Source organism: Electrona antarctica (genome assembly GCF_951216825.1).
Source record: "Electrona antarctica genome assembly, chromosome: 19".
Taxonomy (NCBI): Eukaryota; Metazoa; Chordata; class Actinopteri; order Myctophiformes; family Myctophidae; genus Electrona; species Electrona antarctica.
Window position 1 is genome coordinate 419817 of NC_136800.1, and position 107500 is coordinate 527316.

Below are 107500 nucleotides of genomic sequence, written 5' to 3' on the forward strand. Positions count from 1 at the left end.
CCCCCCCCCCCCCCCCCCCCCCCCCCCCCGCGCGCGCACTTTGCTGTGATAGTCCTCTAGTGGGTTTGTCGCTTTGTTCCATCAGGGGCAGACGTAAAAAAGTGCTGCAACTATACACTGTGAGGTGAAGGAAGAAGGAAGACTCATCTCTCTGTCACAGTCCTGTGCTCTCTCTGATAGTAGGTGGAGAGAGTATAATAACCCCCACAGCTCACAGGCAGCAACAACGGCACTTGGCAAAAAGCTCCCCCCCTGTCTGTCACTGGATCCATCCTCTATTTGTTTTTTTTGTTTTTTGTTTTTGTTAAAAGGACTTTTTATTTCAGTCCGAGAGAAAGCAAAAAGAGATGAGGAGGGGGGGTGTGGGGGGGGGGGGAAGGAGAGAGAGAGAGAGTGAGTGAGAGAAGAGAAGAGAAGAGAGGAGAGGAGAGGAGAGAGAGACACAGCGCACTTTGCTATCAGCGGACTCCAAACGGCTGAGTGGGATACCACAGGAAAATAATTAATGAATAGGCAGCAAGTAACTCACTGTTGCTAGAGAGAGAGAAAGCCTCTCCCGCGCTCCATTGGCTGCTGCTCTGGCCATGTGCTCTCGAGTCAGCACTGAAGCCGGGCAAATCAAGAAATGTTCTAATATTAGAAAATGTATCTAGGCAGTGATCAGCATCGGACCCAAACAACTCAGCCTTTTTTTTTCTTCCAACCACATGCGTGACTATTATTTCATCTTCGAATCCTTGATGATTTTGCTGGTCATGTTTCATGATATAGACATGATGACAGTGGGGGAAAAAATGAGGATAAATAAATATGTCAAACGTGACATTGAGAAAAAGGGGACGCTCTGTGAGTGAATGTAACGTTAAAAGAATATACGCAATTTGTGCTCAGCTGTACTGTGACGTGTTAAAAGGAGATAACGGTGAATATCTTTTGATTATTTATAAGGATGCAGCACAACATTCTTGAAAGAAAAAAGAGCACATCCTAGCAGATTGCATTCAAATAAAGGTTTTTAGTGTATACGACACAATGGGCTCCATCTTGCGCCACCCCTTATCCCTTATCCCTAAACGTATTTTGCCATTTTTTTACTATTTTGTAAAACATTTTTAAAATAGTTCAACTAGCCGATCTACATCGAGACATGACAATGTGAGCTTGTAGATCGGCTATTTGAACTATTTGAAAAGGTTTTTAAGATATAGCCCAATATGTGTCTATTTCTGTAATAGGACATCATTCGACTATTGGTCAGCTCTCTAGTATCCATCCAAGTCTAGCAGAGAGTAGAGACCCATATCACGTTGTTCCTAACCGCAGTGTAGTGCATTGCACTCACGAGTCTCTCATAGACAAAAGAGGGGGGAAAAAAATAAAAAAATAAAATGTCCATCTTAGACAATGAATTGTTCCCTTCTTCGCACCATTGCCGTTTCGTGGTTGGACAAAAATCCTCTCTCTCCATCCACTACCATTGAAATAAGGTTGTTTTCAGTTGCTTCATATTGATATTCTGTTCACTCAATTCTATTTTAAACTTGTGTCAGTAAAGAGGAACATCAAAGGTGCAGCATGGTGACTGGGCATTATCATGTTTGTTTTTTAGTTTTTTGTCCAAAAATGATGTTTTTTACAAATTCAACATAAACAAGGTGGAACCAGGGCGGAACAAGGCAGAAAGAGCCTGCTGGTTAGTCAGCCAGGGACCAATCAGAAGGCTGACAAAGGCTGAAATCCTATTCAATTCCATGATCTAAGATGTGTGCAGTCTTTGCTTGCATGAAGCTACACAATCACATAATTGGCAAAATGGCAAATATGGTGTTGTTGTGACATACTTATTTATAACAAATGTATAATTAACCGATTTTGACCTGAGATCAGATTCTAAAAATGTCTTCTACATCCTGACAGTTTTCTGAAAAGCTATGTTTCTATGTCAGTCGTTCTTCGATTTTTCAAAAATAGCAGACCTACAAGCTCGCGCGCTATGAGCTTGTAGGTCTGCTATTTTTCAATAGCTAAAGCATAACATAATGCTAACACCAAAAGGGGGTTCCCGCCCAGAATGGGTTAATTATAAGTCTTATTTACACTATATCCTATTTATTTTACAATATTCATAATTTGTTTAAGACTTACAGCTCCAGCAGCGAACAAATACCAACTCCTCTACATACATGCTGCTGTTGCTGCAGAGATTAAAATAGGCTGCATTTTGCATCCCAAAAACGCAGTTTATAGTTAAGGGACGCGATAAAACAACGACCTCGGCATCCACGGGATGCACTACTGTACTGTTTTTTATTCTAGTTTATTTTTGCTAGCTTTAGTTATAACACAATCACATGGTTATATATTGTACAAGTCTGGAACTGAATGCAACATGATTAACCACTTAAACCATCTACTCTTTCTTAGTGAAAAACGGACCTGAATTGCAGCTGTGCGTTTTTTTTTTTTTTACGCATAAACCAAATCTCTTCCAAAACAATAGACGAGCTGCTATTGTTGGCAAATGTTACCCCCAGAATAGGGTTGCTGGGGTTCAAGTGGTTAACCCATTCAAAACGGGGACCCCTTTTGGTGTTTTAAGTATTATGTTATACTTTAGCTATTGAGAAATAGCAGATCTACAAGCTTGTAGGTCTGCTATTTTTGAAAAATCGTGTGGCGCAAATCTTTGAACATTCTTTCAGAGCGAACGTTTTTAACTCAAATGTTTTGCTTCTGGGGGAGGTTCCTGGAACAACATATTTTCAGATGGGGGGGGGGGGGGTCGGAGGCCAATTACATATATTTGTGGGGGTCCTTGACATGAAAATGTTTGAGAACGGCTAACATAGAAACATATAGGTTTTTCAGAAAACCATCAGGATTTAGAAGACATTTTGTAAAATCATCCTCAGGTCTAAATGGGTTAAAACTATACCCGTGGCAGCTTAACTCTAACCCGTGGCTTCCCTGTGAGGTTAGGTTTAGGGTTTTGGACTAATTAATGCCCATGTGTCTCTTCAATATTTCGACCATATTGCAGAGCTGTCGGTATACTTCTACCTCGGCCAAACGTTCTCTGCATCGGCTACAGTCGGTGCAGAATGTGGCTGCCTGCAAGCCAAGGCATATCATTTTATTTATTCAACGAGATATTGAGCACCCCAGTTTTAGTTGCGCTTGGCCTGGCTGCCAGTTCATTTTAGAATTGATTTTTAAAGATGTTATTGTTAACTTTCAAAGCTTGTCATGGTCTGGTTGCGTTGGGTGGGTCTGGCACTCCCACAGTAGGTAGTAAAGTACCTCGCCACTGAGACCTATAAGCAGTGCCAGCCAGTCACATAATCTGTGGTCCTCAGATAGTGTTGAGCAATATATATATATCGATTATTAACCCATTTAGACCTTTGATTCAACAAATGTCTTTGAAATCCTGACAGTTTTCTGAAAATGTCTGTGGTTCTCAACCTATGTCATGTCAAGGACCCCCAGAAATATCTGTATTTGGCCGCGACCCCCATCTGAAAATACGGTATGGGGTGTTATGCCCCTCTTGAAATTGACGTCATATGGCAGCCAAGTCTATGGACTTTTAATGTTTGTTTTAGAGCCCTTTAAACAAACCATTACCACAGGTGACCGACCGTGCCCCATCACTTCACACAAGTGTGACTTGTATCAGCATCATATGTTAAAGTGGGAGTCCAACCCATTTTGGGGCGGGAACCCCTTTTGGTGTTTTAATCATTATGTTATACATTAGCTATTGAAAAATAGCAGACCTACAAGCTTGTAGGTCTGCTATTTTTGAAAAATCTATAGTGTATTCTTTCAGAGCCAACGTTTTTAACTCAAATCTTTGCTTCTGGGGGGGTCCCTGGAACAACATATTTTCAGATGTAATCTTGGGGGTCCTTGACATGAAATAGTTTGAGAACGACATGGGGGTTTTCAGAAAACTGTCATGATAGACAATTTGTAAAAATGGTTCCCAGGTCTAAAACGGGTTAATTCTAGGTCGGAGACCTCTGTTGCATTCCCCTTCTATCTGCCCCTTGCTCTCAACAGTCCTATCTACAGTAAAGCAGATCGGAACAAGCCAGGACAAAAGGTCAGTAAAAAAAAAAAAAAAGACTGCTTTGGATTTTTATACATTATATCCTCATGAATATCATTATCATGACAGAATCTTAAAATATTGCATGAAATTTGATTTAATTTCAAATCAACTTTTATTTGATATCGTCCCACCCATAATTCTTGTATATTTTGGCCATACATACGCAGCAGAACAGCAATTGAAACAGACGCAACCACGCACGCGCGCGCACGCAGCCTGGCCTCCAGCCACATGGCCACATGCAACTGAAAAGTCTACTGCGCCACACAGACCCAGAGCATAGATAGATAGGGCCCAAAGAAGAGTTTGTAAGGCTTGGAAACCTTTTAATGATTTCTTCCCCCCCCCCCCCTCTCTCTCTCTCTAACTTGTTTTATCCATTAAGCATCATGTTATCCTTTAGCTATTGAAAAATATCAGATCTACAAGCTCGTAGCGCGGCACTCGAGCTTGTAGATCTGCTATTTTTGAAAGATCGTGAAAATGTGGCGCAAATCTTTGAATATATATTCTTTCAGAGCGAACATTTTTAACTCAAATCTTTGCTGGTCCCTGGAACAACATATTTTCAGATGGGGGTCGGTGGACAATTACATATATTTGTGGGGGTCCTTGACATGAAACTGTTTGAGAACGACTGACATAGAAACATGAGGTTTTTCAGAAAACTTTAGAAGACATTTTTAGACATTTTTATACTCAGATCTAAATGAGTATGTTTCTTTTCCCTTTTTACCTCCCCTATGATGATTTCCTGTTTTGACTATAATAGTTGTGTATATTCGTACGTCTCTAAATGTTATGATGAATTGAAAACGGTGGGCCCTATTGTAAACAAGTGTAATGCCTTATGGTGTCGTCCACTCACAGTTAACAGTTGTTGTATTGAGTTGTACTTGAAATGTACTGTAATTCTGCAAACTGTTAATCAATCAATCAATCAATCAATCAATCAATCAATCAATCAATCAAATGATTTTGAGTGAAAAGCGTACTGTAGTATAGAGCAGGCACAGATACTGTACACAAGTACACATACCTAATTTAACATTCCAGTCTGAAAAGTGTGTACTAGCACCACAAGGCTGTGTAATATAGGCTACAGTACAGGGATTAGAGACGACTCGTTAAGATTTATTTCCTCTAAAACCAAGATGGAGGGATCTGAACAACACTTAACCACTTCTTAGTTAACACCATTTAGGCCTGACGTCGAAATTTAAAAAATGTCTTTTTAAAATGTCATTTTTTTTCTCATGTTTCTATATCAGTGGTTCTCAATATTCCATGTGAAGGACCCCAACAATGATATGTAATTGGCTGCCGACCCCCATCTGAAAATATGTTGTTCCAGGGTAGCCTGGCTAATAAGCCAGACTAATATCACACAACACTGTCGCGGTATATTAGTCTGGGCTGGCTCCGCTTGGATTTCATTTCCCGGGGGGCGGGTTCCTCTTTGACGCAATTGGTCAGAGCTACTGTCAGTCAAAGGTCTCAAGCATTGAACGTCACTGTACCAAAGCCCGCCCATATTGCATACCGTGTCCCGATTGGTCCGACCTGTTCTCGGTTGTAGGAAAGAGGCGTGCTACTGAGCCTCGCCAGACCGTAATCCGCTGGTAGGCAATTTGTTTTTGCCAACGGCTGATTCGGTCTGGTTTATTAACCAGGCTAGTTCCAGGGACCCCCCCAGAAGCAAAGCTTTGAGTTAAAAAGGGACAAGAGATCCAGTATAAGTCATTTTACACTTGGTTGCATGCTGAAAATAGCCGATCTACAAGCTCACAACGTGTTGCAGCGCGACGCGTTGTGAGCTTGTAGATCGGCTATTTTCAGCAAATGTAAAATCAATCATTACGACGGCATCAAGGCCCGCCATAATACGTTTTAGTCGACTGAATCAACTGTAGATTTAGTCGACTAAAATCGTATGACATTTAGTCGACTAAAACTAGACTAACACTAAAACATTCCGGGAGACTAAAATGTGACTAAAACAAAATGAAAACCATTCAAGAGACTACGACTAAAACTAAAATAAAAATTTGCTGCCAAAAACAACACTGCTCTATAGAGTGTCGCAGTCCCGCCCCCTGTCATGACGACGCCAGGCCCAGGAAATGAATCCCAATGCATTTTTCCCATAGACATTTCAAAAAGTATTTATTTAAAGACGGTTACGCCGCGGACAAAGCCAACTCCAGTCGTGACAAATCATGACAATAAACACAATATTTTGGACCAAACAAACAATTACAAAGAAGAAAAACAACAAAAAAAGTGTTGTAACCTGCCGTTTTTTTCCTACTTTCTAATTCTTTGTTTGGCCCAAAACATTGTGTTTATTGTCATGATTTGTCACGACAAGAGTTGGCTTTGTCCGCGGCGTAACCGTCTTTAAATAAATACTTTCTGAAAAGTCTATGAGGAAAATGAACAGAGAATATTTTCCTGGGCCCTGGTAGGGGGCGGGACTGCGACGCTCTATAGTCTACAGTACCATGATAATCTTAAAAAGCCGATCTACAGGCTGGCGACGCGTTGTTTGTAAGATTGCAGATCTGACTTTTTTTTAGTCTGACTATTATGACATGCCCAGAATAGGGACATTATTGCTAAGGGTTCATGTGGTTGAAGTTACCTTCAACCAAATTCCTTGTGTCCACACTGAGGTCTGAACACATTACACAACACCAAAGAGACACAATCTGATAAGTACTGCAGATCCTGCAGTATATGCCACCACCAGTGTTGTTTTTGGCAGAAAAATGTAGATTTTAGTTTTAGTCATAGGGCAGTATTATGCATGTCCTAAGTACCAGGTCTTATTACTTAACTTAAGACCTGGAGGCGTGATCAATGCCATTTGGCTATTCTGAGTGGCCAAACAGCATTGACCACGCCTCCAGGTCTTAAGTTAAGTAATAAGACCTGGTATTTAAGACACGCATAATACTGCCATAGTATAGTCTCTTGAATAGTTTTAATTTAGTCTTAGTCACATTTTAGTCACCTGGCATGTTTTAGTGTAAGTCTAGTTTTAGTAGACTAAATCTACAGTTGATTTAGTCGAACAAAATGTATTTTGGCAGGCATTGATGCCGTCGTAATGACGCTTGCTGAAAATAGCCGATCTACAAGCCTACAACGCGTCGCAGCACAATGCGTTGTGAGCGTGTAGATCGGCTATTTTCAGCATGCAACCAAGCGTAAAATTACTTATACTGGAACTCTTGTACACTAGTCCCTTCCTAACATTTAGTTTTTAATCTGTTGACGAAATTGTCAATATATTTAGTCTTAGTTTTAGTCATAGTTTTAATTTAGTTTCCAATTAGTTGAAAAAAGGTAGTCGACGAGCATTTTTCGTCTGAGTTTTAGTCGACCAAATCAACGCTGTATGCCACTGCCTACCAGACGTTAGCTCACTGGCTATCGCTGTTAGCAGAAGATGAGTGTTTAGTTGCTACAGCAGTGGTTCTCAAAGCGGTGGTCCATGGGCCCCTCAGGTGGGTCCTTGAGAGGGTTTCAGGGGGTCCCAAGTAAAATTAATTAACGTAGCTTAAATCAAGTTGACCATTTTAACCATGTATCTCTCCTGTCGGGAGGAAACCTCATAACTCCAAAATGTTCATTTTTCAGGAAATAAAGAAAACCTTATATTTTTAAAACAAAGCAATACAGCCTCATCAAAGTTGGTGTTGTAACTTTATATATTGTCAATTACTTCCATGAGAGGGGGAGAGGTGGTGGAGTTACTTTGAGGGTCCAATGGAGTTAAGAGGTTTTGTCCAAAGCACTTTTTACTACTTTCCATTGGTTCAATATTTTCGAAACAACAAGGGTGTTCAATAGGGGTTCCCGTCCAGAATGGATTAAATATAATTATGTGGAATATTGTTTGAAACATTTTAACAACACAAATCTGGCATGGTGGTCCATGGCACAAAACATTTGCAGATGGGGGTCCAAAATTAATACATTATATATGTCGAGGTCCTTGACATGAAAAGGTTTTGAGAACACTGCAGTATACAGTAGGCAATTGCTCCATGATTTACCGAGTGAATTTAACTTTTGAGTGTACAATTAAACCAAATTGGACCCGTACGGGTCCATTTGGTTTCATTTTACATCTGCATTACTTAATTTACAAGACGTCTACATAAATAGAGAATGTAGAATAATTCTTTATTTTGATCGACGTTTGCCAACAGCATGGAATTGTGTACAGGAATATATTCTTTCGTTTTGGTTCTTGCGAGGCTAAATCTCATCAAATGGTGGTTCCGTGGGTCAAATGCTCAATAAATAATGGTTCCTTGACATGAAATATAGGTTGAAAACCACTGCCCTAAATAATAGCATTCCTCTAATACCCTTTGAACAGAAAAATATCCATTAATCCTACACACACAGTGAACATGATACACAAGCAGAAAACGTATACGTACGTAAACATAAACAAATATCACACAGTAGCATCTGTTATACTTCTTCTATTACTACAGTCACTAGTGAGTCCAATGAAATACTAATAACACCATGTTCTAGCCCTCGAGATACAGTATGAGCCACTGGACAGATTTTCTACTTCTTTGTTGTGAGGAAATACACTACGGTTTCAATGTCAGAGAGTAACTACTACCATCTACAGCAAATGATTACCAGCTGCTTCGTAGAAGCGGCAGGTCCGTGTTTACCTGGGAAACTTGCGACCGGTAGACGGACACCGCTAGTCTTTCTGCTGAGTGTTGCCAAGTCTGCATATTTCCAGCCTAACGTGGATTCATTCACAGTTGCTTGCCTGGTTTGGTTTTTGGAGGCTGCTTAGCTTATTTCAGTCACGACACTTGCCACCGCTGGCAACAACCCATAACATCCCATCGTCTGCACGGCATGGCTAGTCGAGCAGTTCTGATTGGCTGCCTCGTCTTCAGCCATGTTGCCTCAGAATTCTTTAGGGTCACTAATTTGAGCATAACAGCGGAGCGCAGCTAAAAAGTGGCATAACGTCAGCAGCAGACCCACAGATAATAATAATGCAGCTGGTAATTAATTGATTTAATCAATTCGGGCTTGTTTTTTTACTAGTCAAGCTAAGAGGCGTGTGTTTGTACTGTAGTCTACATCAGTGTTGTTTTCGTCGACTAAAAACCAAGACGAAAAATGTTCGTCGACTACCTTTTTTCACTGACGAAAACGAAAAGGAAACTAAATGAATGCTATGGTGGTGGTGACTAAAACTAAGACTAAATATGTTGACAATTTTGTCAACAGATAAAAACTAGAGTAATATGTAAGAAAGGGACTAGTGGACAAGAGATCCAGTATAAGTAAAAGACACAAGTCATTTTACACTTGGTTGCATGCTGAAAATAGCAGATCTACAAGCTCACAGCGCGTCGCGCTGCGACACGTTGTGAGCTTGTAGATCGGCTATTTTCAGCAAGTATAAAATCAGCCATTACGACGGCATCAAGGCCCGCCAAAACACATTTTAGTCGACTAAATCACCCGTAGATTTAGTCGACTAAAATCTTATTGCATTTAGTCGACTAAAACTAGACTAAAACACATTCCAGGTGACTAAAATGTGACTAAAACTAAGTTAAAACTATTCAAGATACTATATATGACTAAAACTAAAATAGAAATTTACTGGCAAAAACAACACTGGTCTACATCATGAAAGTGATAGCAACGCTGTGTAGCCTCACAACAACACGATGAAAGAATACATGGTGGAAATACATAGGTTGAACTATCAGAAAAAGTAATGGACTGATCCTAATTACGGACTGATTTGCACTGTTTAGGCAATAAGATTAGTGAGTGTAATGTGCCCAACCAGCCAGGCACAGATTTCTTCATGGTGGGGGAGTCTAAAGCAGTGGTTCCCAAAGTAGGGTCCGGGGACCCCCAGGGGTCCTTGAGGGAGTTCCAGGGGGTCCCCAGATAAACTATAGTTTGGAACCAAATGGACCCTTATGGGTCTGTAACTCTGAGAGTGTACAAATGAAATCAAATGGACCCTAACGGGTCCCAGAGTTAAATTAACATTGACTTTACACTATAAATTGGGGTCTCAGAGATAGAATTGCCATTAAATGGGCGGTCCGTAGACTAATTCATGTCAAACTGGGGGGTCCTTGAAAATAAACGGTTTGAGAATCACTGCTAGAGCCGTACAATACAAATATTCTCTTATGGGGGGTCCCTGCAGGCATATCTCTTCAAATGGGGATCCGCGGGCTAATTGGTGTCAATTTGGGGGTCCTTGGCATGAAAAAGTTTGGGAATCACTGGTCTAAACAAAACAGCTGGGTTTAGCTGAATATCCCTCCCTGATTCTATGTACCGGTATATCTCCTTTGGCTCACCAACAGAGCTTTGGTTCCCTGGGTATAAGAAACCAGGGTTCACACTCTGGCTGATGTTAAAGTGTAGCTATATAGCTACATCCTAAGCTATATAGTCTTCTTAAGACCGATCAAATCATTTGTTCTATTTTAACTTAAAAAATAACTTTCTTGTTCAATTCCAAGTAGGGCTTTCTTTGGGCTGAAGACTTTACTTTGGGCAGTAATATGAAATTGTCTTACATTATAGGTGGAAATACAAATGAATTAAGGTTTTTCCTGAACCTCCTGTGGGGGGGCAGGGGGCATTTTGAAAATCTGTATTTGAAGAAACATTATCATTAGAAGCATTATTTTATAATTTAGCTATTGAAAAATAGCAGATCTACAAGCTCATAGCGCGGCACCGAGTGCCGCGCTACGAGCTTGTAGATCTGCTATTTTTTTTAAATTGTGAAAATGTGGTGCACAACTTTGAATATAATCTTCCAGGGTGAACGTTTTTAACTCAAATCTTTGCTTGGGGGGGGGGGGGGCCTGGAACAACATATTTTCAGATGGGGGTCGGCGGCCAATGACATATATTTGTGGAGGTCCTTGATATGAAAATGTTTGAGAATGACTGACATGGAAACATGAGTTTTTCAGAAAACTGTCAGGATTTAGAAGACATTTGTAGAATCGTCCTCATAGGTCTAAAGTTATGGGTTAAACCATGATAGGGTGTTCAAAGGCATGAATAAGCTTGCAACCCAGTCATACATTGATAGCACGGTACAAAGCAAAGACTGATATCCAGTTACATAATACATTAGTAAGCAGGTTCTCCGTACAGTTGAATGATTTGGCGTATTATCATTAACACAATTAAGTAGCATTAGGTTCCACTACTCCATCTGTGATGCATGCAAAATCTACCAAGCCTAAGATGTAACTCATCAAATGATATACTACTGTATAGATTTTTTACAGTGTAGAAGATATAGTGAGTATTATCCCAACACACATCATCCATATTGCATAACCAACTGTAGCCTGGAGATATTAATCTCATAGAATATTACAGTGGTATTACAAATAGAAGCGTGGTATATATACGCTTATTAAGTGTAAAACATGTATTTTTTAAGGCTGCTTGTGTGTGTAGGCCTACAAGCTTATATAGTTCTTAGTGCTTAGTTCTGAAAATATCTTTCTTTTTTTTTCTTCTTTTTTTTTTTAGAACTGTTGCAGTGCAACTTCAATCTTTTATACAAGTTATACACGCCTTTACACGCGGACGTTTTGCCAATATTGCATTATCATGTTCTGACACAAACATAACATGGAATATAATTATTAAAAGTCCCCCAAAACGTGGATATAAATTAGGGGTCTTGTTATACTTTAGTTTTTACATGCTATAAACCTTTACCACGCGAACAGGTTTTTTTTTTTAACAATTCTGCACATTTTGCAAGAAATTAAGTTTTACTATAGGATTTGAGAACGGTATATATCTCTCTCGAATATAACAACATGAACCAAACTTGCAACACTATGAAAACAAGTCCTAAGAAGTTACAGTAACGGGTTTAGGAGGATGATAACATGTCAACCGTAGAGTAGCAAGCGTAGAGGCCATGGTTTACCGTTTAAATACTAATATTAACGCCGTATATAAAGTGCAAAACATAATGTTTCAGCACATTTTCTTGTGCTGAAACTTAAAAACTAGGGCACAAGTCAGCAGCAACGCTTTAGCAGAGTGCGCAGGACGGACACACTTGCAGGCACAGCGCTTCCACCATTTTTTTCCAGTACAGTGGCAGCCTGGGAAATGTGCAATAACTTGGAAAAACTCACCCCGCAGAATATTTTCTTCTTGCTCTCTCTTCTCTTCTCTAACTTGTGGCTGCTCGCTGCTGCTTTGACACAATTGTACAAAAAAAAAAAAAAAAGTTGTTCCCCGTGTATTATATACAACGTTCTCTGTGCGCATTATATACTACTTGTTTTTTCCCCCCGGTGTGTTCACTTCTAGCTTTCTTTCTCGCTTTCTTTCTTGTACCGCACATAACTCTCAGCTCTCTCCCTACAACACAGCCATTTTCCAGCACAGCACAGCACCACCACGGCGGAGCAAAAAAGGAGAGTGCGTGGGAACTATAATATGAAGAGGGCGGAAACACACGAAGCCAGTCGGAAAATACCGAATGGTACTATATTATAGAGCATGTGGTTCCCAAACCTTTTCATGTCAAGGACCCCCACATTGACACTAAATAGCCCCGCGGACCCCCATTTGAAAAGATATGCCAGGGACTCAAATAAAAGAAGATTTTGTATGTCTCCATTTTAATTTCAAGGACCCCTGCAGTTTGACATGCATTCGTCTACGAAGTACGGACCCCCCATTTAATAGCATTTCTATCTCTGAGACCCCCAATTTATATTGTAAAATCAATGTTAATTTAACTCTGAGAGTGTAGCCTACAAATGTTCCATTTGTACACTCTCAGAGTTACAGACCCATAAGGGTCCATTTGGTTCCTAACTATCATTTAGCTGGGGACCCCCTGGAACTCCTCAAGTACCCCTGGGGGTCCCCGGACCCCACTTTGGGAACCCATGGCCATGATATAGAGTACTATGGTAGTAGGTCTACTATATTAGCTCTTCCAGATCTTCCATTAACATTTCTAAACAATGGCACTTACCATTATATACCATTATTATATAACCCCTGGAGGAATACATTGACAGGGCAACTTTAAATTGCCAAATTGCTGTGCACGTTTCTTTGATTAATATGAGAAAGTATGTGCAAATGTCCAGTATAGCAGTGGTTCTTCTCAAGACAAGCTTTCTCATGTCACACACACACGCACGCACGCACGCACGCACGCACGCACGCACACACACACACACACACACACACAGGCGAGGGAGGAGGGCTTGTTTTTTTCATGAATCAGTGCACCCTTTATGTCTCTGTGTTGGTGAAATCAATATTGAACCAATAAATTAAATAAAAAGCGCATCGACAAAAACCTCCTAACTCCACTTGAGTTGGATGTTGTTTTTTTTTCATTTCCTGAAAAAATGTACATCTTGGAGAGGTGGTTCTTCATGAAATATAAAATAAACCACACGTTATTTTTTTCGTCTTCTGCCATTCATTTATTTCAAGCTCCGTTAAGAAAATAGAAAATGTGAAACATCACACTAGTCTGCACCAGAACCTCATGACTAGGGAATCAGTAAAAGACCAATTATTGGATGTCAATTAGGGTTGGGGGAGGGTAACCATTTTAACACGCATACAAAACAGAGCTTTATTTGGACCTATAAGTGTGAAAAGAGGACAACCCAAGTCAGGTAATTTCCAAAATGATAGAGTTTAATGTTGTGGTGAGGAGGAGAGAGATTCATGTTTTCATTGTGAATCAAAGCTGTACATTCCCTTCTTTGAATTATTAACCCAACCTGGCCTTTGTGTGGGTTTCTATAGTTAGGATCTTCTTAATATAGTATATTCACCATATCATAAAATGAAGTTAAAAAAAAACTAAACAAAAACAATTCCATTTTAATAACAAGATACACCTTGGTAATAAATGTCTTGGGGCATGACAGGGAAACGCAGAGATAGGTAGGAGTACTTCATATTGTATATGGATGTACAGTATATAGCCTTATAGAATCCCATGATTAGTCACGTGTGAATCATTCTTGTATGCCCACAAATGAGATGAACAAGACATTTCAATTCCAACCCTTCATTTTATCACATTACCGATGTTGAAGTGTTAGTATAGCTAAACTGCTGTTTCTAAATTCTAATATTGTCGATTCCCTGTCGCTGCAACTACTGTATACTGACGCCGGTATTCTTTGATATCGCTACCAAATGCAACCGTCTTTGTTCTATGAAACAATCCATTTCAAATCATGGAGGAATGGAAGCATTTTCAGTTTGATCGGCAAAATGGCTGCAGAAGAAACAGTCGATCGAAAATGAAGAAAACAAGAAAAATGCATTGTGCATAAACAAGCCATATTATGTCCTCATCTGCTAGCAAAATGTATCTTAGGGTGAGACTAAACCAAGATCGAACCCAAAAGATGTTAAAAAAGATAGTTATTGGGATTGATGCATTTGGGATTATGCGGTGCAAGAGTTTCTTTGAGACTGATCAGGCCACCCCAAATACTGCACTGTACTTACAGTATCACCTCATTGAGTCAATTTCTAAGCTCATCTACACAAACAAGGTCACTTCTTTTTTTTGAACACCACCAAAACACCTGTTATAAGGTCCATCATTGTGTATACAATATACATCAACAGCATAGGTTATTTAGTACTGCAACAAGACTGCTTCCATATCAAAATATATAAAAAAAAAAAAGATGGTTTCTACTCATTCCTTCATCCATTCATCAGGGTCTGCGGTGTTATGCCATTCACAAACAATAATTTATCTTCCGAAACCATGACAAAAAAAAAAAAGAATCCACACATGAACACGTTTGTTTTAACATGTAAACATTCATTCACTACACTTTTTTTTCTTTTTTTTATAAAACCATGGAGCCTTTTTTCTTTCTTCGTGTCGTACACTGTACAATTTCTTCAACCCAGAGAGATAATTGTGAAAAATAAATGTGCTCCAAATGTATTATAATAATAATAATAATAATAACCCTACAATGACTTGTGCAAAAACACTTACATCAGCTAGATTTAGATTTAGTAAGGAGTGGCCAAGAAGCTTGATTCGACAAGCCGGTAGACGGTGATAAGACAAGACAGAGGCCAACCGTGTGCTTCCCAAAGGTATCGTCACAAAGCCTTATTTATCTACACTCGGGTCAACCGCTCTGTCATTTGAATCATTCCAGGGTTCCAATTAGTTCAAATGGCATCACTGAATCATGTATGACAGCATGGTGGCAGTATAATGGCCGATGCATGCATGAAGCCTCGTTTTAACCCATTCAGGCCTGACGTCGAAATAAAAAAAAAGTTTGCTTTGAAAGAATATATATTCAAAGATTTGTGCCGCATTTTTACGATTTTTCAAAAATAGCAGACCTACAAGTTCATATGAGCTTGTAGATCTGCTATTTTTCAATAGCTAAAGTATAACATAATGCTTAGTTAAAACACCAAAAGGGGTTCCCGCCCAAAATGGGTTTAAAGCTATAATATGACACACATGCGTCCTCAGGTCTAAATGGGTTAAACTATATACAACTACAGTACCTTTTCCAAATGGTTCCTATGGCTAAATCATGCTTTTGGCGCCACAGCTAAAGATGTCACTATTTAAAACGTTTTCTGCTTTTACAAGTACATGTTCAGAATAACTAAGAATACAAATGATCACCACCACGGTATTTTTCATATATTTCTTCTGAGAGGGGGCGGCACAGAATAACATCCGACGTTATAATACAGTACATATACAAGAGGCAAAAACATCGCTATTCTGTGGGAAAAAAAGGCCAAATTTGAACACACGACTCAGGAGTTAGGTCATGATCTATACGTTTCCCGATAGAATCACGATATCTGTTGCTATTTTAACTGTATTCCCTCGACTGTGCTAACAGTTAAGACAAAAAGACCAGAGATGCTGCTCTGTTGGGTTTGCAAATTATGAATACAACGGAGCTTCTGCATACAGTTTGTGCAATTCCTGAAATAAAGTAGCTGAACCATCAAGGCATTTTCAGCAACCAAAAAACAAATTTAATGAGCATTAAAAAAAAAAGAGTCATAAATAAGTTTCTTCATAAAAAGAAAAAAAAGAGATATTTACAAAATATAATCAGTTATAGGTGCCACAGTGATTTGAGAACCAAAAGAGAGGCCAAAACACCAAACAAAAAGGTAAACATAGTTTTGGCACATGTTCTGTTAACAGTGTGGTTGCAATGATGCACGTGTTACTCAAAAAGACAACATCTAATTATTTTTCTTCTTCTCGTCCTTTCTGCTTAGTATTTTGCTTGTGACAATTATTATTGTGGGCTTGGTCACAGTTTTATGGACACATGCAATGCATTAAAAGTAAAATACAGTAGCAGGTCAGCATGACCGTAGTCGTTACAAAGGAACTTTCTCTTTCCTGAATGAGACTGCATTTTTGACCTATATTAAAACAAAAAACCCCTACGACGCGTCTTTCTCTTTTGGCTTGGATTTCTGCTGCGTTGTACCCTGTGCTCCTCTCGCCACCACCGGCTCAACGACCGCGCACTCGGACTCTGAGGCCTCTGAGTTGTTCCAGGACGCCTTGAACGCCTTACTGGGCTGCCGCGTGGCGGTGGGGAGAAGAAGAGTGGGGCTGGGCGTCTTCGTCGTCGCCTCCTTCTCTTCCAGGTCGTCGAAACTCACCTCCTGCACGGCCTCTTGTTTCATGAAGGACTCCCGGCGCTCCGTCAGAGCCAGCTTCCTCATCACCACCACCTCCTTGTTGGCGTTATGGTTGCCTCCGCCGCTGCGGTGTGGTTGTGTGGCCGGCGAGCGGATGTGGTAGTCGTGGTTGCCTCCTCCCGCGGCGGCCGCCGCATCCCGGTGGCCCCTCTGCCCGCCGATGTACAGCCCCTGGCGGCCGTGCTCGCCCACGCAGACGAACCCGGCGGCCGCGTCGCTCTCCAGATCCTCCAGGCCTTCCCCCTCCGACAGAGGCACCTCCATGGTGTGCCTGCGGGTGGCGCCGTAGGAGGCCTTCTTGTCGCCGCTGCTGTGGTACCCGCCCGACAGCTTCTCCGCCGACTGCACCCTCTTGAGGAGGGGCGAGCGCGGGGGCTCGGCGCTGCGCGGGCGCACCGAGTGGCGGGCGATGGTGGGCGGGGACAGGGTCTTGCCATGGAAGCCCGCGGCGCCGTGCAGGGCCGCCTTGGGGTGGTTGGGGAGGGACTGGGGAGACAGGGGCTGGGGAGGGGGGATGCAGGCCAGCGGGGACGGGGGGATGCTGCTGGTGGACTTGCAGCGGCCGGCCTTGGTGTAGCGGCCGAGCACGTGGAGGGAACTGGGGCGGGCCTGTGGCACCGGAGAGTTGGGGGAGCTGGAGCACGAAGAAGAGCTGGAGTCTGTACACGGCACAACGGGGGGATGAAACAGAACCGGCGTTATTTAGTGTACAAAATGTGGCAATATGTTTTCCCGCCCTTATTACTGTGGGAGAGTGCAGTCATCCAATGCACTATAAGCAACTCAAAGCCAGGGTTGAATACCAAGCATTTGCAATTTTTGGGATGTTTAGCTGCGTTGCTCATTCCACGAACGCCTGATCTTTACAATCTATACCTCGTTACTTGTAAAAAGGTGACTTAATCAACAATTAAAATGATATGTACGGTCTCCATGTACGGTTATCCAGGGTTAGATGAGGCCAGTGGTCGTAGAGATAGCCATATATGGTGGCGTGACGTGTCACGAGGCGTGACGTGTCACGAGGCGTGATCATATATGGAGGCGTGATGTCACGAGGCGTGACCATATATGGAGGTGTGATTAACACACGGAGATGAAGGTATTCATCGTATCTATGCGACCTATGGTCGCAATAAACCATATATGGAGCGTGTTTAAGAGCGTCTGCTAAATGCCTAAATTGTAATTTTAAATTGTAGGTCTCTGCTGCCTGCAGTGTTATACATGCACTGTTAAGGTGGCCTTACACTAGCCGATAATCGGGCATTTTTGACACTCGGGGGGTGCCCGACCGCTCAAAGCGCGATCGGGATCGGCCCGATCAACATCAAGAATGTTTGATATTTGCTCTGCCCGCTCCGATTATCCTGTAGTGTGTGGTGCTGAAAAAAATCGGCTAGTGTATGGCCACCTTTACAGGTAGTGGTGCTGTGTGTTACAAACAAAATCAAGAGTCACATGCCATTTCCTTCTTTATCCAGCAGAGAGCAGCATTGCTGCATCTATAGCAGGGATGGAGAGGGCCACTATATTTCCACACTCACTCCTGAGGGCCACATTGTATATTACCTTACTGTCGGGGCAAAAATAGCCGATCTACAAGCTCAAAAGGCATCGCACTGCGACACGTTTTGAGCTTGTAAATCAGCTATGTTTTGCTATTATTTGAATAATAGCAAAAATAGCACAGGGGCTGGGACCTGGTGAGAGCAGGAGTGGACCTGGTGAGACGTAGGAGGGGCACCGAACAGGAGTCAACCCACTGAGCCTAGTCCTTCCTACGCGCCGGAATAGTACCTCCCAGTCCCGGCATAGGAGTTCAGGAGGAACGGATTGTGTGGCCCTGGTTTTTCCCTAATGGGACTGATCGAGGGTAGCTACAGGGACGTAAGTCGGGACTTGATCAACCCTGGGCTGGGTCACCTGAGTGAGGGGTATGATGTTGGGAGACCCGAAACCCTTGGGATACATCACTGAGGATACGTCCCAGGTGTATCCATGTGCATCCTGGTTTTTTTTTGGTTTTTTTTGCTATTTTTGAATTGGAATCCTGAAAAGTTACATTTTTATTTCATTTAAAATGCCTTTCAAATGCCTTTTATGCCTGTTATGTTAACTTTATGAACTAAATACAAATACATTTGGACAATATGAGAAAAATAACATTTCAATACGACTGATTAAGCTACTAAATTTAGACCGAAGTAATTAAAGTAATTAAAGGTCATGTCTGCAAATCAATAATATATCAGTATTCTGATATTAACCTGAGGGCCACATTAACCCATTCTGTGGCGGTAACCCCTTTTAGTGTTTTAAGGATTATGTTCGTGAAAAATCGTGAAAATATTTATTTCAGAAAACTGGAGGATTTAGAAGATTCTTTTTAATATTTTGAGGTCAGGCCTGAATGGGTTAATGAACGCATCCCGCTCTCATTGGACGTTCGCACGGGAGCTCCGATCGCAAATATAAAGAGTTATTTTCCGCTCTTTGTGGGGAAAAAAGGGTGACCAGTCATCTCGGTTCAGCCGGGTTTTGCTGTAATCAGTGCTGTAAGCAGTGCTGTAAGCAGTGCTGTAATCAGTGCTGTAAGCAGTGTTTATGCAATGTTTGTGTGAGCGCAAACACTCAAAGCTGGCCATTCATTGTCAATGTCATTCAATGTTTGTGTTAGGACAATGTTTGTGTTTACACAAACCCTCAAAGCTGGACATAGGAGGGGCTAGCGCCCATAAAAGCATACAGTACCCTGACACAAGATGTTGTCATACTTTTCCCCCTCCTTTTTGGGAATTGTATACTACGGCTTATTGTTCCCCCCCATGGACTAAAAACACCTATAGCAAGTCATCTCCTCTCCAGCGCTCACCTCCAGAGTGGTCCGGGGCAGGGGAGCGGCAGGGCGTGGAAGGCCCAGGAGAGAGGCTCTGCGTCGGGGAGCCCGAGAGGCTGTCACTGGAGGACTGGTGGAACCCCGAGGAGAAGCTGCGGCTGCTCTGCATGGGCGGAGGAGGCGTCGTGTGCTTGGTCAGCTTCTTCAGCATGCTGCGGCGCCTGCTGCCCGGAGAGGAGACGGAGGAAATTGTGTGACATACTTCACCTGCATTTGTGGTCACAACGTTTTGTCACTTCTAATAGCTATACCTGGGATACAGCAAAGTTGGGATAAATCCATGCAATCGTGCAATGTCTGAAATGCATCCAAACTTTGCTGTGTAAGGGGGAGAACATAAAAACAATGACACCCACACAGCTCTCTCTCGTTCTCTCTACCTACACATATACAGTAACTTACCGCAAGGAGTTACGCTACCTGTATAACTGTGTTTACATGTGTGTGTGTGTGTGTGATATCAGACAGAGAGTTGCATGCTGCTTGCTTCAGAGAAAGCGAGCACAAGAACTTCATTTGGTTTCGGGTCTGAGGTAGGGGGCTCGGGGGCTAATACATTGCAGACCCTTGTCAGCTTGGTGCCGAGGCAGACTCGAACCCCATGGGGCATTGGGCTAGTGTCGGGCTCGGGCTGGCATTTTGTGGCCTTACGTTGTTGCCTACCCAAAAACAGCCGAACTACAGAACTACAGTTTCACAATGAGTGCCGCGCTATACGAGCGTGTAGATTTTTGAAAAATCGTGAAAACGTGGTGCAAATCTTTGAATATATATTCTTTCACAGTGAAATAAAGCACAAATATTTGCTTCTGGGGGGGGGGGGTCCCTGGAACAACATACTATCAAATGGGGGTCGGTGGCTCAATGCAGATAATTCTGTGGGTCCTTGACATGAAATAGTTTGAGTACCACTGACATAGAAACATGGGTTTTTTTCAGAAAACCGTCATGATTTTAGAAGACATTTAGTATAATCTCAGGTCTGCTAAAGGGATAACTATTGATGTTTACCTCTCTGCTCCTTCCTTCCTCTTGCTCTTCTTGCTGCGTCGGGCCATCTTGGCCTTGTAGCTGGTCTTCCTGGCGGGGCCCACCTTTATGGAGGTGTTCTCCAGAGCAGTGGTCTGCAGGGTCACCTTGCTGCCGCTCTGTTGAAAACATTCATTATGTGAGATTCACTTTTTTCATAAATCAGTGCTATTGAACACCCTTTACGTCTGTGTGTTGTTTCGAAAATATTGAACCAATGGAAAGTTGTAAAAAAACGCTTGCTACAAAACCTCTTAACTCCATTGGACCCTCAAACTGTCCGCTAGAGCAGCTAACTCCACCACCTCTCCCCCTCTCATGCAAGTAATTGACAATATATTAAAGTCACAACACCAACTTTGCTTTGTTTTCACAATATAAGGTTTTCTTAATTTCCTGAAAAAAATGAACATTTTGGAGTTAGGTGGTTTTCTCCCGACAGCAGAGATATTATATTATGAAACACTTCCATCCATAAGGCCTCATTCACACATAAACAACATATGTTCTGTGCTCTGCCTGTGTTTGATGGCCGCCCTCAATGCTTTTCCAATGGGAGTCACATGATTTTGACCAAACATTTGTGTTTGATGGCTGTGTTCTGTCCCCCTCCCCTCCATCAAACACAAATGTTTGGTCAAACCATGTGACTCCCATTGGAAAAGCATTGAGGTCGGCCATCAAACACAGGCAGAGCACAGAACATATGTGACTAAATTTGACTGAGGGACTGCCATTGAATTTTCATGTCATATGAAAGCAGGGAATCATAGCTTCAAATTGACATATTGGTTGTTCAGTTTGACCCACCAGTTTTGGAGATATGACTTATAGAGTAATGTCTTGCAGAGAAACAGCAAGTTGAGAAAACAGGCTTGAAAGGTTCACTTCTGTGGACTCTAACATTACACCTAGCTACATGTTTAAGCATGTATTTCATATTTACACGTCGATTTCAACTTTTCTGCCAGTGCTATTAACTCATTTTGGGGAAAAAAAGAAGAAAAAAAAATCTCCTCTGGTGATAAGCTGGAATTTGCGCGATGGCAGGCTCTCAGTCAACTCTGGTCACATGTGTTGTTTATGTGTGAATGAGGCCTATAAGTCAACGACGTTACAACGTTTTGTGGGAGAAGATGTGTGTTACCTTTAGAAGTAGCTCCACCACCTCCGTGTGCACCAGTCCCTGCACAGACTCCCCGTTCACGTGGGTGATGAGATCACCTGCCCTCAGGCCGGCCTCCTGAGCTGGACTGCCCTCCTCAACGCACTGTAGAGACGCACACGTCACACACGCAGGCACGCACGCAGGCACGCACGCAGGCAGAGATTGACACGCACGCAGGCACGCACGCAGGCAGAGATTGACACGCACGCAGGCACGCACGCAGGCAGAGATTGACACGCACGCAGGCCCACAGAGATTGACATTATTAGTTGACAAAATGATCATCTAATCGCAGTTACAAAACCTTTTCATTTTTCCACACAGCCAATTATTGACCCGTTAAAAACGTTCGCTCTGAAAGTATATATTCAAAGATTTGTGCCGCATTTTGAGCTTGTAGATCTGCTATTTTTCAATAGCTAAATTATAACATAATGCTTAAAACATCAAAAGGGGTTGCCGCCCCGAGAATGGGTTAACATAAATCCTTTTGTTTTAACGCAAAAAATATGAAACAATATTTTAGAAAATGTCAGAAAACCTACCCAGACCATGTGGTGCACGGTGTACACATCGCTGTCTCCCATGTAGACTCGGATGGCGCGCAGCGCAAAGCCGAACCTCTTGCCGGAGCTGTGGATGACCACGGGCGGGCGGAGACAGCTGATGCTGAGGGACAGGTCCCCGCGGCTGGGGGACGAGTCTCTGGACGACGGGTTGGAGGACAGGGACAGGGACGACTTGGGACTCGTGGGGGGCGGACCGCCGCCTGCCGAGTCGTCTGAGTTTGGGAGGGGAGGAGAGCGATTAGTAGGGGTGCAATGATACATTTTAACCAATTTAGGCCTGACGTAAAAAAAAAAAAAAAAAAGTCTTCTAAATCCTGACAGTTTTCTGAAATACGTATGTTTCTATATCAGTGGTGCTCAATATTTCATGTCGAGGACCCCAAATATATATGTAATTGGCCGCCGCCGACTGCAAAGCAAAGATTTGAGTTAAAAACATTCGCTGTGAAAGAATATATATTCAAAGATTTGCACCACATTTTCACGATTTTTCAAAAATAGCAGACCTACAAGCTCATAGCACGGCACTCGGTGCCGTGCTATGAGCTTGTAGATCTGCTATTTTTCAATAGCTAAAGTACGACATAATGCTTAAAACACCAAAAGGGGGTACCCGTCCTGAATGGGTTAACAGCGATACGATACGTATCACGATACATGGTTCTGACGTTACGATACATGGTTCTGACGTTACGATACATGGTTCTGACGTTACGATACATGGTTCTGACGTTACGATACATGGTTCTGACGTTACGATACATGGATGACATTGGGTCATTATGGCGATACGATACGATTCAACGATTTAAAATCGATACAGTAACTATTTAGCAAAGAAATTAAATCTGTGTGAAACATTGTATAACGGTGTATATCCTCCGTACCTGGTGTGATGACGAGGGACAGGCCAGACACCGAGGCTGACTTGGGGAGCTTGCAGGCGGCCGCAGGGGGTCTGGGGTTTTCGGGCGTCTCCAGCTGGTGGGCGATGCGCCGGGACGCTCCCCTCCGGTAGGACGGCCTGGTGCCCGTGCTGTTGCTCCTCAGGCGAATGCGCCGCAAGTTGGTGACCATGCCGTCTGGAAGGGTGGGGTCAGGTGGGGTCAGCAGCGTCAGGCAGAGAGCAGTGGTGGAAACACACATGTTGTTTTTGGCAGCCAATTCAGATTTTAGTTTTAGTCGTAGTCTTTGGAATAAAACTTAATTTAGTTGAAGTCACATTTTAGTCACCTGAAATGTTTTGGTGTTTGTCTAAGTCTTCATAAGTCATAAGATTTTAGTCGTCTAGTCTTAGTCGACTCTTAGTCGACTAAATGTCATAAGATTTTAGTCGACTAAATCTACAGTACAGTTGATTTAGTCGACTAAAATGTATTTTGGCGGACCTGTGTCATAATGGCTGATTTTACACTTTCTGAAAATAGCCGATCTACAAGCTCACAACACGTCGCGCTGCGACGCGTTGTGAGCTTGTAGATCGGCTATTTTCAGCATGCAACCAAGTGTAAAATGACATGTGTCTTACATATACTGGATCTCTTGTCCACTAGTCCCTTCCTAACATTTTAGTCTAGTTTGTTGAAGAAATTGTCAGTATATTTAGTCTTAGTTTTAGTCACCATGGCTTAGTTTTAGTTTTAATTTAGTTTCCAATTAGTTTTCATCCGTGAAAAAGGTAGTCGACGAACATTTTTCGTTATAGTTTTAGTTTAGTTAGTTTTTTTACTTTAGTTTAGCTTTAGTTATCGATACAGCAATTTAGAAATGCTCCATCCGCAAGTAAAAGTCCCGGAATTCAAAATGTACTTGAGTGAAAGTGCAAAAGTATTGGCATCAAAATGTGCTTAAAGTACCTAAAGTAAAAGTACTCACTATGCAAAATGTCTCATTTCAGGTTTTAAAATATATATAAAAATCTATTGAAAATAGCCAATCTACAAGCTCACAATGCGCCGCATAGCAACACATTGTGAGCTTGTAGATCGGCTATTTTCAAATGGCCAAAAATGTATATAGGGCTAAAGTGATTGCGGCGCAGCAGGACGCAGCAATGTTTGTTTGTGTCTGTGTCCATTAACACCTTTAAGGGCTTATTTAATCCATTAATAAAATGTGCCCATCGTTTATAGCGCCCGGACCACTTTCACCGACGGACCGGATGTTGTTGTGAATGTCTGTGTAGCAGCTAACAATAGCCAAACCACTCTAAAGACGATCGACAACAACGGGAGGTAAGAATAAATCTATCGAGACTAGCGACTGGACAGCGGGGGCCCGTCAAACATAGGATGTTTTTTCATAATTAGACGGGATGATTTAGATCGCGAGTTATTAACGTTTTAAGATTTTCGTTGTCGCCGGCTAAACAGGGGGAGGAACATTTTCGATGACGTGTCACTGTTGTGCAACACCGAGGATTGCGCAACAAGCGCCTCTAGGCTGTGGACTGTGATGCGACCGGTTTTGATATCACTAACTTGACTCGGGCACATGACCGACCGTACTAAGTACCATGACGGACATCTACGTCACTGTTAATGATGCATGTGGTCGGGTCAGCCTTACCCTCCTCCTCTGCGGAGATGGCGAAGCGAGACATGGTGTCCAGGCTCTGGGTGCTGTTCATCACCAGCGGACTAGCACTGCGCTCCGACTGGGAAGAGCTGGACGAGGCTCGGGGTCGCAAGCTGGAAGGACAAACAGACCCACGGTTAAGTTAGCCCATTCAGGACTTGAACCCAACCCTCTTGTTGGTGTTTTAACCCGTTTAGGCCTGACGTCGAAATTAAAAAAAAAGTCTTCTAAATCCTGACAGTTTTCTGAAATACCTCATGTTTCTATATCAATTCAGTGGTGCTCAATATTTCATGTCAAGGACCCAAAAAATGATATTGAATTGGCTGCCGACCCCCATCTGAAAATATGTTGTTCCCCAGAAAACTGTCAGGATTTAAAGGACATTTTTGTAGAATCTTGCTCTCAGTCCTAAATGGGTTAAGAAGGGATAACATTTGGAGAAATGCCCCCGAACAAAAAGTAGAACCTCTGGAAAAATTTCACGTTTTCTTATCATTTAAGATTGTTGGCATTTAGCGGACGCTTTTTTAAAACGTTTTAGATTTTTTTTTTTTTTGGCTTTTCTGCCTTTATTGATAGTATCAAGTAAAGTGAAGACTGACAGGAAAGAGGGAGAGAGAGAGAAGGGGAGAGACACGCAGCAAAGGTCGTCATGAACGGGACTCGAACACGCGACGCGCTGTCAGGCTACAGTATATGTGGCATGATGCGCCTGGACCACTTGGCCAGCCGGGCGCCTAAGCATTGTTATAATTTAGCTATTGAAAAATAGCAGATCTGCGCGCTATGAACTTGTAGGTCTGCTATTTTTGAAAAATCGTGAATTTTTTTTTAAAAAAAAAATCTTTTTTTCTTTTTTCTTTTTTTTAATATTTTGGGGACCCCCCAAAATAATTTGGCGACCCCCCGAGGGGTCGCGACCCACCGGTTGAGAACCCCTGCCCTAGCGGATGCTTTTATCCGGTGATTTGTAATGTTACAGTTTAAAATTACAGTTTAATTGGGTTCGATGTTATGTATGGGTTGGCTAGGACGGGTTTCCCTTTCAACAGTGTTAGGATAATAACACTGACAGGCTGAGGTTATACCCAAGTGACAGTTCAACTGGCACGGACATGTGTTTTTCCTGTGTTACCGTTCTGGACAGGAACACCCTTTTGGTTATGTTATACTGTAGCTACTAGCTATTGAAAAATAGCAGATCTACAAGCTCATAACGCGGCACCGAGTGCCGCGCTAGGAGCTTGTAGGTCTGCTATTTTTTTAAATATCGTGAAAATGTGGTGCAAATCTTTGAATATATATCCTTTCAGAGCGAATGTTTTTTAACTAAAATCTTTGCTTCTGGGAGGGGGTCCCTGGAACATCATATTTTCAGATGGGGGTCGGCGGCCAATTGCATATCATTTTGGGGGTCCTTGTCCTTGACATGAAAATGTTTGGATCAGGAAAAATCGGTATCGGCAGATGATCAAAATCAAATGATCGGAATCGGATCGGGAGCAAAAAAACGTGATCGGGACATCCCTAATTTGCACACATTTTCACGATAAAAAAAAGAACAAATAGCGAGCTTGTAGATCTGCTATTTTTCAACAGCTAAAGTTTAAAATAATGGTGAAAGTGGTTAAAAGCTATGAGGCGACAAAGATGTAAATGGGTTAACCCATTTAGACCTGAGGACGATTCTGCAAAATGTCTTCTCAATCATGACGGTTTTCTGAAAAACCCCATGTTTCTATGTAAAACATGTCTCAAGGAGCTGTCAAGGAGCCCCAGAATTATCTGGGGCCGCCGACCCCAAAATATGTTGTTCCAGGGACCCCCCAGAAGCAATGATTTGAGTTCAAAACTCTGGAAGAATATATATTCAAAGATTTGCGCCACATTTTAACGATCTTTCAAAAATAGCAGACCTACAAGCTCGTAGCGCGGCACTCGGTGCCGCTTGTAGATCTGCTATTTTCCAATAGCTAAAGCAGAACATAATGCTTTAACACTAGGATGTCTGAAAAAAATGCACTACTAATATGACGGCTAACGGTCAGGCTGACCGGTGTTTTTCGTGCTATTTGATTGGCCATTGTCTCCCCCACTGTCTAATGATCTTCACACCTCTCTCTGCACCCGTTGACGGCTTGCCATTGTCTTCTAAATGTTACATTCCAACGAATTCAAGGCAGCAGTTTCAACTAGACAGGTCAACTCAAAGTTATTTTTTATTTCAGTTTACCAAACTATAATTATAGTGACGGTGTGAGCGCTTTATTGAATACCCTTGCGCAGCAAACACTGTCCGACTTTGTATTGAGCCAATACAATAGGCTACCACACGTTATTGCCAGAGCCAGGCACATTGCTCAGACGAAATACGACATTAGTTATATATTGTGCCAAAAAAAGGAAAGAGCTGTGCGTGCGTGCGTGCAAATCAGAAAAGTTTAGGCTACAGACAAAGGAGTTGGGAGTTTGGGAGCGGCTAGCCTTCTAATGCTGCGCACATATTAGCCTATATATATTTTAAAAATACCCAGCATAATTTTTGGGAAGGCTAAACCTGGCCTAGCCTTACATACCCGCCGCCTATGATCGATGTCATTTATATATATTTGATTTATTGTGCCAGCAGAAAGGTCCGTAGCAGCAGCACGGTTTATATATACACCATAGGATAGATCAAGTCATGTGACGCATCACCGCCACAAATAGTGCTACAGCGTTATCTAAAATGCACTTCCGCACACCTCACCGTCAGTTACTTGGATATTTTCTCCCTCTCCACGAGAGAGGGAGAGAGAGAAAAAAAGAGAGCCGTGATGCGTGAAAATCAGTTCCACTGGTCGCGTGCAGAAAAGTTTACAGACGAAGGACGGACAGAACTGTTCTTCTTACTGACAAAACATTTAGAAGTTCGGGACGTCTATCGGGTTGGACTGATTTCAAACACTGTCATTTTTATTTGGCATCGCGCTGATTCGCGCATCGGCGAACATTCTCGCTCCAAGGAAATGTCGGTCGGGTCAAACAGACCATGCTATAAACTTTATTATTCCAGGATAATTGATTCATTTTTATCATCGCCACCTTACATAATTATGCTATAAAGATGGCGTGTATAGTCAACATGTATTTATATCTATTGAGCTATGCGTTTGGTTGAAACAATACGCCAGTCAGTCAATACACCATATTTCACCATATTTTTGATGCGCTGATATATGAAATGAATATGCGCGACATAGTCACAATGCTATAAACTTTATTATTCCAACATAATTATGCTAAAGATGGCGTGTATAGTCAACATGTATTTATATCTATTGAGCTATGCGCTTGGTGGAAACAATACCACACACCATATTTATTTTTCCGTTTCGAGAAATAAAGTCAGACATCGTTATTTCTGCAAACCGCATATAACAAATATAACATCTAAAACAACATTTAGTTTATGTAAGTTTGTAATGTAAGTTTGCCTACATGTGGAAGGCTAGTTGGAATGCAAATGACACATTAGCTTGAACAATGCCCGTCTCCAGCCGGGAGGGAGGTGTGAAAAGCACTGCTTGTGGGGGAGAAAGGGTGAGGGCTCTAAGAGCGGTCCCACGGACCGAAAAAGAGCAGACATTTTAGTAGAATTATGTCTAAAATCATATTTCCAAAACGTTTCAGATGAAAAAAAAAACAGAGATGGTTTGAATCGAACATTTAGAAAAAGTCATGCAAGGGGAACTTTCTCAGGACTTCATGGGCAAAGAAAATCCACTTCAAAATTTCAAAATCGGTCAGCCTGACCGCTCCGACGCGCTAGTGTTAAAACACCAAAAAGGGGTTCCCGCCTAGAAGGGGTTAAAGGATGACGTCGTGCAATACACGTCACGCGACAAAGTCGAAGCTGGGACATCTATTTCTACATTTCAATGACAATCAAGGTCCTACACTGAGGAAAAAGCCTTTGACCGAAAAATCTATGAGTTTATTTTTATTTTTTATCCCTAGCTGCTAAAAAAAAAAGAAAACTAAATGCAATAAGAACTAGAAAAGGGACACCCAGTGGAGCGTGAATCTCCAGCCAGGAGGCACAGGCTCTAATTATAGTGCTGCAGTGAACATTTCTAACCTATAGCCATGAAAGAGTAGCGCGGCATTTGATGACCAGTACATCACCATTCACCACCCACTAGATTCCCTACTTCCTCGTCTTTCTCCCCACAGACATTATATAATAAAGGCCAGGTGGCTCAAGGCGGTGTCGTTCATCGGCGGCCATCTTGCTGCAGTCCTACAGCACAGTACAGTTCAAACAAAAGAATACTCAAAACGCGCTCGAATTTTGACGGATTTACAAACGGTTTTGGTTTATTTGGTTATCGACCTTGGCTATGATTCAGGACGCTTATCTGCTTGACGTTATTTTTTTTTATATGAACGTCATATAAAAAAGCATATAAGTATGCTGACGACTCTGACATTTATAACTGCCCTTAGCAGAAAATTAGTTAAAGGTATATTCAGTGATTTCACTTAACCCATTTCGGGCGGGAACCCCTTTTGGTGTTAGCATTATGTTATGCTTTAGCTATTGAAAAATAGCAGATCTACAAGCTCATAGCGCACCACCGAGTGGCGCGCTACGAGCTTGTAGGTCTGCTATTTTTGAAAAATCGACTGACATAGAAACATAGCTTTTTTCAGAAAACTGAAAACTGATGTAGAAGACATTTTTTAGAATCTGATCTCAAGTCAAAATGGGTTAATTCAAATATCACTTATTTTTTTATTTTGTTGTGATAATCCTCCCTGCTATAGAGTGTGCTGACCATATAAGGAGTTCCTCCCTGTCCCTGGTTAACCCCTGAGGGTCAAAAAACCTTAGGTTTCGTTTTTGGTTATAGGTGGCAAAGCCTTCATCCAATGAGGATAGAGAAGGGCCTTCCACCAATCATGACCGAGGTACATCAGATCAACCTCTGACTCCTCCCTCGTTCCTAGCTCACCTCCCTCTCTGTCCGTCGGGCCTCCGGGGCTCTCCGCCGCCCCCCGCTGGTTGCTTGTGTCCGTCGCAGGGGGGGGAGAGGACCCCCCGCCCCTCCCAGCAGCGGGACGACTCCTCCTTCTCCTCGCTGTGGCTGCGCTCCGACGACGACAGGCTCTGATTGGACGGCGTGGAGCTGGAGAGCTGCTCTGTGCTGCTGTACACCTAGATGGACATAATGTGTATGTGCATATGAGTAATACTCAGAAGCAAATATTTTAGTTAAAAATGTTCGCTCTGAAATATATATTCAATGATTTGTGCCACGAGCTTGTAGATCTGCTATTTTCAATAGATAAAGTATAACATAATGCTTAGTTAAAACACCAAAAGGGGTTCCCGCCCAAAATGGGTTAAGGCTCTGCCACTCTTTGCTTCCATAGCTCTCGCGTGAAATGCAGACCAGCCTCTCCTCTGTAGCGGAAATATAAAAAACGTTTTACCTACTCACCAATACAAGGACGGCTTGTGTAATTAGAAAGCCTACTTTCCTTAGTGGACAGTGTCCACTGGACACTGTCCAGTGGACACTACCGATATTGCCAAGAGAAAAATATCATAGACAAGATTTTCCCTTTCTGGCCAAAAAGTACATTTTATACGTGTGGTGGGTGGCTCAAGAGTGTGTCCACTACCCTACTTTCCTTAGTTTCCTTAGTGCTTTCTAATGAAGCATTAGACCTATGGACCAGAGCTTGTAGATCAGCTATTTTCGGGGCGCAACCCAGCACTCTTTAGCTAGTGGAGATGCAGGTTGTGTAACAACATGGATTTCTAAACAAATTAGTTCAACGCAAAATGCTGTGTTCAAGTTCAGGAGACTTCAGGAAAAAAAGCAATTCTCCTGAAGGCTGCCTTCCAGGTATGGCATGGAAAGGAGAGAAGCTTTTTGCTTCTACGGGCCGACGGCGTGGAACAAACTCCCACTGTACCTTCGACAGGCAGCCTCTGTAGATTTTAAAGCACAGCTCAAGACCCACTTCTACACCCTTGCTTTTAATTGATTTGTTTTTTAATTTTTTTTGTTATTCATGTCCTCACTGTATTGCATTACTGCTTTTGTTTTTTAATGTTTATGCCTTGCTTTTCTTTTCTTTTTTTTCTCTCTTCATTGCTCTGTAAAGCACTTTGAGCTGCATTTCATGTCATGAAAGGTGCTATACAAATAAAGTTTTATTATTATTATTATGTATAGTAAACGCTGCATTCATGGTCTGGAGAGGGCAGTTGTTTTACAGACGGGTAAAAGGGGCAGGGGCTGAAGCCCCCTTTGATGTCTATGTGTGCACGTCCCTGGGTGGTAGCTGGACGCGGGGCGGTAGGTACAGTACACTAGGTACAGTAAGTACAGTAGGTACAGTAGGTACCTTGCTGAAGCGATGGGCGACGGAGGAGAACTGCCGCAGCTCCAGGGATGACTCGTCATCGTTGGTTTCGTCGTCATCGTCGTCAGTGTCCAGGTGGCTGTAGCGCTCCGAGCGGGCTGCGAGACGCACACGCGCACACACACACACACACACGCACGCACGCACGTGCACGCACGCACGCACGCACGCACGCACGCGCGCGCGCGCGCGCGCGCACGCACGCACGCACGCACGCACACACACACACACACACACACACACACACACACACACACACACACACACACACACACACACACACACGCACACACACACACACACACACACACACACACACACACACACACACACACACACACACACACACGCACACGCACACACACACAGTTGTCATGTTAACAAGGCATGGGAGACGCTGACCACTTTATTCCACCCGTCCAGACTTGTCCAGACTGTTGTCACTGTTTTGCACTGTTTTCACTGCAGCTCAAAAGGCTTCACAGACAGAGAGAAAATCCCAGGCCACACAGAAAATCCACTGAACGTTCAAAGTTCAGGTTGTTTGGGTGTAATTAAGGTCATGAAACCTAAAAAGAAACACGAAAAACTGTTTTAGAGAAACTAGTGGTCAAAAAAAAAACAGGAAAAATATAACAGTAAAAGATTATGTCAAAAATTTAAGTTACACAATATGATTAAAAAAACAATGTGTGTATGTGTACAGTATGTGTGCGTGTGTGTGTGTGTGTGTGTGTGTGTGTGTGTGTGTGTGTGTGTGTGTGTGTGTGTGTGTGTGCATGCACGCACACACAGATATGTCATTTTTGTATGCTAGTGGAGCTGAGGCCACTACTGTCAAAGCAGATTGTGTTGCTTTCAGCCACCTGAGAGAAAAGAGTGCGTGCGTGCGTGCGTGCGTGCGTGCGTGCGTGCGTGCGTGCGTACGTGCGTGCGTGCGTGCGTGCGTGCGTGCGTGCGTGCGTGCGTGCGTGCGTGCGTGCGTGCGTGCATGCGTGCGTGTGTGCGTGCGTGCGTACAGTGCACACACGACGCTGGCACAGAGCCGCTATTTGTTAACCCATTTAGGCCTGACGTCGAAATTTTTTAAATGTCTTCATGTTTCTATATCAGTGGTGCTCAATATTTCATGTCAAGGACCCCAAAAATTATATGTAATATGCCTCCGCCCCCCATCTGAAAAAATGTTGTTCCAGGGACCCCACAGAAGCAAAGATTTGAGTTAAAATGTTCACTCTGTAATAATATATATTCAAAGATTTGAGGCACATTTTCACGATTTTTCAAAAATAGCAGAAAAATAGCAGATCTACAAGCTTACAGAGCTTGTAGATCTGCTATTTTTCAATAGTTAAAACACCAAAAGGGGTTCCCGCCCAAAATGGGTTTTAATGTAAAGCTGGTGTGTGCCACCTACTGTCAAAGTAGCTGGTGTCGTCTTCCGTCTCCAGCTGCGGTATGAACTCGGCCTTCTGCCGCAGCAGCCCCGTCCAGTCCAGGCCCAGGAAGAACATGTGCATCTTCACCTCGCTGGTCCCCCCTTGGGAGAGGAAGACGAAGAAGAGACCGAGACCAGGCGTCAATGTTGTGCCAGACTGTTTGTTGCCAATTTTCAAATGCTCCCGTCATACAGTCTGGAGCAGTGTTGTTGTTTTTGGCAGCAAATTTCTATTTTAGTTTTAGTCATAGTCTTTGGAATTAAAACTTCATTTAGTTTTAGTCATATTTTAGTCACCTGGAGTGTATTATGTTTAGTCTAGTTTTAGTCGACTAAATGTAATGCGATTTTTGTCGAATAAATCTACAGTCGATTTTGTTTTGCCCATTTGTGGACTGTGACTCTCCAGCCCCTACATTACCTGTACATGCTGGATACTTCCCAACAAGGCCACTGCAGTGCTTTTTAGACTTCTCTAATGTTAGCCAAGGATCCCCAAACAGCCATAATAACTTCTGGCTGCAGTGTCCCCCTTTGGCAAAAATGGCTTATTTTTTGTATATATATATATATATATATATATATATATATATATATATATATATATTTTTTGTATACATATGTATTTAATGAAAATAGACGATATATTTTACAGGCTCACAACGCATCAACTGACACGTTGTTACCTTGAAGATCTTTTTTATGAAAATGTTTGAGAAATGGCATGTCCAAATTAGGGATGGCAACAATCTTATGAATTCAATTGAATATATATATAAAAAAAAGACCGAAAGCTTGCAATAATAAAGAAATACCTGATAGTGCACAGATTTGAGAGTGCGGAGCCTCCCGTATCCGGCAGTACAACCTTCTAGCCTTATAAATCTTTAACTCTTCCATTTAGACCTGAGGCCGATTCTAAAAAAAATGGCTTCAAAATCCTAAAAGTTTTCTGAAAAGCCCATGTTTCTATGTCAGTGGTTCTCAACCTTTCCATGTCAAGGACCCCCAGAATTATATGAATTTGGCCGCTGACCCCCATCTGTAAATATATTGTTCCAGGGACCCCCATGAAGCAAAGTTAAAAACGTTTGCTCTGAAAGAATATATATGCAAAGATGTGCGCCACATTTTCACGATTTCTAAAAAATAGCAGACCTACAATAGCAGACCTACAAGCTACGAGCTTGTAGATCTGTTATTTTTCAATAGCAGATCATTAGAGAATGTAGAAGAATTGTTATTTTGATCAACGTTTGCCTGTTGTTTTTACTTAGTCTCCATTTAGTTTTCATCAGTGGAAAAAGGTAGTCGACGAACATTTTTCGTCTTAGTCAGAGGACTCTGTCTCAGCAGTCTAACTAGACTAGATTGTTTAGTGAGGTGTTGGTAACCAACCTGTCCCCAGCCTCTCCAGATGACTCTGTCTCAGCAGTCTAACTAGACTAGAGTGTTTAGTGAGGTGTTGGTAAACAACCTGTCCCCAGCCTCTCCAGAGGACTCTGTCTCAGCAGTCTAACTAGACTAGAGTGTTTAGTGAGGTGTTGGTAACCAACCTGTCCCCAGCCTCTCCAGAGGACTCTGTCTCAGCAGTCTAACTAGACTAGAGTGTTTAGTGAGGAGGAGGTAACCAACCTGTCCCCAGCCTCTCCAGAGGACTCTGTCTCAGCAGTCTAACTAGACTAGAGTGTTTAGTGAGGAGGGGGTAACCAACCTGTCCCCAGCCTCTCCAGAGGACTCTGTCTCAGCAGTCTAACTAGACTAGAGTGTTTAGTGAGGAGGGGGTAACCAACCTGTCCCCAGCCTCTCCAGAGGACTCTGTCTCAACAGTCTAACTAGACTAGAGTGTTTAGTGAGGGGGTAACCAACCTGTCCCCAGCCTCTCCAGAGGACTCTGTCTCAGCAGTCTAACTAGACTAGAGTGTTTAGTGAGGAGGAGGTAACCAACCTGTCCCCAGCCTCTCCAGAGGACTCTGTCTCAGCAGTCTAACTAGACTAGAGTGTTTAGTGAGGAGGGGGTAACCAACCTGTCCCCAGCCTCTCCAGAGGACTCTGTCTCAGCAGTCTAACTAGACTAGAGTGTTTAGTGAGGAGGGGGTAACCAACCTGTCCCCAGCCTCTCCAGAGGACTCTGTCTCAGCAGTCTAACTAGACTAGAGTGTTTAGTGAGGAGGTAACCAACCTGTCCCCAGCCTCTCCAGAGGACTCTGTCTCAGCAGTCTAACTAGACTAGGGTGTTTAGTGAGGAGGAGGTAACCAACCTGTCCCCAGCCTCTCCAGAGGACTCTGTCTCAGCAGTCTAACTAGACTAGGGTGTTTAGTGAGGAGGAGGTAACCAACCTGTCCCCAGCCTCTCCAGAGGACTCTGTCTCAGCAGTCTAACTAGACTAGAGTGTTTAGTGAGGAGGAGGTAACCAACCTGTCCCCAGCCTCTCCAGAGGACTCTGTCTCAGCAGTCTAACTAGACTAGAGTGTTTAGTGAGGAGGTAACCAACCTGTCCCCAGCCTCTCCAGAGGACTCTGTCTCAGCAGTCTAACTAGACTAGAGTGTTTAGTGAGGAGGAGGTAGCCAACCTGTCCCCAGCCTCTCCAGAGGACTCTGTCTCAGCAGTCTAACTAGACTAGAGTGTTTAGTGAGGAGGAGGTAACCAACCTGTCCCCAGCCTCTCCAGAGGACTCTGTCTCAGCAGTCTAACTAGACTAGAGTGTTTAGTGAGGAGGTAACCAACCTGTCCCCAGCCTCTCCAGAGGGCTCTGTCTCAGCAGTCTAACTAGACTAGAGTGTTTAGTGAGGAGGAGGTAACCAACCTGTCCCCAGCCTCTCCAGAGGGCTCTGTCTCAACAGTCTAACTAGACTAGAGTGTTTAGTGAGGAGGAGGTAACCAACCTGTCCCCAGCCTCTCCAGAGGACTCTGTCTCAGCAGTCTGGTGATCAGGTCCTGGGCGTCAGCTGGCAGCGCGTCCTCCCCCTCCGGCCAGATGATCTCATCTAAACGGAAACAAAGAAAGAAGAAAGAAAGAAAGCCGTTTGTTGCCGGAGACTCGGTCATCAATCAGGTTTGGATTTATGAGCGGGAAATGTTGTACCGACTGGAGGCTTCATTATGTTATTGTTACAGTATGTCCTCCTCATGTCTTGGGGTGTTTTTTTGTGTATTTAGTGTGTCGTTCTCGTCTGTTTTTTTTTTCTCCACACATTGGAAACCAAAAGGAGAACGACAGCCTCTCTGTTCTAAGGCCGTGTTGCCTTTGGACGACACAGAGGTTCAGAATGAACGCGCTACGAGCTTGTAGATCTGCTATTTTTCAATATCTAAAGTATAACATAATGCTTAAAACACCAAAAGGGGTTCCCGTCAAGAATGGGTTTTAAAGGAGCACTAAGAGATCTTCCTCTTGTGCTTAAAAACATTCTTCTGTGACATGGTCGTGAGCTTTGTCATTGGTCGATTTGCCTGTCTAAATGTTTTTTTTCGGGTGGCTTTCGCCTTTATTTTATATTTTTTATGGAGGGACAGACAGTAGGCTGACAGGAAATGGGGAGAGAGATGGGGGGAAGACATGCAGTAAAGGACGTCGGGATCGGGAGTCGAACCCGTGGCACACTGCCAGACTGGATTACCAGCCAAGGTGCCTGGACCACTGAGCCACGGCCCAGGCCTCGATTTGCCTGTCTACTTCCTGATTGGTTAGTCATTGCGACTGGGTTTTTTTCGGCCAATGACAAAGCTTTCGACCAATGACAAAGTTTTACCCATTGCTGGCTGTCTGAATACAAAAACAAAACAAAAAACGGTCATATTATTGCTTATAGCAGCTTTAAGCAAGAACAAAAAATATACATATACTGTACATACACAAAGTAGTTATCATGAATCATATACGTAAGCTAAGAACGTAACAGTGGAATATCTAGAATTCAAAACCTGTATTAAATCCAAATAATCCCAAGACATTTGAAATTGCACGGCAGGACATCACTAATGTAACAATGAAATGGATCTCTCACCGTTGACCACCTGACCGAACAGTTGCTCCGGCGTGTCTCCGAAGAAAGGAACGCATCCCACCAGGAACTCGTAGAGGATGATTCCCATGGCCCACCAGTCCACCGGCTTCCCATAGCCTTGCCTCAGGATGACCTCTGGGGCGATGTACTCTGGAGTTCCACACACCTATACACAGGGAGGAGGACATGAAAGAATGACCTCTGGGGCGATGTACTCTGGAGTTCCACACACCTATACTGTCACGCCCCACTCCTCTGCCTTTGTATTTGAGCCGTGACTATGGCCCCATACCCTGAACTCTTATTATGGTGTGACCATTTATGACATGACCATTTTGTGGTTAGTTCATGTTCTGTAATACCTTGAATGTAATGCCTTTGAACACTTATGACAGTCCTTGGACTTATTCTGTATGTTCTGTATTTGGCCTTGTGTCTTGTTTTGTAGTATTGTTCTGTGCTTTCCTGCCTCCTCTTGTTGGTGTTTCCTGTTCTGTCTTACCTACCTGATTATTGTATCCTAGTCACCTGTGTTCTGTTTGCCTGTTAGCCTATCCTGTGTTTGATTGTATATTGAGTTCACCTGTGTCCTGTTACCCCTGTCTATTTAAGCCCTTTGTTTGCAGTGTGTCCTTGTTGGTCCGTAGACTTATGTCGAGTGAGTTTTGTGTCTGATGTTGCCTATGTTTTGCCTTTTGGAATACCCCTGATTTACAGTCAAATAAACACTTTGAAGTTATTCTACTCTGCATCTGGTTGCCTGCTTTTGGGTCCTACTCCGTAACTCATTCCTGACAATACACAGGGAGGAGGACATGAAAGAATGACCTCTGGGGCGATGTACTCTGGAGTTCCACACACCTATATATATATATATATATATATATATATATATATATATATATATATATATATATATATATATATATATATATATTAAGGCTGTCAAAGTTAACGCGTTAATCGTGCGTTAACTCAAAGTCATTTTAACGGCGTTAATTTAATTAACGCGCGATTAACGCACGGTGAAGTTTGACAGAATAGTTGAGAGACGCATTCATGTGAATGCAGGCAGTCAGTGAGCCCCGCCTCTCTCCCCACTCTCTCTCCCAGTGACTCGTCCGTCAGCCTGTGCAGGACCGGTGCGCAGATCGAGTGTAGCCTACCAGTGTGGGCTGGGCAGTTGAGCTGTGAGCACTCGAGTCGTCGCGTTCGTTGGGCTTGTTATTAATTCATTTGCTCCACAACGTGTTAGATCAGAAGCTCTTTGAATTGGGCATTGGGCAAAAGCAAAACTCTGGCAGTTTTGGTTGACAAACATAGTCAGTTGTGATAGCGTGATGCTACACAGACCATGCTAATGCTAAAGCTAATGTTGACAGCCTGACTGTGCGTGCGTGCTTACAGGAGAGAGAGCTCTCGCCTGGGTGTGTGTGTGTGTGTGTGTGTGAGACTGTGTTGAGTTGAGTTTATGATTTTGTTTCCCTCTTCCATGGCATTTGCAATAAAGCAAGCATTCTCCCATGTTGATAAGAGTATTTAAAACTTGAAAAGCAGTGGTTCTGATTGAACCAGTGGTCCCTGAGGGGGTTCCAGGTGGTCCCCAGCTAAATGATGGAGAGTTGGTAACCAAATGGAAGGCTAAATGTCATCAAATGGTGGTCTGTGGCTCAAATGCAGAATACATAATGGACCTTGATATGAAAAATCTTGAAAACCACTGATTTAAGGTATATTTAGAATGGATACAAAATATGCGATTAATTTGCGATTAATCGGCGATTAACTATGGGCAATCATGCGATTAATCGCGATTAAATATTTTAATCGACTGACAGGCCTAATATATATACATGAAAGAATAATAAGAGTAATGTGGTCACTATGGGGCTTTGGGGCATGTTCTGTCCCCGGAACATTTGCACATACTGTACATAACGTACGTACTTGAAATGTGTCCTTCTACATTCATTCATGACATCCTAACTATTAGGAGCAGTGCGCACCGTTAACACAATCTATTGCCTTATAGCTTTCAACCACTTTAATGATTATTTTATACTTTAGCTATTGAGAAATAGCAGATCTACAAGCTACAATCTGTTGTGAGGTCTTAATGGATTCATAGTAGTTAGGGGTCTCGGGGACACTTGAACCGGCCGCCTGGAGACGAACCAGGGAACTTCTGTTTCCCAGACAGCCTCTCTACCCATTCAGCTATGGCCGCCCTAATGGAAACTCATGGTCTAAATGGAGCACTAAGTGGAAGTGAAGCTGTCAGACGGTCAGATAAAATGAGACTGGGACGGAAAGATACATTGAGTAAAGATAACAATGAAGAGGAGAGGAGAGGGGAGGGGAGGGGAGGGGAGGGGAGGGGAGGGGAGGAGAGGAGAGGAGAGGAGAGGAGGGGAGGGGAGGGGAGGGGAGGGGAGGAGAGGAGAGGAGAGGAGAGGAGAGGAGAGGAGAGGAGAGGAGAGGAGAGGAGAGGAGAGGAGAGGAGAGAACAGAAGCTAACCTGTTTGTCAATGAACTCCCTGGTATCTTTCTCAATATGTCCTTCATACAAGTTGGTGGTCATATTCATCAGACCAATCTTTGACAGGCCGAAGTCAGTCAACTTGATGTGGCCCAAGGAAGTGATTAACAAACTAAAAAGAAGAAGAGAAAAAAGAAACACAAACATTAGGAAAAACAACCATAAACACATTGGGAAGGGGTGAAATGATCTAAACAGTACTGGAAGCCCATGCTTTAGAGCTTAATACAATAAGCTTCTCCCTGAAACTGGAGAGCAAAAAATAGCAAATATGCTCTATATTTAACAAAACAAACAACACTTTTTGGTATTCAGACAGCCAGCGATGAGTAAAACGCTCCCAAAAAAAATGTAGTCTCTGTGACACATCAAGGGGCCACAATCTGCATTCAAAGTTCATGTTCCTAGAAGCTTTGTCATTGGTCGAAGAAAAAAAACCCCGGTCAAAATGACTAACCCAATCAGGAAGTAGACAAGCAAATCGACCAATGACAAAGCTTCTAGGAAAATCTTTGAATGCAGATTGTCGGCCCCTAGATGTGTGTGTCTGAATACCAAAAAAAGAAATATAAATAAAAAGGTAAAAAGGTAAAAAATAAAATGTTAGCATATTATTGCTTATAGCAGCTTTAAGCCATTTTGGGCAGGAACCCCTTTTGGTGTTTTAAACATTTTGTTATAATTTAGCTATTGATCTACAAGCTCATAGCGCGCCACCGAGTGGCGCGCTACGAGCTTGTAGGTCTGCTATTTTTGAAAAATCGCGAAAATGCGGCACAAATCTTTGAATATATTCTTTCAGAGGGTCTGGGGGGATTCCTGGAACAACATATTTTCAGACGGGGGTCGGAGGCCAATTACATATCATTTTTGGGGTCCTTGACATGAAATATTGAGAACCACTGATACAGAAAGGTATTTCAGAAAACTGTCAGGATTTAGACTTTATTTCGACATCAGGCCTAAATTAATGAAAGTAAACCGATCAACTCGACAGACTGGGGGAAAGTTCCGCTGGAGGAGGTGGACTCACTTGTCAGGTTTGAGGTCTCGGTGAACGATGCCGTAGTTGTGAAGGTACTCCAGGGCCAGGACCGTCTCTGCAAAGTACATGCGCGCCATGTCCACGGGCAGAGGACCAATGTTCTTCAGCAGGTTGGCACAGTCACCACCTAGAGATAGGTGGCCATACAGAGGACATTATGACATGCTATCCAGGGTTGTTTTCGTCCACTAAAACTATGACGAAAAAATGTTCGTCGACTATACCTTTTTTTCACTGACGAAAACTAAGCTATGATGACTAAAACTAAGGCTAAATATGTTGACAATTTCGTCGACAAATAAAAACTAGACTAAAATGTTAGGGAGGGACTAGTGGACAAGAGATCCAGTACAAGTCATTTTACACTTGGTTGTATGCTGGAGAAAAAAAAACGATCTACAAGCTCACAACGCGTCGCAGTGAGCTGAGTAGATCGGCTTTATTCAGCAAGTGTAAAATCAGCCATTACGACCGCATCAAGGCAAAATACATTTCAGTCGACTAAATCAACTGTAGATTTAGTCGACTAAAATCTTATGACATTTAGTCGACTAAAATCTTATGACATTTAGTCGACTAAAACACAAAAACATTCCGGGTGACTAAAATGTGACTAAAACTAAAAATGAAAACCATTCAACAGACTATGACTAAAACTAAAATAAAAAAATGTGCTACCAAAAAACAACACCGACATGTATGGACGCTAAACATTCTACGATGTCTTATGCTAAACATAACATGCTTTTATGTGTACAGGCCCCCCTTCGTGAATGCACCTTAGAGTATATATTAATAGAGACGGCATGCCAGATTCCTCCTCCCATCCACTTGCATTAAGTTGCTCTGAAAGCTCTGGGATGGATTGGACCCAAATTGTGAACGCGCTGTGCCGTTGACTATCATTGCGCCGTTTGCACGCGTTCACGTATGAAACTTTATAGCGTTCACGCGTCATGGGCCCCGATAACATGAACGTGCGCAATGATAGTCAACTGGACCAGCGCTGGTTCGAGCTCCAATGACCAAATTCGGCCACTATGCCCATTTTCGCCTCAGGGTTTCCTCCCGGTGCCGTCTCTATTAATATATACTCTTAATATATACTCCGCACATCCGAGAGCAAACGCTCCACTGTACCTTCCACATACTCCATGACCATGCAGAGGTGCCTCCGGGCTTCGAAGGAGCAGAACATGGAGACCACGAAGGGGTTCTCGGCGAACGTCAGGATGTCTCTCTCCACAAAGACCTGCTGGATCTGGTTCCTCAGCATCAGGTTCTGCCGGTTGATCTTCTTCATGGCGAAGCGCTGCCGCGTGTCCTTGTGGCGAACCAGAAACACAGCCCTGGAGGAGGAGGAAGGGGTAGGACAAGAGTCAGGAGTCACATTAAATTTTAGACCTGATGAGGCCCGATTCTAAACGGAAAATGTCTTCTAAATCCTAAACGTTTTCTGAAAAAAAAAATCACACCCGTGTGAAGTTACAATGTGGGGGTCCGTGGGGGGGGTGGGGGGGGGGGGTGGGTGGCGGAAGTTCCAGACCCACAGGAACGCACCCAGGGTGCCGGCCCGGTTCCGGCGAGCCGCCCCGCGTCCGAAACGGTTGAGAAATGACAGAGTTACCGTGTGGGGGTCCCTGTACTGTACTGTACTGTACTGTACTGTACTGTACTGTACTGTACTGTACTGTACTGTACTGTACTGTACTGTACTGTACTGTACTGTACTGTCACTGTACTGTCACTGTACTGGCACACCCGAAATCATCATATATACAGTTAATACGTGCGTGTGTGTTTGTGTGCGCGTTAGGTTGCGCACAGGTGGTGAAAAACAACCATGCTGTTTTCGTGCTCAGACGCACCCAGCCACCCACCCAGCCACACACATAGCTCCGTAAGGGAGTGGTTGCACCACTCAAAAAACCCTATGTTTCTATGTCAGTGGTTCTCAACCTTTTTCATGTCAAGGACATGAATACCCCATTTGGTATAATATGGTATCATTTTTAAAGAAGCCATTGTATTATATTCATTTCAGAATGGCATGAAAAATCAACTCGCCAATATTTGAAACGTGCAATGTAATTTTCCAAAAGCAAAATGGTTAAGCCGAAACGTTGCGTTACGTTGAATATATATTCTTTCAGAGCGAACGTTTTCAACTCAAATCTTTGCTCCTGGGGGGGTTCCTGGAACTACATATTTTCAGATGGGGGTCGGCGGCCAAATACAGATAATTCTGGGGGTCCTTGACATGAAAATGGTTGAGCACCACTGACATAGAAACATAGGGTTTTTCAGAAAACTGTCATGATTTAGAAGACATTTGTAGAATCTGGTCTCAGGTCTAAATGGGTTATAACTAAACAATCAACCGCAATCTCTTCTTCACGATTGTCCGTTTTTTAGTAGGGCTCTGTATGGTTTCCACCAGAGCCATCTAAGTGGAGTTACGATATAGAGGGGGCAGAAACCGAGCGCTCGAGCGCTGTTCAATGCAGCCTGAACTGAGACAAGCTGGAGTTGGAAATACATTGTTTTCAACGAGGGCGGCGCAAATAAGAGAAATTTTAAGCATGTGTGCAACATGACAACTGTTTTAAAGTATTGTACAGTAACAACTAAAGTCTCTGTAATGTTTATGTTGTACTATTACTACAAAACAATCTAAAATAAAAGGGATTTAAGATCATTAAAGCTGGGCTGTTGCCTGCAGGGTCCAATGCATTTCTGCCTACTTCCGGTCCAGGACTTGTCTCAGTTTGGTTGTCCCCATGCTCAATAGAGCGTCGCAGTCTACCATGGACCAGGAAATGATTCTCCGTTCATTTTCCTCATAGACATTTCAGAAAGTATTTATTTAAAGACGTTTACGCCGCGGACAAAGCCAACTCGAGTCGTGACAAATCATGACAACAAACACAATTTTTGGGGCCGAAAAAATAATTAGAAAGAAGAAAAAAACGGCAGGTTACAACACTTTTTTTCTGTGGTTTTTCTTCTATGTAATTATTTGTTTGGTCCAAAATATTGTGTGTGTTGTCATGATTTGTCACGACTCGAGTTGGCTTCGTACGACGCTTAAAAGGTCTTTAAATAAATACTTTACGAAATGCATTGGGATTAATTTCCTGGTCCATGGTAAGGGGCGGGACTGCGACGCTCTATGGAAGTCTATTGTAGGAGAGCTGCCATTGGACTGAAGCCCCATGAAGTGAACACTAGTTTGCGCAACTCTGTCTATATCTAAGGCTCTGGTTTCCACAGGGAGAGTCAGTCCATCTAAAGCCAAACTCACCCATAGGCTCCGTTGCTGATGAGCTTGATGGTCTCAAAGTCACTCTCCAGTGGTTTCCTGCGTGCTGTCCGACCCTGAAACGCACACACACACACACACACACACACACACACACACACACACACACACACACACACACACACACACACACACAAAGTTAAGTTAGTACGATGCCTGCGAATGTCAATTATCCACACAGTCCTAATGACAATGAGGTAACACTTTATATTACAGTTCAGATTTTTTTAACTTAAGCTGTATGAAATACTTGCCATTAATATAGTGGTTGCAACTGTATTAATTGATTGCCCCGAGTCCCGTAGTGGGAGTTCTGCTCTGATTTTGGTGAAATATTAAGTAGTTCCGGTCATTTTCTGAGGGGGCACAGGGGGCCACGCATTAAAAGTAAATTAATCCACAAAACTAACGTAATTTGTATTGTTGACCTATTTCTAAAAAATATTAGTGCCACTTTTGTTCATTTTTTACCCCTCTATCACACAGAACTATGTTTTTTGTGTCCATATCACTACGGCCAAAAAAGAGTTCCTTGTGATAGAGGGGTCATTTTTTGTGCAAAACTAATGCTTGGAATGGATTCAGCATCATGAAAACCCCCTAGTTTGACACGTCACATGCTATGCATGATGACATTTAGATTTTTTGTTCCCCTTATAGGTTGTAAATGGTATGTTCACATATTATGCCAATATTGTGAAAATTGCTCAACATATGCAAATTAGCATCCGGCAGTTTCTACATCCTGGGGACCCATATACTCAACATTTAAAACATAAAACATTGGTGTACTCAACATGTCCGGGTTCACATTCCAGGTGACTAAAATGTGACTAAAACTACCGTAAATGAAAACTATTCAAAAGACTATAACTAAAACTAATATCAAAATGTGCTGTCAGAATCGACTCTGCCTGGAAAGTATGTCAGAACCTGAGCAGCGGTCTCCCAACCTTCTTGGGCTCCACAATTTTCTAAAGTTTACAGTACCTCTCCGTTGTCATCAGGATCCCTTGCTCCGTGGCCCGGGCTGGTCTGTTCCAAATGGACCATATCTGCCAAAGAGAGAACAGATCCCAGGTCAGTCTACTGTGCTGTGTTCCACCCTATGCATCCATAAGAACAGATCCCAGGTCAGTCTACTGTGCTGTGTTCCACCCTATTCATCCATAAGAACAGATCCCAGGTCAGTCTACTGTGCTGTGTTCCACCCTATGCATACATAAGAACAGATCCCAGGTCAGTCTACTGTGCTGTGTTCCACCCTATGCATCCATAAGAACAGATCCCAGGTCAGTCTACTGTGCTGTGTTCCACCCTATTCATCCATATCTGCCAAAGGAGAACAGATCCCAGGTCAGTCTACTGTGCTGTGTTCCACCCTATTCATCCATATCTGCCAAAGGAGAACAGATCCCAGGTCAGTCTACTGTGCTGTGTTCCACCCTATTCATCCATATCTGCCAAAGGAGAACAGATCCCAGGTAAGTCTACTGTGCTGTGTTCCACCCTATTCATCCATATCTGCCAAAGGAGAACAGATCCCAGGTCAGTCTACTGTGCTGTGTTCCACCCTATTCATCCATATCTGCCAAAGGAGAACAGATCCCAGGTCAGTCTACTGTGCTGTGTTCCACCCTATTCATCCATATCTGCCAAAGGAGAACAGATCCCAGGTCAGTCTACTGTGCTGTGTTCCACCCTATTCATCCATATCTGCCAAAGGAGAACAGATCCCAGGTCAGTCTACTGTGCTGTGTTCCACCCTATTCATCCATATCTGCCAAAGGAGAACAGATCCCAGGTCAGTCTACGCTACTGTGTTCCACCCTATTCATCCATATCTGCCAAAGGAGAACAGATCCCAGGTCAGTCTACTGTGCTGTGTTCCACCCTATTCATCCATATCTGCCAAAGGAGAACAGATCCCAGGTCAGTCTACGCTACTGTGTTCCACCCTATTCATCCATATCTGCCAAAGGAGAACAGATCCCAGGTCAGTCTACGCTACTGTGTTCCACCCTATTCATCCATATCTGCCAAAGGAGAACAGATCCCAGGTCAGTCTACTGTGCTGTGTTCCACCCTATTCATCCATATCTGCCAAAGGAGAACAGATCCCAGGTCAGTCTACGCTACTGTGTTCCACCCTATTCATCCATATCTGCCAAAGGAGAACAGATCCCAGGTCAGTCTACTGTGCTGTGTTCCACCCTATTCAAAGTGTTATAAAGACCACTTCTTAACCCATTTTGACCTGACGTCGAAATGAAAAAAAAAAAGTCTTCTAAATCATGACAGTTTTCTGAAATACCTGTTTCTATGTCAGTGGTGTTCAATATTTCATGTCAAGGACCCCAAAAATTATAGGCCTATGTAATTGGCCGCCAGCCTCCTTTTGAAAATAAGTTCCAGGGACCCAGAAGCAAAGATTTGTGTTAAAAGCTCTGAAAGAATATTATTGCGAACGAAGTGAGCACTAACTATAGAAGCTGGCCAAAACTGTCTGTGTGTCTGTGTGTGTGTGTGTGTGTGTGTGTGTGTGTGTGTGTGTGTGTGTGTGTGTGTGTGTGTGTGTGTGTGTGTGTGTGTGTGTGTGTGTGTGTGTGTGTGTGTCAGACTGCCACAACAGCTTTGTTCGCTTCCCGCGTTTACGCGTCTTACTTGTATATTCAAAGATTTGATCTGCAAGCTCGTAGCGCGGCACCGAGCTTGTAGATCTGCTATTTTTCAATAGCTTAAGTATAACATAATGCTTAAAACACGAAAAGGGGTTCCCGTTAAGAATGGGTTAAAGTAGCTATAAGCAATAATATGTCAAATTTGTTATGACTTTCTTTATTTTATGTTTAGGTATTCAGACAGCCAGCAATGAGTAAAACGCTCCCAAAAAAGATTTAGTCTCTGTGACACATCTAGGGGCCACAATCTGCATTCAAAGATTATATTTTTTGTCATTGGTCGAAAAAAAGACCCTGCAGAAATGACTAACCAACCCGGAAGCAGACAGGCAAATCAACCAATGACAAAGCTTCTAGGAACATCTTTGAATGCAGATTGCGGCCCTAGATGTGTCACATAGACTACATTTATTTGGGAGCGTTTTACCCATTGCTGGCTGTCTGAATAAATAAATAAAAAAGACATATTATTGCTTATAGCTACTTTAAGCAATACAATTCTCCATTCATTGTCAATGGCATTTAAGGTTTGTGTTAGGACAAGAATCTCTACACTAGGGGTGCGTTCGGAAATGCGCCCTGAACGCACTGGTGTGCTCTCTTGTTGTTCGTTTATTCAGTGCACTCGGTGCGTTGTCGTTCGAAAATCCAGTGCGCTGCGCACCGGGTGTGCCGAGTGCCCGCACTGAGCGACCCTACCCTGAAGCTGGGGTTGTCCGGTGTGAATGCGTCACAGCTGTGGTCGTTCGTAAATAAGGCACACTGAACGCACTCTGTGACGTCACCGCCCACCACACTCAACAAACTGACCACATTCCCGGTGCGCATTTCCCAACGCACCCTATAGCTCAATATAGGAGGGGCTTGCGCCCCTCAAAAGAAAAACACAAAGCTTTCATATATCAGGTTGCACATGTACACACCATCTGGCCATAGTGACATATACTGCACAACCACCATGGCCAACAAATCACATAACCAGAGATTAAAATAGGGTGCATTTTGCGTCCCAAAACGCAGTTTATAGTTAAGGGACGCAATAAAACAACGACCTCTGCATCTACGGGATACACTACTGTACTGTTTTTTATTCTAGTTTATTTTTGCTAGCTTTAGTTATAATAATCATTTCTTCTGTTTTCTACATGAATATAACCACATTATAACCATATAAAATGAAATGGGAGTTAAATGCTGCAATTTGTAAACATGGCAAATTATGACTCGTCGTTGAAGTGGGACTCATAAAATGTCCCTGGGACTCATTTCTAAAAGACCATCCCTGCATCCCGGGACTCATTACATTGAAAACCTATTTACATCACTGCATAACCTGTTCCTATATTGACAAAGTATTATACAAGTGTGTGTGTGTGTGTGTGTGTGTGTGTGTGTGTGTGTGTGTGTGTGTGTGTGTGTGTGTGTGTGTGTGTGTGTGTGTGTGTGTGTGTGTGTGTGTGTGTGTGTGTGTGTGTGTGTGTGTGTGTGTGTGTGTGTGTGGCTGATTCAGTTGAACGAGGCAGTCAGAGAGCCAGATTGTACACTCTATATTTGCACAAAGTTGTATAAGATGGTGTCCTGCCGAGGGAGTCTTGTAGTACCCTTATCAAATGGCCTGTGGCACACTTAGCAGAGTGGGTGGGGCACTCACATGCATTGTTGTCAGGCCAGGGCATGAAGCACACAGCTGGGGGGGAAACCACAGGGGGAATTCAGAATCCTGACATAATAACAGGAGGGGCTCCAGGAACACCACAATATGTTTTCTGAAGCAAGAGGTATACTACGGAGTCGGAGATGCAATGCTCCGGGATATGACATCTGTGAGAGCATGATGTTAGACTCACGCTGCCTGCCATTAAGCTTCTCATGACAAATGTGATGAGGGCAGCACATTTTGGGCACATTTTGGGCAAGTGGCTATATGGCTGTTTTTTTTGTGCAAAACTAATGCTTGGAATGGATTCAGAATCATGAAAACCCCCTAGTTTGACATGTCACATGCTACTTAAAGCATAAGGAAATATTTGACATGTTTGTCTTACTAGAATTTCGCGGGCCTTCGGCCCGCTCATCCTAGCGCCATGCGATACGCAAATGGGAAGAAGGCAATGGCAAGCCATGATGTTTTCATTTATGCATTTGCTTGGAAAGCGCAAAGTTGCCAAGCTGGCTGAGTGGCCTTGTTTGGTTTTGTGTATTTGCGTATGAATGCGTATGTTGTTATTAGTGTTGTGTTCTTATTTATTATTATTATTATTACATGGATTAATATTCTGATGTACTGTACTGTACTATGTACTGTTGATATTATAGTTGTTATTAGTGTTGTGTTCTTATTTATTATTATTATTATTATTATTATTACATGGATTAATATTCTGATGTGAGCTTTCTTTCTGTACTGTACTCATGTCTCATGTGTACTGTACTGTTCTCTGTACTGTTGATATTATTGTTGTTATTAGTGTAGTGTTGTGTGTGTGTGTGTGTGTGTGCGTGCCATTTGAGCTGCATCGCGAGGCGATCCAAAATCCCCCCCCCCCCCGCACGCACACACCACACACACACACACACACACACACACACAAACGTGTCTGCAGTGACACTGCGTTGTACGTAGCTGTTTTGTGTTGCAGCGCGTTGTTGCAGCGCGCGCGTGTGCGTGTAGTGTTGGTGTTGTTGTTCTTATCCATATATGCGCCTCGGTTCGTCCCGTTTGTACCACGCCAGGTGTCGACACGGTCGTGTTTGCATTATTTTAACTGTGTATGTAATCGCGGCGCTCTCCATCCAAGTTAGAATCAGTGTGTGCGGTGTGTTGTTGTTCTTCTTCTTCTACTTTTGGTGTGTGTGTGTGTGTGTGTGTGTGTGTGCGCGTGTGTGTGTGCGCGCGCGCGCGGTATGCGTGTGTGGCTGTGTGTGTGTGTGTGGCTGTGTGTGTGTGTGGCTGGCAAGCGTTCGTCTTGTTGTTATTCTAATGTGTGTGTGTGTAGTGTGTAACATCCGGTGGTGCAATCGGAAGTTAGAAAGGTATCATAAAAACTCTCGTGGGTGACGTGGTGGGCTTTGAGCAAATGGGAGAGGGAATGTAGTGTTGCCAGGTCCGCGTATTGTAAGCGAGTGGTAGTGTGTGTAAGTAGCGTGTTGAATGGCATATTTTCTGTGCTTGTTTTCATAGACGTGGCAAAAAATTAGCAACAGTAGCCAATGGGAAAAAGGATTCAGTGTTGCCAGGTCCGCGAGTGTTGTAGTGTGTGTGAGTAACGTGTTGTATGGCATTTTTTCTGGGCTTGTTTGCATAGACCTGGCAACAGTGTTCCGTGGCCCGTGAGTGTGTGCGTGCGGGGGTGTCGGTGCTTGTGGCGTGTTTGTGTTTATTATTGATATTGATATTGTTTGTGAGTCTGGACGGGAGCCGGCTTTAGTGGCAGTGCAATGACAATTTTTACGCGGGTGGTGTTGAGTGTGGGCGTGCAGCGCGACATGAGGAGATAGGCATGGATCGACGCGGAGGGTAAGTCTGTGACGTCTTAGTGTGTTGTTGCAGTGTGTGTTGCAGTGTGTCAGTGACGTAGTAGTTGGTGACTTTGGGTCCCTTTTCCTGGGTTGGGTACACCTTTTCAAATGTATAATAGATATAGGATGTTAGTGTTAGGGTCACAAGAAACCCCTATTAAAGAATTGCTCAATAGTGACAGCCGGTCATCAAGTGGATCCATGAATGTATGTACAGGTATATGGACAATATTTTAGGCCAATAAAAAAAGACTATATACCAAATCTCCCACTCCACAACCCCGACTGCCTGACTATCAGGACGGGGAACCCCTTTTGGTGTTTTAAGCATTATGTTATACTTGCTATTGTAAAATTGCAGATCTACAATCTTGTAGATCTGCTATTCTTGAAAAATCACGAAAATGTGGCACAAATATTTGAATATAACATTCTTTCACAGCAAACGCTTTTAGCTCAAATCTTTGCTTCTGGGGGGAGGGAATCCCTGGAACAACACATTTTCAGATGGCGGCCAAATAAAGATAATTCAGGGGGTCCTTTACATGAAAAAGGTTGAGCACCACTGACATAGAAACATGGGTTTTTTCCAAAAACTTTAGGATTTAGAAGACATTTTTTTTGGGGGGGGGGGGTTAATGGGGTTGATATGGTCATAATGTGTATATTCTGTGTTGCTCTCTTGGATGGATGAATATCCAAAGTGCAGAGTGCAAAGAACGCGGTACCAACTGCCTCCCCCTGGCCAGCCGGGGCGCCTGGTGGAGGGGAAAGGAACTGGTCGGAATAACGTGTTCCCTCCACGCGCTATACGTCCAACCAGGGAAACTCCGCCCCCGTCAGGTGTAAAGGAGCGACTTGGACACTCATGCATGAAGGAAGCATGAGTTCAAGTCCGTTGCTCTCCCCAGGTTGGCGGAGGGTGTGTAGAGCCCAGGATCACATTAGATAATATTATTGACACAGGGGTGAAAAATGGGTTACAAAAATCGTGGGATAAAGAAATTAAACCAATTTTGGGCGGGAACCCCTTTTGGTGTTAGCATTATGTTATGCTTTAGCTATTGAAAAATAGCAGATCTACAAGCTCATAGCGCGCCACGAGCTTGTAGGCCTGCTATTTTTGAAAAATCGACTGACATAGAAACATAGCTTCTTCAGAAAACTGTCAGGATGTAGAAGACATTTTTAGAATCTGATCTCAGGTCAAAATGGGTTTAAAAATCACACCCGTGTGAACTGAGTGGTGCAAATCCCTCTCTCATTAGCAGGCAACAGTGCAATACTATCTCTCTGTCTCTGTTTCTGGCACAACAGCGCCCCTACTGGTACTCATGAGTCACACATGAGTCACACACAAACATAGTTTAACACGAGTCACAAACATAGGTTAACACGAGTCACAGACATTGCTGTTCCTTGGAGTGGTTGCACCACTCAAAAAAGAAAAGAAAGAAAGAACGCAGTACCTTCCAGGGGGTCCCTGGTGAGGCCCAGCTGGCTGATGATGTAACGGGGGATGTCCGTCTTGATTCCCTGGCTGCCCTTGGCCTGGCCCTCGGCCGTCTCCAGGCGGTGGTAGAACTCCTCTGGGTCAAACTCCTGTCGGAAAGTCGTACAACAGAATAGTAAGGGCATTTTATCAGGTGTTTTTTGACCAATCTGGGAACTAAATCGTTACCAAGAAATGTCTTCACCAATGTGTTTCTAAAAGGTGTCTAATGAATGGATTCAGAATGTGCTAAAAGTTTGAAAATCAACTCCCGGGTGGGAAATTTGAGTTAATAGCATAATATGTGACCGTACCATTAAGATCCTATTATAAGTCAAAATGTCATCATTCTTTAACTCTTGCATTTATTGAAAAATTAGGATCTAATTCACGCCAGCATTTTTTTAATTTGAGCTCTTATTTAGAAAAGCCACAGTTCCAGACTTCCGGTAGGGAGCTTATCCTAGGAAGTTTAACAGGTCCCGTTCAACTGTATGGGTCCATGCCAGTGCACTTGGGGGCTCCACATCGCCGGCTCTGTGCCGTCAAAGAAATGCTGTTTTGACCAAAATGCCATCTGGGACAAGGAATAGGAGATACAGGCGATTGAAAGAAACAGATAGAATTGGATTATTATGGCGACGACGATCTAAGATGGGCGATCCAGTGCTGTGCTAACAACACAGCTAGCTAACCGGCTAACGTAAGTAGCATTATGGCTCGATCCATCGAATGCACTATAAAAGCGCAATTGCCATTAATCTTGGGCAATGGCGTTAAGCGTCAGTATCAAAATTAGGCTTCAATTGACAATGATCTTCGGCAATGGCGCGATAGGAGTTAAGTAGCATGTGACATATGAAACTAGGGGGTTTTCATGATTCTGAATCCATTCCAAGCATTAGTTTTGCACAAAAAACACTCATTGGGCTAAATTCGGCCATATCCACTTGTGCCCAAATGTGCTGACCTCATCACATTTGTGATGATGGCTATGGCTGTTTTCCTCCCATGGAGTGTTTTTTTTTTTTTAAATCAAAAGGGTTGGGACTTGCTTCTCATTTAAAAAAAAAAACAATGCTCCCAATCTAGTTTTGTCTCAATTATTTCAGTCATATTGTTCTGGACTTAAAACAACCAAGTCTATCCCAGTAAAAATGATAGAATCACAACATCATTGCCTTAATGCAAAGTAATATTAACGAGTGTCAATGAGGGTCAGCTGGGCAGTGACACACACACACACACACACACACACACACACACACACACACACACACACACACACACACACACACACACACACACACACACACACAGAAAACCGTCATGATTTGGAAGACATATTTTGTAGAATCTGGTCTCAGGTCTAAACGGGTTAACCCATTCTGGGCGGGAACCCCTTTTGGTGTTTTAAAGCATTATGTTATACTTTAAAACAGCAGATCTACAAGCAGACCTACAAGTTCATAGCGCGGCACTTGGTGCCGCGCTATGAACTTGTAGGTCAATTACAGATCATTTTTGGGGTCCTTGACATGAAATATTGAGCACCACTGATACAGAAACACGTATTTCAGAAAACTGAACAAACAGAAAACATTTTTTAATTTCGATTGGTTAAAGTGCTATAGCGAGTTGAGTGGCTGGTCTTACCAGACACTCCAGTAGCCTGGCGGGCCGGGAGATGATGATGAGAATATTCTTCACCAGTTTGATGATGATGGTGACCTCTTCGCTCTCGGAACGCTCGTACGCCTGAGGAGAGAGAGAGAGAGAGAGAGAGAGAGAGAGAGAGAGAGAAGGAACAAAAAGTACATTGTCAAATACATTGTACTGTATGTAGACATGTGGTAAATGGTGCATTTATATAGCGCCTTTTATCCAAGGCGCTTTACATAGATTGTACATTACATTCACCCATTCACACACACATTCATACACCGATGGAACTGGTTGATCGATAATCCATCCATCCATCCATCTTCAACCGCTTATCCGTAGTCGGGTCGCGGGGGCAACAGCTCCACCAGAGTGCTCCAGACTTCCCTCTCCAGAGCAACATTAGTGACTTCCTCCTGGGGGATTCCGAGACGTTCCAAGGCCAGTGAGTCGATGTGTTTCCTCCAACTGCGCCTTGGTCTGCCCCGGGGTCTCCTCCCAGATAGGGTTAGGGTTATTATATCGATTAGGGATGTCACCGATCAAGTTTTTTTTGCTCCCTCCCGATCCGATTCCGATCAGTATCTGCCGATACCGATTTTCCCTGATCCGATGTTTATATTTTTATAGAACACTGAGCCACCGTGTCTTGCTCAAGTGTCCTTGAGCAAGACACTGAACCCCTAATTGCTCCTGATGTGCTGGTTGGTGCCTTGCATGGTTTCCGCCGCCATTGGTGTGTGAATGTGTGTGTGAATGGGTGAATGTAATGTACAATCTATGTAAAGCGCCTTGGATAAAGGCGCTATATAAATGCACCATTTACCATTTAACACCCTAGTACAATAGTCTAAAATCACAGACAATATCCAGTCTAATATCATGATATGGATATATAATATTGATACTAGGGATGTCCCGATCACCGTTTTTTTGCTCCCGATCTGATTCCGATCATTTGAAAATGGCGTGATCGGCCCCCGATTTCCGATCAACGTGATTGAATCGGGACAACCCTAATATCGATCAATAATTATCAATCAATCGATTGTGTTTGGACTGACGTTAAGTTCCTGTTTATCGGTATCACAAATCATTAAAAAATAATAATAATACCACGGCATATACATTACATATATATTTTACATGACTTTAGATTCATTTTACATTATTCGTAGTTTTTATTTTTTATTTTTTTTCAAAAGAGGATAATTAAAGCTTTTCGTACAGCTGCAATGTCGGTGAGTTTGACATAATTTAACCCATTTTGGGCGGGAACCCCTTTTGGTGTTGAAAAATAGCAGATCTACAAGCTCATAGCGTGCTATGAGCTACGAGCTTGTAGGTCTGCTATTTTTGAAAAATCGAAGAACGACTGACATAGAAACATAGCTTTTCAGAAAACTGTCAGGATTTAGAAGACATTTTTAGAATCTGATCTCAGGTCAAAATGGGTAATTAGATAGGACTTTGTCTGTTTGGATGTATGGGCGGTCAATGGCATATTGTGGCTAGTTTCCACCCTGCCATTAACTTATGGAAAGATGACCGCCGTGTGCATTAAGGTCTACTGAGTATTCAAACATGAGTATTCTGAACATTTGGAGCATCTCAGAACATCTGTAGCTCCAACGGTTTAGATAGAAGATAGAGGCATGTTTTATGTGACGGTTATTTTAAAAAGGGCGTTGTCATTTTTGGGGTATTTCGCCCCGGATAGAGAATTGTTCACAGTTCCTAAGTTGTTCGCAGCGGTCATATTAGCCAAGAAAAGTTGAGACAGTTGAGACCCATTCACTCCCATTCACAGTTGAGACCTACCTTTTTAATAAGGCCTTCACCCAAACCCAAAGATTTTATTCCCTGACATAAAATGTTCAATAACTGTTTTTCTTGATGCTAAACTGTGTGCTTTTAATCGTGTAATGTTCTTTTTTTGCCTTAGACTACTGTTTCATATTTTTGCCTAATGCCTACTGTAGCACTTTGAGATTCTGAGGAATGTAAAGTGCATTATAAATAAAATCCATTATTATTATTATTATTAGATATTCTCCGCTAAATGAAGTGCATACATATCTGCTGCTGCCAGGTCCTGGAGTATGTGGGCCGTGCATTACCGTATAGGTTCACTGAAAGTTTTTGGGGCATATTGTTCATTTAGTTATAGTCATATATATATACGAACCTTTTCTGCTGGGAAATGTCTCATTTCTACACTTTCCCTGGCTGTGTCTAATAAATATTAGGAAAAGGTGTATGAATAAACATATCAACGCCGTTCCCCCTATCTTAAACCATTTAGGCCTGACGTAAAAAAATAAAAAGTATTCTGAAAGAATATATGTTCAAAGATTTGTGCCGCATTTTTACGATTTTTCAAAAATAGCAGACCTACAAGCTCGTACGAGCTTGTAGATCTGCTATTTTTCAATAGCTAAAGTATAACATAATGCTTAAAACACCAAAAGGGGTTCCCGCCCAGAATGGATTAAGCTAGCATTACCTTGCCATTATCAAATAGCAGCCTTATCAGCGTGAGTTCACTAATACTGCTACTGAAGGATTGAGGTCACGGGGAGTTCTCTTTGGGTGTTACCGGTTAATATTCCTAATCCAATCATGTCAGAACGTGGGTTTACGAGGACCAATCGTAAACCAATTCTACATTTCTACAACATTGGGTCGCTACGGTTGCAGAGTCCCGAGTGTATAGGTTATTAACCCATTTAGACCCAAGGACGCATCCGTGTCACCTTATAGCTTTTAACCACTTTTAACCATTATTTTAAACTTTAGCTGTTGAAAAAATAGCAGATCTACAAGCTCATAAAAATGAGCTTGTAGATCAGCTATTGTTGAAAAATCGTGAAAACATATTTTCAGATGGGGGTCAGCGGCCAAATACATATAATATTTTGGGTCCTTGACATGAAATAGTTTGAGAACCACTGATAGGTTTTTCAGAAAACTGTCAGGATTTAGAAGACATTTTGTAGAATCTGTTCTCAGTCCTAAATGGGTTAAAGGTTGGTGTAAAGCCGTCACACTAGATCTGCTCAAGTCAAATAAGTCTTCCATAAACATCAACCCCCCTCCCAAATGTAAATACCAATTACCAAGCAGGACAGTGAAAACACAAGGAGAAGAATGTTCCAAATCAATTCAAAATCATATGAAGCTTTTGCTCATCTTTACGTCTTTATGGCGATTAACTGGTTATAGAAAAGCTCATCATGTCTGACAAAACAAGTCTGTCTTCTAAAAGCAGTTTTAAGACCTAAGGGGGCCGAGGCCGAGCTGGGATTGTTTAGTTAGTCCATTCTGGGCGGGAACCCCTTTTGGTGTTTTAAGCATTATGTTATACTTTTAGCCATTGAAAAATATCAGATCTACAAGCTCATAGCGCGGCACTCAGTGCCGCGCTATGAGCTTGTAGATCTGCTATTTCTTTTTTAATCGTGAAAATGTGGCGCGAATCTTTGAATATATATATTCTTTCAGAGCGAGCATTTTTAACTCATATCTTTGCTTCTGGGGGAGGTTCCTGGAACATCATATTTTCAGATGGGGGTCGGCGGCCAATTACATATAATTTGACATTTTTTAAATTTCGACGTCAGGCTTAAATGGGTTAGAGAACCGGACTGTGAGGAATGTTTGATTAACCCATTCAGGCCTGACGTCGAAATTTAAAAAAAAAAAGTTTTCTAAATCATGACAATTTTCGGAAAGATTTGAGGCACATTTTAACGATTTTTCAAAAATAGCAGACCTACAAGCTCATAGCGCGCCACTCGGTGGCGCGCTATGAGCTTGTAGATCTGCTATTTTTCAATAGCTAAATTATAACAATGTTTAAAACGCTAACGCTAACGTGACATGGATGCGTTCCAGGTCTCAATGGATTAAATGAAACTTAAATGAAAATCATATTTGCTGCCATCATGACTTGAAAATAATCATAGTGATGTTGTCCATGTACAGGGGGGGGGGGGGGGAGAAGAGACACACCCAGTGTCTGGACAATAATTGCTACCAATGGGGTCGTTAGAAATGAACTCTGTGATCTTATAAATTCTCAAATGTGGCCTCCTTTTCAGAAGACTGACGTACTGTAATGCTCAAAGAAAGCCATCGTGTACCGACTCAGGGAGGAAATAAGTCCTTCGGGGACCGTTGTCCAGAAGTGGAGTCGAATGACCCCCCCCCCCCCCCCCCCAGGGTTGAGAGGGGGGTCCCCCGGATCTACAAGCTCACAACACAGCTTGCGGATCTGCAATTTTCAAAGAATGGTGGAAAGAAATATGGATTTTTCTTTTTTTTTTAACATTTTAACGACACAAATCTTATATATCCCCGGGAACAAAATGTTTCCAGGTATGGGACTGTGAGTTTTGGGCCACCGAGTGGCGCGCTACGAGCTTGCAGGTCTGCTATTTTTTATAAATCGTGAAAATATTTATTTCAGAAAACTGGAGGATTCAGAAGACATTTTTTTAAATGTCGACGTCAGGCCTGAATGTGTTAACTGTGCCCAATAAAAAACAACAACAACAATGACAACAACCCCCACCTCGTGTAACAGCTTCTCCAGTTTCTCCTGCAGCTCCATGAAGTAGCGCGAGGTGACCAGGCCCTTGTAGGACTTGTCCAGGCAGTCCCGGGCCAGCTCCACCAGCTGGTGCTGAATGAAGCCCAGCACGCCGTCCGCCAGCGGCAGGCTGCTGCCCGGGGAGTAGTCTGCGATGACGTCCAGCAGGCGGCCTTCCATCTGGGCCGTCGCCTGGAGATGTTATAGAACCACAAGATAAGGAAACTTTAATTGCGAACGCAGTGAGCACTAACTATAGAAGCTGGGCAAAACTGTCTGTCTGTCTGTCTGTGTGTGTGTCTGTGTGTGTGTGTGTGTCACACTGTAACACCACCGGCCCGCCACCAGAGGCAGAGCTGTATCACACACAAAAAAACTTTAAAAAAAACACACACACGCACGCACACACACAAAACTTTACTTAAAAAAAAACTTTACTTAAAAAAACTTAACTTCAAAAAAACTTCAAAAGAAAAAACTTTTAAAAAAAACTTTAAAAAAGAAAACTTAAAAAAACCTTAAAAAAACCCCTTAAAAAATAAAAAAAGAGAACTTGAAAAAAAAAACTTAAAAAAGTACGTAATTTATTCTAATTGTTGTTATTGCAATTTACGAGCTGCGTTCGCTTCCCGCATTCGCGCGTCTTACTTGTTATACCACACAGAAGAAACACTGTTAGTGACTGTGTTGTTTTCGTCGACTAAAACTACGGCGAAAAATGTCCGTCGACTACCTTTTTCCACTGACGAAAACTAAACGGAAACTAAATGAAAACTAAGCTAGTCATTTTACACCTGGTTGCATGCTGAAAATAGCCGATCTACAAGCTCACAACGCATCGCAGCGCGACGCGTTGTGGGCTTGTAGATCGGCTATTTTCAGCAAGTGAAAAAATAACTGTCATTACGACGGCATCAAGGCCCGCCAAAATACATTTTAGTCGACTAAATCAAGTGTAGATTTAGTCGACTAAAACTAGACATTCCAGGGGACTAAAATGTGACTAATGAAACTAAATGAAAACTATTGAAGAGACTATGACTAAATCTAAAACCTAAAATTTCTGCCAAAAACAACACTGCTTCCGTGTTGCGTAGCATAATAGTGACATCACTGTCCAATCCTTGGTATCTTTACCGTTCGTGTGTGCTCAGCGAGCAGCAGCAGCAGCAGCAGCGGAACAACACATTCTAATCAAAGATTATGTTTTAGACGGCCCATCGCGGTCCCGCCGCTAGTCGCGTTACAATTAATCATAGCTCCCGTTGTTGTCGATCGCCTCGGGGGGGTGTTTTGGCTACATATAGCTACTTCAGCTACATCCGGGATAGCGCCTGGTGCGCCGCTAAATGTGCTCCGTTGCTGCAAATCGCTCCGATTTAATGGTCCTAAATACCCCCGGGCGTTCGTGGTGTTAATCATGTTTTGATGGCTAGACATGCATCAATGAAAATTAGGTATATTATGGGACAGGACATGTGATCTTCACCTAGTGAGTAGAAGAGCAAGAGACATCAAACGAAACATGAAAATTATACTATACCTTGGGAAATCGCTCTTTGTAAACGTGATTCATCATGACGATCTCATTGTCGAATGTCCCACACGTCCGCCCAGGGCTATGTGCGGAGACAAGAGTTGCAAAAATGTTAATTCATGGGTTATGTTCTTCTAACTATATGTGACCAAATTTGACTGAGGGACTGCCATTTTTAATTTTCGTTTTTTTCACGTCATATGAAAGCAGGGAATCATAGCTTCAAATTGACATATTGGTTGTTCAGTTTGACCCACCAGTTTTGGAGGTATGGCTTATAGAGTAATGTCTTGCAGAAAACAGCGAGTTGAGAAAACAGGCTTGCAAGGTTCACTTCTGTGGTCTCTAACATTACACCTAGCTACATGTTTAAGCATTTATTTCATATTTACATGTTGATTTCAGCTCTGACACTTATTTCAGACATGCACTAGTATGTGAAGAGTCTGCCTGTGCTATTAACTCATTTTGAAAAAAATTGAATTTGCTCGATGGCAGTCTCTCCGTCAAATCTGGTCACATATATATTACCATGTCATTTTTCGAATTCACGCGAAGTCAATTTCTCACCACCGTAAAAATAAATTCAGAGGGGCTTCATGGGGGAGTCAACCAATGCTTTCCTTATGTTTCTTTGTCACTTTGTAGCCATCGACATGCCACGTTTGAAGTGGATACTGTTTTACTATGATACTGATCAATTTCACATACCACATTCATATAGCCTTATCTACTATGGGTAGTACAAGAGCTCCGTTAGAAGTGGTGACATGTGTGTGTGCATACCCATTATAAATCAACATAACGTCAACGTTATGTTATAAATAGTGATCCTTGTTATGTCCACATATAATATTGCATGCGTACAAATACAGCGCCAACCTGTTACACACAGTCTATTTCAGGGCAAATATCAACAGTTGCACATGTGCCCTCCCTGCTGCTGTTATTTGGTGACAACATGAGTAGTTGCACATGAGCAATCACACACACGCATACGCACACGCACACGCACACACACACACACACACACGCACACACACACACACACACACCCTCTGCTACTATTTCTAGGACAAGCGGTATAGTTCACCACGGCAAATGTGTGCAGTTACTCAAAGCTGGCCCGGAAACCCACAGTTACATAAATGTTATAATCTATGTAATTTAGCAGCAATGACAGAATCCCTGGTCTTATATTTAACCCATTTTGGGCGGGAACCCCTTTTGGTGTTTGAAGCATTATGTTATACTTTAGCTATTGAAAAATAGCAGATCTACAAGCTCATAGCGCGGCACCGAGTGGCGCGCTACGAGCTTGTAGGTCTGCTATTTTTGAAAAGTCGTGAAAATGTGGCACAAATCTTTGAATATATATTTCAGAGCGATTTTTAACTAAAATATTGGCTTCTGGGGGGTCCCTGGAACTACATATTTTCAGATGGGGGTCCGTGGCCCAATAGAAATAATTCTGGGGGTCCTTGACATGAAAAAGGTTGAGCATCACTGACATAAAGAAAAATGGGTTTTTCAGAAAAACGTTAGAAGCCTTTTTTTTTTAGTGTAGACTCCTGTTATGAACAGGTACAGTACTGAATGTACGTATAGTATACGTTCAGAAACTATTGCACTTTGTGGATACATAATTGTTCTGTCTGTAAGCTGGGCTATAAGGGTATGTTCATGCTAAACACCTGTGAATTTTTGTTTGAGTTTGTTTGTAAAGGCACTGTTTTTTACCTTAGACCTGAGGTCGATTCTACAAAATTCTTCTAAATCCTGACAGTTTTCTGAAAGTGAAGACCTATGTTTCTCTATGTCAGTGGTTCTCAAACGTTTTCATGTCGAGGAGCCCCACAATTATATGTATCTGGCCACCGACCCCCATCTCAAAATATGTTGTCCCCCCTCCCCCCCCCCCGCCCCCCCAGAAGCAAAGATTTGAATTAAAAACGTTCACTCTGAAAGAACATATATTCAAAGATTTGCGCCACATTTTCAAGATTTTTCAAAAATAGCAGACCTACAAGCTCGTAGCGCGGCACCAAGTGCCGCGCTACGAGCTTGTAGATCTGCTATTTTTCAATAAAGTATAACATAATTCTTAATAATGCCTAATGAAAACAAATTATTCACCGTGGAGTCGATGAGTTTTCTTGAAGACCTATTAATATATCGGGGGAACACCATGCAGCCATTATTCATCGGCCTCTTCAGCTGGTGAATTACGGGTGACCATAGTCAGCTCTGGCGTTTAAAAATAGTTGCAATTTGTTTTAAAGCGTTGCAGTTGCTTCTGTGTGTGTGTGTGTGTGCGTGCGCTACACATAATGCTGTGCAGTGACTATGTTCGCCTGTAAGCTGGAAAGCACATCCTCCATGTATTCATTTACTTTGTATTTATAAAAAGGGTAACAGCTGCCTCAGAAGGCAGTGTATAGAAGTTCAGAAAAGGTGGTGAATCGTGTAGCGATCTGGTGACTGATGAGAGATCACTAGAGCAACATGGTTTACTCCTTTTTAGTTCATTAACACTTTCAGGGCTTTAAATTGTTTAATCCAGGGTTCCACCCATAGAGTATATAAAAGGATAGAGACTGAACTGGCGCGAAGCTCCGCCCCCCCAGCTATTCATGTCAGTGGAAGTTGCTCAGTGGCGTTTTGAAGCACCCGGAAGACTGCCGGAAGTACCGTCTCAGAACGTCTACTTCCGCATTTGACCACCAAATTTTGGTGGTCAAATGCGGAAGTGCAACCGAGCGCTCAATGTTAAAGCCCAGCTGCACGGGGTTTCCCGGTCATGAATCCACGGGTCCGCCTGTAGTCCCTCCTCCTACCACTAGGGCCCAGAGCTTCAACGTTGAATAGCCTCACTGGCCCCTTGGTTCCACCGCGCGTAATACGCTAAACCCGCTAAACCCGCTAAACCCGCTAAACCCGCTAAACCCGCTATTTGTTTAATGCGTTTAATTGGCCGTTTTAAAACAATTAAAAAGAAACAGCGGATTTGTCCCGGACCTGGTGACGAGGCCGTCGCGTTATGATGACGAAACCGGCAATCAAGTCGTCCTCTGGGCTGCTAGGGGCTTCTGGGAAATTGAGTCCAATGCAAGTGGACGGTTTCGTTTCGCGTTGTCATGGCCGCTGGTGCTTCTGATCATAACCAACCAACGGACCATTTTTCGCCGGATTTTCGCGGTTGAAAGCTGCAAATACTTCGGCGTATGCTCTCTAAAGGTAATAAAACAATCTCGGCAGCGTAGAATATTGGATAAAATAGTGGGGAACGCGGGTTATGCAGTAAGACCATTTTGTGGTGTCTTACATCCATTGTTATACTGGAAGAGACCACTCCCACCCGTTTGCTTTATTATGGCAGCAAGCAAGTTAATCTAGACTCCAGATTAACTCGTTTCTAGAGCTTTTCCTATAGCGGCCACAGGCTGCGTGTGTGTGTGTGTGCGTGCGTACGTGCGTGCGTGCGTGGCGCATGCACAAGCAGGATCACGTCATGGTGAAGCCAACCACATCAAGCCCATTCCACCATCCTCCACACACACACACACACACACACACACACACACACACACACACACACACACACACACACACACAGTGCCCCACCTAAATGTCTTCAACAGGCTGGCCTCTCAGCAGCACTGCTCCACTCACTTCTACTGCTACACTGCTGAGATGAGTGCTGCTGTGTGGCACTTTAGTGCACTGTTAGTGCACTATTTTTGGCAGCAAATTTTGATTTTAGTTTTAGTCATAGTCTCTGCAATAGTTTTAATTTAGTTTCAGTCACATTTTAGTCACCTGGAATGTTTTAGTGTTAGTCTAGTTTCAGTCGACTAAATATCATAAGATTTTAGTCTACTAAATCTACAGTTGATTTTGGTGGGCCTTGATGCCGTTGTAATGACACTTTACACTTGCTGCGACGCGTTGTGAGCTTGTAGATCTGCTATTTTCAGCATGCAACCCTATTATACTGGATCTCTTGTCCACTAGTCCCTGCCTAACATTTTAGTCTAGTTTTTATTTGTTGACAACATTGTCAGTATATTTAGTCTTAGTTTTAGTCATCATAGCTTAGTTTTCATTTAGTTTCCATTTAGTTTCAGTTCGTTTAGTCGACGAACATTTTTCGTCTTAGTTTTAGTCGATTCCCCAATCTTTTTTCAAATGTTACTGCTTTGCCAATTATTTGGGGGACCACTTGCAAATTGCAATATCCTCACAGACCCACTAGTTGGCACCAGCCACACAGGTAAGAGATGAGAAAGTTCCAATTCACCAACTTAAGTTCCTGACTACTTCTTCTAAGCTTGGAGTGAGTGAGCGTTCCAGCACGGCCATTCTGGGCGGGAATCCCTTTTGGTGTTTTAAGCATTATGTTATGCTTTAGCTATTGAAAAATAGCAGTTCTACAAGCTCATAGTGGGGCACTCGGTGCCGCGCTACGAGCTTGTAGGTCTGCTATTTTTGAGAAATTGTGAAAATGTGGCGCAAATCTTTCAGAGCGAGCGTTTTTAACTCAAATCTTTGCTTCTGGGGGGGGGGGGGGGTGTAGCTGGAACAACATCTTTTTAGATGGGGGTCGGCGGCCAATTACATTATATTTTTGGGGTGTCCTTGACATGAAAATGTTTGAGAACGACTGACATAGAAACATGGGGTTTTTCAGAAAACTGTCATGATTTAGAAGACATTTGTGGAATCTGGTCTCAGGTCTAAATGGGTTAAAAGTTCAAACTCATTTGCTTAGATTTAACCCCTTTTGGTGTTAGTATTATGTTATGCTTTAGCTATTGAAAAATAGCAGATCTACAAGCTCATAGCGCGCCACCGAGTGGCGCGCTCGAAGAACGACTGACATAGAAACATAGCTTTTTCAGAAAACTGTCGGGATGTAGAAGACATTTTTAGAATCTGACCTCAGGTCAAAATGGGTTAAATACTCACATCCATGCCTGTGGTTCTGTGTTGGTGCATAAACCATATATTATGTGATCTACTGTGATGGTTGCTGAAGTTCAGCTGAACTAGGCCGTAGGCTTCAGATTGTTTTTGCACAACAAAGCATGAGTCTGCATCATCATTTATCATTCATATTTCTGGGTCAACGAACATGATGTTCCCTGTTCTATTCGTCCATCTCCACTCTCTCTGTGCCTTGCCGCCCTGGCCGGTCTAAATAAAGCTGAACTATACCTCAAAATATCAATCTTAAACCAAATGAACGCTATAGCGTTACAATTCTGGGGGCGAGCATTCCGAAAAAATGGCTGATTTACAGTGCAGTGCAATGCATTGTGAGTAGTGGTGTCAAAAAATATCGATATGAATCGATAATCGATTTTAACATTAACGATACGACTACATCGATGCACGTGTGTCTGGATCGGTCAAAATAGCGTCTGGATCGGACGTTGGATCGATCCTAAAGTTGTGAATCGATATAATTCAACTAACTGCGGGAAAAACACAGATGTACAAGCCCAAAGCGCTGTGCATTGTGACGGGTAGATAACTTGTAGATCTGCTACTTCCAGCGCAGGAAGGGCGCATGCTTATGACGCTCTTTAACTTTGCATCAGCAGCCAGCGACAGTCACAACATAGAGTCACTCACAACACACGAGCAGCAGACGGGATGCACAGACAGATCCGACACAACTTTATTGCACACATCTGTGCTTTCATCCACGCTTCCATAGCCTTTTAAATCTTATTTCCCATCCACGGGCACAACAGCTTCCACCCGATCTGTGGTGGTGTTCTGTTGTCTGACGAGGGAAGCTACTAGCTAGTAGCTAGCATGGGAGCTAACGTTAGTTTAACTTCCATAAAGTTAGGAGTCCTCCTTAATAACACTATGTACTTTCCATCCGTTCCCCAACCCCTCACACTCGCTGCTGCGTTTACACGGGCAGACACAAAGACGAATGGGAATATCATTTGGAGCTTTAACAATGAATGATAGACTGTATCGTTGCGTCTGCCCGTGTTTAATGGTCAGGGTTTCACTGTCCACAGCAGGCAGTCAGACCTGTCAAACTATGCACTTCCAAAACTCAGAGACATGCCACCACCTATAAATTCAAACCCACCTCTGGAATATTGCTATAGCTTTCATTTATTTTATTCCATAGTCTTAGTTTTTCTCTAAAGTTGCTTTTATTTGTTTTCTCATGTTCTCCTTGAAAAGTGTCTTTAAGTACTCAGAGAAGCATTATATAAATAATATTATTATCACTATTATTATTACTACTTGTTTTATTGCCTATGCTTATGTAGTCACTATTCATTGATTCACTCATATCCAAATCCATTTGAAAAAAAAGCTCACTGCTCAGGTCAAATAGGCCTATTGATATGCGATTAAAATGTGATTAATTGAGATTAATTAATCAATCACAAAGCCTCCAATTAATTAGATGTTTTTTAATGAAGTCCCAACCCTATTCTTTATAGATCTAGCTTCAAATAAAAAATCTATAGAAGGTTAAATGTGTCAGATCGCAACGTATCGTATCGTATCGAATCGAATCGCATCAAATTCCATGAAGTTCCACAAAATCGAAATCGTATCGATTTGGACTGAATCGAATCGAATCGAATCGTTCTGTATATAAAATGTATCGTCCCCGAATCGCATCGTAGGCCAAACGTATCGATACGTATCGAATCGTCTTGTAAGGGAGAGATGCACACCCCTAATTGTGAGCTTGGTGTAGAGGGAGGAAGGAAAAAATCCCACTTGTGTGAACTGTGAAGTGAACCCCCAGTCAATTAATATCTTTAATTGGTTAATTCAAAGAAATGTAGCATTTGAATCCATTAACCCATTTTTGGCGGGAACCCCTTTTGGTGTTTTAAGCATTATGTTATACTTTAGCTATTCTACAAGCTCTATGAGCTGTAGGTCTGCTATTTTAGAAAAATCGTGAAAATGTGGTGCAAGAATGAATATATATTCTTTCAGAGCGAACATCTTTAACTCAAATCTTTGCTTCTAAATGGGCTAAGTACCTGAGACTGCGGGAGCGGAGCCTGACGGGCGGCGGCTGGTGCGCGGCGTCTTCGTCCGCCACGCTCTCCGTGCTCCGGAAGTGTTTGAAGAGGAAATGGAGGTCATCCTGTGTGGGCTGGGACGGCAGGTGGTGCAACAACTCCTGGGAAGAGGAGGACTGCATTTGAGGAAGGAAGGAAGGAAAGACAACGGAGAAGAAGTGTTAGTGAACAACGAGAGACATGAAACAGATAATTCCATAATAACATAATAACCCATGATGTTATGTTTGACCATGTTATATGCAGTGTTGATTTCGTCGACTAAAACTGAGACGAAAAATGTTCGTCCGACTACCTTTTTGCCACTGACGAAAACTAAATGGAAACTAAATGAAAACTAAGCTAAGATGACTAAAAAAATTACTAAATATACCGACAATTTCGTCAACAAATAAAAACTAGACTAAAATGTTAGGAAGGGACTAGTGGACAAGAGATAGTGGACAAGAGATCCAGTATAAGTCATTTTACAATTAGTTGCATGCTGAAAATAGACCATCTACAAGCTCACAACGCGTCGCAGCGCGACGTGTTGTGAGCCTGTAGATCGTCTATTTTCAGCAAGTGAAAAAAACAGTCGTTACGATGGCATCAAGGCCCGCCAAAATACATTTTAGTCGACTAAATCAACCGTAGATTTAGTTGACTAAAATCTCATGACATTTAGTCGACTAAAATTAGATTAACACTAAAACATTCCGGGTGACTAAAATGTGACTAAAACTAAATGAAAACTATTCAAAAGACTCATGTCAAGGACCCCCAAAATCATATGAATTTGGCCGCCGACCCGTGTCTCAAAATATTTTGTTCACCCCCCCCCACCCCAGAAGCAAAGATATGAGTTAAAAACGTGTGCTGTGAAAGAATATAACATTCAAAGATTTGCACGCGTTTTCATGATTTTTCAAAAAGAAATAGCATTTGCGCCACATTTTCAGGATTTTTCAAAAATAGCAGACCTACAAGCTCGTAGCGTGGCACCTCGGAGCTGTGCTATGAGCTTGTAGATCTGCTATAAAGTTTAAAATAACGGTTAAAAGTTGGTTACGGCCTATAAGGTGACGCCTCCGGTATAAATGGGACAAGCAAGACGGTAACCTTCGGGGATGAATAAGGCTAAAATAACTAACAAGACATTTACATAGTCATCCTAATTAAAATGTAACTGAATACATACAGACAAGCCCACACGTTTCCATTTACATTAAATTATTTCTAGTCTCTTTAATCAGCTCTGTGCTCTTTTATAGGCTTTGCTTTTGCAGCTCTGAAGAGACACGACATCCTGCGTTTGAAAAGCTTTTCTACGCCGACAAGAATCACACCAAGCTAATTCATCAGCCCCGCTAATACTGAGAAGCTTAACGCATACTGGACGGGGAACCCCTTTTGGTGTTTTAAAGCATTATGTTGTGCTTTAGCTGTTGAAAAATAGCAGACCTACAAAGCTCGTCGCGCGGCACCGAGTGCCGCGCGACGAGCTTGTAGGTCTGCTATTTTTGAAAAATCCTGAAAATGTGGCGCAAATGTTTGGAAATATATTCTTTCAGAGCGAATGTTTTTAACTCAAATCTTTGCTTCTGGGGAGGTCACTGGAACAACATATTTTCAGATGGGGGTCGGCGGCCAATTAGATATATTTTTGGGGGTCCTAGACATGAAAATGTATTAAGAACGACTGACATAGAAACATGAGGTTTTTCAGAAAACTGATGAAATGAAATGATTTACAATTTACAATTCAGGCATTTATCAGACGCTCTTAATCCAGAGGGACTTACATTACATACAAACATCAAATACATAAAAAGTAGTTATCATGAATCATACATAAGCTAACAGCACAACAGTGGGAAATCTATGAAACTATGCATATAAACTATAGAGTGCTATGTTTACATAAAATGCTATAAGTCTACACAAACTGCTCTCCAAGTCTACATAAAAATGCTGTCTAAGATACATAAGTTGAGCCTTTCCATACGCCTGTATAGGAGGTCGAGGCTAGGTCATTGATTTAGAAGACATTTGTAGAATCGAGCTCAGGTCTAAATGGGTTAACCCATTTTGCGCGGGAACCCCTTTTGGTGTTTTAAAGCATTATGTTGTACTTTAGCTGTTGAAAAATAGCAGATCTACAATCTCATGTTATGAACTTGTAGGTCTGCTATTTCTGAAAAATCGTGAAAATGCGGCCTCAAATCTTTGAATAAATATTATTACGTAATATTATTAGTGAACATTTTAACTCAAATCTTTCTGGGGGGGTCCCTGGAACAACATATTTTCAGATGGGGGTCGGCGGCCAAGTATATAGAATTCTGGGGCTCCTTGATATGAAATAGTTTGAGAACCACTGACATAGAAACATTTTTTAAATGTCGACGTCAGGTCTAAATGGCTTAAAGGCTTTCATGTTCCTCCTCTATGGTTTGAAATGAGATGTCACAGTTAACAAGGACACATCCTCCTCTGCTCAGGCAGTCTGCAAATGAAGCATCAACATCATAATAAATCCCTTCTTATAGTCTTATAGACGGAAGTGATACGGTGAAGCTTTCCCTGCTCCACTTTTGCAGAAACCGGATTTCTGTCTTTGTCTTCGCCCTCTGCGGAATGGGCCAGAAGGCAACGCATGCTAACGTTGTCGGGCAGAAACCTTGTATGTCCAAAAGTGTAACTTTTCAGGAAATGGGAAAAAAAGGAACCCGTGTTGAGTTCCAATGGATTCAATGTAGTTATTTTTGAGTCAAAAGCTCTTCTTAATGGGTTCATTGGAGACCTGGGAACGATTCTACAAATGTCTTCTAAATCCTGACAGTTTTCTGTTTCTATGTCAGTGGTTCTCAAACTATTTCATGTCAAGGACCCCCAGAAATATATGTAAATGGCCGCCGTTCCAGGGACCCTCCTAGAAGCAAAGATTTGCGCCACATTTTCACGATATTTCAAAAATAGCAGACCTACAAGCTCGTAGCGCGGCACTCGGTGCCGCGCTATGAGCTTGTAGATCTGCTATTTTCCAATAGCTAAACTGTAACATAATGCTTAAAACACCAACAGGGGTTCCCACACAGAATGGGTTAATAACACAGAAATACCATTTTCAGCCTTTTTTTCCCCCCACAATTCTTCAGAAATAGCAAAAATAGCAGAGCTATAAGTGTTATGATGACTAGGGATGGAGCCCGAAAATCGGGGTCCATTACAAACCCGGTTCGGCATTTATCGAGACCCGAGTATCAATAAGCGTGTGGCTTGTCGAGCCTCGTATCGGGTATAGCCGCAGCGGCTGACGTCATGGGCCGCTCGCTATAAAGGGGGCTTGGACGCGCTCCCTGCCATAGAGTTATAATACTGTATCTCCCGCGAATCGATTGAATAGTCTCACATAATACGTGACGTATTCAATGTGCAACTTCTCAGTCTATCGTTGCCGAAAAGGCAGAGCTAAAAGTTCACAATGCGGTGCAACCAGACGCGTTGTGAGCTTGTAGATTGGCTATTTTTGCTGCGCGACACCGCCGTACGATGATGTATACATTTCACTTTTAAAGTGACGGTACACAATGAACAGTGTGTGTGTGTGTGTGTGTGTGTGTGTGTGTGTGTGTGTGCGTGTGTGTGTGTGTGTGTGTGTGTGTGTGTGTGTGTGTGTGTGTGTGTGTGTCTGTGTGTGTGTCTGTGTGTAAGTGTGTCTACACCTTAGAACTGTTCATTGGCATACAAACTCTCACAACTGGCCAATAAGAATAAGGTTCTGTTCTTTCCAGAAAATAATAGCAAATGCTCGATAGTGGGCTCAATAAGCCTGCTCGACAAGGTGATCGTTATCAATAAAACCTTAAAGGTATATTCAGTGATTTGACTTAATATCACTTATTTTTAATTTTTTTCTGGATAATCCTCCCTACTATAGAGTGTGCTGACCATATAAGGAGCTCCTCCCTGTCCCCAGTGAGCCCCTGGGGTCAAAAAACCCTAGTTTCAGTTTTGGTGGCGGGTGGCAAAGCCTTCATCCAATCAGGATGAGAGGGGCCTTCCTCCGATCATGATCGAGTGGGGGCGGGCCTTGGTGCACATGCTGTTGGCCTGTTGCACTTCCCCCCACTGTAGAGCGTGCATGTGCACATTTTGTTACCGGGGCGGACTGGGTGGTTTTCCAAATCACTCAAATCACTGAATGCTCCTTTAACAAGCTCCATCCCTAGTTATGACTGAGCTTGCAAATCGGCTATGATAAAGTATTAAAAGTAGGGCACAACAACTGAACAACATCTATCTATAAATGCACCGTGTCTGTCTGGTGTACGTCTGTAATCCACGTTACTCGAGAACCGGTCGCCCCACGGACTTCAAATTCGACACACGTGTTCCACCACACCCCCACAGGGAGCGCAGTGCCCGGTGTCGAGTCGGTCGGACTCACGGTTGTCCAGAACCGCCACAAAAAGGCCTCTGCCCGCCCGGGCTCTGGACAGGGCCCACACATGCAGGCTCCAAGGCCTGTTCTGACATCACAAATATGTTTAGTGTGGCAAATATGTTTGTGGCAACTAAGTTGGGCGTGCATTTTCCAACTTGCAATCGTTCCAAGCAGGCCAGTGCCCAAATGGGCACCGCTCTTAGTACAGTAAGATGAAATAGGGGGATATACAAGGTTTCTTCTGACAAGGTTTATGCTAGTATGCATTCGTTTTCCCTGGTCGAACCAAAATGTGCGACACACACAGGGCCTGGAATTTATATCCCTGTCCTGTCTGGCAGGGATCTCGAGTTTCGCTCAAGGAAGGGCAAAGAGGGGGGGGAGGTGGGAGGGAGGGAGGGGGGGGGGGGGGGGGGATGAGCGGCTCCTCTGACCAGAAGAGGAAAAGAAAGAAAGACAGAAGAACAGTAGAGACGGGGGGGGGGATGAGAGAATGCACACGAAAAAGAGAGAGAAACAGAGTCAGAGCAGGGAGACAAGAAGAGATCGTCAAAAGAAACCCCCCAAAAAAGCACGGCAATTAAAAGCAGAGAGAGAACACACAGCGATAAGACAGAGCCACAAAGAGAAAGAGAGAACCTGAGGGAGGAAACCGGAGAGGCGTTTGGTGTCAAAGCCAAGCAGCAACATAACGACCTCACTGACAGACAGCCAGGGCCTCAAAAAGGCCATTGTGTGCAAGCCGGGCCTATAGCTGACCTCACCGTCTCCTCCAAGCCATGTGTTATAGGCTGTTAGACAATTACAGCCACCGACACACCACAAGACACCACTCATTGTTTTTCATGACCGGGGTTGCAGTTTTCAGTCGACGCTCAAGGCGATGTTTTAAGATTATCACCGCAGAACTCATCAACATTCAGCTAACGGGTGCTAGCAAAGCAAGCAAGCAACCTAGCTGGCCGGATGCCCACCGCTTGACTTCCAGAGAGGAAGGGTTGAGGCAAGAGGAAATGTGCAATGTCATCCAGTCTCTTGCTTAGCAGTGATGTCAGTCAGGAAAAATGCTGCTTTTCCACACAAGTCTAATGTTATTGTAAGCGATTAGCCCATGTGATTTCTGCATTTGTCCTTTGGCAAGCGAGGGCAGCAGGCATTACGCAGCTGAGCAGGGAACATACAGTAGTCAGAATACAGAGAAGAAGGACAGAGCAGGCCTTGACGTAGCTCTGGTCCATACAGCTGAGCAGGGAACATACAGTAGTCAGAATACAGAGAAGAAGGACAGAGCAGGCCTTGACGTAGTTCTGGTCCATACAGCTGAGCAGGGAACATACAGTAGTCAGAATACAGAGAAGAAGGACAGAGCAGGCCTTGACGTAGCTCTGGTCCATACAGCTGAGCAGGGAACATACAGTAGTCAGAATACAGAGAAGAAGGACAGAGCAGGCCTTGACGTAGCTCTGGTCCATACAGCTGAGCAGGGAACATACAGTAGTCAGAATACAGAGAAGAAGGACAGAGCAGGCCTTGACGTAGTTCTGGTCCATACAGCTGAGCAGGGAACATACAGTAGTCAGAATACAGAGAAGAAGGACAGAGCAGGCCTTGACGTAGCTCTGGTCCATACAGCTGAGCAGGGAACATACAGTAGTCAGAATACAGAGAAGAAGGACAGAGCAGGCCTTGACGTAGCTCTGGTCCATACAGCTGAGCAGGGAACATACAGTAGTCAGAATACAGAGAAGAAGGACAGAGCAGGCCTTGACGTAGCTCTGGTCCATACAGCTGAGCAGGGAACATACAGTAGTCAGAATACAGAGAAGAAGGACAGAGCAGGCCTTGACGTAGCTCTGGTCCATACAGCTGAGCAGGGAACATACAGTAGTCAGAATACAGAGAAGAAGGACAGAGCAGGCCTTGACGTAGCTCTGGTCCATACAGCTGAGCAGGGAACATACAGTAGTCAGAATACAGAGAAGAAGGACAGAGCAGGCCTTGATGTAGCTCTGGTCCACATAGCTCTAATGCTGTTGCATTTAGAGCTATGTTACTCTCGACTTCCGCCGCTCGCATGAATGCCTCTCGTCTTTAGCGTAAATAAAAAGAACGTTTTTGCTACTCACCAAAACAAAGGCGGGTTGTGTCATTAGAAAGCCTACTTTCCTTAGTGGAAGCACTCTGAGCAAAAATACTTTTAGTTACTCCAATGCGGGTTAGGGCCTCTACCGATATTGCCCAGAGAATGCCCTCATAGAGAATATTTTTCCTCCGGTGAAAAAAAATCCCTTTCTGTCCAAAAAGTACCTTTTATACGTGTGTTGGGGGGAGTGCTTCCACTAATGAAAGTTGGCTTTCTAATGACACGACCCGCCTTTGTTTTGGTGAGTAGCAAAAGAGTTTATTTACGCTAAAGACGAGAGGCTGGTCTGCATTCATGCGAGCTCCGGAAGTTGACAGTAACATAGCTCTAAATGCAACGCATTAGAGCTATGGACAAGAACTAGCCTTGATGCAAACATAAAACCTTTGTTTATGTCACTGCATCTTTCACAGTAACTTTCCAAATCATAGTAAAAACTGTATGTATGTTTACTGGTAAAAACATAAAACTTGATATCAAAAAGAGCAAAAGAAAAAGAGCTATTCGCATTTTTGAGGGGCGATATCCCCTCCTATGTCCAGATTTAGGGTACAGTATGTGCCAACACTGCCCAGCCCTATTGCAGCTAATAACTTTGGTAACAACAACAACAACAGAAAACTGGTCCTGATTTCCTTCTCCACTTCCACCACGACTCCCAGCAGCAAAAAAAACATGATGAAAGGCCTGTGAAGGAAGGCTCTGCATCAGAGGTGGGCAACTTTGACGATGGAGAGAGCCACTATAGTTCCACACTCACTCCAGAGGGCCACTATAGTTCCACACTCACTCCAGAGGGCCACTATAGTTTCACACTCACTCCAGAGGGCCACTATAGTTCCACACTCACTCCAGAGGGCCACTATAGTTCCACACTCACTCCAGAGGGCCACTATAGTTCCACACTCACTCCAGAGGGCCACTATAGTTCCACACTCACTCCAGAGGGCCACTATAGTTCCACACTCACTCCAGAGGGCCACTATAGTTCCACACTTACTCCAGAGGGCCACTATAGTTCCACACTCACTCCAGAGGGCCACTATAGTTCCACACTCACTCCAGAGGGCCACTATAGTTCCACACTCACTCCAGAGGGCCACTATAGTTCCACACTCACTCCAGAGGGCCACTATAGTTTCACACTCACTCCAGAGGGCCACTATAGTTTCACACTCACTCCAGAGGGCCACTATAGTTTCACACTCACTCCAGAGGGCCACTATAGTTCCACTCTCACTCCAGAGGGCCAATATAGTTTCACACTCACTCCAGAGGGCCACTATAGTTTCACACTCACTCCAGAGGGCTACTATAGTTTCACACTCACTCCAGAGGGCCACTATAGTTTCACACTCACTCCAGAGAGCCACTATAGTTCCACACTCACTCCAGAGAGCCACTATAGTTCCACACTCACTCCAGAGAGCCACTATAGTTCCACACTCACTCCAGAGGGCCACTATAGTTTCACACTCACTCCAGAGGGCCACTATAGTTCCACACTCACTCCAGAGGGCCACTATAGTTCCACACTCACTCCAGAGGGCCACTATAGTTCCACACTCACTCCAGAGAGCCACTATAGTTCCACACTCACTCCAGAGGGCCACTATAGTTCCACACTCACTCCAGAGGGCCACTATAGTTTCACACTCACTCCAGAGGGCCACTATAGTTTCACACTCACTCCAGAGGGCCACTATAGTTCCACACTCACTCCAGAGGGCCACTATAGTTTCACACTCACTCCAGAGGGCCACTATAGTTTCACACTCACTCCAGAGGGCCACTATAGTTCCACACTCACTCCAGAGGGCCACTATAGTTTCACACTCACTCCAGAGGGCCACTATAGTTCCACTCTCACTCCAGAGGGCCAATATAGTTTCACACTCACTCCAGAGGGCCACTATAGTTTCACACTCACTCCAGAGGGCTACTATAGTTTCACACTCACTCCAGAGGGCCACTATAGTTTCACACTCACTCCAGAGAGCCACTATAGTTCCACACTCACTCCAGAGAGCCACTATAGTTCCACACTCACTCCAGAGAGCCACTATAGTTCCACACTCACTCCAGAGGGCCACTATAGTTTCACACTCACTCCAGAGGGCCACTATAGTTCCACACTCACTCCAGAGGGCCACTATAGTTCCACACTCACTCCAGAGGGCCACTATAGTTCCACACTCACTCCAGAGAGCCACTATAGTTCCACACTCACTCCAGAGGGCCACTATAGTTCCACACTCACTCCAGAGGGCCACTATAGTTTCACACTCACTCCAGAGGGCCACTATAGTTTCACACTCACTCCAGAGGGCCACTATAGTTCCACACTCACTCCAGAGGGCCACTATAGTTTCACACTCACTCCAGAGGGCCACTATAGTTTCACACTCACTCCAGAGGGCCACTATAGATCCACACTCACTCCAGAGGGCCACTATAGTTTCACACTCACTCCAGAGGGCCACTATAGTTCCACTCTCACTCCAGAGGGCCAATATAGTTTCACACTCACTCCAGAGGGCCACTATAGTTTCACACTCACTCCAGAGGGCCACTATAGTTTCACACTCACTCCAGAGGGCCACTATAGTTTCACACTCACTCCAGAGAGCCACTATAGTTCCACACTCACTCCAGAGAGCCACTATAGTTCCACACTCACTCCAGAGGGCCACTATAGTTTCACACTCACTCCAGAGGGCCACTATAGTTCCACACTCACTCCAGAGGGCCACTATAGTTCCACACTCACTCCAGAGGGCCACTATAGTTCCACACTCACTCCAGAGGGCCACTTTAGTTCCACACTCACTCCAGAGAGCCACTATAGTTCCACACTCACTCCAGAGAGCCACTATAGTTCCACACTCACTCCAGAGGGCCACTATAGTTTCACACTCACTCCAGAGGGCCACTATAGTTTCACACTCACTCCAGAGGGCCACTATAGTTCCACACTCACTCCAGAGGGCCACTATAGTTTCACACTCACTCCAGAGGGCCACTATAGTTTCACACTCACTCCAGAGGGCCACTATAGTTCCACACTCACTCCAGAGGGCCAATACTGTTCCACACTCACTCCAGAGGGCCAATACTGTTCCACACTCACTCCAGAGGGCCACTACAGTTCCACACTCACTCCAGAGGGCCACTATAGTTCCACACTCACTCCAGAGGGCCACTATAGTTCCACACTCACTCCAGAGGGCCAATACTGTTCCACACTCACTCCAGAGGGCCACTATAGTTCCACACTCACTCCAGAGGGCCACTATAGTTCCACACTCACTCCAGAGGGCCACTATAGTTCCACACTCACTCCAGAGGGCCACTATAGTTCCACACTCACTCCAGAGGGCCACTGTAGTTCCACACTCACTCCAGAGGGCCACTATAGTTCCACACTCACTCCAGAGGGCCACTATAGTTCTACGAGCTTGTAGGTCTGCTATTTTTGAAAAATCGTGAAAATGCAGCACAAATGTTTTATTTCAACGTCAGGCCTAAATGCCTAAATGGGATAATATGCCAAAAGTGAACATTTGGCATTCAAACTGTCATCATGTCTTCCACTGCGGCATCTGAAAATGTATCGATTGTGTCTATTCAGCAGAAAAACAATCTGTAATTTAAGTAACGTAAATTTAGTCCATAAAGGAAACAACAACTCAAGTCCCCCCCCCCCCCCCCCCCCCACACACACACTTTGGAATTGACTGATTGATTAAATCAACGCCTACAGAGGGGGACTGCGGAAGAAAACTACAGCATCTTTGCTCGATCCGGTGTATTTACGTCCATGTGACGTCCATTAATATGCATTGTCCTGTCCAAATAAACAAATAAAGTAAAAGTAAAGGGGTATCTTTCCGTTGTCTATCATAAAGACTAGGATTTACAGTACAGCAGCAGCTACCACTAAGTTTACGACACACAGTGGACCACTGGACATCTGACTGACCGACACACTGAGCATTAGCGACACATGGAGATTAAATAGTCCCATGGCAGTGTTTTAAGACTAGAGAATATAGTGAATATTTGATGACAGCGAAAGGAGAGAGATAGAGATAAGAGAGCAGTGTTGTTTTTGGCAGCAAATGTTCATCGTCTCTTCAATAGTTTTCATTTAGTTTCAGTCACATTTCAGTCACCTGGAATGTTTTAGTGTTAAGTCTAGTTTTAGTCGACTAAATCTACAGTTGATTTAGTCGACTAAAATGTATTTTGGTGGGCCTTGATGCCATCGTAATGACTGTTTTTACACTTGCTGAAAAAACAGCACCGATATACAAGCTCACAACGCGTCACGCTGCGACGCGTTGTGAGCTTGTAGATCGGCTATTTTCAGCATGCAACCAAGTGTGAAATGACTTATACTGGATCTCTTGTCCACTAGTCCCTTCCTAACATTTTAGTCTAGTCTTTATTTGTTTATAACTAAGTATATTTAGTCTTAGTTTTAGTCATCATAGCTTAGTTTTCATTTAGTTTCCATTTAGTTTTCGTCAGTGGAAAAAGGCAGTCAACGGAACATTGCATGTTAGCCAGACTATGATTTACAGTTCAGCCGCAGCTACCACAAGTTTACGACACACAGTCCCATGGCAGTGTTTTAGACCAGAGAAGGTGAATATTTGATGATAGGGGCGGCGGTGGCTCAGGGGTAGAGTGTCTGGATGGTAACCGTAAGGTTGCCAGTTCAAACCCGGGCTCCCCCAGAGCCCGTGTTTACTGTCGAAGTGTCCTTGAGCAAGACACTGACCCCCTAATTGCTCCCGATGTGCTAGTTGGTGCCTTGCATGGTTTCCGCTGCCATCGGTGTGTGAATGGGTGAATGTAATGCACAATCTCTGTAAAGCGCCTTGGATAAAGGCGCTATATAAATGCACCATTTACCATTTACCATTTATGACAGCGACAGGAGAGAGGGAGAGCAACGTATGGGAGAAAGATAGAGACAGAGGCGTATCTACAATACGGCGAGGGCAGGCGTCCGCCTGTCCAAATCCATTTTCCGCCTGGCCAAAATCCAGACAATGAGAAAAAAGAGAGGGCAAAAACAAGACCTGAGAACTATTAGTGGACAGCAGACTGGCCGTTGCGCATTGAGTGCGACCCTCAATCACCCATTGGAATGTAAATGCATGCCTTTCAGCCTTTGTATCCTCTCTGTACCTGTATCAGTGAGTGACAAATAAACCCTCTACAAAGGGTTGTGTAGTTGTCTGTTGGTTTGTATCATTTATGTTGTTCTGTAAAAGTGGTGGTATAGGGCTTGTTTGTTTGTGTGTGCCTCGACGGAGTGGGCGGTAGAGTTTCTGCTATCTGCGCGCTGGTTGTGGTGGGCCGGTCTGGGCCAAATTCACGCGAAAATGACCGGGCCGAATTTTTGTCCCAGTCCAGCCCTTGGTATATCTCTTTGAAAACCTTTAGTGCTACGATTGTGCGCGGGGGACGACGACAATTAACACATCTTGCCTGCCCAAAATGTAATTCCTGGAAACGCCACTGGACAGAGAGAGACAGAGAGAAGTGGACTCACAGATACTGAGGAGCTGGGTGGATTGGTGCAGTATCCGGAGGAGGGAACGGAAGCCACGGACCACCTTCGACCGTCCGCTCTGTAGAGAGACAAACACAATAACATTACATGACGTTTCAGTGGATTGGTAAAGAAACCTGGAAAATCCCCGTCATGCGACACTCCTCAACCCAGGGACGTGCAGAGAGGTTAGAGAGGGGCAGGGGCTGAAATCCCGTAAGAGGGCACTTTTGGACCAAAAATTAGCGAAAAATTAGCGAAAAATTAGCGAAAAATTAGCGAAAAATTAGCGAAAAATTGTGCATTCAATTCTTATTTTAAACTTGGGTGTCAGTAAAAAAGGAACATCACAGGTGCAGCATGGTGACTGGGCATTATCATGTTTGTTTTTAGTTTAGTTTTTTTCTTCCAAAAATGATGTTTTAGCAAATTCAACAAGGCGGAACCAGGGCGGAATGAGGCAGAAAGAGCCTGCTGGTCAGGGACTATAGCCTCGGAAACCCAGACGTTTTTATTTCCAGGGAGGAAAAAAAAAGTCTAGGACCGAGTCCACTTCAATTCGGGCATAGAGTAGCGCAAACGTCGCTCACTCTCTGCCGATTTCTGATCGTCTGCACCAATGTTAAATTGACGGACACGCGCACACATGTACAGTTGGAGGCCATCGATATTGTCCTTTTCTTTTTGCTGAGTTTTGCGTGATCTGCGCAAAAGGACAGTTAACCCATTTTGGGCGGGAACCCCTTTTGGTGTTTTAAACATTATGTTATAATTTAGCTATTGAAAAATAGCAGATCTACAAGCTCATAGCGCGCCACCGAGTGGCGCGCTACGAGCTTGTAGGTCTGCTATTTTTGAAAAATCGTGAAAATATTTATTTCAGAAAACTGGAGGATTTAGAAGGATTTTTTAAAATTTTGAGGTCAGGCCTAAATGGGTCAAATGATAAGGGACAATATCGGTGGCACCCAACTGTACACACACACACACTCCTCTCTTAATTAGTCTCATGTCATGCAGCTGCGTGTAGTTGCTGACACAATGGTGAATTGTAAGCGGTAACGTGGTAAATGGCCGTTGTCTTTACCTTTCAGTACGCGCCAGGTGACTATGTGGATTCAAAGCAGAGGCAGAGGCAGGTCAGGAAGGTAGAGAACGACACACAGATTGAAAGAAAGAGAGGGAGAGAAGAAACAAACAAACAAAGATCAGAGTCAATGCTGGGCTCAGTGGGCTGTTGAAACACCTGTCAAGCTGCACTTCTCATACTGTAATACTTAGCGATGCACCGAATATTCGGCCGCAGAAAATATTTGGCAGAAAATATTCGGCAGAAAATGGCTAAAAATGCATTTTCGGCCTATTCGGTTTCGGCCCGAATTGGCAGAAAATATATCACCGAATAGTGTATGCAATTAATGCATTCAAAAGAGATGAATAAATGTTTTATGGACCCATAATAGTGATTATTATTTAAGTTAAGTTTTGCCATAAATCAGGTGGCTTTATGGTATACGGCCATGACAGCAATGGTAGGAAAATAAGATATAATATTAATCATATTCGGATATTCGGATATTCGGTTTGAGCCACGGAACCACCATTTGACGAGGCTTAAATTGAGGCTTTATAATCAATTTAGCCTCATCAATATTTTGTTTGTCGTTGGATAAGATATTGTCCAACAATATTTCCATGCTGTATTGATGTTGGTACCATAGGAGAGAAAACAGGCAAACGTTGGTTAAAGTCAACGACTTCTTGTAAATTAAGTGATACAAATGGATCCCAAATGGACCCTTACGGGTCCATTTGGTTTAATTTTACACTCTCAAGAGTTAACCCATTCTGGGCGGGAACCCCTTTCGTGTTTTAAGCATTATGTTATACTTTAGCTATTGAAAAATAGCAGATCTACAAGCTCATAGCGCGGCACCGAGTGCCGCGCTATGAGCTTGTAGGTCTACTATTTTTGAAAAATCATGAAAATGTGTCGCAAACCATTGAATATATATTCTTTCATAGTGAACGTTTTTAACTCAAATTGTTGCTTCTGGGGGGGGGGGGGGGGGGGTAGCCTGGCTTGGCCAGCCAACATCAGTGAACCCTCGCTATGAGTCTGGCCGCGCCAGGCTAGGGGGGGGGGGTCCCTGGAACAACATATTTTGAGATGTGGGTCGGCGGCCAATTACATATAATTCTGGGGCTCCTTGACATGAAATAGTTTGAAATAGTATTTCTCTTTTACATTTCTACCCATATTTAGAGGAATATCTCATTTTAAACACTAGGAAATGTAAAATGTAAAATGAGCGGTTGCTTGCTTTGCCGCTATTAATATTAAGTATCGCATCATTCGCATGCATAATCGCATTTGCTTGATTGCCTGCCCTAGAAGTGACAGAGAGAGAGAGAGAGAGAGAGAGAGAGAGAGGTGACGGTTCCTCGAATGAACATATAAAACTTATACACGTACGACATTACATAGGCCTATCTGTTTCGGAACGGTTCACTTCACTCATTTGGGTTTGTGTGCGCACTGCAGCAGTTGGTTTCGATTGCGTGACTTCCTTTGCTCGGCGGCGGTACCGCACACCCAAAATAGCCGGTCTACAAGCTCACAACGCGTCGCCTGCGACGCACTGTGAGCTTGTAGATCCTATAATTCTGTGTGTGCGCGGCCACGTGCTCGATTAAGAAAGATTCAATGCAGATGCGCTCATTGCGCTGATGACGGCCAGGTTCAGACTCAGAGCCTCAGAGGGGCGAGAGGGGAATTGTTTTAACATGCAGTTCAGGACGGAGAGGAGAGGACACTTTTCGGTCAAAAAGGCAGGGGCTCTAAAGCCCCCTTCCATAAGCACAAGATGAACAACAGAACAAGCCCGCCGCGCGATAATTGCGCTGAAAGCGTGAAAACAAGACTGCATGTATTCAGCAACATACCATACATACTATACTCAAAGGGGCATTTCACCCTTTTTGCAAAAAATATATATATATATATATTTAAATGACGTTTAGAAGATTTAGAACACTTTCTTTTGTCTTCATGTGTGTAATATGTGGGTTTTAGATATTTAGTCCATGATGTCATGGACACTGGGCTCACTTCCTTCCTGGACTACAATTCCCATAATGCTTTGGTGCACTGCTCCTCCTTGTGGATAGGGGGAGGGCTGTATTACTGAGACAAACATGTAGTCCAGGGAGTAAGGAGTGGTGAGCCCAGTGTCCGTGACATCATGGACACTGCTAAATATCTGAAACCACATATTACACACATAAAGACCCCCAGGAAAGTGTTCTAAATCTCCTAAACATCATTAACATATATGTTTTTTGCAAAAAAGGTGAAGTGTCCCTTTAACATTCATTCATTCATCATTCTAGGTGACAATTTCGGCTACCAAAGTTTTTTTTTTTTAAGTAGCCGAAATAGCCGATCTACAGGTTTGCGTGATCTGCGCAAAAGGACAGTTAACCCATTTTGGGCGGGAACCCCTTTTGGTGTTTTAAACTATGTTATAATTTAGCTATTGAAAAATAGCAGATCTACAAGCTCATAGCGCGCCACCGAGTGGCGCGCTACGAGCTTGTAGGTCTGCTATTTTTGAAAAATCGTGAAAATATTTATTTCAGAAAACTGGAGGATTTAGAAGGATTTTTTTAAATTTTGAGGTCAGGCCTAAATGGGTCAAATGATAAGGGACAATATCGGTGGCACCCAACTGTACAAGGCGTAAGTGGTTAATCTATACTTGTCACAGTTCACACATTCCTGTCTTTAACCCGTTTAAGACTGAGAACAGATTCTACAATTTTCTGAAAAACCCATGTTTCTATATCAGTGGTTCTCAAACATTTTCATGTCAAGGACCTCCAGAATTATATGTAATTGGCCACCGACCCCCATCTGAAAATATGTTGTTCCAGAGACTCCCCCCCCCCCCACTCCCCCAGAAGCAAAGATTTGAGTTAAAAACGTTCGCTCTGAAAGAAATTCTTTTTCAAAGACTTTGCGCCACATTTTCACGATTTTTCAAAAAATAGCACGAGTGCCGCGCTACGAGCTTGTAGATCTGCTATTTTTCAATAGCTAAAGTGTAACATAATGCTATAAAACACCAAAAGGGGTTCCCCGTCCAGAATGGGTTAACCTCCTTCTGATTCCCCCGTCTCATATCGGCATCGTGGCATCACTCTCGAGGACACATGTTGACAGATTCAATATGCGATCACACGTGTGTCAGGTTAGCGCCTGGTAAAACCAAGCGCGCGTTAAGCTAAATCGATGGAGGACATATTGATTTTGGGAAGGGTTCTGTGTTTGGATGGTGTTGTTGGCCAGGGAACCAGGAGCTTAGTCCTGTTAATAGATTAGTTTATTAAAAGGTGTGTGTGAGACTGTGTGTGCGACGTGCGCGTGTGTGTGTGTGTGCGTGCGTGTGCGTGCGTGCGTGCGTGCGTGTGTTTTGTACACACGACTAGTAAATCCACTAGTCGACCTTGTTGGTACTATGGTTGACTAGTTGATAAGAAAACTTTTTTTCCCCCCGTTTTTGTAGACCTCAAGATCAGCTAGATTATAGTTATAGTCACCAATGTACACAGTTTTTAAATGTACAACTACCTATTTTACATAATAGGTACAGTGGCGTTTCCAGGAATTACATTTTGGGCAGGCAAGATGTGATAAATGTCGTCCCCCTGCACACAATCGTAGCACTAAAGGTTTTCAAAGAGATATACCTGCCAGGCGAGTAGGATACAAAGGCTGAAAGGCATGCATTTACATTCCAATGGGTGATTGAGGCTCGCGCTCAATGCGCAACGGCCAGTCTGCTGTCCACTAATAGTTCTCAGGTCTTGTTTTTGTCCTCTCTTTTTTCTCATTGTATGGATTTTGGCCAGGCGGAAAATGGATTTGGACAGGTCCTCGCCTTATTGTAGATACGCCACTGAATAGGTAGGCCTAGTTAAACAACTAGTCGACTAAAACTAGGCAACTAGTCAACTAGTAAAAAGCACACCCGTGTGAAGTAAGTGGTGCAACTCCGTGTGGGGGTCTCCGGGGGGGGGGGGGTTCCAGACCCACAGGAACGCACCCAGGGTGCCGGTCCGATTCCGGCGAGCCGCCCCGCGTCCGAAACGGTTGAGAAATGACAGAGTTACCGTGTGGGGGTCCCTCTACTGTACCCTCTACTGTACTGTACTGTCACTGTACTGTACTGTACTGTACTGGCACACCCGAAATCACCATATATACAGTTAATATGTGCGTGTGTTTGTGTGTGTGTTAGATTGCGCACAGGTGGTGAAAAACAACCATGCTGTTTTCGTGCTCAGACGCACCCACCCAGCCACCCACCCACCCAGCCAGCCAGCCACACACATAGTCACTTAAGGAAGTGGTTGCACCACTTAAAAATCACTAGAAGTGAAAGCCCTAGCGTGCGTGTGTGTGTGCGACTGTGCTTGCGTGTGTGTGGTCTGTTTCATAACAGACCTACGTGGAATCCAGCATGCGTTAGTAAATGTAATGCATGACTTCAGTCACCAGGTTTAGGTATTATTAACCCATTCTGGGCGGGAACCCCTTTTGGTGTTTTAAAGCATTATGTTATACTTTAGCTATTGAAAAATAGCAGATCTACAAGCTCATAGCGCGGCACCGAGAGCCGCGTTATGAACTTGTAGGTCAGCTATTTTTTGAAAAATCGTGAAAATGCGCCTCAAGTCTTTGAATATATTATTACAGAGTGAACATTTTAACTCAAATCTTTGCTATCTGGAAGGTCCCTGGAACAACATATTTTCAGATAGGGGTTGGCAGCCAATTACATATGATATTGGGGGTCCTTCACATGAAAGAGTTTGAGCACCAACTGGCATAGAAACATAGGTTTTTCCGAAAAACTGTCATATAAGACATTTGTAGCATCGAACTTAGTTCTAAATGGGTTAAGGTCCCTGCGAGCTTAAAGAGGAAGGGGCGTACAGTACAGTACATTAAAGTGGGGGAGCTGGGTGGGTGGGCTAGGGTGAAAAGCCACAGAAAACCATGACGTTGTGAGTCAGACTGTTGGAAATCCTTCTCCGGTCAGAAATAGGCGTGCAATGGTTAATCGATTAGTCGCAATCGAATTGATTACAAATGAGTTGCCAAGCATTCCTTAACTAGATAAAGTACCCCTCGAGTCGGGGCACAGGTCTCCACCAGGGCAGGTCAGGTTGTGGCCTCCTGGTGGCGCTATAATAGGCCAATGTGAAAAAGGGTGCCATTTCTTCTCACCGCCTTGGATGGCAATTGGATGATTTGAGGCATTTTGTTCCAAAAAATGTGTTTCGCAAAAATTCCACCTGTTGGTGGCGCTATAACAGGCCAATGTGAAAAGGGTGGGGATATATTCCTCAGCTTAAAGTCTTGGGTGAATTTCTCCAAATGGCCATTCTTAAGTTTGCAAACATTCCTGGTTCTTTGCAGTAATACGATACATATTTCCCATTTCGTGAGAATGTTTACGTCCAAAAAGTAAGTGCATAACCCATTTTGGGCGGGAAACCCTTTTGGTGTTTTAACTAAGCATTGTTATACTTTAGCTATTGAAAAATGGCAGATCTACAAGCTCATAGCGCGCCACCAAGTGGCGCGCTACGAGCTTGTAGATCTGCTATTTTTGAAAAATCGTGAAAATGCGGCACAAGTCTTTGAATATATATTCTTTCAGAAGACTTTTTTTTAAATAAACAGCCAGGGGTGTATATTATTAGGCTGTGAATAACAACCAGCGCCGCAGCAGCAGCTCTCAAAAAAGTGCCGGCGCAGCATCTGTCCCAACAACACTGGCAGCTTAAAGAGCCTCAATAAATTCAGATGAGTCATGCGGCTTTGTGCCAAGCGAATGCTATCAAAAGATGCCCCCATCTCTGAAGCCTATGGTGTAGTAGTACTGTCCAGTGCTGTGCTTCAATAAAACAGAATATCGGAGTAGAGGGAATTTCAATCATTAGTCATAAACTACGTCCCATGATGAAACACTAATGGGCAAATTGGTAAATCCTGAAGCATTTTGCTGTACTTACAAGTGAAATGCTTGACATGTTAGTACTGGAGTCAAACATCGTGTTCTTATTAACCCCCTTGTGGCTATTGACGTAATTGACATAATGAATCAAAAAAGCCATCATAACCGTTGACGTAAATTACGTAAACGTTTTATTCCCTATAATCGGGGGCTTAACCCTTAGAAGAGCAAAGACGCCAATTGGCGTCTTCATCAGAATTCCGTAAATGAGCAATGACGCCAATTGGCGTCTTTCTCTTTTTTGATTAATCTAAACATATTAATATGCTCCGAAGCGCTGTTTAAATTCCTGAGCTTATATTCCAACTACATTACCCAGAAAACCCGTGTCACGTGACACACGTGTACGTGTTGCCATTGGAAGCTGGTCCCACCCCCTGTAAACAGTGGGGGCAGAGGGAGTCTTCATAGTTTTCATTGTTGCCTGTTTTGCCGTCTCGCCCGAGCGATTTTCTAGCAGAAAAAGTTGAAAGCAGTACTATTTATTTGAGCGAGTTTTGTGGTAGTAGTATTGATCCATACGCGTCCCAGTCGCCTTCTCCAGGCGGAGTAGCCCTGGTCCAGTGCTTACAGCGAGACTCGCTGCTCCCTCCCTCCTTTTTTCATTGTCTCCCCATCGTCGTCCGATGAGCTATACCGGGAAACCATTGAAGAAGACGATCAACCCGGAATGTTTTGAGGTAATCTTATTGTAGAAAATGCCCTTCTATAGTGATCAGAAATCATAAGATGATCGCTACAAATAGATGCTTGGATAATTACTACTACTAGTCAGATCATGACGCCAGAATGACTCACCACGATGGCCCCCAGCCATTAGCCAGCACCAAAGGTGCTGGCTAATGGGGGGGTTGGTGTCGGTCGGTGCATTGGTGCTGGCTAATGGCTGGAGGGTGGTGTCGATCGGTTGGTCGGTGCAGTACAAATGTATCGTAGCAGGCATGCACGCATGGCAGTACAAGTATTTTATATTGTAGCGTGCCTTATAGGCGATCTGATCTTTAGAGTAATGTTCGCTCCTTTTATTTACTGTCTACAAAGACGGAGAACAAACATGCATCGTTTACTGAAGCAACGCGTGGTTGTGATGACCTTGCTACAAGGATCGGAGGGGGGGCGGGGAGTGAAGCTAACAGTAGCGTATTATATAAGATCTGTATGACGTTTCATTGACGTCTGAGCTTGCATGATAATCGCATTCATTGTATATTGTATACAATCATGATTGTACATTGTTTAGTGTGTCTCCGTGTGATGATGATGATGACGATGATGTCAGATAGCCTACGTCCCCCCCCCCCAACTGGCTATTGGCCGGGCTGACTACAGCTAAATGTTTATTTTTATATATTTAGAACTGGCATCAGATGAGGAGGAGGATGATGATGATGATGATGATGAAGACGAAGAGTCAAGACTGCGATGGAGTTCTCCGACACTGAACCGGATGCATTCATTCATTTCAGTTGTTGTTTTTTTTAAATTTAGCCTACACACACACACACCGTCAAGAACAACTGGAATGCAGTGGTTTGGGGACACTGGGGAGTTTGGGGACAACTGTTTTGTATGTAGGCCTATTTATTTTCTGTAATATTTATTATAATTGTATTATGTTAGTAGTCATAAAAAATAAAAGACGCTTTTACAATGAGTTAGACCTGTCATGGCTATTTTGTTCACTATTCTGAGGTTTATGGTTTGACTAAGCGAGTTTCAACTGTGATTTACTCTGTAACGGTAGATGGTAAGAACCCAATTTTTTGTTATAATACAGTATACATTCAAGTCTATATTTTGATACATATCATGGGCACAAAGTCATATCAAAACAATGTCCTTGGATGTGTTTTTTATCAAAACTGTTTCTTCACAACAGGTTTTTGAGATACATGCATGAATAGACAAGGTACTGGTAAGACTATGTAAACATGGTATATATCAAAATGTGCGTTAGAATGTCTAATTTTACCCCAAAAAAGAATTGAGTTTATATGATGTTCCATTTCAGAGCTAGGGGGACTTTTAGCTGGATAGGTCAGATTGATCATGACTGACCATGCTATTTATAGATGGCAAAATATCTACAGTGGTACATGTGAGAAACTTTTTATTTTATTTTAATTGAACTAGACAACTCACCCTTTAAAATGAGATATTGCATGGCTATGTACGCCCAGCAGAAAAAAAGTTATTTAGAAAATAAAACTTCAACCGGGCATAACTTTTTTTGTTGTCCTAGAAACACTACCCAGTGTAAATGCAGGCTCTTTTAAATGGCTTCCAACACAAAAACTAAACATTTTATCAACTCAGTTCATTTTTTTCCTGGAAGCAGACAAGCCAAGCTTTCTCTGAAGGTCTTTCGTTGTCACACATTCACAACAGAGAATTTTCAATAAATCATTCAAAAACGCCATTCTGCCATAGAGAAGTCCACAAACTATATAGAAATCCTTGAAACTCTCAAAGAGTTAATGGAGAAAAATGTAGCAACCTTTAGCTTGCTTGACTAACGGCCGATGTAATCTACCTAAAACCGGCTGAAATCCTCGCGTGCACGCTCTCGCACGCACGCACGCGCGCTGTCTTTTTGTGCATCGCTGCGTAAAATGCGATATTTGGGGCTTGATTAGAGCTATATTTGACTTAGTTATTAAAATAAACGATGATAGCTTAGCATCCCGGACATCCGACTGTGTAACACAGTGGAGAAAACTAGCGGATGTTGTGATCACGTGGACAGGAAATGACATCGCCAGATTCGCTCTATTTGGTCAAAATCGGCATAATGGTGACGTTACCGCCACCATCAGGACTGAGTATAATACTATAGGATTACCGTGTTAGAATGAGATATAGTGTGTATGTCACGGATTTTTCTATTGGCATTAAAATGACGAATTAAACATATGAATAGTGCAGGTAGAAGGCACAATCCACTGTTAAAATAAAGTCATTGGTCAAGGAGCAACGTGCGTGAATCCTGCCAAGCTAGTGTAGTTACAGTTGGAGGCCATCGATATTGTCCTTTTCTTTTTGCTGAGGTTTGCGTGATCTGCGCAAAAGGACAGTTAACCCATTTTGGGCGGGAACCCCTTTTGGTGTTTTAAACATTATGTTATAATTTAGCTATTGAAAAATAGCAGATCTACAAGCTCATAGCGCGCCACCGAGTGGTGCGCTACGAGCTTGTAGGTCTGCTATTTTTGAAAAACTGGAGGATTTAGAAGGATTTTTTTCAATGTTGAGGTCAGGCCTAAAAGGGACAATATCGGTGGCACCCAACTGTAACAAGTGATTAAGCATTCAAGTTATTTTCTAGTGTTCTGCTTAAACCATTTAGACCTGATGACGATTCTACAAATGTCTTCTAAATCACGACAGTTTTCTGAAAAACCCTATGTTTCTATGTCAGTCGTTCTCAAACATTTCCATGTCAAGGACCCCCAAAATGATCTGTATTTGGCCGCCGACCCCCATCTGAAAATATGTTGTTCCAGGGACCCTCCCAGAAGCAAAGATTTGAGTTAAAAACGTTTGCTCTGAAAGAATATATATTCAAAGCTTTGCACTACATTTTCATGATTTTTCAAAAATAGCAGACCTACAAGCTCGTAGCACGGCACTCTGTGCCGCGCTACGAGCTTGTAGATCTGCTATTTTTCAATAGCTAAAGTATAACATAATGCTGAAAACACCCAACAACATGGGTGAAATGCATCGAGAAGTGACAAGAAGAAGCACAAGTGGACTGTGGTATGATGCATGAATTGTTGTTCCGTAATCACAACATATCCAAGTAATGTGTGTGTGAACTGACTTCCTGCTTTAATTGGCTTGACAAATGCCACGTCCTGTGTTCTGTGAGTGGCCCTCGGGCCTTTTGGCTGCTTAGGCATGCCTCATATATTCTTGTTTCCACTATAGGTTGGAGAAAACACCAGCTAGGGCCTTGCTCATGCTCAGACATTAACCCATTTAGACATGAGGACGATTCTACAAATGTCTTCTAAATCTTGACAGGTTTTCTGAAAAACCCATGTTTCTACAGTATGTCAGTCGTTCTCAAACATTTTCATGTCAAGGACCCTCAAAATTATATGTAATTTGCCGCCGACCCCCGTCTGAAAATATGCGGTTCCAGGGACCCCCTAGAAGCGAAGATTTGAGTTAAAAACGTTCGCTCTGAAAGAATATATATTCAAAGATTTGCGCCACATTTTCACGATTCTTCGAAAAATAGCAGATCTACAAGCCCGCAGAACTAGATCTGCTATTTTTCAATAGCTAAAGTATAACATAATGCTTAAATTCCTCTAACCAAATATCAGGGATTATTTTTTCTATATTTTTGCAAATTAACAGATTATTTATTAGTGTCACCAATAGGCCTGCAAACTTGCCCCCCCCCCCCTCCGCATTGAAAAGGTGACTAAAAATAAATGACAATAAAATACATAAATACTATAAAACATACTCTAATGCACTCGAGTGGGCTATTACTTCCTTATCATCATACTATAATTCAGTCAATGTATGAATGTGTGTCTGTGTGTCAGAAACACTGCCGTAGCTCCTCACTGCCTGCACCAATCACTCCCACTTTTCACACAGGCATTGACCATAATAATATGGGGGTCTTAACGAAGCCCCTTTTCCAATTTAACAAATTATAAATTAATAATGAATTTATTAGTGAATTAAAAATGTGAAAACGCACCCAGGGTGCAGTACCCCCTGCGGGGTGGGGGGGGCAATATCTCACAACGGGTAATGGCTAGTGGGTTGAGCTTCAACCTCTAGTTGAATATTTTTGATTGAATACTTTAATTAGACGGTTTAACGTCTTTCCATTCTGATCCATTCTAGGTCAGTTGGACTTCATGTGTCACGTTTTACATTTTGAATGTGGCAGAAAATGGGTGGAAAATACCTCAAAATGCCAAACCAGCATATTATTCGACTCATCATCACATTTATATTTCTTATTGACATAATGTTTGCTGAGATAATTCACATCACAGATCTAATATCAAAGTGATCCCAAAATTCCCAATGCTGTTTTTAATTTTGAAATACCCCCCAAATCTAAATCTGATCCACTTGGACAGGGATTAATGCACGTCATATCATAGCATCGTGCTGCTGGAAAAGGGCCCAAAAATGTGCATGTCTACCGCAGAACCCTGGTGTCAAGCTTCCATCACTGCTGATCGTTAAAGAGTGCCACAATTTTTGTATTTTTCCAGTTTTTCATGTGTCTATGAGGTGACAGTACTTTGTATTTAGGGTTTCTTCCTGGAGGCTGAACCCTTGACAGTCAAACGGGCCAATGAAATAAACAGTAATATAGTGACATCACACTATCAGCCCCTCCCCTAACCCCTCCCCCTTTATCATACAACTACAGCTGTGGGTGCGGCTTCAGTTCAGGTGGATCACCACCCACCAGGCAAACCAGGCATACTTAATGAACTGGTGGGCGTGTCCACATAAAAACAACATTTTAACAAATACTTTTTTGAAAAAATGATACCTTATATAACAATAAGACCTGATGATCATGTTTTAGGGTGGAAAAAATTCACGGCACTCCATCTTTAATATAACTTAATATAACCAATAAAGGCCTTCAACTACTGCAGAGTAAATCACAGGAATGAATCCCTATTGTAACCTTTTCCCACTAAATACAAAAGCCAGATGTGAGTGTATCTTTTTATTGGGAGTTTTGACCACTAGGAAAGGGCATAACTGTCATTGACAGACCAAACAGATAAAGCAAAACTGAGTTTGAGTTTTTTTCATACCAGGTGCTGGGAGGGAGAAAACAGCACAGGAGTTGAAACAAGAGAAAGCCGTTGACTTGGTTCTTACCTGCGGGCAAATTGGAAGTTGGCCGAGCTGCTGGCAGAGATATTTCTGGGGCTTTCCGAGGGACTACTGCCAGCTGGAGAAACACAATACATAAACCGTAAGAAATGGCCAAGATATTTTCCAATGGTTTGACTTGTTGTTTGTCTACATGAGCTGCGGATTCCTGAATGTCCTTAAGTTTTCATTCTACCACCCATTCTTCCCCAAATGTAGTTGTTCCCCCAATCGGTCCCCATCACTGGTGACCCCTGAAAGATAGTGTGTAGACCAGGGGTTCCCTTGTATTACCCTTGGGTACTTGTATTGTACCACTGGTGGTACTTGTACCACTGGTGGTACTTTAGCCCCCCCCCCCCTCATGGTACAACAAGAGTTGCCCAAAAAAAGGAGAAAAAAGGGACAAAAGTGGAATGAAATATTTATATTACTACAGGTGGTTCTTCTGACCGAGCGATTGGTTGAAATAGGCTATCCAGCCGTGCTGAAATGGGCATGACGGCACACCTAGCCGTTAATAGAACATTTGAGAACGGATTAAGAATCACGTTAGAAATATCAGTTGTGCCGATGAGTTTTGTCAGACCATTAGGAATGGAACAAAAAGGGCAGGTCCTTCCGTATAAAAAGGTTAGGAATCTCAGGTGTAGAGACAACTATGGAGATGCCAGCCAATTACTTTCTCCCGACAGTGAGCCCCACCCCGCCCCCCACGGTTTACGCGACCCACCAATAGAGATGGAGTCATCAACCTCGAGTCCCCACCCCGGGGATCCTTCATGCATCATGAAGGATTCATGCATTATTGACCTATACGGACGGTGCTTTGCCACATAGTCAACTGGCTGACTGTCCTTTAGTTAATTGCCAGACAGGGGGCGGGCGCCGCATTAACTAAATTAATTAACAGCTGATTAACACACTCACAAATTACTGTAGTGCCATCGAGCTTCGCTGGTTGAACAGATTCAGCACACGAGTGGCGTTAACAGATTGCACTTGACCTCCACACACGTTCCACAATACACATTAGGCAGGCAGTACCCACACGACACCACTGTTGATTTGTTTGTATTAGGATCTTAAAAAAGTGTGGTTTCTATCATCAATCATCTCAAATAGCCAGGCATTCCGTCTGGCATCCATTACATTACAGTCTGCCATTCATTATGTTCTATTTTTAATTATGCCAAAAATAGAATGAATTGGACAGAGGACTGTGTCTTTCTCTGGTAGTTGAACAATAAAGAATACTGGTGACGTCTCGTTTGGGGCCAGATCAAGTCAAACCAAGACTAGTCAGATCTGTCCCAGAATATCACCTGATGTCAACCAACACAAATGGATGAATCAGAGAGAGTCCAATCAAAGCCAGATCAACTTCAGTCATATCATTAACTAGTCGGATCGGGCCCCCCAATAAGCTATGTTATGTCAACTGGTGAAGACGAAGATCATCCCCATATGGGCTGTGATCTGGCCTAGTCCTGAACGTAAAGATCATCCCCATATGGGCTGTGATCTGACCTAGTCCTGAACGTAAAGATCATCCCCATATGGGCTGTGATCTGGCCTAGTCCTGAACGTAAAGATCATCCCCATATGGGCTGTGATCTTGGCCTAGTCCTGAACGTAAAGATAATCCCCATATGGGCTATGATCTGGCCTAGCTAGTCCTGAACGTAAAGATCATCCCCATATGGGCTGTGATCTTGGCCTAGTCCTGAACGTAAAGATCATCCCCATATGGGCTGTGATCTGGCCTAGTCCTGAACATAAAGATCATCCCCATATGGGCTGTGATCTGGCCTAGTCCTGAACGTAAAGATCATCCCCATATGGGCTGTGATCTGGCCTAGTCCTTAACTTAAAGATCATCCCCATATGGGCTGTGATCTGGCCTAGTCCTGAGCGTAAAGATCATCCCCATATGGGCTGTGATCTGGCCTAGTCCTGAATGTAACGATCATCCCATATTAGTCCTGAACGTCACCGGGGTCACCGAGGGTGTCATCATGACGTCATCATGACGTCGTTTGGTTTAGATCAGTGGATCCCAGGATTCCTTTTAGGGGGTTCCATATGGACCCTTACATAGTGTACAAATGGAACCAAAGGTTCCATTTGTATACTCTGAGAGTTATGGGGTCCTTGAAATAAAGAAATACTAAATAAACTTTGATAACCACTGGTTTAGATATCAGTGCAATCCTCTCCAGACTCTCCAGATTTTCATATAAACAGCTTCAAAAGCATAAACCTATAAGAAACCATTTTGAGAAAATGCATACACTGACACCACGGCGCGTAAACAGCGCCTCAAACTGTGACTCTGCCCACCCCCGGGGGAAGTTGTGATTTGCGCTCGTTCACTGCAATGCAATTTGCGGCATTTTCAAAACAATATTGAGCAGAGTAGCGATTATCAAACGTATTTGCAATGCCATACGTTGAAAGATCTGTTGCCCGTGGACAAGGCACGCTACCTCCGCAAGTTAGATAGCATCGGCATAGATGTTTGTCCGTATGTGATTAAGGATTGGACCAAGTTGCATTGGCAGCCATAGAAAATTCTAGCGTGGTGTCAGTGTATGCTTGCAAATACATTAAAACAAGCAAACAGAGTATCTCGCATCTCATAATCAATTGCAATGAAAACGACAGCAACACCACAGCAGACAAGGTGGTGCTTACATGTACTTGTTGTGACAATCCCCATTCAAAACTATAATACCACACCCAAGTCATACTGTATGTAGGACACTAAAAACAACCTCATCTAGTCCAGTGACATGCCAGAGAAACAACAACCCTTAGGACTGCTTGTCTTGACATGGCTGCCTGTTCCCTGTTTATAGTTCTCTGCATGCATAAATAAATAAATAAATAAATAAATAGCAGAGATTAAAATAGGGTGCATTTTGCATCCCAAAACGCAGTTTATAGTTAAGGGACGCAATAAAACAACGACCTCTGAATCCACGGGATGCACTACTGTACTCGGCATGTACAGTAAAAAATAATACACGTAAAATAAAATAAAACTTCTGTTTTCTACATGAATATAACCACATTATAATTATGGGAGTTAAATGCTGCAATTTGTAAAAATGACAAAATATGACTCCTAACGTCACTGAAGTACGGGGAAGCAGCGTTTTGCTTCTACGGGCCGACGGCGTGGAACAAACTCCCACTGTACCTTCGACAGGCAGCCTCTGTAGACATATTTAAAGCGCAACTCTCAAGACCCACTTCTACACTCTAGCTTTTAATTGATCTTTTAATTTTTTGTTATTCATGTCCTCACTGTATTGCATTACTGCTCTTGTTTTTTAATGTTTATGCCTTGCTTTTCTTTTCTTTTCTTTTCTCCATTGCTCTGTAAAGTACTTTGAGCTGCATTTCATGTCATGAAAGGTGCTATACAAATAAAGTTTTATTATTATTATTATTATTGAAGTGGGACTCATCAAATGTCCCTGGGACTCATTTCTAAAAGACCATCCCTGCATCCCCGGGACTCATTACATTGAAAACCTATGTTACATCACTGAAATAGCATGCAGTGTGTGTGCAGAGCCACAGACAAACACCCCATATTTACCTGTAGCAAGTGGGAGAGGTGACAGAGGTCTTGAGAGCGTGGGCGAAGGCGTTCCAACTGCCAGGCTCCTCCTTTTGTTATTACGGGCGCTATGCGAGGGGGGGGGGGGGAGAGAGACAGAGAAAAGCAATTACTTTAACCCATTTTGACCTGAGGACGATTCTACAAATGTCTTCTAAATCTTGACAGTTTTATGAAAAACCCCATGTTTCAGTGGTTCTCAAACATTTTCATGTCAAGGACCCTCAAAGATATATGTAATTGCCCGCCGAGCCCCGTCTGAAAATATGTTGTTCCAGGGCCCCCTGAAGCAAAGATTTGAGTTAAAAACGAATACGAATATATTCAAACATTTGCGCCACATTTTCACGATTTTTTAAAAATTGCAGACCTACAAGCTCGTAGCGTGCACTTGGTGGCGCGCTATGAGCTGGTAGATCTGCTATTTTTCAATAGCTAAATGATAACATAATGTTTAAAACACCAAAAGGGGTTCCCGCCCAAAATGGGTTAAACAATGTTATTAGACTGCGTGACATGAAAGCCCAGAGCGAGCCTAGATGCCTGGCAATAGTTTTGTTTTCATTAACAAATTGCGATTTTTTTTTTTTCTTCTACAGATAAAGTTGCCACTCTTCGCGGTAGATTTCAGCAAATGTTTGTGGCATTTTCTTGAAAAGGCCAATTTTGTCTTCTAGATTGAGGACAACAGCAGCACTGTCGATTGCTGCCCACATGGTACAATCTGAAAAACGATAAATAAAGTTGTAAAATAAATAAAATAAGGGGTGGGGCTGGGGGAAGGAAAAGCTAGTTGTCAAGGACTGTGACAGTGTTGGCTCTATAACAAAATATCTATATCAGAAAGTGCAATTACATAATCATAATAAGTGGACAACTATATTCAACCCCAATAGAGTCAGTGCAGTGGTCTATTGCAGGGTTCTCAACGTTTTTGGCCGGGGACCCCCGGAAATGCTTTGGCAATGTATCGGGACCCCCGCCCCGCCCCCTCCCGACCCCCAATATAAATTGACTGCTACAATAACCTTAAACCATTTTGGGCGGGAACCCCTTTTGGTGTTTTAAGCATTGTTATAATTTAGCTATTGAAAAATAGCAGATCTACAAGCTCATAGCGCGCCACCGAGTGGCGCGCTACGAGCTTGTAGGTCTGCTATTTTGAAAAATCGTGAAAATAAAATTTATTTATTTTTTTTTTTTTTTTTTGAAAATAATTTGGGGACCCCCCTAAAATAATTTGGCGACCCCCCGAGGGGTCGCGACCCACGGGTTGAGAACCCCTGGTCTATTGCAGGGGTTCTCAACGTTTTTGGCCGGGGACCCCCGGAAATGTTTTGGCAATGTCTCGGGACCCCCGCCCCGCCCCTCCCGACCCCCAATATAAATTGACTGCTACAATAACCTTAATAATAGAGACAATACACCATAAATAAATACTGAAACCAGATATAATCATTAGGAAGGTGTATGCATGTACTATGTGTACCATGTAAACTCCTAATTTCGATTTTCCATCCATTCAGTTGGGAAAAAAATAAAATACAATTTTTATTTATTTTTTTGAAAATAATTTGGGGACCCCCCAAAATAATTTGGCGACCCCCCGAGGGGTTGCGACCCACGGGTTGAGAACCCCTGGTCTATTGTAGGAACACAGTGTATTTATGACAGTAGTCAGTATAGTTTAGAGTAGGGGCCACTGTCCTCCCTCCCTGCTAATTGACCTTATTCACATGATAGGGTGGGGCGATGAAAGGAGAAACATGGCTTCCGTATGAATTCTGGTCTATAGGGGAGCAGAATTGTGGATTATTTTCCACCGGTTTTAAGTAGCTTTGTGTGTGCCTGGCTGGCTGGCTACCAGTGTCTGAGCACGAAAATAGCATTTGGTTGGTTTTCAAAACCAAGTGTCACTGTTGTGCAGCCTAACACACACATACATTAACTGAATATAGGATGATTTCAGGTGTATCAGTACAGTACAGTACAGTACAGTAGAGGGACCCCCTGGGGACCCCCACATGGTGGTAACTCTGTCCATTTCTCAACCGTTTCGGACGCGGGACGGCTCGCAGAACCTGCCCGGCCCCCTGGGTGTGATCTGGAGGTGCCTCCTGGGCCCTGGCAGGTGAGTTCCCTAGTGTGTGTCCAGGGCTAATCTCAACACCCCCCCCCCCCCCCCCCCCCTCTCTCTCTCTATCTTCCACATTATTAGGGTCTCATTCAGGTCCACCATCTCCTTCCTCCATTATTTGGACAGGACTGACATCATCAACATGACATCAGAGAGAGACGCCACCCACCCTGTTATTAAGAGGATGTCATGCCTCTGTTGCTGCTCATCATGTTCTTTCCCCGGGTATTATGTATTAATGCTGCCTTCTTTCTGCATGGCAGTGACCTAAAAAAATGATTGAGGAGCTCGAGGAGACAACAACCAGGCCTGACATTTCTGTGCTGGCTCTGGGGTTAGTCAGTCATAACACAAGCGTGTATACGCCTCCCCCAAATCAAGTGATGCAAACTGGCACAGACTGCACGGAAACAGAAAGGCACGGAGAGGCAGCCAATTAAGCGTTTTGGCTAAAAGACTCCTCTAGATAATACTGCACTGCAGACATGACTTTAACCCATTTTGACCTGAGATCAGATTCTAAAAATGTTTTCTGAATCCTGACAGTTTTCTGAAAAAGCTACGTTTCTATGTCAGTCGTTCTTCGATTTTTCAAAAATAGCAGACCTACAAGCTCGTAGCGAGCTTGTAGATCTGCTATTTTTCAATAGCTAAGCATAACATAATGCTAACACCAAACGGGGTTAACCATTCCATCTTATCCTTATCAGGAAATGGGTAACTTGTTGTCATTGGTAGATATAGGAGGCTTTGGCAATGTGTCATCAAAACATCAACCTGCACCACGTGTGAGTTTGCTTATCGACACTTTTTGCAGCCAGTGATAAGACTATTCTTGTGGAAGAACAAACAGAGGTTTGGATTTGGAAGGACTTGACAGATGACTACGTACTTTAGCTATGAAGCATGTGAGCCAGTGACACAGCAGGCCTGTACAGTCAGTGCCTATGTTGCTCCAGTCTGTTAGTCAAATAAATGCTATTTATTCACTTGGTTGTTCCATTCAAAGTCGTCATGCTATTGAGTCAGTGACTAACATCGCCAGAGTATAATAGCATGATTCTAAAGCATAGGCCTACAGATATCACCCAATGAATCCCAATAAAAAAGGTGGGTAATGGGTTTAGTGGCCTACAGTGGTTTAGGGGAATTAAAATACATACATATGCCTATATAAAAAGGCATACATTGGAATTAACAGAAGATATTCTCAAATGTGTGTATACCACAGAAATATATGCATATACAGTCCCAGTCCATCCGAATCGGGACATTCTGTCCCCCATAAACGACAGCTTGTTAACTCTGCAAGACAATGCATTGCATATATAGGCTCAGGCTGCTCCCATGCACAACAATAAGCACACACACACACACACACACACACACACACACACACACACTCTCTCTCTCTCTACAAAGGCCACGTTTCTATGTCGGAAACAAAAAAAACAAAAATAGGGCGGATGTAATGTAAACCAACACACAGGCTATCATATGACCCAGACTGAGACATAATAACACTTCTATAAACACAGATTACTATTAGCTAATAACGTCACAACGCCACGGCATCGCCCTGGACAAACACGTTCAACAAATTGCTATTTGTTGGTTCAAAGGCATTACTAATAAGGAGGGACCCCAGCCCCATGGAACACCGCACAGCAGGAGTCCAATGACAACTCCAGAGGTGACAACTGAACTGGGGAGACAATAAAACGCTTTCTGATCTGATCTGAAATGTCTCCGACTTAATAAAGAATAAAGTGACCCCCACCCCCCCCCCCCCCCCCCCACCCCCCCCCAAAAAACCCCGATAGTTACCCTTTTGTTCTTTTCATCATAGCCCCAGTCACAAAACTAGTTTTATAGCTGGGCAAGACGGTCCAGTAGTAATTTTGGTCCGACATGATGATGATGAAGATCGAGTGGCGATCGAGTTAAAACGATTCGATCCAATAAAGATTCCAGACACGTAAAACGGGATCTTTATACTGTTGTCAGGATGGCTAAAACAATCATTCCTTTATAGAATGATGATAGGGCAGCTGTTGGTTGGTTGGGTGGTAGGCTGCTAAAGGGCTAGCCTAGTACGCCGTGTCCGAAAGCAGATCAACTCCATTCAGGGTTGTTGTTGGCACAGACTGGCCCCATGATAGCCAGGATAAGAAGAAGTAACCCAGCGAGGTTGCCATCGTCGTCTCCGATCGCCTCTGTCTCTCCTCTTTTTCTCCCCCCTACAAGGAACACAATTTTCGGTACAGTCCTCCGTCGTCTTCCGCGGGAGGCACGACGCCATCATCATCATCATCATCATCATCGACTGATCTAGTATTCGCCGACACCGACACATAAAAAACAGTGATAAAAACTTTCCAGCAAATAGAACGCCGCGCAATTGTGTGTCAGCAGCAGGCAGGCAGCAGAAACGCATCGAGAGAGGAGGGACTAATGTAGTGCAGAGAGAGAGAGCGAGAGGAAGTTGTCATTACTACTATGTTGTTCTCTGTACTCTGTATCTCCTTTATGATGAATTCCTGTTCTCTCTTCTTCTTCTTTTTGCTATATAGAAGTGTCTATTTGTAGGCCTACGTCTCTAAATGTGTTGATGAATTGAACAAGGTGGACCCTCTTGTAAACAAGTGTAATGCTTTATTGGGTCGTCCGCTCACAGTTACACACTTGAAGAGATAATGCCAGAGACGGCTCTAGCAGTGATTCTCAACCCATTTAATTTCAAGGACCCCTAGTTTGACATGCAAATTAGTCTATAGACCCCCCGACTTAATGGCATTTCTATCTCTGGGACCCCCATTTATATTGTAAAATCAATGTAATTTAACTCTGAGAGTGTACAAATCCATTTGTACACTCTCAGAGTTACAGATCCATAAGGGTCCATTTGGGGGTCCCCGGACCCTACTTTGGGAACCACTGGTTTAGCCTATATATATATTGATGTCTCTCTTCTAGGCAGTATAGGTTCATGTGAGCTGCCTGCAACGGTTTCATAATATTAGTCTAGTTAAATGTTTATAGCCTCAATTAATCAATTAAAACGGGCAATGTATAGGCCTACAGGCTCATTTCATTTCACACAGGCCTGACAGTGATGGCATGATGTATGCTATATTTTACTTGTTGTGGAAATACAAAAGTATTTATTGGTATTAAGTATAGCTGTATAGGCCAAAGGCCTACACATTTTGCAGAATTATTGCCCTTGACACAATCATATTAAGGGATTGTAATTACTAATTAGTAGGCTAACGCATTACCAGGTAGCCTAATGTGATTATAACGTGTTGCAGCTGGTAAAGGTGGGGCTGGTTTTAATTAGCCTATTCGTATATCTGCTGATGGGTGGCTTAAACTATAATAACATATTTTAACTAGAAAAGTTGCAATGTTGAAAAATTGCAAAGTGTGGTTGCCGCAGTCGCTTACATAGGCCCCTTGAATAGTTTGGTCTTCTGCCCTGCAAGGGAATTTATGTCTATATAAACGATTGTAAAACATAGATTGGTTACGTAACCAACAACAGCCAATTAGCTGCTACAAAGGTTATGCAAGAAGAACAATACAAAAGTGTGACAATAACTATAGTCTGGTTGCCCTCACACTAATTAATGTTTAATCAAAACACATTTTGTTAAATAATTGTAGTGGATTAAAAAGTACAATATTTTATTTTTCCTCTGAGATGTAGTGGAGGAGAAACAGTCTAAAGCTAAAAAGAAAAGGAAATAAATACTTAACTAAAGCAAACAAATTTCAATAACATCAAATTGTAAAATGAAGGACAGAGAGAGAGAGAGAGAGAGAGAGAGAGAGAGAGAGAGAGAGATTAAGTGACCCTATAATGTCTGACGCTTATGGTCCACAATTACACCACATTCACAACATGGCTAAAATTATATGTCCGTAATGTCTGAAGCATGTTTACTGACTTGGAGAACAATTATAGCCGTGGTAGTCAGCATAGTAAATTCCCTCTATCTCAGTCTATACGATACTGAATCGGATACCAGTAAGTCTACACCACCACCAGTCACTGCATATGACCTGAACTTACTGCCCCCTTTTCCTGTTGATTTCCTCTTACTCAGCCAGCCTCAGTGAAAACAACAGACTCCCATGGACCAAGTGTGGCTCTCTGACTCATCCAGCCAGCCTTGCCCTTAAATGAGCACAGACCCATATATATTACACCATATTGTGCCCAGTACACACTACGGACCCACAAATCCAGCGACCTCGGAACATTGCGACCCACATGGGCAGTGGCGTGCACAGATAGACACTAGGGGGTGCTGGAGCACACATGCCCTTGCCCTCTGGACAGCAATGTGACCTTTTTTTTTGTTTTGTACAATGTACAGTATGTGACCATGGTGACATTGATTCATTCTTGATAAAAAGCTTCTAATATATTATTTATGCCCCAAAATCTATAAATCTCACACTATTAAGACAACCAGCCGGTTCCACGCGCTGCACAAGGTGCCCTTTTTTCACTTGAGCACCTGCCCCTCTAAATGTCTGTGCACGCCACTGCACATGGGGCCCACATTTGACGTCGATGATATAATTATGATTCTGTGCCTATCAGGACGTAACTCTGACAGTGCTGAGACGCTGAAGCGGACATCGCAACGACTCGTCGCCTGAGCTTGCACAGCGGTGCCTCTTCGTGGTTCAAGTCCTGGTGCTGACTGTTCTCACCAAGCGGGCCGAGTGCTCCTCCACCCTGCTGCATGGTCGGGCCGGACGTTCCGTGGGGAAAAAAAGGGTCTAGGTTTGCGTTATACCGTGCGTTCCAGGAACCCTTTACAGCAGTATCAGTATCAGTTACTGACACGGTCAAGCTGTGTCTCTCACACCACCCCATGACCACCGCTGGCTGTTTGCATTCAAATGCCTTATGAGGTTAATTACTGTTACAAGTAACACTGCTATACGTTTGGTCATAAAAAGTACATTTAGGCAATGTTTGGCTATTTTCGCCAAATGTTCCCCTATTATAACATGCCCAGAATGGGGGTCCTATAGGGCAGAGATTAAAATAGGGTGCATTTTGCATCCCAAATCGCAGTTTATAGTTAAGGGGCGCAATAAAACAACGACCTCTGCATCCACGGGATGCACTACTGTACTACTGTACTGTTTTTTATTCTAGTTTATTTTGCTAGCTTTAGTTATAATTATCATTTCTTCTTAATTTCTACATGAATATAACCACATTAAATGCTGCAATTTGAAGAAAAAATCACACCTACTGGTCTACTGGTACTCATAGTCACACACATTAACACACAGGTTAACACGGACATTGCTGTTCCTTGGAGTGGTTGCACCACTCAAAAAAAGGCAAAATATTACTCCTAACGTCGTTGAAGTGGGACTCATAAAATGTCCCTGGGACTCATCTAAAAGACCATCCCTGCATCCCGGGACTCATTACATTGAAAACCTATATTTACATCACTGATAGGGTCCATGTGGTTAAGTGGTCCTGCATGCACAAGATCATGATTATGCATTAGGCCGTATACTTTCACAGGAGAACGTATAAGGCCACTGATTCACTCCACAACGGCCCATGTGGGGGTTTCCCCATGTCGTTCCCATCTTGGGCGGGAACCCTTTTTGGTGTTATATGCATTATGTTAGCTATTGAAAAATAGCAGATCTACAAGCTCGTAGATCTTGTGGGTCTGTCGCGAAAATGTGGTGCAAATCTTTGAATATATTCTTTCAGAGCCAAAGTTTTTAACTCAAATCTTTGCTTCTGGGGGGGATTCCTGGAACAACATATTTTCAGATGGGGGTCGGCTGCAAATTACATATAATCTTGGGGTCCCTTGACATGAAAAGGTTGGAGAACGACCGACATAGAAACATAGGGTTTTTCAGAAAACAACATTTGTAGAATCGTTCCCAGGTCAAAATGGGTTATGGGGGTCCCTGGCACAACATCTTTTCAAATGGTTGTCACGGCCCCTAATACATATGAATTTGGGGGGTCCTTGACGTAAAGATGTTGTGTATACCACTGTGGTGCTACTCTACATGTGCAGTGAGGGAGAAGGGTGGGCGATATACTTACACATTTCCCCTGCGCGGAAGACTCAGCTCTTTCTGGAAAAGGACAATGAAGATGAAAAACATGATTAAACGGAATAATAACCACACTGCTGCGAGCTATAGCCACAACATTGCTTTGATATGGAGATGTCAGCCCTTTGTTATTGTGGCAGCGGTATGATGCGTTTGCCGCCGCATGGCAGAAGGGTTAATTTCCCACATCAGTGTCGGGGGGGGGGGGGGGGGGGGGGGGGGGGACATGCAAGGAAAAAAACATTTTTCCCTTACAAGGGAAAGATTATGCTCGGACTGATGCTCCTCGTTTTGTGTCATGCTGTAGGCTCCTCTCACTATGAATGCCCAAGTATGGCTGCTGGTGGTCGCCTAGCTCCTCACCAAGCCATTCAAATCTGAAGGTTAATTTAAACTCAGTTTTCTTCTGTGACACGATCATATACTCATTATATTCACGTGTAAACAAATAGGCCTACTGTACTGTAGTAGCCAGTGCTGTACATCAATGGTTGAAAATATATAAATGTAACGTATTTTTGCAGCTGCTGCAAAAAACCTCATCTTCCAGCGATAATCCTTCTCTCCATATCCCTGCAGCGTAAAGATCATTAGCTGTAGTGTGGCCTAGTTTCTTACTGGTGCCAAATGGGTCTTCTTCTCCTCATCACAGTCATGTGTTGCTGAAGGCTGTGTACCGGGCACATTGCACCCCGGGCAAGCCAGAACCTCACTCCTTCTTAACTATATAGGATAAGAAGGTGGGTCATCATTTGCAGCACATTTTTTACTGGTGGTGGTGATCATGATATAGACACAAAACTATATGTCCATTTGTTAGTCCTTAAAACATATTCTATCAAGGTTTCTACGACCCCTGATACTGTAGATGACAGGAGGGGTGAAAATGTCCAATTGGGCTTCATTAAACAGAACAAAGGAGCGTGAGAGTTGTTTCTAAAAACCTGAATGATATCACAGCTTCACAGACCCTAACCTTCACATTCATCATAAACATGTTATTAGCTCAACCGTCTGGGCACCTAGGCTGCTAAGCCAGCCGTGCCGTGGGTTCGACTCCCGATCCCGACGGCCTTTGCCGCGTGTCTTCCCCCATCTCTCTCCCCATTTCCTGTCAGTCTACTTTCAACCTATCAATAAAGGCAGAAAAGGCCACCAAAAAAATTAAAAAAAAAAACATGTTATTATGGATCTCAAACATCTTAGTTGCATGTTCAGTAGGCTACATACTGTAGGCTATGCTGTTGGAAAGTGACCATTAAACCAAAATTCCTATTTTACATTTGTGTTCAAATGAGAAGCAAGCTTCCTCCATTTTAATCTATAAGGATTAAAATGAATGATAAACAAGACAGGAAAGAATTAAAGATAGTCTCTCAAGCACTCAGGCTTGATTCCTTGGGTCTAAGAAGCTCACATCACCAAGGCAACCATGAAGGATGGTCTTTTACCCATAATGTACCTCTGAATACCACAATAAACACAGAAGGTGTTCAGGGTAATTTACATGTAAAACATTATGAATACAATGCAGCCAACTGAATTGCTTGCTTTAAATAAAATGTCATTATTATTATTATTTTAAACAGAGAGACTATAACACACTGACAGCTAGAAAAACGTATCTGTTAGATCAATAGCTTCCGTAGCAGCGTATAGACGAGGTTCCAAACAGAGCTATAATGGGATCATAGCACTACATGTTGTTGTCCATTGTGATCTGGGTTATCTAAGAATTAGGTTACCATATAACCAAAACATAAAAGACCCATTCGCAATGTAGGCTCTAGGTATTATCCATCCACTAATATTATCATTTCGATCTATATGTAAATAAGAGTGGCATTATCAAGTGTCTGTGGTTGTGTGTGGTTGGTTTCCAGGGTCGCTGCCTCCGCCTACTCAAATGTTGGACACTTAATTCCATTCATGGTGAAAACGCGGATCGATAGTATTCATTACTATTTCAAAACAATGTCACATAATCGCCGGGATCATCAAAGTCTCGGTCACTATAAATACATACATTCATTGCCATTATTTGGTTACAAGTGTGAATGGAAAATGTGAGGAGATCCCCCCCTATGTAGGCACCCCTGCTGCGCTCAGGCAAAAAAAAAACCCAGAGAAAATGAATGTTTAACGGTGCCATTTCCAAATGCATTGGAGTCTTGGACACTGGCTAATCGCATTGGCATGGCATTTTTTTATGGAATCAGTTAATCACTGTTTGACTATCAGTCTGTCCAGCTACACATTTGCGGCAGCTATCCAACGCGTGCGTTATGGAAGAATGTATTTACCTGCAGCCCGCGACGTCTCAGAATATTCGGCTCGTCCATCGCTGAAGTCAATACGATATAAAAAGCGTTCCCCTTTCAACCGCTTTTGGATTCAGCCCATTATGGCATCACAACCGCTGCAAAGAAAGAGGATCCTCTCCTCTCACTCATCGCCACCACAGCGGGTCTCCCCATGGGTTCTCCTCTGAGTCCTCTCCGGTGGATTTGGATTTTTACGCCACACTTCCCATGATAATCTCCCCGAATCGGTGCGGTGGCCACTTGGCTCGACTGCCAGCCGGGTTGATCACCTGATGGAATGAGAATATTGGAAAGGAACCACAGGGAGGAGCTTCACACCATAACATCCCCTGCTGCCTGCTGGCATTCAATAGGCAGCCATGAGGGAATAGGTCTAGTTAGATAGCGTGCGTATTGAACTTTGTGCATGGTGGGGGACTCATCCCACACCCACTGTGTACAATTTGCTGCTGATGCTTATTGGCTGTGCTCTATCATAGCGCGCATCAATTTCATAACAGGTATTTCCATCAAGGAAATGGGCTACCTGTTTAACAGGTATTTCATTGGAAGGGCCCAGGGATTCCAACTAAAGCTATAAAATGAATAATGACAGTGGCCCCAATGATGCCACAGGTTCATATTGGGTGTTAGAGTGCATTGAAAGCCCATAACTTGAATAGAATCTCCCTGGTCTATGGTTCATTTTGTGCTTTATATAGTTTCAATAATAGACAGCATCTGTTAGACAAACAACAATATACAAAACATGCCCTTATTGCTTGCACTCTGCCCTGCAGCATATGCTCTTGACTTGTCTCTACCATGTTGTGGTCTGTTGTTTAATGCGATACTGTCTGTTGATCTACTATTCTCCCAAATCATGTGAAATAATGTGGCATTTGTACCGTAGGATACACATCCAAAGAGAGGGCGAGGAATAATGGAGCCTGGTCATCTCCAAAAGGGCATGCAGCAGTGTGATTTATTTATGATTGTCACTCAATGGTACCATCGTGTTTGTCCATACAATGGTCGGTGTCTTGTTGTGTGGAGTCACATGTCCACTGATGTGAGGGCCGGAGGCATGAATACACCCTTGTTCTCTGTTTTAAGCACATTTTAGGGATCTGACTGGGAAGCCTTTTTAGCTTGTCATCCACCGATTGGGCTATAAAACTGTCTGGGAACTAAAAAACAAAATTGCAAAATATGTTAGTCAAATTGGAGCACGTACATAGCCCTGGGTCAGCCGGTCAGGAGATTTGACAGATCATGTCATCCCTATTTATGTGCACTTGCTCCTGCGATCCACTTTTACAATCACATGTCGTTTACAACATTTTCCATCCATCTTCAACCGCTTATCCGTGGTCGGGTCGCGGGGGCAACGCCTCCACCAGAAAGCTCCAGACTTCCCTCTCCAGAGCAACAATAGTAACTTAATTCTGGGGGATCCCAATGCGTTCCTGGACCATTTTGGATTCCTCCATCTGGGATGAAGACCTCCTATAGGGAGACGCTTGAGAGGCATCCTGACAAGATGCCCGAACCACTTAAGCTGGGCTCCTTTTTTCAACATTTTGATTTAGTTAACCACTATTATTCACCAATATTAATATCCCCCCCCCCCCCCCCAAAAAAATGCTTCATTAGCTTGAAGCTTTTTTCTGTTATGCCTATAATGATCATTTAAATTGTTAAAAATTGATTTT

At 43.2% G+C, this 107500-nt stretch overlaps 1 protein-coding gene across 4 annotated transcripts; it reads right to left on the reverse strand.

Annotated features, from left to right (window-relative positions):
- Positions 1 to 16195: 16195 nt before the first annotated feature.
- On the reverse strand, positions 16196 to 106104 carry mast3a (microtubule associated serine/threonine kinase 3a). Of its 4 annotated transcripts, XM_079529558.1 has the most exons (28): positions 105786 to 106104; positions 103472 to 103503; positions 95202 to 95290; positions 91598 to 91670; positions 79717 to 79737; positions 78630 to 78708; positions 66450 to 66607; positions 59419 to 59494; positions 57858 to 58067; positions 53276 to 53377; positions 51597 to 51729; positions 44918 to 44982; positions 43910 to 43983; positions 41746 to 41954; positions 40594 to 40732; positions 39540 to 39672; positions 37022 to 37187; positions 35900 to 36001; positions 32992 to 33114; positions 31557 to 31672; positions 30152 to 30354; positions 25143 to 25264; positions 23462 to 23656; positions 22551 to 22786; positions 21985 to 22107; positions 20820 to 20956; positions 19785 to 19972; positions 16196 to 17568 (listed from the first exon to the last, which is right to left on the reverse strand). In XM_079529558.1, exons 1-28 carry the CDS (start codon positions 105822 to 105824, stop codon positions 16646 to 16648), a joined length of 4266 nt encoding a protein of 1421 aa, XP_079385684.1. In that variant the 5' UTR covers positions 105825 to 106104; the 3' UTR covers positions 16196 to 16645. The 4 variants fall into 4 exon arrangements, with proteins under 4 accessions (XP_079385684.1, XP_079385683.1, XP_079385682.1 ...); XM_079529557.1 differs by lacking the exons at positions 103472 to 103503; positions 105786 to 106104 and adding an exon at positions 99187 to 99571 and having other exon boundaries at positions 19785 to 19969; XM_079529556.1 differs by lacking the exons at positions 103472 to 103503; positions 105786 to 106104 and adding an exon at positions 99187 to 99571.
- Between the last annotated feature and the right edge of the window lie 1396 nt (positions 106105 to 107500).

Excerpts from the sequence above, each read along its gene's own strand:
- mast3a (XM_079529556.1), bottom strand. The coding sequence starts at position 99,272 with ATGTCGGACCAAAATTACTACTGGACCGTCTTGCCCAGCTATAAAACT. Across the intron at positions 91,671-95,201 it reads ACCTCTCCCACTTGCTACAG|CTGGCAGTAGTCCCTCGGAA; the intron begins GTAAATATGGGG and ends GTGTTTCTCCAG. Across the intron at positions 22,108-22,550 it reads CCGTGCACCACATGGTCTGG|TGCGTTGAGGAGGGCAGTCC; the intron begins GTAGGTTTTCTG and ends GCGTCTCTACAG.